This window comes from Podarcis pityusensis, assembly GCF_964106645.2.
Source record: "Podarcis pityusensis genome assembly, chromosome: 2".
NCBI lineage: Eukaryota > Metazoa > Chordata > Lepidosauria > Squamata > Lacertidae > Podarcis > Podarcis pityusensis.
In genome coordinates this window covers 58805420-58935610 of record NC_138029.1, presented here as the reverse complement: position 1 = coordinate 58935610, position 130191 = coordinate 58805420, and the positions used below count along the sequence as shown (strand labels likewise).

At 41.1% G+C, this 130191-nt stretch overlaps 5 protein-coding genes and 1 long non-coding RNA gene across 21 annotated transcripts in view; 3 read left to right on the top strand and 3 right to left on the bottom strand.

Annotated features, from left to right (window-relative positions):
- Window positions 1-9470: 9470 nt before the first annotated feature.
- UBE2B (ubiquitin conjugating enzyme E2 B) lies at window positions 9471-21670 on the bottom strand. Its single transcript, XM_080996368.1, has 6 exons — window positions 21486-21670; window positions 16228-16308; window positions 15484-15509; window positions 11847-11936; window positions 10408-10496; window positions 9471-10037 (listed from the first exon to the last, which is right to left on the bottom strand). Exons 1-6 carry the CDS (start codon window positions 21527-21529, stop codon window positions 9909-9911), a joined length of 459 nt encoding a protein of 152 aa, XP_080852494.1. The 5' UTR covers window positions 21530-21670; the 3' UTR covers window positions 9471-9908.
- Window positions 21671-27713: 6043 nt separating this feature from the next.
- CDKL3 (cyclin dependent kinase like 3) lies at window positions 27714-51070 on the top strand. Of its 3 annotated transcripts, none has more exons than XM_080996219.1 (13): window positions 27714-27867; window positions 29564-29745; window positions 30674-30868; window positions 32091-32269; window positions 33463-33575; window positions 35609-35748; window positions 40744-40832; window positions 43919-44060; window positions 45427-45752; window positions 46010-46103; window positions 48513-48672; window positions 50321-50418; window positions 50875-51070. In XM_080996219.1, exons 1-13 carry the CDS (start codon window positions 27801-27803, stop codon window positions 50911-50913), a joined length of 1824 nt encoding a protein of 607 aa, XP_080852345.1. In that variant the 5' UTR covers window positions 27714-27800; the 3' UTR covers window positions 50914-51070. The 3 variants fall into 3 exon arrangements, with proteins under 3 accessions (XP_080852345.1, XP_080852347.1, XP_080852346.1); XM_080996221.1 differs by having other exon boundaries at window positions 27739-27867; window positions 29573-29745; XM_080996220.1 differs by lacking the exon at window positions 27714-27867 and adding an exon at window positions 27887-27907.
- A 17702-nt stretch (window positions 51071-68772) lies between these two features.
- PPP2CA (protein phosphatase 2 catalytic subunit alpha) lies at window positions 68773-84601 on the top strand. Of its 2 annotated transcripts, XM_080997270.1 has the most exons (8): window positions 69064-69212; window positions 72553-72682; window positions 79747-79956; window positions 80498-80671; window positions 80849-80938; window positions 81554-81715; window positions 82517-82635; window positions 83866-84601. In XM_080997270.1, exons 3-8 carry the CDS (start codon window positions 79840-79842, stop codon window positions 83936-83938), a joined length of 735 nt encoding a protein of 244 aa, XP_080853396.1. In that variant the 5' UTR covers window positions 69064-69212; window positions 72553-72682; window positions 79747-79839; the 3' UTR covers window positions 83939-84601. The 2 variants fall into 2 exon arrangements, with proteins under 2 accessions (XP_080853395.1, XP_080853396.1); XM_080997269.1 differs by lacking the exon at window positions 72553-72682 and having other exon boundaries at window positions 68773-69212.
- A 3437-nt stretch (window positions 84602-88038) lies between these two features.
- Window positions 88039-88782, bottom strand: LOC308472427. The gene is made up of 2 exons (XR_013983504.1): window positions 88284-88782; window positions 88039-88228 (listed from the first exon to the last, which is right to left on the bottom strand). It is a non-coding gene; the product is annotated as an uncharacterized lncRNA (long non-coding RNA).
- A 155-nt stretch (window positions 88783-88937) lies between these two features.
- SKP1 (S-phase kinase associated protein 1) lies at window positions 88938-101779 on the top strand. 2 transcript variants are annotated; one of them, XM_080997304.1, is made up of 6 exons: window positions 88938-89090; window positions 92138-92234; window positions 95739-95812; window positions 97777-97920; window positions 100046-100186; window positions 100648-101779. In XM_080997304.1, exons 2-6 carry the CDS (start codon window positions 92138-92140, stop codon window positions 100681-100683), a joined length of 492 nt encoding a protein of 163 aa, XP_080853430.1. In that variant the 5' UTR covers window positions 88938-89090; the 3' UTR covers window positions 100684-101779. The 2 variants fall into 2 exon arrangements, with proteins under 2 accessions (XP_080853430.1, XP_080853431.1); XM_080997305.1 differs by lacking the exon at window positions 88938-89090 and adding an exon at window positions 89197-89343.
- Window positions 101780-103950: 2171 nt separating this feature from the next.
- The window catches only part of TCF7 (transcription factor 7), a 115357-nt gene continuing 89116 nt past the window's right edge, over window positions 103951-130191 (bottom strand). For 3 of the 12 annotated variants that reach the window (XM_080997209.1, XM_080997205.1, XM_080997215.1), the window contains 5 exons: window positions 128513-128620; window positions 118061-118153; window positions 113678-113726; window positions 111992-112064; window positions 103951-109098 (listed from right to left, as the gene is read on the bottom strand). In XM_080997209.1, the coding sequence (XP_080853335.1) occupies window positions 108780-109098; window positions 111992-112064; window positions 113678-113726; window positions 118061-118153; window positions 128513-128620 (642 nt within the window). In that variant the 3' untranslated portion in view covers window positions 103951-108779. Of the gene's footprint in view, window positions 109122-111991; window positions 112065-113677; window positions 113727-118060; window positions 118154-128512; window positions 128621-130191 lie in introns of all 12 variants that reach the window. The other 9 variants (XM_080997211.1, XM_080997210.1, XM_080997208.1 and 6 more) reach the window with 7 other exon arrangements.

The window sequence follows — 130191 nt, the reverse complement described above, 5'->3', positions numbered from 1 at the left end:
TTACTATCCTCTATGTCTAGGTCTGCTTTTATCTGGTCAATCTGAAGATCTGCTTCCTTTAGATACAGCTCAGGATTGAATTGTTCTTCCTCCAGTTCTTCTTCAAGCAGAGCTATCCAAGCCTTCAGGCACTGCAATCTCATCCCTCTCTTGCTGTGCCTGACATTTAGCATGTTCAACAGCTGCAAGTTCCTCCTTCAAACCGAATAATCTCTGCTCCCATGAAAAGGAGTGTGCCAAATGTCAGACGCAGCAAGAGCGGGATGTCTTCTCGTCCTCAATGGCCTGTGTTAACATTTCATGTAAGTATTATTCATCTGTGCATTTAATCTTTCATTTGGGCCTGCAATTTGCAGTGTTGTTTGATGGCTGCCTCATGATTCTTGCTAGCAAAGTCCCTTTGGGCCTTCAGATCCATTATTACATCTGTTTCCAGCCTCCAGGCAGCTACAGCCATGGAGTGCTGCTCCCTTTCCTCTTCCCACTCCACTTCCATGTCTTGCACCTGTCTCATCAGCTGCTCCAGAGCTCTGTTTGACTTTTCCAACTAATGAACACTCTTGCCAGCATCATTTTTCTCCACTGGCAATGTGCCCTGCTTTACCACATCTTTGGCAGGTAGGCCTGCCATCTTCATCAAGTTTATCCTGTAACCAACAATCCCTTCTGCTGTGTCTTGTATCTGTTCTTCAGCCTTGTAAACGCTGTGCGTCAGACCTGCTTTCAACTTTTGCATCTCCCTCTGTATCTTTTCCAGCATCCTCTTCCTGCTTTCAGTTGCTTCAGCTCCTTCCATCTTGCCTCTTCCTCCTCTCCATCTGTGCACAATCATCATCGCTGGACTTTTGTTGCAATGCACTGATACAGTCAAAAGCCCTGGCAAGATTCTCTACAAAAGCCTTGTTTTGTTTTCTGTAAAGCTGAGAAATCATTCTCCTAAAAATCCCAGAAGGATGTTTCCCCATTTGCCGAAAGAGCCATTTTAGTTTAATAATGCTATGCGGAACACAAACCCCTTCCAGAAATCTCTCGACCATTTGTTGTGCCTTGGGTCCTCACTTGCTTCCAGCTATTGAATTGCTCCTAAAGCCCCCAAAAGCCCTGGGGGGTTCAGTGGAACCCTGAATTGTTAAATAGAACCTTTCAAACACACACACCAGACACTTAAAGATGTGTTCTGCCATCTCCTTTTGATTCGATGGCCAAACTAACACCACCCTTTTTTATACCCTGCTTCAGTTGGCAACTCATGAAACCAAAGCATGCATTGCAGAATAGCTTTAAATTCCCCAGACACTGTCTTGTTCCCTTGCATATTTTACCATTAAAAACCTAGGATAGTCTAAAGAAACAAAGGAAAGTTAATGGAGTTTGTTCCCTGGATCACTGAGCCTATACCCTTTCTGCCTTGTCACCAGTGTTCTCACCAGCAAGGCTCATTATGCCTCTGAGATTATTGTGCTCTTTTTTTTTAGACTCCTCAATTCTGTTGATGACGCCAAATTTAATGCCTTGCATTTCTGTGATCAGGACCAGGCTGCAATCACTCTGAAGTTACAGAACATGCACACATTTCTTTCTCTCAAAATAAAATACTCAACACAGGCAACCTACAATTAACGGGAATTTAAAACACCCCATTGCTCCACTTACTTGATAACAGCAAATTTATTGAATAAATGAATCAATAATGTTAGTTAACTAATGCTATTCAGGTGACAGTTCTTGTCTGTGGTCTTCCAGTTATCAGTTCGCTTTACTTTGAACTCTTTCATCCCTCAACTTCCTTCTTTTTTTCCCTTTTGAGAAAGCTGAAGGTGAAGAAGTTAGTTTTATCATTCTGCACCCCTCCTCAGGTGCCAGCGTAGTGGTTAGTGCTGGACTAGGACCTGGGAAACCTGGGTTCAAATCCTCACTAAGTCATCAAGCTCACTGAGCGACCTTGGGTCACAGTCTCGCAGCCTATCCTTCCTCACAGGGTTGTTGTGAGGATACATTGGGGGGGGAACATTTTTGCCACCTTGAGCTCCTTGGAGAAAGGTGGGATGGAAGTATAAATACAGATGTACAGCTCATGTTCTGAATTCCTTAGGAGCAGGCATAGACATTGTAGCATTAGAGTTAGTATCCTGCCCACCAACCAAGCAGGTCTTCTTCAGGACCAGGAGCAGTTTTCCACACGTATTCAAAGTTGGCACTCTCTTTTGTAGTATTTTGTGAGGAACGTTTGGCTAGTTTTGCATAACAGGAAATGGTCGATCTGAGATGATATGAGGCCAGTGTTGTGTTTTAGGGTCAGATTCTCTCTTGCTAACCCTGTACATAATTCAGAGCTGCACATTTGGCAATCATTTTCCAGGAGCCAAATAAACAGACCATTTCCCACTAATGTTCTATACAAAGTAGTATAAAATATTTACTGAATACTTTTTCACAAAGCTAAGAGATGAAAGAAGAGAAATGCTAGTCAACTTTTTCATTAAAGCATTTTTCATGTCAAAATTTAACTCAAGAAAAAGAGAGAGGAATTTAATACCAGTGTCACGCCATCAGTTTTTAAAGTGTGTATCCAAAAATTTACAAAGCATCCCCATCTGTCTGTAAAAAGTTGTCATACATTTTCTTTACTTGCTTTCATCACTTTTGAGATGGAGACTCTATATTAGAGACGGTGAAGCATAGATCAAAAGAATCACATAAACATCCTAAGAATACACATATTGTAATTGGGAATGGAGCCAGGTTCTTTTTGTAGTTTGTCCTCATGTTACAAAATTCTTTTTGCCAGCTGATCCCCACAAGAATACAGGTTCACAGGCCTTTAAGCTGTTGTGTAAAGTGTTCTTTTTAAAACAAGCTTGTAGAAATATTTTGTGAGCAGCTGTCTCTATACTGAACTGAATTTTGTGTGTGTTTTATAATAAAATTGTAGCATTTTTAACTGTGGTGTTGGCAACTGTGTTTTAATATGATAGCTGTCTTCAAACCTAAAAGGTTTGTTCTTGTGTTGCTGCCCTCCAGACCTTTCATGGAGGGGGCACCCAAAGAAGGACTCAGATGATGATCACAGAGTCTGGGGTGGAGAGGTGGTCCTGAACCATTTAAGGCTTTATAGCGCTTTGAAATGGCCCTGTAAACTACATGGCAGCCAATGCAGTTGAACCAAGATTGGCATTGTATGCTCAAACCATCTTCCCCTGGTCAGCAGCCTGGCTGCTGAATTCTGCACCAGCTGAAGTTTCGGAAACCGTCTTCAGATGCAGCCCCATGTATAACGCATTGTAGTAATCTAACCTAGAGGTTACCAGAGCATAGAGGACAGAAATTAGGCTATCTCTGTCCAGACAGGGATGGAAGGCACTCCTCACCACTGAGGCCACCTGAGCCTCAAGTGACAGTAATGGCCCCAGAAGTACCCTCAAGCTGCGTAGCTGCTTCTTCAGAGGGAGTGTAACCCCATCAAGAGCAGGCAACCTCCGATTCATCTGGTCTAGGGAACAAACCCACTAGCAGTGCCTCAGTCTTATCTGGATTGAGCTTCTGTTTATTGGCTCTTATCCAGTCCATTACCAAGGCAAGACAACAGTCCAATACATACACGGCCACACCTGCAAATGTAGAAGAAAAGTAGAGCTGTGTGTCATTAGCATATTGCTGACAACTTACTCCAAAACTCTGGATGATCCCACTCAGCGGTTTCATGTAGATGTTAAACAGTATGGGGGATAAAATCAAACCCTGAAGAACCCCACATTGAAGGGTCCAGAGCATGGGTAGGCAAACTAAGGCCCAGGGGCCTGATCCGTCCCAATCGCCTTCTAAATCCGGCCTGTGGTCCGGGAATCAGTGTGTTTTTAACATGAGTAGAATGTGTGCTTTTATTTAAAATGCATCTCTGGGTTATTTGTGGGGCACAGGAATTAGTTCATTACCCCCCCCCCCAAATATAGTCCAGCCCCCCACAAGGCCTGAGGGACAGTGGACTGGCCCCCTGCTGAAAAAGTTTGCTGACTCCTGGGCCATACGGCCGAAAAGCACTCCCCAAGTATCACCCTTTGGAAATGACCGTCCAAGTAGGACCAGAACCACCGCAAAGCGGTGCAGCCCACCCCAGCTTGGGTAGCCGCTCCGAAGGATACAATGGTTGATTGTATTGAAACTTGCTGAGAGGTTGAGGAGAATTAACACTTTCCCCATCTCTCTCCTGACAGGGTGACTAAAGCAGTTTCTGTGCCAAAACCAGGCCTAAACCTCGATTGAAATGGATCTAGAAAATCAGTTTCCTCCAAGAGCACCTGGATCTGGATTTAACCATTGTGGCTAATGCCCATTGATAAATCTGTTTTTAATGAATTTGTCTTACAGCTACATCTTGTGGCAGTGAATTCAATGAATTATTTCTACTTTGTGTCACAATGCAAGTTCTGCCCCTGCCCTTTTCTGGCCTATATTAATGGCCAACCCAGATAGTTTTGATCAGACTCCTACCTATAGTAGACCACAAGCTTAACATGAGTCAACAGTGTGGTGCAGCAGCAGAAAAAGCTAATGCTATTCTAGGCTGCATCAACAGAAGTATAGTGTCCAGGTCAAGGAAAGTAATAGTCTTGTTCTATTCTGCCTTGGTCAGACCACACCTGGCATACTGTGGTGTAGAGTTCTGGGGCTGTAATTTAAAAAGGATATTGACAAGTTGGAAAGTGTGCAGAGGAGGGCGACCGAGATGATCAAGAGTCTGGAAACCAAGCCTTATGAGGAACAGTTGAGGGAGTTGGGGATGTTTAGCCTGGAAAAGAGAGTGAGAGGAGATAGGATAGCCATCTTCAAAAATTTAAAGGGCTGTCACATGGAAGATGGAGCCAACTTGTTTTCTCCTGCTCTGGAGCGTAGGGCCCAAACCAATGGCTTCAAGTTACATGAAAGGAAATTTTGCCTAACACTGTGAGAACTTTCTGATGGTAAGAGCTACTTGACCATGGAACGGATGTCCTTGGAAGGTGGTAGACTCCCCTTTGGACATTTTAAAGCTGAGTTTGGATGGCTATCTGTCATGGCTGCTTTAGCTGAAATTTCTACATTGCAGAGGGTTGGACTAGATTCCCCTCAGAGTCTCTTCCAACTCTACAGTTCTATGATTCTATGAAGCTCACTGCATTTTGTAGGAAAGAAAGTGGCAGCACTGGCAGGTCCAGTCAGTCAGCACTTCTATAACTGCTGCTGTTGGGATATTTGTGGCTCACTGCCAGACTGCCTATAAGGAGTATTGAAAGGAGCCCTAGGCCTGCATGGCTAGTCTCTATACATACCACATTGCAGGAAAATAAAAATGTTAGTGCTACTGCCATACCAAAATAAAAAGAAAGGCGGGAGCACAAGGCAGGTTCTGGGTCAGTGACTCACACCTATTTTCCCATGGTAAATGATATGCTAGCAATGAGCCTGCTATCTGGTTCCAGTTCTTAGGGTTCTTCATATATTACATCCCTGTTGTTGTTGTTGTTGGTCATTGGTCAGGCAAATGGTCAGGCAAAAACTGATATTTGTGTGACTTGGTCATTGAGAGGGAAGAGCACACTAATTGGCCACCGACTATTTCTACATATTGGGACTGAGAAAGGAAAACATTTTTTTTATATATAAAGAAGACTGGCTACATAAAAATGCAAAAGCTTAGTTTATATGTTCCACACACACAAACCTCAGCTTGAGATGTGGACATTAACACTTGCACTGTCTGTAACAGTGCCATAACTGTTCTTTCTGTTTGAAGAACTTCCAGGAGGTTGATGATATGTGACAGTCGGGGCAGAGGGAAGGGGGACAGTGAGGGGCGCTTCGCTTTCCTACCTCACCTCACCTTTCTCTGTTCTGAAAGTGCCTTCCATGCAAGTGGCTTTCCCTCACAGCATTCTAAATGAAACCACATGTGATCATTTAGAGTGGATAAACAAAGCAGGGAATGGGTTAAATGCCCTCTGCTCCCAATCACCTCATCTGAAGTGGCTATTCATGTGGGGGAAAGACTGTCAGGTCAGTTTGACATGCTTGCTGGCGAAGTGCTTCCAAATGTACCTATGTCACTACTACCAGAGGCCTGCTGTCATATTAGGCTAGGAGATTCCTTTCCCCTGCTGCTACCAGTAGCACAGCTCCCCTGTGTGGAGTTGTCACATGGAGAGTACACTCTGCCACATTTCAGAACATAGGAAACTGCTACCTGGGTCAGGTGTAAGGAGCCTTTGGCCCTCCTGGTGTTGCTATAACTATAAGGTTTGATCCAGGGTTGGTGGGGGGGAAATATTCTCTACCACCCCCACCTGACTCTGGAAAGATATTCTCACTTTTGTCTGCCCCACTTGCAGTTCATGCTGAGCACAATGCAGCTCCTGTGCATATTCTCTTTGGTTGTACAGTTCTAACCTATCAATAACTTTTATGGGTAAAAGTTATGACAGGAATCTGAACTACGGAAAGAAGCAGCAGAAAATTACTGCCTTATTACTGTGAGTCTCCCTAGAAAGCATATGACCTCTGACGTAGGGACATGGACTGTGGTTGGCAAGGAGAAAATTACTGTGTTTATTTTCTTTAAAAAATGTATTTTAAAAATCCCCAAACCCAAACCCATTCTCACATTTTATCATTTTCTTATCCCAGCAACCATTACTGATAGCCAAAAATACCCACCCTAATACCACTAGTTAATTGTGAAGCCCTTTTTCCTACTGTTGGGTTGTAAACTTCCACTATCTTAATCTGTGTTTACATCTATTATTGTGAGAGAATATTAAAGTCCCTCTTTAATGTAATGCAAGTGATTGTTTGTATTACCACCACATCTTTCCTGGCCTTAAATAAAAAGGTTAGCCCCTGAGAATTTGATAACATTTCCCAATCCTTTTTAGAGTTTCCATTCCTACAATTCACCAAGCAAGAATATTCTTTAGCCAAAGTAGTGTTTATCTTTCATTTAGCAAAGGCAGGACTTAAATGACCTAGTATGCCTGTTAATGAGAAGGTTGTTATAGTAACATGTATTCTGATATCAGTACATGGGTACTATTTATATAGAAGTAACATAATCTTAACCAAAACAAAGATCACACATGCATAGCAGTTAAGGAAAACTGAATTAGATGCTTGTGAAATAGCTGCAATGATAGAGCACAAAAGAGAAGTCTTGTACTTTCTACTTTGGTTATTAAAGAATTGAACTTCCAGCCAGTGATTTTGTACAAATCGTTTTCCACCATGTTCAACAGAGTACACATGAAGGTAAATTCAGAACATTTCCTAGTATTTGCTATTACTATTAATGTTGTGTCTTTCATAAATCTGAGTTTTCAAAGTCATAGTAGGATTGTTTTTTTTAACTTGTTTCAGAATTGTAACTATACAATTGAATTTTGCAACTGAAATGATCTAGGATTGCAGTTCCTTAAACCGTAAAGTACTAGATGCATCTGAACTTTCAGGATTCTTTAGAAGTATTAAATAAATAAAATCATATCATACTTTTCCTTGGTTTTGAATTTCTCACCATGTGACACTGGAAATTTATTTTTATAAAAGTACCTTAACTCAGCAAAATTTTGCTATCACCAGTATTCTGACAGTACCCAAAACTTTTACCTTTTACGTTTAAATCCATGGAAACTGTTCAAGTTCTGAATGAAAGCCTGATTCAGTAACAAGACTTAATGAGGGCAAACTGAAGCTTAAACCACACAGGACAGAATGCTCCTGGCTGATTGTAAGATAGCTGGGTTTTCAATCAGCCTTGGATAGGGCTGCACTCCCTTTGAAGATATAGTTTAGGTGTACCTTTGCATTCAGCAGCGAGCATGGATGGGTTTTGACAGCATCCAGCAGCACTTTTGCACAGCTAAGGTTACTGCAAAAACTGTGCCTGTTCCTTGCAGTATCAGGCCATCGTTAGCACGTAACTTACTTAAATCTCATTTGGACAACTGTGACACTCCACATGAGACGGTCTTTGAAGAGTATTCAGAAGTTCAAGTTGCTGCACCCAGTGAGGGGGGCCAGCTATCAGGGGCATGCAGTTCCCATGCTTTCACAACTTCATAGGCTAGCAAGTCTGTTTCTAGGTAAAATCCAAAGTGTGAGTTGTGTGGCCTGTAAAGTCCTAAATGACTTGGGACCGTGTCATCTGAAAGTCTGCATTTCCCACCATATGAAGCGCATTTGATGGGAACTAAAAAAAAAATAGGACCTTTTCACCTGCTACTTGCAGGCTCTTGAATGCCTTGCCAAGGAAAAGGGGCTAACCAGGCTTGACGACCTACCACCAGCAGGCAAGTACATTTTCATTTATACAGGCCTTAGACTCAACATCTGGCCTTTTAGTTATGTTGATGTTTGTTTTAACTGGTTTTCAAGAGGTTGGAAACTGTTTCTCCTGGCTTGATTTTATTTTGTTGCTGTTCTATTGTACTGCTATTGTTAGGCATCTTAAGACCCAATTACTGGAAAGGTGGGATAATAATGTAATAAGCAAAGGGGAAGCATCTATGAAAAGGATTTCTTGTACTTGCTCATACCCATCATGCAGGAAGAAGTCCCATTGATAAAAAGTGACCTGGTCGTTAGAGTCCTCCATCACCATTTGAAACAGGTTTAGATCTCATTTTGATTCTATGTTAAACTGAAAACATTGCTGTATTGATGTAGTGCCTGCAATAAGGAAGTTAACCAAAGGCTGCATCTCATTGTGTCCCTCTACTCACAGAAGGCAGGAAAGCCATTTTTACTGCTTCTCCTTTCTCTCCCTATCTTCCCCTCCCAAATCTACTATGGAACTGCATGAAAGGTAACCTGGGAAGATTTGGCTTTCCATTCACAGAACTTCCTCTCTCCTCTGACCAAAGAGCTTTCTGTAAGCAGAGAGGTAAAATGAAATACAAGGCAGAATTACTGCCTGCATGTGATTAAAACTCAGTTGTTTGGGCATATACATAGCTATGGCAATGGTCTGCATTAGTGAATGGAAGCACTCTCTGCACCTTGTGTACTGGCTCTGCTGTGAATGGTTTTGACCAGTTAAAAGTCGCTAATGTAATGACTAGTGTTAAGTTTGGATATGGGGCACTTATTTGTGAGTTGCATGTCTGAGTGGCATGCCCATCTTTTTGCCACTTTATCCTATCCTGCATGACTGGCAGAAGGCAGCTTATGTACCAAGCTCCCCAAAGAAAGAGCACCATATAAGAAAATGTAAATAATGTCAAAATCTGTGTTGGGAAAAAATGGAGCTCCAAGTACTTCTCTACCACACCAAAGTGCTGAGAACTGTAAGGTTCTTCCAACACTGGGGGGGGGGGGGGATTACCTAGGCAGAATTTTAGACTGCACACAAGAGGGCATCTTACATCTTAATGTATTTTTGTAGTTAGATCTGCATGCAAGCGATCTGTGAGCCCATGGAAAACTTGAAAGAAGTGACAGAAAAATGTCTTGCACTGAGGTTATGTATTTCAGCTTTACATGAAATATTTTATATATAAAACTCTGTTAAGTGATTTTTGTCCAATTTATAAATCTAAAGAATTCAAAAATAAGGCATTCAATATTTTGAAAAAAGTACAGATTTACAAAATATGTATATTCTGTCATGAAAACTTCACACCAACATTATACACTTTGAAAAAAATACAAACAGGATATATTACAAATTTATGTAGCAATAACTTAGGTCATAACATGCAATAGAAAGTACATTAATCAAGGTACACAAGCTTTTAGAGTTTTGAAACTGAAGGGCTTATTTTTGCAAACACATCTGTATGCAAGTCAAACGTGGCACTTGAGAAGTTCTGATAGCATTTCCTATCGCGAGTTAAATTGTACATGATGATTATGAGGATGTCGGTTAATGAAGTAGTTATTTCTTATGAATCATTCCAACTTTGTTCAACAATAGCCGAAACTCTTTTTTCATATTCACGCTTGTTTTCCTGATAAAGTTGTGCAGCCTGACTGTTGGCAGGACTATTTGGATTGGGTTCGTCAAGCAGCGACTGGAAAGAGAAAAGGAAGCCAAAATTGGGGGTGGAATATAAAGCAGCAGCCATCAAAATGAAGAGATCTAACCAGAGTAGAATGCCATGTTTGAGGGTTACAAGAAGCCCAGGCCCTGTTCTTGCAACATTTACATTTAATATTACATCTAAACTGATACAGTAAAAGAAAAATAACAATCCTTTTGACAAGCACTTTAGACAAAATGACTTACTAAGTAGCCGTACAGTTACTAGAAATAGTTCAAAATATTCACTCTAATAAATTGCTCAAGATAGAAAGGACTCAATCTTCATCAGCAATTTTCCCCATCAGCTTCTCAGATGAGTAGACTACTATGAAGAGCAGTATGTTATTTACTAAGATTACCTGAATTGAGGTTAAAATAGATGAGACATCATACGTAGGACTCCAGCGATTCTGAAGGATATCTAAACATATGCTACCATCTGCATATACTAAAATGAAAAGAAGGTTTTAAAATTATACCACTATTATTTCAAGTTTATGCCAGTTTAATGCTACATGTGAACGGGCAATGCATTTCTCCAAAAGTTCAGCATTTTAATTCATATTGAAATCTTCATAAACATGCATAGATCATGCTGCAGAAAATACATAGGAGAAGAGCATATTGCACACTAACTTTTCACCAATGAGGCAACCTGCAGTTAATCTTGTGTGGGCACAGGTTAGAAGTACTGGTCACTAGGCATTTTGGGAGGTAGTATCCATTTATTTATTGTTCACTTTTGGGCAGGAAGAAAATCAAAGTGAAATTCTCGTTCCCAAGACGGGGTTTTTCTGCAGTTCAATGTGCTGATAGAGACTCATGACTCATAACAATCCCGATGCAAAATCTGAAGATAATTATATGAAAGATGTTCGGTTTCCTTTGATTTGTAGCAATAGAAGAGGAACCCTCTCACTTTATCTCTAACCAATCTTCCTAACAAAGTTAAAATATATGGGTTCCTCTATGCGTATGTTAGTTACACACACTGAGCAGGGACATAAAAGTTCCTCTCCAAAAGGAGGATCAATCCTCCTTCACATTATGGGCTTGTAGGCTCGCTGTCTCTCTTTAAAACAGTGTATATTGTCTAGCTATATTTGACATCTCAGTAAAAACAATCTCTCATTCCTCCTCACTCTTCAGCTGATGAACAGCAAGTTGCTTAGGCTACAGGAAGAATGGGAGGAAAGGTTTCAAAAATATTGTACACAGGGCCTTGATGTCTTGTCAAGTGATTGAATCAGTGCTTGGACAGCATCAATACTGCTCCCTGTTAACTGAGCTCCTTGCCTAAAAGAGAAGCAGCCATATGCTATACACAGAGGATTCAGCAACAAATTTTGAGACAGAAAGCTTCCAAAAAGGAGCACAGATATTAAGGAAGATTACAGCTCCAGCTGCAACATTCATTAAGGCTTTGGATTTTGCAGATGTAGGGGGCTGGATCCAACAGAGGCGGCCACTCATGCAATGGATCTTTCCCCATTCCCCACTGTACCCTCCAAAGCAATTCCCTTAATCAGGAAGTTCTTTACTGGTCTCTAATAGAACAAACTATTTCTAAACTTAATTAGTTTCCATTTATTTTTCTGATTGCCAGTATGACATGGCTGTTCAGTGTTCAGATATTATTTTAATGAAAGTATTGGCTGCAGACTGTGAAGTATTTCTGTGTTAAGTAGTTGTCATGACAATTACCTTCAGCAATTGATATGGATATTAAAACTTTGTTAAAAGTCAGAGGGCACATGCTTGCATCTAAGGTTTTTACATATTCTTTATGAAAACTTACCATTGGGATGAAACATTTTTGATAAAAACCGAACAGTTGGAGGCTTATTTGGATATTCTTCTGAAAATTCTATTACTAGTTTAAAGGTACCTGTAAAAAAAGAGAGAAAGGGACGGAAAGGGGGCAACAAACAAGAACAAATCATGTAGATGAATCTGCTTTTAAAAGCCTAAACATGACATTTTATTTAATACATTTGTATCCCATCTCATAAGGCAGTTTAGAGTTATATAACAAAGCTATTACAAACATCTTAAGATCGCAAATATATAGCAGAAAAACTAATTCCTTTCAAAAGCACTTATGATTAACAAGAGGTCTACTACTCTTGAAATAAAAATAAACACTTAGTCTAACATTATTTTTAGAGTTAATAAAATGCTGCAGTACACAGCTATGAATAGAAATAACATCAGCATCCTAAGAGTATCTTAGCAGCCCACTCAAGAGTAGAATCTAAAACTGTGTAGAAAAATATACAGATGAATCAGGTATATTCCTTTTGAATTTCCACAGGTTGAAAATGTAACATTGGTTTGGTATTAAAAACTAAACACAAATGGAGTTAGATAAATGTCTGGCAAATCTATTCAGCTCAGATATTTATGAGTTACATAACAGGCATTTTAAGCTGGCACTGATTAACTGTTCTAATGAACAGGTCTTCATACATTATACATTTACTACAATGAAAGTATTTCTGTGAAGAAAGCAGCATGAAATCTATGCTCGAGATCATCATGTGATATTTCTCTCTTTCACACACACATACATATATGTGAGATACAGATACATTTCAAGGATCTGAACTCATGCATTTCACACTGTTTCTAAAAATAATAATGTGTTCTATGTGGGGACAGAAGCTGAATGTGTAAATTGGCCTGAAATTATCCAGCAGTCAAACACATCCTTTGAGAAAACGAAAAGCAAAAAAGGTGGGCAGCTGAGGATGAAGCACTATACACAAATGAGGAGTTGCATGCCTATACATCTAAAAATGTCAATGTTTCAAAAGAAAACTTGCTCCCAGGACAGTAAGTACAGGTGTGCTTTTCTTTCTTTTTTTCTGGAGCAACCTGGTGCCCTCCAAACATTTTGGACTACAAAGCCCATTGACCTCAGCCATAATTTTATTTTGAAAGAAGTAACATTCTCTTAGAAATACACAAGGCTTCTAGTACCTACATTTTCAGCAGTAATTTGAAGCATGCCTCTTTTTTGCTGCTTTTGTGTGTTTTTCGTATTGAGAAAGGGACACTTAAAAAAAAAGAGAACTGTCAACATTCAGTTGACAGCCTTGAAGTCTTCACTACATCCAACTGGGTATCAAAAACTAACAGAATCTATGGGCTGGGTCAGAGACAAACAACTTACCATCAAATAGATTATCAGAAACATTTGCCGTCATTTTTGTGATGACAGCCTGCATTTTCCCTGCACTAACAAGTTCCCCTGGGCTATACATGAGAGCCTCAGGTGTCTGGAGCTTGCAAGTAGCCATTTACTTCACTACAGGTTCTAAGCAAAAATTGTCTCAAACCTGGGAAGCTCTACAAAAAACTGCTTTACCCCACCTTTTCAACTACAACTGACGGAATCAAGTTTAAAACACACACACAAAATACAACAAGTTACAAAGTTGAATCTTCCGCTGATTTTTTTTGTAGGACACCCAAGAGTCATCCACTTCACCTTCTAGTGTGAACTAGAATAATCAGTATGAGCACAGAACAGCTCTATGGTCATTAAGACTTACAAGTTTGCAGGAAACACTTATATACTAGTTCTAAATAAGACCAATACAGATCTTAAAAGAAACAAAAGGTGGGGGGAAAACACCCACACAAAATTTTGGAACGTCAACTTTTTAAAAAAACCTGTTCAAGACACAACACTAGAGAGTGATAAACAGGTGGCTTTAAGTCTGCTTCAACCACTGCAAGAACAGCCATATACTTTACTGTGGTTATTTTCACCGAGACAGTTTTATATACAGATCAGTTCAAGGGAACGTGAAGTTGTTTTTATTTTCAGTATCAAAAGAGGAATCAGGATCATGTGCTATGGGCAAAGCCAGGCATTACCAAAAAAGCATGAAAAATGTTGGAATGAACTAATGTGAACTTCCCCCCAAATCTTAGCAGGCTCTACTGAATACAAGCTCAAAATCATACTGAAGGTCTGGTTTTAGGTACCGTCCTTGAGTGGGGCTATTGTGTGTGCGCGTGTGTGCGCACGCTCTCTCTCTCATACACACACACACACACACACTCCCACCACCCCATGGGCCCACTCTTTTCCAGTTGAATATCACATTTGGAAGACACCCAAGCTGTTCATCAACAATTATGTCTGCCTGCTTTATTCTGTGCCTAAGTGCCTTGTTGATGGAAACTGTGGCTAAAAGCCAAATAGCTACTTTAGCGATGCCCAAGGTCTTGGGCATGCTCAGTAATATTTGGGGGGGGGGGAGAGAGGGGGAGGGAACAACAAAATTTCAAAATCTATTTTCCATGTGTCATGGGGGAGTTCTATTCAAGAAACACAAGTCCAAAGTTCAATTGAACAAACAGAATTGGTCTTGGGGTTCTTTGGATCCCTGTCTGTTACATCAGGGTCTCCATTTTGGCAAATATGCAATTGTCACTGGAGATAGGAATTTTGGAGCAGTCAGAGGAAGCTCCAGTAGAACCAGCTGCAAATTCAAGCATTAAAATATTTCCAAATTGTCCGTCATGGTTAATTAAGGATGTGGCAAACTACTTCATGAAACCATCAGACTGATTAGCACTTTGTGTACTCGGGCTGCAAACCTAAATGATAAAAGACCCTTTCAACTAAGTGGATTTTATTTATATTGTACAGTGCAATCCTAAACAGGTCTACTGAAAAGTAAGTTTTGTTGACTTCAATGTGACTTACTCCTAGGTGAGTGGGGTTAGGACTGCAGCCTTAGTATTGTTAGGGGCTTATGGTCAAACAAGTAAATTTACATGATTTAAAGTACTAGGACTTCTTGCTAGTAGGTACTGTAAGAATAATGGGCTTTAAAAACAGGTAGTTGGGTTTTTGTTACCAATGTTTACATGCATTACGGGTAGGGAGCAAGTGGTACTGTGGTCTAAACCACCGGGCCTCTTGGGGTTCCCAACTGGAAGGTCAGCGGTTTGAATATGCATGATGGGGTTAGCTCCCATTGCTCTATCCCAGTTTCTGCCAACTTAGCAATTTGAAAGCATACCAGTGCAAGTAGGTAAAAAGGTACTGCTGCCATGGGAAGGTAAACGGCGTTTCTGTGTGCTCTGGCAATCGTCACTGTGTCCTGTTGTGCCAGATGTGGTTTAGTCATGCTGGCCACATGAGCCGGAAAGCTGTTTGCAGACAAATGCTAGCTCCCTTGGCCTTAAGTTTGATGAGCGCTGCACCCCAAAGTCGTCTTTGACTGGACTTAACCGTCCAGGGCTCCTTTATCTTTGCTTACATGTATTACTACTACAACTGGAATGCTATCCTCAATATAACAATATCAGACAATTATTACAGGTAACATATGGCAACATAATGCAAGATTCCTGTGCTTAGATTCTAAATTTGAGAAAAGCTACCAGAAGCAAAAAATGTTTTAAAAGCTTACCATCTTCAAAGGGAGTACCTTCTGGCCTGGAAAGAGAGATAATACGAATTAATAATTCCTTAACTGTAAACAGAACTCACAAGCTATTTTCTGCCATTTAGGTTCTCATAAAACAGTGGCCAGTAGCTTGGTATATAAATGTGTTACTGAAAATATATTTGATTCCAAAACTCTAGATATTGCAGTGCCTCTGCAAAGAGTCTCACTTGCAAAGCTATAATTTGAGACAATACATTCACTGGAATTTTCAGCCAAAGTGCTCAGCTTGTTCCACTCTCAATTAAAAGTGTCATGCTTGTACAATTACATGCTATATCATAAGAAAGCTTAAAAGAGAATGATTTGAGAGGGATTCAATTTAGTGCTAAACAGATTGCTCCATCAACACAAACATTTCTGCCCCTCCCCCTGCATGTTGTTCAAGGGGTTCTCCTGACCCCACCCCCACTTTGGGCATGTGTGTGTGCAAGGTAGGAGAGGGGGAAGCCCCGCTGAGCTAGCAGAAGTCCTTGCATGGGCTTCCACTGGTGGGGCTTCTTAGTTGAATCTTATCCTTTATGTTCCATGTTGCCCTGTTAAACTGAATACTCTGGAGTGCAAGACTGGGCCCTTAACAATCTGTTTTCAATGATGAGCTCAATTGTTTCAGTCATCATTTAGCATTTGTGAAAGTGACAACTTAGAATAAAATAACTTAGAATATATTCATTCATTTCCTTTATAATGAAGGTAAGGTTCACTTACCCAAAAATAACTGCATTCCATTGCATTATGTTGTTCTCAGATGGTGCACCACTGACCCCCACGGGTGGATCTTCCTGTAATCTTTAAAGAAGAAAGCAGAATGCATGGAGACATTAAAATCCATAGTGTAAACACACTATTCCAGCCAGCCAGCCAGCCAACCAACCAACCAACCAACCAGCCATGCCTTCCTTTATGATATTCCACCCATTCCTCCTCCCATCTGGTTTTCTGTCTCCTCAATGGTCAGCCAGCATTCTGTATAGGTGTCTAGGATGATTATCCTCTTTTCTACAGCTGTAAGAGGAGGAGAGTTGGGGACACTTGCACATCTTTTCTCAGGCATAGCACTTCTGGTGCCTGATGTAAGCAAAGCTTGTCTGCTCACTTATGCCACCACGTAAGTAGTGTTGGTAGTCAACCTGAGATCTCCTTTGTGGTGGCTATTGCTGGGTACTGAGGCAGGGACCATCTGCATCCAAACAGATGCTCTACTAGCAAGCTGAATCCTTCTCATGAGCATTCAGACCATCGCTAGGAGATAACTATACGGAAAATGAACTGTTATTTGTTCACATATTGGCAAGTATCTACTGAAGCCATAAATTATGTCTGCTTGAAACACAGAACATTACTGAAACATCAGGTGAAATCAAGACCCTTGATTCAGCTGGTTTGTCAGCTGTGGGTTAGCTCCACTATGGTGGCTCATGCATTGGTGACCTTTAGGATAGACTAATGTAATGCGCTTTATGTTGGGCTACCCTTAAGGCTGGTATGAAAGCTGCAGCTGGTGCAGAATTCCACAGCCCGGTTGCTATTGGGTGTTGGCTACCAACAAACCAACACCTGTGTTGAGGGAGCTGCACCGGCTATCACATGCTGATTATCTTTCTTCAAGGTCTTACTATAAGTATATGAAGTTCTAAACAACCTAAGGCCAATGTACTTCAAATGCTGCCCTATTCCATAACCACTGCTTGAACTTTGTATCCTGCCACATAAGACTTGTCAAATGGTGCCTGGCTATCCTCAACAAGAAATTGTGAATTTAAAGTGATGGCATGGGATTATGGAACTCTATACCTAATGAAAGCAAGTAGACATCATCTGTAATGAGTCTTAGGTGCCTACTTGTGTTATTATGTCACTATTTCAGGAAGCTTTCCCATGGAAATAATTTATAGTTTTCATAACCTTGTCAGGTGACCCAGACTCTACTTAAGCTTCCTAAATGTATTTTGCTTCAATTTTATTTATGTTGCTCTGGTTTTGAGATTCTGTACACTACAGAAATATATTTTATCTGGGTTTTCAGTAGAGAAATGATGATCATTAATAATATCTGTAGTGAGACAGTGCTGTTCTATTTTGGTTGGTGGAACAATTTGATTTCAGAGTGTGCTGTGCCAGCCCATTTCAACCCACCTCCATATGTTACTCCATTAAAAAAAAAAAGTCCCAACATGGTCAAGATGCATCTTTTTTAAAAGTCACTCAGTTCCTCAAGCTGGATTACATACACGGACATCTCTTAAAGAAAAGCTGAAGAGACAGAGTGAACTCCTTCCATGTGGCAAATATGACCTCCACACGCTTACTTTATGTAACACAAGAGCTTGCCTTGTTATGCCAGTATTGTATACGGACATTTTTACAGCAGAACTACAATATTAGTGATAGTCTGTTAATCATGTTTATTTAAGAGTTTGCAACATTTTGCCGAGGAAAATTAGAGGTTTAAGACACTGAAATAATTCTCTGTCAGTAGCCCTCACATCAAAAAGTACATTTCCATTTACAGTGGTACCTCGGGTTACATACGCTTCAGGTTACAGACTCCACTAACCTAGAAATAGTGCTTCAGCTTAAGAACTTTGCTTCAGGAGGAGTACAGAAATCGTGCTCTGGTGGCGCGGCGGCAGCAGGAGGCCCCATTAGCTAAAGTAGTGCTTCAGGTTAAGAACAGTTTCAGGTTAAGTAAGGACCTCTGGAACGAATTAAGTACTTAACCCAAGGTACCACTGTATTGGGAAGGAAGACTTGCAACAGAGTGGCATTAGGAATAACAGCAAATTAACAGCATGCTGCATTGTCAGTCTACATACAGTTCCTTGCCCTTAAAACTACCCTGCATTTATACAGCTCTCTTCTTGGAGCATGCTCAGTTCAATCAGTTTAATGTCAACAGCACAAGCTACCTAAAACCTTGGCTGGAGAGCAAAGGAACGTGACTTCTTGTTACATGATAGCCAGCTTGCATGCCAGTGTCTCAGCAAAAGCATTAAGCCCCATGTGCTGTTCAGAGATAGCTTTGGTTCTTGAAGCTTCATGAACACCATGCTGTGAAAAGCCTTCAGCTATGAAGATTTTGCAGCCCTGACTGGGATTTCACATGCAAACAGTTAATTGAAGATTAGAGGGAGCAAGGATGCCATTCACTACCAAGTCAGCCTAAATGAAATAAGACTTAAGCAAAATATACCTTCCTTAACTCAGATGGCTTGAGTGCCAAATACTCAACATTTATATAGTAAATTTCAAATGTTCAAAACACTTCACATACGTTATCCAAGAATACTTAGAACAGTTGAGGTGAGCTTTGAACTAAGTGTTTCCTGACATGAATCCCAGTTTCTATGTAAAACCAGCTATCTAGCATGCACTTTGAAACAAACGCATTCCATTTTGAGATTTCTAGTGCCAGATATTTCCCCATTCAGTAGTTAAAATGTCTTCATCAATAGTGTTATGTGGAGTTGTTTAACAAATGTTAGGCTAGGGATCCCTTATAGTTAGTGCATTTTATGTCCTCTTTCAAAAGGACTGTCCTAGCTCAACACTGGGTTTAAAAACAACAACTAGCAAGTTAAGTGCAGTTTAAATTCTAATCATAACCTTTCTAACTTTTGTGTCAGTTTTCAAAACATCGGTGCCTTGGTGAAAATATTGCTTGGTTCTGTGGTCATAATTTTTTTTTCCATGTTGTTCCAGATGCAACATAAGGTGTCTTAGGGCATATTTTTAAATTTAAGTCAGTATAGTGAAACCAGTAAAACAATTATTAAAAGGAACCTGGAAGTATAAAGTTCCCATAGTGAAGCTTAGCTTGACTGAGGAATGTGTAAGTTCAGTTCCTGAAATTAATTCTGACACATTTATTTCAAAGTAAGCCTTGCTGGTTTCAATGGAATGCATTCAAGAAAACTGTTCAGGATCACAGCTTTGTGCAATACTGCATTGTTGGATACGGCCATTGTGTCACAGCACCAACCCATTCTGTGGCATGGCATAACCACATTTGCCATACTGGGGAAATACAACTATCTGCAGTCCTATGGCAATTCAGCAGCAACTGGATCCCATCTTAAAATGTTCACCTGTTCATACAGTTATTTTGTTTCTTTACTCCTCTATTAATTCCAAATTTAAGCAAAGTTGGAGACCATATAGCTGTCTGTACACTTAACAACATCCATGTTGTAATAGTTCCTGTGTAATGTTATCTAAACAATATTTAGGTATACAATGTATATATTGTAATTTTATAGAATATGGACTGTAGAATCCATTTGCAGTGCCAGGAAAAGCATATTTGGATAGGATGTCTTTCTTGGCAACCTGCTTGAGAAAATAAAATGGCCATTATTTTGCCAACTTCAGCATAACCTTCACAGATGCCTCCAGATGTCAGTAAAAGCTAAGAGGCAAAGAGCAATTATAGGAAGCAGCCCTAAACAAACACGGAAACAACACAAGCCTCCATTGTAATAGGCACAAACAACTTCAGTGTGAGAAAGTTAGCATTTTCTATAAGCCATGACTAAAATCATTGCATTCACTTAAGCACAGTCAGCATTCTCCCTGCTTTTGAAAAACACAGCTGGTTATATAGCAAAAATTAAAAAAATCAATGTTTCTCTCCACCATTTCCCCTATCCCCCCACCCAGGAAGCTATCAAATTCACAGGCCAGCCTTTTAAAGAGTTTACATTTCTGAGAGATAATTCATATACCAATTCTCTTTGCATAAGTCCAAGTCATAAGGGAACAGAGTAGAGTGAATACCAAATGCACTGAAACTCTATTCTGGAGCAGATCCTTGGGGATTAAAAGATTCAACATAGCTAAACGAAAGAGGGGGACACTGGACTGGATGGAGTTTTATTTACAGCTCCACTGTTGGCTCACTAGGTAACCTGAGGCTGTGACAATGGCTTCTTTTATTTTTGAAGCATCACATTGGCAAGATGCTTTGGGATCAGTGGATGAAGAGCATAGAAAAACTCTATTAAACGGAAATAACAAAGCTTGCATTTAATACAGCTCTGTGGCCTACCAGTTTCCTTCCTTAAAAAGAAAAGAAAACCAAACCGTTGAAAATCATTTCTTGGGTATACCATTTACTGTGGCTTTTATGTAACAAACCGTTTTCACACTCGGCAAACCCCAAAGGCAGCTTGCATGCTGAGTACTTGGAGGGGTGGGTGCAGGATAGAAAAAAAACAGGTAAGAGGCGACTTCTTAAAACCAGTGACCTAATCACTATTTTGCATAACGTCCCATGCTATAAACAAACTGGCTCCCTAGGTCATTCCCCTGAGTTGGGGGGGGGGCTTCATCTGTACCTGTGACGTGGTCAATCCAGTCTATTTCAATCCAACTCCCTTATATCAACAAGACAAGTATTCTACAAAGGGGCGTCAAAGCCAAAAAAATGGGGAATGGTCTCTCGAATCAGTTTGGCCTCTCTCTTATTTTTTTTTGGGGGGGGGGTTGAAGAGAGAAGAGGGCAAAACCCAGCAAGCTTCTTAAGTCTTTTGTCTAGCACAGCCCTTGTTCTTATAGAAGCACCTTGACTTTCTTCTTTTTAAGAGAGGAGGAAGGGGAAGGAGGAAGGGTGGGGGGCAGTTTGGGTGCGGGGCAAGGGCAGATCTTTTCGAGGGGAGGAAGTGGAAACTCTTGAACTCTTTGTCCTCCCAGCAGGTTTTTTTTGGGGTAGAGACGGACAGGCGAAATCTAGAGTTCTTCTTCCCCTCCGCCCTAAACACAGAAAGCCCCCCCGCAGCTCCTCTGGAAGGGCAAAAGGCAAAGGTGAGCAGCTAGGCTCTCACAAGGGGGTCCCCAAGAGTGAGGGGGGACCCCTTCCTCCTCCTCCTCCTCCTCCTCCAGAGAAGGCGGGAGGGAGGGGGCGCATTCCGGCCCTGGGAAGCAGCCAGAGCTCTCGGGAGGAGGAAGGAAAGGGGAAGAGCGCTTACCTCTTGAAATCTCTCATTAGCCTCCGCCTAGCTGGGGTGGACATGATGCTCCCCGCTCCCCTCGGCTGCCAAAGGAATCCTCGGGCCTCCCCACCTCCAAAAAAAAGGCCTCAGCACCACTGGCAACGCCGACGTCTCCCTCCCCGGCGGCCGCCTGCTCTCGCTCTGCTGCTTCACAAACAACTCCGCAATGGCGTCTCCCTCCGCCGGTGGGGGAGGGAACCAGCCGCCCTTCGCGGCTGTACCACTGCGCCTGCTTGGGGAGGGGACCCAGAACGCCTTAGGGATGTACCACTGCGCCGGCCTGAAGGGGGTGAGGAGGCTTTTCTCTCTCACTCGCTCTCTGAGCGCGTGGGTGTCGCCCTGCGCTGTGATTGGCTCTCCTGTCCTCCAGCAGGGCACGGGTTGCTGCGCGGATATATTTTGCAGATCTCGCCTACAGCAGTCTTCGAAGGCGGAGCAGCGGCTGCCGTGAGTGTGCCTCGGCGCGGGCAGGAGGCGTTGAGTTGTCAGAGAGTGTAGTGACGGTGTTTTTTCGGGAAATCATTGTTCCCTTTATTTCTTAGCTGTCACAATATCGTTGTTTATTACTTAGCTCAGGCTACCGCCCTAGCTCTACTTACCCTTTTGAATTTTCTCCGAAGTAGAAATGGTTTGGGTTGCACTGTTAACCAACTACTGTACATCCTTATATAAAAGTGCAAAGGTAGCCTTGTTTATCTAAAATCCAAAGTTGAGCCAGCCAAAATGTAAAACAAAAATAAACCCATCTTGAGCTTGGTTCTTAAACTGACCGTAGGCTGCAACATTTTAGCCTCCCGTTTGTACGTTTTTCGGTATTTTTATTTTTCGCCTCTCTGTCACAAATCTTACCTTGATGGAGGATTGTGAATAACTCGGAACACCTGCCACAATTTCGTGGGTTTTTGTTTGGTCTGAATACAGACTCATCCAACAAGATTTTTTACATTTCTATAGCTGCCGTATAGCAGAAATTCGCGTTGCAACTCTCAAAGCAAAATACAAAACAACAACATTAAAATACAGTATAGAGCAATAAAAACTACTGCTAGTTTAAAAACAAACATACCCTAAAACATATTCTAAACTCATTTAAAAAGTCAGAGGCCCAGAGTGAGATAACACGTTTAAAAAAACCTGAGTAAATAGTATGGGATAGGTGCTCCTTATTTCAGAAACTATCATATGAGGGTCTAGTTAGTAGTTGTTCCTGATTTCAGACACCATAACTTTACAATATTCTTTATGGGGGAAAGGAATCTCTTCCATTCTTCGTTTAAGAACTTTGAGCTACACATGACCTATAAATGTTTTCTGAATATAAGGTCCACTGAGTTCAGTGGATTGTGTTTCTCCTAAATAATTAGTGCAGATGGTTGTAGATAATAGACTCCAGTCATCAGCACATTTACTTAGAAATGGTCAATCAGTTCAGCAGGATTTACATCCTGATAAGCATTGCAGCCTTAAAACCTTGACTTTATATAAATGGGCTCCTTCAGGATCACAGTCTAAAGATGCAAACCTATGCACATTTGAGAGCAGATGAAGGCTATGATCCCAGCTCCACTTATCTGGAAGTAATGCTGATGGAATTAAATAGGACTTACTTCTTAGTATACATGGTTAAAGGTAAAGGACCCCTGACAGTTAAGTCCAGCAGCAGACTCTGGAGTTGCGGCGCTCATCTCGCTTTACAGGCCGAGGGAGCCGGTGTTTGTCCGCAGACAGTTTTTCCAGGTCATGTGGCCAGCATGACTAAGCTGCTTCTGGCGCAACAGGCTTGTGCAATAGGATTGCAGCCTTAATATGTTATTGCAGTTATTAACCTTTTTCACTTAAGTGAAAAATTTTTCTATTTGTGGCATGATGTAATTCTTTATTCATCAATGTATAGTATGATTCATTTGGTAAGGTTTCAGATTGGATTACTGTATTGTTTTTTTACTGAGAATAATAAGTCAAAACATAATTGACCTTGTTGATTCCAAAAAGCAACAACACCATAATCATACTAATTTAATTTTCTGGTTATGTAGGTTCTTTTACATAGTTGCCACCACATAAACTATTGCTTCCTCACTGAAGAAGTGATAGCATCTGATTTTGGTCCAGATTAATTCCAAAGTGTCAGATGCTGCCCAGTGCTTTTTAAAATAAAAAATCCCATTTGACTGGCTGTTATCTTTTTCTAGTTTGTCCTGTAGCTACAAATCATCTTACATTGGAGTGGGAGAGAAGAAGACTGGATATGGCATTTTAACTGTCCTGATTATTTTGATCCAGTACTTTTTGTGTTTCTAAAGTCCCAGGATTTAATTAAAAATTAACATGTATAGTGCAATGCAATCCTTTGCATGTGTACTCCAGAGTAAATCACATTTGGTATCCAATGCTTTAGACTGCAATCCTGTATCCATTTACATGGGATTAAGCTCCTTTGTACTTAATTAGTCTTACTTCTGAGTAACATTGAGCATAAGATTGCAAGCACTGATTTTCAAGTGAATGATGTGAATGAAACAGGCTGTGAAGATTAGTTTATTTCAATATTGGAATCTGGCATCTCTGTCTAAAGTGCATTATTTGGAAGTAATTCACGTAGGCTATGCTGCAGATCCAGTTAACTCAGGATGGAGCTAACCTGTTGCTAGAAGAAGGCCAAGTGCTTTGTTTAGGAACTCAAAGCAGGTGGGGGAGTGCTGGAAGTGTAGGAGCTAGGTAGATTGTAAGGAAGTGGCGCCATTTAAAATGTAGTTATCACAATGGTGGAAATCAATCCTAAATGCAATTACACCTCCATAAGTGGATTTGGGAGCATACTGTAAAAGGTTTATGATTGTTGTTGTCAGAAGCAATGTCCATGAAATTGTAGATGCAATTCAGGGAGTCGGTATTATAACCTGGCTCTTCCAAAGGCAAGAATAACTGAGTTGTGAAGTCCCAATGGGTATGAAATAAATTGGTATGCAGGAACTGACGGCTAGTGTAGAATAATCTCATACCAAGCCAGAGGGCAGTGCATTGACAAAGTACCACCATGCAAGTCAAAAACTGTTTCCATGTTTTGGAACATTATATAGTATTCACTGGCCCTGTTAAAAATGTTGCATTAAACCATAGTTCAAAATAAACTAAGCAGTGGTAGCTAACGGGGTATCCCCCAGATGTTGGTGGACTACAATTCTCATCGTCACTGACCATTGGCTTTTCTATAATGTAATCACTTTTTGCAATTTTTATGTCTATCTATCTGCATGGTACAGCAACAGGATTCCTGCTGAAGCAGACAGCAAGTATTGCCGCATATTGGAGAAGTGCTGCCATTGAATACCTGTGACAGCAGGCCTCCTCCCAACCCTCATGCCTTAGCTGTGTCCTTTGATGGCAGTGGCAGCAATGTTACAACTTATACAGGATTCTTGTCAGCTGTGAAAATGGCATTGTGTGGTGTGGAAGTGTGGGGGAAGGCATTGAAAAGCTGCCGCCATGAAATGAGGGAGGCATCTGCTTCTGGTGTCACTGGCAGCATCAGGGCCATTGGTGATGGGAACCCTGGGGATGGGTGAAGCAATATAATTATTGGTCCTCAAAGACACGTTTTCCCTACATCTGTTATCATGAGTCACATTGGTCCTTCTGGTTAACACACACCCTCTAGAGAAGATTGGAGTGCACCACAAGTTAGAAATGAAGAGAGACCAGGCAAACAGGCTTTATATACACAACTGGCAAACGGGAGAGGATTTTAAAGAGGGCAATTGTCGCCCAAAATGCAACAAAAGGTATTTCTGAGGACTCAGATTGATCCATGGCTCAGCAATGAAATAAAGTAATATTATAAGAAAAAACTGCTCCTTTTCCCTTATGGGGTATCCAAGAGCCCGTATAGAGTCTTTAAGTGGGTTCCCTATCCATAGGAGAAAATAACATCACAGGAGGCGGTCTATAGCAGAAATCCTGTCAGCCAGGGTACCTGATAATAGTCACTGATTGCATTACCTGGGCAGTCTGGTCATTCTTTTGTGATGGTTAATACTTTGGTTTCTGTATGCAGGTCACAGGCTCACCCTATTCATACACAAATACTGTATGCCCTTAAGACAGGATTTGTAAGCAAAAGACAGTGGGGAGGTTTTCCCATTTTCTTCCTCCTTGCAGAGAAATATTTGAGGACAATTTGGGAGAGTCAAAATGGCTTCAGGATTGCTCTCTTGTACTATTTCAGACATGTGGTTTATATACATATGTATGTGTTTGCCTTGTAAAGTTTTGAACATTTAATTTATATTTGAGACCTTAGAATTCTTATAACAGTAATAACAAGCCGTTTCTAGGCATATGCCATGTTAATATACTACATTGTCACTGAATAAATTACCATCTCACCACCAGACCTGTACATCTGATATTAAGAGGCAGACTTTTCAGGTTATGTAAGACATCCTGGCATGCTTCAGCATCCACATTTCTCTTCGTAGCAATTAGCAACTGCAAAATCCTATCTGGATTTTACTAAATGAGCAGAAATTTGAAAGATTTAACTTTACATTCCAGGAATCATGAAAAGCCTTGAAAACTCAGCAGCTCAAAAAACTAACTGAAAAAGTACTATTTTGGTTTTATAAATTGTGCTGTATGGGTTATGAGTCCCCCCAATCTGTGTATGAAAGGAGCAGTTCTGGACCCTGATAAAAAATTTTGCACAGAGCAACAGTCCTGTAGGGTGTGGGTGGGTGGGTATGTAATGGCACTGACTTTTAGGCAGCCAAGAGAATAGAGCACTTTTTGCCTATGCACTTTCTGAGTTCAGGCTACACAAACCCACAAACCCATACACAAACCCACCACTGATCAGTTATTAAAGGTTTGTCCTAAGGGAATAGCATTTAATTATGAAGTAATAAATAACTCTATACAGTGCTTTTTTCCCTTAAAAATGTTTAGGGGTACTTTCATTTTCCTACTCATATTGAAATACTGCCCCTCAATGAGGCCAAACTTAGATTCATAAAATGTTTAGGGGTATGCATACCCCTGCATCCCCCCCAGAAAAAAGCACTGACTGTATATATGATACAAATTGTTTCATACTTGATGATGATGGATGTCTTAAATAGAAATTAATAAAAAAAACTTCTCGATTCATTGGTGGATAGGTCATAAGACACTTAGCTCATGCGCGTGGTAATTTTGTTCTAGAAGCTTTTTTTGTTCAGCTACTGAAGGGGTGGAAATAAATGGCTAGCTGGATCTAGATAACACTGGTCACCAGTGTCCATTAACTTTGTGTTCTGTTTTGTTTTTATATTTTTATTTTAGAAATTGGCGTGCCTTGAAAGAGTCCCTTGTCAAGAAGAGGTGTAAACCTAACAGCAATATTCCTATGGTTAGACTGGTTGGGTGTGTGTGTGTGTGAACATTTTAGTTCCCACTGTCTTGCCTGGCACACAGGAGGTGGATAGCTGATTTCTATTATATATAACTTTCCATTACTTTTTCAAACAAGTTCACATGCCGTCTGTTATCATTAATGAGGGCACCTATGAAAGTCGGAATGTAAAAATATCCAGCCGTGGGAAATAAAATACTATGACAGGTGCTGTCCAGCTGTTCCTTTGCAAGTGGTATGTTAGATGGAAATATTAGAAAATGGTCTCCTGATAGATGGTTCCTAACTATCAGGCTTGGAGGAGGTGACACCCCCATCATTTGAAGTCAGGCTTGCTTGTGTGGTTGGCAGTTTGGAGGATAACAGCAGGCATCTGAGTTTGTACCTGAAACCTGGGGTACAGGGTGCTTTCTGTGGGATCTGCTCCCTTGCTGGCATACCTGTTTACCTGCATAAAGTGAATTATCAAACAGCACTTCTGAACCCTTCCATCATCGGAAACCAACACAGTGCAATCTTTTCCCATCCTGACTCTGAGAAAAAGGCCCACTACATTCAGTGGTGCTTCCTCTCTAAGTCAGGCATCCATCGGAACGCGTTACAATCTTGGGCAGATGGATTTGGGGCAGTCGACATTTCGTGGTGCTTGCAAGGAAAACCCTAACGGAGGCCCGGCAGCCTTGCGAAACGGTCGTTTTTCAGAAACCCCCGTTAGGTAAGAGGAGCGATTCCGGCCCCATCCGCAGGCATGTTGCGGGACCAGCTGACGTCACCCACCGGCCAAGACTCAGCACTCGCCCCACCTTTCGAACGCGTCGAACGCGATGAGGTCAGAGAGAAGCACCGCCTCTCGCTCCCGGGTGACGTAGGCCGGCCGGCTGTTGATATTGCCGGCTGTTGCTATGGTAACAGGGCCGGTTTGCTTGGCTGGGCCTAGGAGGAGTCAACATGGGGAGCTCCCGAGAGCAGGTCAGAGGCAGGAGCACCTTTAATAGGAGCTCCTCCGTGGGTGGTGCACTGGCGCTTCCCGGAGCCAAGGTGGCCCCGGTAGGGGCCGGGACGCGGGAGAGGCGGGGGAAAGAAGGGAAGCCGCAGGAGGGAGGGAACTGCGGAGCAGCAGAAAAGGCCGAGGGGCCCGTGGGGCGGAGGGAGGTAGTACCGCCAAACAAGGGGAGAAGATGGGCAAGCTTCAGGAAGCTGGGACTCCCCCCCCCCAATCCTGCAAGGACCGACGGAAGTTAAAAAAAAAGCAAAAACAAAAATGTTTTCTTTTTAAAACATCTGTTGTGTTTACTGCTCTTTGGCCAAAAAAGCCTCCCGGGACGTCTTACCTTAAAAGAAAAAGAAAAGAAAAATCGAACGGACTCCTCATCCTTGGAGGTTTTTTAGCAGAGGTTGGAAGGCTATCTGTCATGGATGCTTTAGCTGACATTCCTGCATCGCAGGGGGTTAGACTAGATGACCATCGGGGTCCCTTCCAACTCTTCAGTTCTATGATTCTAACAAATGCATACCAGCCAGTGACTCCAAAGCAAAGATTTAAACGTGAGAGAGCATCCAAACCCACAGAAGGGCTCGTGCGACCTGGCAGGGGTTGAGCCCCAATGGTTCTGCGCCAGTGCCCCAAATGTGGGTTGAGGTGTTTCTTGAGAGGCTGGTGAGGTTTCCTGTCAAACAAGGCAGGGTGATTTTCAAGGGCCGGATCTGTGTAGGGAGGGGTAGGAAAGAGAGGCAGCTGAACTGCCATTAGGCAGTGTGAGGGCAGAACATAAGTGGATAAACCACAGACACAGAGGGTGCAGATGCTGACACCCAAGGTGGGGGTGGGAGAGGTGAGATCATCCCTCCCTCCGCACTTCCAGGCAGCTCTTTTGTGCAACTGCATTTCCCATGTACTTTGCGGTGAAGCTTTTTACAAGTGAATTGTGGCAGCGGGGCTAGTGGGATGTCTCCAATCAATGAATGAAGAGTGATACTCCCTGCCCCCCCCATATGAAAACAGGAACTGTTCCACATTGCCTCTTTAGTTATATTGTACTGCTGTGATCAAAACTGTTTACAAGGTTGTGGAGTGGGAACACCAGCAGTAGCTACAGTGTAAGAAAAGTCTTGGGGATTGATTTGTTTATTTAAGACCATCCATGGCATGACACCTTACAATTAACAGGTGGGGCAGGTCCCTAGCGCAATCTAAAAGAAACAGATGCATGAGTAGGTGGGGAAGAATGTATGATTATTTAAATTATACACACTTTGCCCTAGTGACAATAATCTGGAGATAATTCAAAGTGGGGTGTCAGATGTCCCTTGCACACTCAGGTACAGGCCACTCCTAGTTACCTAACTAGAGGTTTCAGTACACCAAGCCCCAAGTAAAGTACAAGCCCTGTTGAAGGAAAACAGATTTTGCTGCAGCAGTGGTAGATTGCACAAAAAGAAATAACAGCTGGTCTTGATACTTACAGCTCTTCCTTCTTTCAGTGGGGAGAAGTACATGGTATTTTGTGTTACTGTCTTTAACAGCTGCAGCGCTTGTTAGATGTGAAACTGGTTGAAAAAGTTTCTGTGTAGGAATAGCTCCTTTTAAATTTATTTGCGGAATTCATTTAAGAAGCAACAAAAAAGTTTGAGTACTTCAAAATAACATTTTCCCCCTTCCTTGAAGAGATTTCAGACTTGAGTATGGAGATGTATGAGATCCTCGGAAAAGTGGGAGAGGGAAGTTATGGAACGGTAATGAAATGTAAACACAAGGAAACAGGACATATAGTTGCCATTAAGATATTTTATGAGAAGCCTGAAAAGTCCGTCAACAAAATTGCAATGAGAGAGATAAAGTTCCTGAAGGTTTGCTTTTTTTGTTGCCGTTTTGAAAATCAATGCCTTGATATCCCCAGAGATCAAATATGCATACTTGTTACATATATCTTTTAATTATTGCCTACTGAACACATATCAGAAAAAGGGAAGGGATAGTGTTTGTGTCAGATTTATTTTGTTGCTATGCTTTAAAATTAGAACCAGGAAGTCAGTTGATTTCTGAGTACTGTACATAGATATGCTCTAGTCTCCTTCTTTGGAGGTCTTTAAGCAGAGGCTTGACAACCATATGTTAGGAGTGCTCTGATGGTGTTTCCTGCTTGGCAGGGGGTTGGACTTGATGGCCCTTGTGGTCTCTTCCAACTCTATGATTCTATGCTCCGGTGAATTCAGTGGTATTTTAGTGCTAAGTGTTCCAATATGAGTTTCTTCCAAGATTTTCTTCACAACCATGAGGGCTGAAAACTTGCGTTTTCATAAGTGATAACAGATTTTCTGATATTCAGATTAGAAACCTTAGACGTTATGTTAATGTTGAAAATATATAGAGCCTTATGTAGGCAAACATAAGCGCTATTCCTTTTCTTATTGTTAATAGTAAGACACATTGTGAAATTATTTTGTGTTGCTACCAGTTAAAATAATTATGCCTCACGTAAAGGAATAAAAACACAGTGGTAGAATGTTTAATAGACCTTAAATGAAGTAAACTATATGTTAATTATTCATAGAATAATTTTATAGCTATAGTTAAAGTTATTTTTCTTAATCTCTCCATAAATGATAAAACAAAGTTTATAAATACGTATTGTATTTTCCCAATAAAGTACTAGGGATATGTTTGTTAAATCACTTCAAATTGTGTAGGCTCAAATTAATTGCGAGAAAGTAGATGAATTGCAAAACTCTTACAAAGGGAAGAAGAACAGAAGTTTGTTTCCTCTTTTGTCAACAGCAATTTCGTCATGAAAATTTGGTCAATCTGATTGATGTCATTAAACAGAAAAAGAAAATCAACTTAGTCTTTGAATTTATTGACCATACAATTTTAGATGAGCTACAGCATTACTCTCATGGACTGGATAATAGAAGACTTAAAAGGTATCTCTACCAGATTCTTCGAGCAATTGACTATCTTCACAGCAACAATGTAAGTACCCTATAAAAGTCATGGAGAAAAATCAAAGGTTGAAACAGAATAATCTCAATCTGAATAATTTATCACATCTTTTATTGACAGAGGTTTATCTGCCTTTAATAATTTCAGGATATTAAGCTCAACAGATGCTGTTTTCCCTATTACAGAAGTTCAAGAAAAACTATACCTGTTGTGTTTCTGTTAATCACCTGTTTAAAGTGCAGGAGAAAAATATCCTCTTATTTGCCTCATGTATATGGTCATGAATGTAAACACCACATAATATGTTTTGTTTATGGACCAATCTGTTCATATTCTTCTTTCTGCCTTATTCCCATTACGCTCTATAATTTCAACATACTGTAGATACAAGAGATAAAGTTTGATATTCTTCATTACTGAGAATACATGGTGAAACAAGGCTTTTGTAAAAACTATTGCAGTTGTGAAAATACAAAACTATTGTACGGTTTTTAAAGAAGAAATATCATTAAGGTATAGGAGGCTGCAAAATTAGAAATCAATGGACAATGTTCATACTTTGGCAACAGCTGTGGCACTGATTTACAGCATGTGCTGTCACAGGATAGCACACTTATGAGTTCTGTTCATTGCAAATGCTCTTATCCAACTGCATTGCAAGCTTCAGGAACTAACACTGCATCAGAAAAATCCTGTGATAATGGCATAGCACATACCCACCTGATAGAAGTGCTGAGTATAGTTCTATACTTTCCTTTTAAGTAGACCCAGCTTAATTCAATGGGACCTACTTCTGACTACACATGCATAGGCTTGAGCTGTCAAAACAGTTTCATTTTTCTCACCAATCAGTCTTTGGAATTATAGTTTTGTGAGGGAGGCAGGGATTTCTCATAGAGAATTCTCAGTACCCTCACCAAATGTCAGAGGAACATGAAATAAGCTTGATTTTAAATGTAGATATGACCATAGACTTTAGTTTTGTTCCAGGTACACTTTTCCTCAAATCCAGATTTTTTATAACACCAGAATAATTATTTTCTTACTATTCTCTGAGTTCCGTTTCTTCCTATAGCTTCTCTCCATATCTCAATTTAATTGTTTGATGGGCAAAACTTGCCTGTTTATTTCATAACTTTGGGTAATCAATTAATTTTCCTCCTTAAAAATAAACTTCTTTGTTCCTCAGCTGATTCTTAAACTTGTTTTGTTCAACTGATTTTGTTCTTAAGCTTTATTCTTATTTTGCCAGGTCATTCATCGTGATATCAAACCTGAGAATATTTTAGTTTCACAGACTGGAATTACTAAACTTTGTGATTTTGGATTTGCTCGGACCTTAGCAGCCCCTGGTGACATTTATACTGATTATGTGGCCACACGGTGGTACAGAGCTCCAGAGTTGGTATTAAAAGATACTACATATGGGAAGTATGTATTTTTAAAAATCCTGTTAATGAGCCTGCATTGGACAGCACTTTATCTTATATTTAGATATTCAAGAAGGTAACTGTTAAAGGATATTCACATGAAAGCACTGAAAAAACAAATTTATATAAACTTGGATGCTGTGGGGCATAGCAGAGGGACATGAGATGGCGCCCTCACGCACATTTAAACAGCAACTCCTCTTTTGATGAAGGGTGAGATTGATAAAATATCCCATTTTAATAATTCACATAACATTGTTCATAATCCTACACAACTGTACATACAGCATTGGATTCAGGGACATGAAAAAACATTTACCTTTACATAAAATGTGTCTACTAGTGAAGGTTTCTGCTATTTGCTATATTTTGAAATTGAAGTAGTTGTGTTACACTGGGATTACATCCTAGTATTATTTTATGTTTACAAGTCTCATTGATTTCAGTGGAACATAGATGCACATAATAGGCATGATACAATTAGGCTAACAATTTCCCCAGGGCCAACTGCAGTGTCAGTCCCAGATTTTGGAGAGCACAAGGGCAAAATGCCCTGAGTAGGTCTAACTCTTTAGCACTGTCACCACAGACCATTTACTTGCCCCCCCCCCATAGCCAGTCTGTACCACTATCCAGAAGGAGAGAGCAGATTGAATAGAGGCTCCTTCTCCTTCCTCTTGCCACTGCTATTAAGCCTGGAGAAGGCAGGTAGCTGTAGCAGGAAGGAGAATGAGAAGGGGGCTCTGGGTGTCAGCAATAGTCTATTTCTGTGGTGTAGGCATTGGCAGACGTCTTACAATATCACAGCTTGACCAACTGTGAAAGTCCCCTGTGGTGTATAGGTAAATTGAGAGAAGTCTGGAAGAGATTCTGATTCCAGCCTTATATAAAATTTATCCCAAGTTCCATTGAAATCATTGTGATGCATGCCAACACAATGCATTTAGGGCTGGGGTGCTGCCAGGCTGCAGTCCTCAAAGTACTTACTGGAAGTCAGCAGACTTCCGTGGACAATAAAATTTGACCGTTGTGCCCTTGGCTTTCGCTAATTGTCCATGTTTTTAGTTTCATTTTTTTGTACTCTTATAAACGTTTCAATTTTTTCTTTAAATTTCTTATTTAAAAGATTTAGCTGACTTTATTATCGCTCCAGTCTCTGTATTGTTGAGCACTTTGTTCATTTCCTGATCTTAGACCTGTGGACATCTGGGCTTTAGGTTGTATGATCATCGAGATGGCCACTGGCAACCCCTATCTACCCAGCAGCTCTGACCTAGACCTACTTCATAAAATTGTGACCAAAGTAGGTAGGTACTGCTGCAGATGATCTCTGCAGAAATCATTGTAGTAAAATATTGTTCATTGCTACTCTAAGCTCAATAATTAGCCTTTGTACATCTCTACACAAGGTTTGGGCTTTAAATCACCATTTCTTAATTAAGGGAAGTGGAGGAAATATATTATTCACCTAAAAAAAAAAGAAATCATTTGCCATCAAAAGCTACAGACAGAATTCTAGAAGGAATCTGCTCAACATAACCTTCTCTACAGTTCAGTAGTTCTGTCTGTGTTCTCCTTTGATGCAAAGAGCAGCTTTGGGTGAAGGAGGGAGCGTTTGGATCAGGAAACTGGCGTATGAGAAAATGTTAACTTCCCTCTCACTCCCGGTGGTGTAGCAGTGATCCATTTTGCCCCCCTCATCACCAGCCAAATTGCTTTTACATTTAGAGAAAATAAAATAAAAGATCCAGGAGATTTACTGCAGTCTTTTCTAGTTTGGTCCTCCTGAGCAGCTGAGCAGATTGCTCCTCCATTTCTCCATAAGTAAATTTACTTTACTTTACTTTACTTTACTTTACTTTACTTTACTTTACTTTACTAAATGTCTATACCTCCATAATCTAAGGATCACAGGGTAGTTTAGAATATTAAAAACACAAAAATATATAACATAGTAAGAAACAAAAACAATATCCCCACAGTTTTATTAAATTAGAACACTTAGATCATGCACTTTTAAACATGTTTGTCTGAATTACTTATTTCAGTGGATCTTACCTGTACATTGCTTAGAGACCCATGGAGTCAAGTGCTACATACATTACGTCTTAAATAAATGACAATATAGTTTATATACTAGTGTTATGATTAGGTGTTGAGTTATAACATATCCTGAGTTCTCTAGTGGCAGTGTAGGAGGGATGGCCATGGATACGGGGTGGCTTTTAACATATTGACCCCTTTCTATTGGAATCATTTCAAGGGAAATTATTATGCGAGGTCTAGAGGCTGGTGTAAAGTTATACTGTTGACGCAGGAGTCTCCATAGATCAGAGGTATACAATACATTATAAGTGTGGTCCTCCCTCCTGCTGCCTTGTCCTACACATGACTGCACTCCATTTTAGACTCTCCACCAGTTTATTGTTGTGACAGAAAAGCCTTGAGGTGTTCTGTGTTGCTGTGTATCTTGTGTTCCATTGATAGAGCAGAGCCCCTACTAAATCTTATACTCTCAGCTGGCATTACAGCAGTGTGCCCTTAGTATTCCAACTATTTTTCCCCTTTTGGAGCAAATATCTTGTTGTTGAAGTTTGGGAATGAAGAAGGATTGAAGTTTGTACATCGATTTGAGCTAATTCTGCTTTTTCCCGTTGCTTTCCATATTCCTAATAAACGTTAAATAATTTGACGAGATTAGGTCTGCATGCGGAGTTGCTAACCTATTCTGGGTTTGCAGGAACTGGTTGGAGTACAGTGGTACCTTGGGTTACAGACGCTTCAGGTTACAGATTCTGCTAACCCAGAAATAGTACCTCAGGTTAAGAACTTTGCTTCAGGGTGAGAACAGAAATCGCATGGCGGTGGCAGCGGGAGACTCCATTAGCTAAAGTGGTACCTCAGGTTAAGAACAGTTTCAGGTTAAGAACGGACCTCCAGAACGAATTAAGTACTTAACCCGAGGTACCACTGAATGTGCTTGCCTCACTTGAGCAAAGTAGAGGGACAAGAGGGCCGGGCTTTTTTACACAAGTGTTGTGTTGAATGAGTCTTAAGTACAATTACGTTAAGATCCTCACCAATATTATTTTAGGTTACAATCCTATATACATTTACCTTGAAGTAAGTCCTACTGAACTCTGTGGACCTTACTTCTGTATAGGATTGCACTGTTAGCATAATTAAATGTGTGTGAACGTTTTGTCAATTTCAGTCATAAGAAGCATGCTCTGTTTTTCAAAGTGTCAGGAGTGCACCTGAAATTCAATTGATTTTTGTCAACAAAATGTACCTTTTATCTGACACATTAATGCTTATTGGGTTTCTTTCTTTCTTTCAGGTAACTTGACACCTCACCTTCAGAATATTTTTATAAGGAGCCCAGTTTTTTCAGGGATGGTCCTTCCTGAAGTTCAGCACCCTAAAAGTGCAAGGAAAAAGTATCCCAAGCTCAGTGCCCTGGTTGCAGATATGGTTCATGTATGTCAGAAGAGGTCTGAGTATCAAGCTTACTGATGATCATTATTTGTAGCCTGGTATAGTTTGTGTTCTGTAATTGACATATCAGTGTTTCTGTGTATTTAGGATTGACCTACAGACCTGTGGTATCCCGACTCCCCACCCCCACACCCCTGCTTTCTCATTGACTCCCCCACTACAGATGATAAGTAGGCTATGTGGATTACTTGAAATCTCTGTCCAGGCCTCATTAATTATCACTTTTATACATTTCAGAATCTCTTGGTAGGACCATGAGGTTTCATTTTTCTAATTTCTCTCCTGCTGCTGTTAAAGAAAAGTTTATCCTAAAAGCTTAAATGCCAGAAGGTTAAGAAAGCCACACTTATTTACTGTATTTCACAGACAAAAATCTGTTTCATTTTAAACTATTGTTTTACCACACTGAACAACTATTTTGTGCCTTTGAGTTCATTTGGTATGGGCAATGTGTGTGATGCTCTGTTTTTTGATGATTGAACCTACCATTCATTCTCTTATATTAGGAAATACTGTATTTTTCTGTATATAAGACGCCCCCATATATAAGACGCCTCCTATTTTGGGGGACTCAAAATTAAGGAAGCACTACCCATGTTTAAGACGATTTTAAACCTACTTTTTGGGTAAAAAAACCTAGTCTTATACACAGAAAAATACGGTAACTGGTGCGGTTGTTTTTAAAAAACACACACCTTCAAATTTATTTAAATTCTTTGGCAGAAGTTTAAGAGCAAAATTTTAAGGCAACTTTTTGATAAGGTCTTTATCAAAGAGAATGTTAAATTTCCTAAAGTATAAGCTGTTTTTCCTTATGACAACAACTAATTCCATGTTGCATGCTATTCTCTGGGTGTTATCCTAAATACATTATTTTCAAGTAGAATCTGTCCATTAGAATCTAAATTCAGGAAGAAAGAATCTTTATGAGAGTTTTTATGGTTGAAATAAGAGACCTAAGAACTTCATTCAGCAGTTTAATCCTCTGAAGGATTCTGTTGAATTTTAAATGGCTTATTACGTGTATCTACATTGCTAATGTAGGCAACCCTACAATGGAATCAATTGGAGCTATGGGTATGCTTACAAATGTAAGTTCAGTAACTAAGGGCTTGTCCACACTTCTGTTAGTGGCATAATTTCTAGGCACAGTCTGTGATTTTTAGGCATGGGTATGAGAATGGTTCCCCACCACCACCACCACTGTCCCTGGGAAAACCCGCTGTTTATTGCTGAATTGGAACAAACTTCAGTTGGGTTGATACACAACAGTACTGCACTTGATGAGCCTTCTAAACCCCATGGTTGTTTTGTCTGGTAGTGGCTATGAAAGAACTGCCAAGGCCGCTGTGACTGGCCTGCAATGTGGCATCAGTTGTCTTATCCGAGCCTGGTCTTTGTCACTTGAAACATTGCTCAGAGCAATCACAGCAACACTGGCTTTTGTTGCATGGTCACTGGGCCAAACAGTATCCTGGCTCCAAAATAGGGTTTGCAATGGCTCAGCTGTGGTAAATTGTACTGGAAGATCTAGTTGAAATTTTGAAGCATGCTATTATAGTCAAGCCCAATTCAATCAAAATGAGAACAACATCAGTGTAAATAAATCAGTCACCCTGTATTTCCTGGTGTCATCTTGAAAGATGTTCCATTAGGGTTCCTTGTAATATTTTAATTGCAAAATGCATTTTCCTATTCTTTTTCTCTGATGTGTTTCTGCAAACATGCTTCTAGGCAGTGTTTGTTTGTCAGATCTTAGCTTGAAGTCATTTTTTAATAGAGAATTATGTAAATGTTGAAGAAGGTGCCATTACAAATGTAACAAATCATTCATGACAACAGCAATGCCAGGCATGCTTGCAATGATGTGCATTGCACTGCTATTATTCATACATGAACAAAAGTCTAAAGTATTCGATTCACAAACATAACAAGACATGCCATGATAAAGTGTCCTTACCAGCAGTAATTTCTTTAGCAGTGATAGGATTGGTTTTTAGAAAATGAAGGCTCTTATTTATTCTGTGAAAGGTTAATGAAGTCAAGGTTCTGTAAGTCACAGAATGATAGTATTCATGAACCAATAATGGCACTGGCCAAACATGGAGATGCTATGGCATCTTCAGTTTGTTACACAGTTCTGTTCCATATTAAACAATGCTGGCGATACAAGCAAAGTACAGTGGTACCTCGCAAGACGAATGCCTCGCAAGACAAAAAACTCGTTAGATGAAAGGGTTTTTTGTTTTTTGAGCTGCTTCGCAAGACGATTTACCCTATGGGCTTGCTTCGCAAGACGGAAACGTCTTGCAAGTTTGTTTCCTTTTTCTTAACACCGTTAATACAGTTGCGACTTGACTTCGAGGAGCAACTCATAGAACGCGGTGTGGTAGCCTTTTTTGAGGTTTTTAAAGACTTTGGTGATTTTTGAAGCTTTTCCAAAACTTTCCCAACACCGTGCTTTGCAAGACAAAAAAAATCGCAAGACGACAAAACTCGCGGAACGAATTAATTTCGTCTTGCGAGGCACCACTGTATTTTGTGCAAAGAAAGTGACAGCTATGTTGCTCATTGGATGCCTTTGTGTTAAACTTACAAAAGTATTGGACTGAGTCCATTAAGTTATATTTCTGCTCAAAAGCACAATAAAGATTAAGGAATAAAACTTTGATTTGCCATAGCATCATCCCAAAACAGCTACTCCTGCCTGAACAGTGTGCTATGTGGGCCAATTATATAATGTTAGGCAACATTTGCTCCTTGATAAATATGGAGCAGCTGGCTGATGGGCAGCATTGCTCCAGAAAAATAGGCTTGCATGCTCCTCACTTCTTTGAGGAATCAGAAGTTCCAAGGACAGTTTCATTTTCTTTGGAAGAGAGCCCTGGAAACTTACACTGTCCTTGTGATAGCTGTTGTATTTACAAAGGTGCAAGCTGAGCACGTGGAAGAGGTATGTCACTCTCAATGACAGGCAGGAAGCCTGGTGTTCTTGCTTGACATCCCCAAAACAACTTTAGGCAAACTCGCTGTCTCCCAGGCTGCTTCCTTCCAGTCCAGCTAACTACAGAGTGCTCATCCTTCTCCCCCAACTCAAAACTGCAGATCCCTTTCCCGCCAGGCTACCCCCCTGTTGAGCACTGACCATAGACCCCCTTCCTTGCAGGTAAATTGTCCACCGGGAGAGGGAACCCTCCTAATCATTACTTTTCATTGGGGATCTGCCCTCACCACTTGCAAGCAAACAGCTTAACAAAGAATAAATATGAATTAGCAAGGTATAAATATGAATTAGCTGCTCCGTGAGCTGCATACTTTTAGATATTAATTCATTCAGAGCAACACCTTTGTAAACAGAGAGCTGGCACATTTTGTTGTTTTAATTTCCAGGGTCCTGGCAACCAGATCAATTTTCCAATTTCCATTAATTGTATTCACTCTTCTTTTAAAAAGCTCAAAGTAGCTTTTGTGTGCACAAAGTATTTTTCTGTCATGGAAGAAGATGAGAAGCTTCTGCTAGAATTTTTTTTTTTTTTTAAAGCATGAGTCTTACTCAGTTCAAAGCATACCACGATTTCATTTTAATCTTGGTGGTACAGTTTTTCCTGTACAAAGGCAATGGCATGATAGCCACTCCATCCTTCAGTTTTGCTGGTGCTGTGTCACTCCCATCCATCTGACAATCTGGGTGATGTCAGGTGTCCAGTGATTCATATACAGTAGAAGACTCAAGGAAAAGAGGGAGAAGCCTTAAGAGGACTCTCCACACTTTTTCTTGACTTAGAGCCAAATTACATATTATGACAAATAAATCACTAGGGAAGGTTGTCAGGTTTGGGTTTTTTTTAATGGTGTTGGGGATTTTTTCATTGGGACCTCAGCACATGAGGATGGGAGGTTTAATCCTTCCACCCCTAGCTATGATAGTGATAAAAATTAACTGCTCCATACAGCTATTAGTCCTGAAAAAGCTCTAATTGGCACCAATGGGAGCTTCCGCTCCCCTGCACAATAGCACTGTGAGGGGGACGTTTTGGTAGCTCACCTTTCATACGTATGGATACCATAGCATGATACATCATAAAATAAATCACACAACAAATTTATACGCAAAAATAGCACTCAAAATCCCAGTGAAAGTACTATTGCATTTTTCTAGAAAGAACATATTGTGTATTGGGTCCAAAAGAAGTGTCTCCCTTCTGTATGTTCTGCGATCCTGATGAAATCTTCCTGCATTGCATCAACTATTAATTTGATTAAAGGCCAACATGCTTCCTTTTGATGCAGTAATCATAACTACTTCTTTGGCCTTTTGTTTTAACTTTCATGTAAGCTGCATTCTTTACATGGTTGTTATTCTGTTATATTGCTTTCACAGGCACTCTCCAATAAATGCTCACAGCCCTTCCAAATAAAGTTCAGACAGCATTCCAAAACTCAATGGTTCTGCTAGCTGGGGGAAGCATTGCGTTTTTCCAAAAATAACATGCTGTGTTGGGAAAATTCAAGTTATGTTTCCTGTAGGCAGAATGGCTGGATCCCATGTAATACAGTAAATAATCAGTGGTTATATAGTTCTTTTGCTATAAAAGGGGTCTGGGTACCTGAAGTACCACATTATTGGAAGAAGGGAGATTTCAAAGATCAGAAAAAATATATTTATCTTTTATTTTAAGTACTATGAAACAAAATTTCTCAACTGGAATTTCAGCTCTATTTTTACAGTAATCAAGAGAGATTTATTTGCTACAGTAATAAAATGGCAAAATGACTGTGTGTAGAAAATATGCTAATATTCCTTAAAATTGTTAAATAACAATATCAATATGCTTTCCTTTTTTGTTTATTTCACTTATTAATAAATAATAAATGTTATATAGTACACATTTTATTATACACATTTCCCCCCTGGATAATATTATATAAGCTTTTAGAAATGCTGCCTTCTAAAATAATTGTTCCATTATTTTTTAGGCCTGCTTACAAATGGATCCTGCAGATAGGATATCATCTGCTGATTTGTTACAGCATGACTATTTTACCAGAGATGGGTTTGTTGAAAAGTAAGTGACATGACCTCAGGCTTTGGATTTTTCTATGAGAGCCTTTCAAGATGATTGACATTTTTCATGACAAATACATGCAAATAATTTGTTAGGCGTGAGGGAGGAATCAAAACGTCTCCACCTATAGTAATGCTTCTATTGGTGAGATACTGCACATTCCCTATGCTCAAATACTTACTTTTTGGGAAACCGGATTTTCTTACTAGGTTTGAAATGCAAAATACTGCCGTTTCAAATGTAACTACAGTGGTGCCTCGCAAGACGAAATTAATCCGTTCCGCGAGTGTCTTCGTCTAGCAGTTTTTTCGTCTTGCGAAGCAACCCTATTAGTGGCTTAGCGGATTAGCGCTATTAGCGGTTTAGCGGCTATTAAAGGCTTAGCGGCTTAGCTGCTAAAAGGCTATTAGCGGCTTAGCGGCTTAGAAATGGGGGGGGAGCGGAAAAAAATCTCAAGACTCGCAAGACATTTTCGCCTTGCGAAGCAAGCCCATAGGGAAATTCGTCCTGCGAAGCGCATCGAAAAACGGAAAACCCTTTCGTCTAGCGGGTTTTCCGTCTTGCGAGGCATTCGTCTTGCGGGGCACCACTGTACTGTGTGATTGTAACTGTTCAAATGTCTCAACACCATGTTGGCCAGTGCTTGAGATGTGACTGATGGCTCCTGCATTAACCAGGAAGAATTGTGAATACAGCGGTACCTCATGTTACATACCGTTTCCCTTACGAATGCTGCGGGTTACGCGCTCCGCTAACCTGGAAGTAGATGCCCCTTGTTGCAACCTTTGCCCCGGGATGTGAGTGGAAGTCGTGCTCCAGTGGCGTGGCAGCAGCAGGAGGCGCCATTAGAGAAAGCACGCCTCATGTTACAAGCGGTTTCCTGTTATTAATGGACTTCCGGAACGGATTAAGTACATAACACGAGGTACCACTGTATACATTAAAAAGCTCTTAACAACGCTGTGACAATGTTCAGGAGTGCAAATGATTTTGCAAAACATAGGAGCCAATCTGATCCGATCTTCTAGGAGCCAGCTTGGAAGGAAGATGAGATTGATGTGTCAACTCACCATCAAGTAGAAGTCCTGCTCTGGTTTGTCTCCACCATCCTTTTTCCAGGCTATGCTTAACTGAAAGGTATCAGGGCTCAAACTAACCTGAAAATCACAGCCTCAGAATTGGAGTCCCTTCATTCAAACAGTGACTCCTACTTCCATTTAGGAACCACGGCTGCAATCTTAATCCCATTTACCTGGGTGTAAGATCCATTGAATTCATTAGGACTTCTGCCGAGACATGGGTAGGATTGTGGTGTAACACAGTAGGAAGAGAAAGCCAACTCTCATACACATCAGCACACATGGGAGAAACTTGCTACCTAAGCTCTTCAGTCAGCTGGGTGCCAGGAGCAATATTTAGGCACAGGGCAGCTTGGGGGGCCTGTGTTTTTGCACATCGGATGCTGTGTAAATTGAATTTAAGTTTCTGAAAATTAACTACTGCTACAAAAAAAGCCCCCACTATGTACTGCAGCTGTGTCTCTGAATGATCAAAGCTCATTAGAATCTCCATCATTAAAAGATAAATGCTCACAAGTGGGGTAGTGTAAATCACCTTTTGAGAAGGGCAACGGGATGCACAGATTTACTGTCACCTACTTCAGCAAGTGGCTGACACTTTAAAGCCTGACGTGGTCAGAATCTATTCAGAGGTAGGGATGTTGTACAGAACACACACATCCTAAGTGCTTGTATATTCTTGGCTCCAGGTGGCAATTTGTGTGTTTTTTGGGGGGTGGGGGAGAGCCAGAAGGACAATCCATGTGTAGAAGGCTGTTTCCAATTCATACATCTGACTCATGGATTTGGACCTTAAGGTTGCAATTCTAAGGACATGTAGTTTGAAATAAATTCCATTCATATCAATAGGACTTTAGTACATGTATTTTTAGATCATTCTGTGTTATGATTTTCAGCTAAATGGACAATCAGTCACTATGATACTGTTTTTCTTGACTTAATCATCTTGTCAAGCATTAGGCAAAAAAGAACAAATTTGTTGCAAATCTTTCTAGGCATTTGTTCTGTTTTCTCAAACCTCAAAGGGGCTTTGTTAAAGTTCCATGTCAAGAAAGAATGCTTGATCTTTAGAATACAATAAATAGACCGGTGCATAATTTATGAAGGCTGAAATAGAACTTGAAAGTTGGAATATGGTTTGCAATGAGAAATAAACATTTGACATGGAACACAATGCACTTATAAGCAAGTGGTCTTTAAAGTATTTGCCTTTAGGGCCACAGCTAAGATGTAGAACAGATGTGTTGTGGTTGGCATGTTTTCTAGTTCTGCTAAATATATTCCAGAAGGGCAGTTGTGTTAATCCGTTGCAGCAAAAACAACGGAGTCTTGTGGGACCCTAAAGGCTAGCAAATGTATTACAAACCGGCATAAGCTTTTGTGGACCATAGTGAGCATGGTTGGCATTCTGCATAGGATAAACAGGTTGGTGTCTTTGAAAGATAATAAATAGGCAGACCAGATAACTAAAATGGCAATATGGAAAAGCCAGTGGAGGGATATTTCAGACCCAGGCCATTCTGTGATGGTTCTTAAGGTAGTCATCATTGAACAAAGGAACTTCAAAGGAAGACTGCAACATGAAACTGTTGAATCATAATACGTCAGGCAATTCAGTGGTATCAGTTGTGGATTGAATCAGCGTAAAGGATTTTAACACATGTGTTAATTGGCTTCCCAATGCCTGGATTAGCAACTACTTTTTGTGAATGACCACTCATAATATAATTTACCCATAATCTGTACTTTTAAGTATTTCCTTTCCTTTTCACCTGTTTACACTCCCTCCCCATTTGAATCAGACATATACCTGCTACCTGGGATACAACTTCAGGTACCTGATGAAATAGGCTGTAGTCCAAAAAACCTTATGCCATAATAAATGTGTTGTTGTGAAGATGCCGTAAGACTCTTTGTTGCTGTTCTTGCTACAGGAGACTAGCATGACTACTCCTCTAGAATTTGTTTGTATACGCTTGTTGATATAAATGCACTTTCCATTATCAGATTCTTACCAGAATTGAAATCCAAATTACTACAAGAAGCAAAGTTGAATTTTCTTTCAAAATTCAGAGACAATAATAAAGAGATGGATGAAAAAAGAACAGTTCACATTAACGTGTCTCAGAGTGGCCCAGTTATTGTGAAAGTAAGAATGATTACTTTTTTTAGAATGTTTATTATTATTTTACATGTAGCAAAAACTATAGGCTAGCAATATGCCACCCCACACTGAGTAGTTAGGAGAGCTGCCATAGATACCTACAGGTATACAATTATTATTCCCCATTAGTTACTTGCTTATCATTTTGTACATATATTAGATTCCCAGATCCCACTAGTATAAACAGAATAAACTAGTGTAAACAGAATAAACCTGCCTAATGTACACAGGTTGCATAATTTGATTTGACTTGAGAATTTTAGCTTACTCTGGGAATTCAGTCATATTATTAAATGAAAGGTCAATGTGATACTTATTCACAACAGTTTCAGCCCATGCCAGTTGCATTGCAGAGGTGGACTTTGAGCTTCTCAAAGTGGTGCCTGTGCAACACCAACATTTGGCACCCTCATGCCTTCTGTTGTTCATTATTTTTGTGGTGCCCCTTGCAACACCCTCTCAGCTCAGCACCCAGTGTGGGTGAACTGGTCACACTCCCCTGAATCTGCCTCTGTTGCATTGTTTGTCAGCCACACCTGACTTTTAGCAGAGCTGCCATAGGCTGAATGAGTTATATGTTATATAGCCGCCCTGAGCCTGGCCTTGGCTGGGGAGGGCGGGGTATAAATAAAAAAATATGATGATGATGATGATGATGCTGGTCATGTGATTGTTGCCTTCACGATTGAGATATGTTGAATTAAGATAGTTGGTGTCCCAAAGAAGGAAAAAAGAGGACATGAGTCTTGTTATGGTAACAAAGTCTGAGAAGCACTTATTGGTCTGTTTTATAATATTTGTATTTTCAGGGCTATGAACAGTGAGAGAAATTAAGGAATGGTTTGCAATTTTAAGTAGGCCACAGAATTAATGACTGTTCTATTATGTTGAAACTGTGAGAATGGAGAAAATTCCACAACAGTGCAGCATTACTTTGAATACTAATTACTAATAAGCAAATTCAAGATCATTTTTAGATTGTGTTCTAGTATTTCATAAACATTTTACTATTGGCTCACTCAGGATTTTTCTCTGTCTCCATTATCCACATGTCACTTCCAGGATTTGACCCAGAAAGTGAAACTGTTGTTCACTTTTGATTGCCTGACCATTTGCCTACCAAAGCTACTAATCTATAGTTGGTGGATTGGGGAATTATGTAGGGATTATACATCTTTTCCTGTTGAATGTATCAAAGAAGAAATTCAAAGTGATTCACATTCTGAAATGAATTGGACACTACTGTTTTTCTTTCAACTCCATGGATCTCAACTCCCAAATTTTTCTATAGGATCAGAATGTAGGTTAATAGAAGAAATTGCTTAATAGTTGTGTGTATTACCTGTTCTAGGAAATTGAAAAGGACAAAAAACCAAAGGAGATGAAGGTCAAAGGGATCAAAATGAAAGGGGTGAAATCTGAAATCTCAGAGCTGAAAAGGAATGAACAAGAAGATGCCGTTTCGCAGTGGGCTGCTCTGTCTCAGAATGCTCTAAACCTTCCTCATGAAAACAAACTGACAGGCAATGATGGCACTGGTCTGGCAGCCGGCACTGACGCTGGTGGGACAAAGGAGGATTCTCCACAGACACCCACTATGACAATGCCACGCATCAAACCAAACTGCGGAAATCTTACTGCAAATTTCAACTCACACTTCCTGTGCCCTAATTCAAGGTATGTAATGCAAAAGTGAATGCAGGTGGGGAATTGGAATGCTTGGCAAAGGTCAATTTTTGCTCAAAGTTTTAAAAAGAAACAGTTTAACTGCTGAATTTAGATAAGCTATGTGTGATTTCTTATCGAGGAGCTATCCCTGCCACAGCGTATGGGGTGGGTGGGGAGATATTAAATATGGAACATGCTTAATAAAAAATAAAAATCTAATTACATGAGTTCTTAGTTGAGAATCAATTTATCTGCTTGTTTATTAGATTACCTGAAAAAGCAAAGAAAAGACGAAGTCCTTGGCCACAAGTGTCACAAATAGGCCCAAATAACCGTCAAGAAGAAGGGACTATATCTCAAGTAAGTGTACAGTTTTCAAGATCAATTTGGTTCATCTGGTTATGTCTTTGAAGTATATTTTTAAGCCAATGGTTGCAATTCAGAGAATGATTGACATGCCTAAGGGCCAAATTTGATGCAAAAACAGCAGGCTCTTTCTTTAAACCCACTCGAGCCTGCCAGGTTGTATATAAAGCAGGGAGTTTTACTTTTTTATCAGCAAGGGTTCAGACATAGAGTTGCTAAACGGTCCCCCTGCATTAACACTTACCTCTCTGAAGTCCCTACCTATATGCTTTTCTACTTAGCCCAGCTTTGCTATGAGAAATGAGCTTCCGTTTCACCCATGGGCCCCTTTTGCACTCAGAATCAGCCTTCCACCTCTGCACACTTGCTGGTATTACTAGAAAAGCATTGAGCACTTGTTGAAAAAATAGCACTATATGTGCAGGCTGACATTCATACCTTCCTAGCTTCTGGACCACAGCTGTTAAGCTTCAAGTGACTAGACTTACTCCCCCCCAAGAGCTATGCATAGGTTTTCCCTTTGTTGGCGCTTACACCCAGGGAAAAGTGAAGGAAGAAGGAAGCTTTAGGCTGAGGACACGGGTGGCGCTGTGGGTTATACCACAGAGCTTAGGACTTGCCAATCAGAAGGTCGGCGGTTCAAATCTCCGCGACGGGGTGAGCTCCCGTTGCTCAGTTCTTGCTTCTGCCAACCTAGCAGTTTGAAAGCACGTCAAAATGCAAGTAGATAAATAGGTACCGCTCCAGCGGGAAGGTAAACGGCGTTTCCATGCGCTGCTCTGGTTCGCCAGAAGTGGCTTAGTCATGCTGATCACATGACCCGGAAGCTGTACGCCGGCTCCCTCGGCCAATAAAGCGAGATGAGCGCCGCAACCCCAGAGTCGGACACGACTGGACCTAATGGTCAGGGGTCCCTTTACCTTTACCTTTATGCAAGTAGCAAGATTTTCTGTGAAGGCTGGCTGTATCTTGACCAAAGATCACCCTCAGGGCAAAGGATCTCCTTGTCAAGTTAAAACAACTGACTCACGTATTTTGGAACCTTCTTCTAAGCACTACCTTTGCACAACTGTTCCTTCACTCTCCTTTTGTTTTGCTTTTTTTAGTGCTGCTTTTCTCCTCTGCTTTTGCTGTATTATTATTTTATTTATATGGCTACTTACCCCTGAAGGTCTCAAGGTGACTTACATAGCAAAAAATACACCTTAAAAAACAAACAACGCTAATAGTGCTCACGCTAAACATCTCCTACCCCACAAGTTCATATCTCCCACCATAAAATTCTCACAAGTGATCACTGTAAAACAGAAAGCAATGAAAAACCATCTATTGAGGAAGCAGAAGACAAATATCAACATTCAAACGCTTGAGTGTACAAAAAAAGTCTTAACCTGGCACTGAAAATTTGCTAGACCTCCCTGTAGAAAAAGTGTTTTCTCATGTAAGCCTTAGAAGGAATACTTGGAGGAGGATCTCCAAGGACAACCTGAGACTTGATGCAGATTTGAAAAGAAAAAGGTGCTCTATAATGCAGTCTGGTCCTGGGCTGTATAAAGCTTTACAGGCTAAAATGAGCACTTTGAATTGGGCCTGTAAAGCAACCTAGAAGTCAGTGCAGACAGACAAGCATGGGTGTTATATACTTGAACCTCCTGGTCCCAATTGTAAGTCTGGCCACTGAATTCTACATCAGCTGAAATTTCCAAGTTCTCAAAGGCAGATGTCAGCTCCTGATCGTAAGCAGCTATGGCACTAATTGGACAGGGAGCAAAAAGATGCTCAGCTCCTAGTACATTACAGCATCAATCGGTAAGCTGGCTTGCAAGTGTACACAAGGATGAGGCTAGTGACTACAGTCACCGAACTGCCTGTTTGCAAGTGGCAATGGATGCTGGAGGGGTGGGGCATGCAAGTCATTAGCCCCAGAGATCTCTGCTGGACTTCATGGGCCATAGCAAATGTCCCAGTATTCTGGGTACTGGGTCTGTTGTATAATGTATAATGTTCACAAGGTGGTGTGGAATTCAGTCCAGATACCTCTACTACTGTTGCTCAAGGGAGTCTTCAGCAGATAAGAGAGCTGTCATGCCTCCTTGGTAGATGTTGTAAACCGAACAGGTGATTTAACTGTCCATGGAAATAAACAAATATGTTTGTTGCTGGATGCTGCCAGCTACTAAGGAAAAAGACCTGTTGATTTTGTCTGAAAGATGCAATTTCTAATAGTTCTTCTAGCCCATAATAGTGATTTATTCCTGCCTGGTGATATAAGCTTCCTCAAATGAGAGACTTTAAAGATTATTAGTACTTTGTGTCAAGGTCAGAATTAACTACATAAAGGCATAGATAAGTTGAAAGTGTAGCACAGATGTTATCTTGGATACATACTGATTCCATTTTTAGAACCAAATAGAGAAGGTCTCTCTGTATGAAAGAGCTGCTCAGATTGATCAAATGGTCACAATAAACAGAAAGAAACGCAATATTTCAAGATGTGAGAAGAAGGACATTCACTTCCCAGAGCTAACCACGGGGCAACAGAAAGAACTGAAAGGAATGGAAAGTATGCTTGCTATCTTCTATAGATTTTTTTTCAGATAAATTGTAAGGCTCAGATGAGTTAATCTGAAATGAAACTTAAATATCTATATATAAGATTTGTGGAACATGCTGCAGAATTGTGCAGGTTTTTTTAAGACTTTCTTTTGATGAGTCAGTTGGAGCAGATTCCTTCCTTTTCAAATCAAAAGCTGCATGCAAATAGAACTAAAAACAGAAATCAGCTCAGGGCTGGAATGTATGTAAATGCTGATTTTTTTTTATTTATTGGTATTAGAAAGGGCAGTGAATTAAAACATCCCCTTCCCAGTACTGCTGCTTCATAAAAAGAGACCCTTACTTGGAGCTGCTTTTAAGTAAATATTTTAAAAGTTGAAAAATACTGTCATGGATCTTCTGTATAGATTTTTCTTTGAATAACAGAACCCCCACCCCACATATCGCAAACTGCTTTTGAACACAACACACACAAAATTTCAAAATTTTGCCATATAGCTTGAGGTGAGAGGGGAAATGACTTCCATTTCATAAAACTAAGGCTAAGGTTCCTTGGGCCGACAGAACTAATTTCAGAGTTCCTTGAATTATGGCTGCTGTATTATGGTTCTGTATTTGAAGTGATTAAAAAGGTTGAGTAGTGGTGGCAAGTGCGCAGTTGAAGTGGTGGGTGGGCATAGCTGAATCTGGCCTCTGAGAATTGTGCTCGCAGCTGCAGAAATTTATAAAAATGAAGCAAAAGGAACCTCTTCCCAACACCACTTGTTAAACTGAGGGGTGGGTACTCCATTGCCCCACAAACTTACCAGTTGTCACCATTAAGAGGTTTTTTTTCTTTTTTAAAAAAATGTGGAACCCAGAGAAAGGCTGGGAAAATGAAGTTGATGGTATGCATGACCGCAGCCGGTTCAGCATATTACTGAACATTATTATTATTATTATTATTATTATTTATTATACCCTGCCTTTTCCCACTTTTCGGGACTCAAAACATACAATCAAAACAAAAACTTTCATCTATATAAATAAAATCTCAGAATAGAACAGCAGGACCCCCCTCATTAAAAGCAATCAGTTCCCCAAAGCATGTTGGAACAAGAAGGTCTTACCTGCTAGCAGAAGGACAAGGAGGGAGCCCGTTTAACTTCTCTAGGGAAGGAGTTCTAGAGTCTGGGAGCAGCATGAGTGCCTGCCTGCCTGCCTGCCTGCCTGCCACTGTGAATCTGTGTTTTTGTAAAAAGCCGGGGTCTGATGCCCGTCTCTGGTGGTCATTTGTGGGGTTTGTGGACTACAGGGCCCCAGAGGGTGTCCCAAAGTCAAGAACTAAAAGCACCACTGAATGAAGTGGTGGGGGGATTAGTGCTCAAATATTTTCCTATTACCCCATGTTCAGCAGAAAAATGCCCCCTTCAGTTGGTTTTTCCCATGTGGGAGGTCACAGAATTGTGTTCACAAGAATCTGAATTTAAAAATGAAAGCTTCCATGATATAATAAGCTCTAAAGCCAAAAATAACTAGTTATCTTTCATTTAAAAAAATAAATCAATTAAATCATGGTTTTCTTTGTTTCCTTATCTAGTGGATTGTACATTTTTGATAATTCAAACTAGAAAAGTATACAAATCTAGAAATAATTAGGTATTTGTTTGTAAAAGTTAAACAGGTAAGAGTGCTGAAGAGGGAGTCAAAGAAATCTGAAGTATCTAAAATACCATCTTTACTAAATGTGGATCAGAATCGTGAAAAACTTGAGGTAAATTCAAATTTCTTAGCCAGCATAAAAACATGGATTCTGTAACTGAACAGTGAGTTAAGTGTGCCTATGCCAGTTTAAAATAATGGAATTAAAGATCGCTAACTCTCTGTTGAATTGTAGTAAAAGAGTTTGTCAATATTTGGACAAGGTACAAATATTCTTGGACTTAGCTAAAATATATACTTACTGAGTTGTTGAAAATTAGAGAATACATGTAATATTTGCATTCTTTTGTCAGTCATTTACAAGTAAATATAATGCATAATTGCATTCAATAGGAACATTTCCTAGACATCTGCTAAAAAGCTGCTGAACTCTTTTTGAAATATTGATTGTATGTTTAAAAATGCTTAGCTTTTTTATTTGGAGGGAGATAATTTTAATTTGATGAAAAAGTGAGTTTTCACTAATTGGCTTCTGTCAACTAACCTTATTTTTTAATTTAATATTTAGAACACAGGAAATGCAGGAAATACACCAAATGAAAACTAGCCAAGTTTGCCCGTGAAACAGCATGCGTCTTGGGAAGATGTACAATGTCTGGAGGAGTAAGACACTTGCTTTTCAAAAAAACTTTTCATTAAAAAAGTTTCATGAATAACTCTGCATACCATGTGTAGATCCTCTAATAAAGTATTTTGAAATGTGATGGTCACAAAAACATTCATTTTTACAATATACTGTATAGTGTTTTTAAGGCAGGGGGGGGTCACCAGTGTGGTGCCTATAGATACAATGGGACCTTTGAGGTCTTCCGCTGCTGCCCATGAAGCTTCTGCCCCTTGGTCATGAGACAATTGGGTGGTTACCTTTTTATCCCTTGTAAAGCATATAGAACTGAAGGAGGAAGTTGGAAGAGTGACACTCTTTCCCATTTCCTCTTTCTGCTCTATGTGCTTTTGAAGGATCAGAATAAATATACTGAATTGGACTTTTACCCAGTTCCCTTGGAAAAAATGTGTGTGCACTTTCTCTCTCTTTTGTGAGTGGTGGGCAGAGGCAGATTTAGGATAGTGTGAATGGGCTCAGTGCCCAGTGTGGGGAAACAAGGGGGACGACGCAGCTATGACATAGTATACATGCAGAATGGAAGGTCAGAGGTGGGGGTGTTGAATTTTGGCCTTGCAGAGGGCGCTGCTGGAATTTGAAAGACCAAAGTCCACCCCTGTCCTCCCACTGTTGAGGGAGAAGAACTATTGTTCCACTTGCACAAAGCTAACCTTGCTATTGTATTGGGATAAGGATATTGTTAGATCTGGCAAGCACTACTAAGGCCCAAAGAAAACTAAGAACAAGAATTTGGCTTGTGGAACAGCTCTAGCTAGCTTTTGAGTCTACCTGGTTTGCTTTGAGTCCACCTGCTGGAAAAAAGCAGGATATCATCTTTTATAAAATTAAATATTACCGTAGCTGCTTCTAGCAGCAAGAGATGACTGTCTCAGGGAAAAAACAAGTGGATAATTTCCTCAAACAGTTGCTTACTAATTTTTTGAGATAAATCATTGGGTGCTGGAGAAAGACAGCTTTCATCATAGGCTCCAAATTCTAGCTGGGCTCTTTCTAGTCCCTGATTGTTCACTAGGTGCAGAACTGAAGCAGAGCTCGCTTATTTGCTTGTAGCTTTCTGAAGTCTGGTTTGGCTGGTATCACACAGGTACTACCTATTTCTCTGCCAAAATACTGATGCTTGTGCCCCTTTTGAGAAGTGCTACTCAGAGAACTTCCTGCTTTCCAGAAACAACTTCTGGCCCTTGCTAACTTGTGTGAGTGTGGGTGTGTGCTGGTGGTGGGGTAAGGAACTTAATACAAGTATTGTGTTTTACAACTCATCTAGGAGCCCAAATTTACTGGGGGTCTCAGCGAAGCACTTAATAAGCTTTCCCCAGCAGATCAATGCACATACAAAACTTAGATTTTAATAACAATTTCCCCTTCAGCACTGGCCCCATAGCCAAAACTCATACTATATTATGAGAATCACAAGCCTTGGGCCAAGGCCTTGATGATCTGTTAACCTGCCATAGTCGAAACAGTCGCAATTAAAATAAACAGTGCAGGGCCAAGTATAGTTAATGTTGACCATTTTGGTGGACCACCTGAATGGAGCTTGTGAATCACTAGTGGTCCACAAGTCACAATTTGTGAAGGCTCTGATCTATGAGGACAGACGCTATCTTGTCCTTTGCCTGGAGTGGCAAAGTGTTGGGATGGCTCTGGTCTTTTTTATATTGAGGGGGCAGGTGATATTCAGAAATTCCATCCTCTTCTGGCAAACTGAAATGGTATAGTAGTACACTATGTCACTTCAGGATTCTACATGGGTAGATCAGGCTTAACTGGGTGTTGAAAAGTGGAAAAGGTAGCCTAGTTGGAACCAATTCTGCCAGAAAAGGGTAGCTGAAAGCAAATTGCAAAATGTGTTACCCATGTGGAAGGAAGCTGGAACAGGAGAAGGGACCAGCAGAAGACTGGGAAGCTGCCTGCCTGTCCCCATATTCTTTAATGGAAGTCTGGCAGTTTTACCTCCCCCTAGATGACATCATCAGGACCACTTTGGAACTCTATTCAGTACAGTGTCAGTGGGATTTCAATGGATTTGAACTACCCTGTTATTTTGAAAGGACGCACTTGCTATATTGCTAGATGTCTGGAAGCCATTGTGCCAAAGCAAGTGGGAGGAATAGTGTGAGCTGGAATTGTTTTTTTGAACAGCATGGTTATTAAAGACCAGCTGGCACACCAGGAATTATGAGGCACATTCGAAAAGCCCTAGTTTATTTTTCTCATATCAGTTAGTACTTACTCTGCTAAACTGCTTGTATTTTCCAGGTCAGAGAAGCTTTCGGAAACATGTTAATCCAACAAATAGTGAATTAATGCAGCCCCCCCCCCCACTTTATGGTTTCTCACTGCTTATGTTTTTTCATTCCCTCCCTCCTCAAAGTGTTGATAGAGAACAGTAAACATGAGGCAGTGAATTGTTCTATCTTTATATGTTGCAGTCTTTTAAAAGTCTGAGTGTATAAAGTAATTTTAGCTTAGCTCATTAGATGTTTCAGAGCCTATCTTGACTGCACATATCATAGACATTAAACTGAATTTCTCTGGGTGTTCAATTGGGAACCTTTTTATAGGAGTAGGAGAGTATAGTCCCATTGTTGCTGTTCGTAATGCATGGTGGATTAGCAACATAAAATCTAAAAAAGAACACCCAAACCACACCACACTAATTATAGAAAGGCCATAAGCAGAGCATGAATGTAGCAGCCCTCTCCGTCTTGTGCTCCTCAGCAACTGGTATTCAGAGGTATATTTTACACAAGTGATCTCCATTCCCTTGGTTTTACAATACTGTACTGCCTTACTGGTTACGTAGGGATAATTCTTTTTTTTAAGAAAGCAGACACTGAAGTCTTACGAAATCTCCTGCAAGTGAAGCACACAGGAGTGGAAGAGCTTCAAAATTATGAAAAAGAAAGGGCTGCAAAGTGGAACGGGCTCAATAATTCACGCAAAATTAACAAAGCAAGATGACACTTTGAATTACATTCCACAGGAAGCCCAGAGCAACATCTTCCAGTAGTGAGGAAGTCTTGAGGCCAAAGTCAAGTACTCTTTGAATGTAGTAAATTCAGAAAAGTGGTATACAGTTGCTGGAGCTATCTACTGCAGCCAATCAAACACAATGACAATATGCATGGTAGAGTTATCATTTGTAATATTTTTATTGAATCTGGATGATAAGAAATGACACAGAAAGATAGCTACAGCAAAGCCCATTCATTTTTATGGTCTTGTCCTATGCTTTTCTGGCATGCAAGCTTTTCTACAAGAAGCAAGACTTTCTAAACTCTACATGTGAAAATAATGAATATACACTATGTATAAAACATACAACTTATATCTAGCAAGTACATTTCTATTGTAGGTAACAATTGCTGAAGGCAAACCATCATGTAATGAGTCACTCATATGCAACGGAATGCAGGGATAGGGACATTCTCTCTTCACAAATATGAACCAGCCCTCTGATTACAGGTAGGGATGCATGGTTTACCACATTTCTGCAGCACTTTGTTAATTTTGTTTTTTAAAATCCTCATTAAAATTATTCAGCATTTTAGTATGACTTTCTCCCAATAAACACCTTTTTTGCAGTTTTGACTAATGTACACACTTTTGCAAGCAATTTCTCCTAATATAATGCATGCCTGTATATTATTTTTCACTGTCTTCTGTTTTACGCACATTTTCCCCCAATGCACACATTTTTGAAAACATTCTTCGGTTGGAGAACTGCACAGCAAATTTCAAAGGGTGGCTGGGTTTCAGTTCCCAGGTTGTTTCGGAAAGTCCAAATTCGATAAATTCAGCCTCTTTAAACGCAAACTGATTCCAATCCCCAATCTCTAATTGAGGGAGAGTGAATTTGCTGTGGCCTGCAGAAACAAATGGTCACCTCTTCCTTTCTCATTGATGACACAGATGTTTAACCCTAGCCAGCTATGTGGCAGCAGTGATGGAGGGGGCAGTGAGTCACTGAAAATAGTCAGTTGTTGATCAGCTTCTCAGAAGCAATCCAGATTCTGGCCATGAGACTACAATTGCAAGTCTTGTTCTGCTAGCAAGTCTTGTTTTTCAGACCTGAAATAGGAAATTAGGAGTAACGAGGAAAAAACCTAAGTCTTTGTTTCCTATGCATGGAAACTATACAAACTTGTATAAGGCAAAATTACATCAGACAAACAACTATCCAGTTATAATTAACAGAATGTGGGGGACTCTTGAGTCACCAGTGTCCACCTGCTAATTAACACTGAAAACTCCTTGTTGCAGTTTTAAAAGCTTTTGGGGGTCACATGAGAAACTCCAGTTCAGAACAATGTGACCATTCTTTATATGAATTCCTATGGGAATTTATCTGAAAACTATAGCAGATGAATCCTTCTGCCCCAGTAGTTAAATCATAGTATTTGGAGCCTGGCAGACTGATAAATCATACAAGCAGTAATTCAATTTGAAGCAACTTTTAGCATTTCTTAACCTTTCTGACTTGGCTGAAAATAATGATAATAATAATAATAATAATAATAATAATAATAATAATGGTAATACATATTTTATTATTTATACCCCACCCATCTGACTCAATTGTCCCAGCCATTCTGAGCAGCTTCCCACACAAAAAAGAAACACAACTATATGTCAAGCATTAAAAACTTGACAGGGCTGCCTTCAGATGTCTTCGGAAAGACTTACAGTATAACTTCCCTTGCAATCCAATGGATAATAAGCATGAATTACTTTAGCATGTTCTTTTGTGTTCCCCACATGAAGTCACAGGACAGAATCTGACATGAATGATTTAAAGCCTTTTTGTGAAGTCACAAGAACTGCACCCATTTCTGCCCAAGGCCAGGCTGACTCATGAGAGTCTGTTGCCACATCTCTTGTTTCTATAGTAATAATTGCATCGACTAAATAAAAGCAAAATGCAGTTGCTTATTAACATCGAATTTATGACTCCCTAAATGTGCAGGACTCTGGCATATCTCTGTTGCTTCCCACGATGGGAGCGTTTTAAAAGCTCCACACAGCTGGGAATGTGGCTCATTGTGCTCTCTGAAGTAACAACAACCATTATGATTTGACTTAGAGGGAATTTTAAAAGAACCCAATGCACAGAGGTACCATGAGGCTCTCAAATAATATCATGGCAGAAGCTCCTTTGGGCTCCTGGACTGCACTGTATTTAATTCAGTTATAAATCCCAACCTCTCCATTCCCTATATTAAAACCTCAGTTGATCTGGCTGGGAGCAGATTTCACATCAATAGACTAGCTTTCCCCCAGTCACAAACTCTGTCTTTCAAAGTCAAGGTGTATTTCTTCCAGGCACAAGTTCTGCTATTGTAACAAACAAACTACTGAGATAAGCTAATAAGTAACTGAATGTGGCTTCCCTGTCTTCTAAACCTATTGCATTCTGATGCATTCTTTCCCCATCTTGTTTTACCTGGTTGCAAGGGGTGTATAGATCGGAATTTGAGTGACGCTGAGAATGGCATGGGCACACACGTGAAATATGAATAGCACAGGGAAACACCCTAATTTTTTCTCCTCTGAAGTACGTCATATGATTGGAATTTGGCTGTGCTTCAAAGCATGATGTAGTGAAATGCAACAGGGTTTAACAGCAGTTTCCCTGTAGTAAATTATTTCCCAATGTCTATATTCCTTTTAGCTGCACTTCAGTGGAGTTAAAGATCTGCCAGAGTAAAGAAATATAGATGTGGTTTTTGAGGAAGCCTTCACCATATATTCCAGCTTTTAATGACTTATTATTATTATTATTATTATTATTATTATTTTGCAATTGCATCATAAAATATAAATTAGAGAGCAATCTAGATGCACATGTACATATTCCAGCCCTATCAAGTATTTTACTCTACCAAAGTCCCTTTTTCAATGCTATCAACCCCACTTTTCTTCGGTTGGTTAAAATTTCACTGTTGAATGTTCAGCCAGTCATAACGTTAGTCCTTGCATTGTGCATCTGGGATGGGCTACACTACGTGTTCTCATCACTGTGACACTGCACAAAGCAGGAGTTGGACACGAAAGAGACGCTTTATCTCGGATAGCAGAAACGAGCATGGCATGGGAGGATCCTGCTGCCCATCATGCTTTTCGCTTTGTTGATATTGCTGATGACAGGCGCTCTGAGTCTTACACATCTGCATGATGACAAAGCAAACATTCCACAGGTGCAGCTTTTGGTGAGAAAAGTGCTGCCTGTTGAATTTCTGCAGCTCATAAGAATCCAAATAAGGATATGAAACCTCTCTCTGGTGAAGAGGTGGCAGTCATACTTTGAGCACACCAGCCCCATGCCTCCACCCTCACCCCAGAACACACCTGGCCCTAATCTTAGCTCTCATGAGCCCTGCATGCTCACATTAATGGTGACGTGACACCAATAAATTTGATGTGTCATTTTCTTTTATCTCGTTATTGTTTTGAATGAATATACAGTACTGTGATAGCAGTGGTGGAATTGTGGGTGAGGGATAGGCATCAATGGCAGCTTTCCACCTGTTGTCAACAGCTGGCTGGGGCACTGGTTTGGATCAGGACCGTGGCAGGAACAAGGCGTTAAAGCCCTCCTCCCCCAGGCTGTGGTGCTGATCTGCAACACGGCTTCCTGCTCAATATTGGCTATTTGTTTAATTAAAAACAAAATTATACAAGGAGAAGTGAAATATACTCAGAGTCCTGTAGTGATTTCATGCTCTTTATTGCAGCTTGTAAAATAGTGATTGAATTGCCCCCCAAACCTCAGGCTTTTATATACATTATTTACACAATGAGTCCCGCCTGATTGGCTGATTCTGCTTCCCTCCTGGAGCCTGATTGGTCTTTTCCTGCAAGCCAATCAGTTGTTGCATTCTACGATCCTACTTGCCTATTGCTCTAGGATCCAAGCTTGGTACATAACAGGAAGCTTGCTCTCACCTACTTGTTCTTGTTGCCCAAACTTCTCCTTTTTTCCTAGTTACTTCCACATATGGAACTGAGCACAGTGCATAGCTGTACTTCCCTAAGAGTCAAGCCTTAAGCACAGTTTTCTCTTTCTTCAGGATCCGAGTGGGTTTGAAGGTAACACCACAAATGGCTTTGTTTTTAAGACCTCCGGGTATAGGGTGGTATATAAATTCAATAAATATTTAAATAAAATAAAGTTTGTGTTTTCTCATTTTTATCTTGTTGAGGGCTTTGATGGCCTCAGGCTCTGAAGTGGTTTATACATTTATAAAATAAATTAAACTGGTTTAAATTGTAGTCCAACAGCAATGTATGAAGGGCTACAGGTTCCCCACCCCTGAAATACAACATTCCAAAGAACGTCAAGTCCTTGAGTGAACTGTCAAGTTAACACAAACGAAGCACTTGATAGCCAACAAAACCTGTTTCGGGGTAAGTCATTCCGGCCTCTGGGTTACAGAAACTTACACGCCTTTTCTTTTGAAACAGTTGCACATTTCCCTTTGCTCAATGCCACTTCTGTGTATTTAACCTTCCCTAATTTCATCTCCTTGTTCCTTATTTTGTTTTACAGTAGCTGTCATTCTTCAGCGTCCCAGGCCATTTGAAATCCCTGCCTCAAGCAGAGCATTTGCTTTTCTCTTCTCCCTGCCTGATCTGGCTGTCAATTTCTCATGCCACACTTCATAAAATTTGTCCTACAAGGGGTTGCTGTCTGTGAGGGCGGGGGGTGGACAGACGACGACGGACATTCTTCAACTCTTAGAATTATCCAGAGACAGACGACATATGAGAATTCTGTGTTTTGCTTTATTCTTGAGGACCTTGAGAATGTCTCTGGGAGGCCGCACATTGGTTTGGGGCAGCAGTGCCAAAGGGAAGGTTGCTTAACCCTTTATCTCATGTCATTTTTAATACTGAAATTGACCCCTGCTGCTAGCCTGAATAAGAGTGTGCATGTGGTGGCTGGGGGGGCGGGGGGGGAGATAAGTGTATACGTATTGTCTCCCCACCCAAAAAGCAATATCAGGGGAGTGATTTCCATCTGAGATATGTGGGTAGAAAGAGTTAAATACCCCTCTCTTAAGGCTACTATCCTGATCTAATTTAGGAGTTCACATGCCTGCTTCTAAAACACACACACACACACACACACACACACACACACACTATTAATCATTGTGATGATGATGATGTCAGGAGTGCAATACTGTATATTTTGTGGGCAGACCTAAAAAAATTGAATGTAATCACTGCTGAATTGAATGATACCGTGTAAATCAGGAATAGGCAAACTCGGCCCTCCAGATATTTTGGAACTACAACTCCCATAATCCCTGACCACTGTACTCTTAGCTAGGGATGATGGGAGTTGTAGTCCCAAAACAGCTGGCAGGCTGAGTTTGCCTATGCCTGGTGTAAACAATGGATCCAGTTTGCTTTCTCCTTTGCTAGCTCTGCCATTTCTCGGGTTCAATAAAATATATATGACTCTCATCAACTGGGATTAAGGCAGATCAGCACAACCTGTGATCTGTCAAGCCATAAGCAGCCTCCGTGTGATACACTGTTGCTTACTCAGCAAACCACCTATTTTTGCAACCTGCCTGGGGCAAAGGGCTGTCAAGCAAATGCCAGATCACAAATGCCAGCTTGGTGTAGTGGCTAAGAATGGTGGACTTGTAATCTGGCGATTTGTAATCGGACTTGTAATCGGGTTCGCTTCCCCACTCCTCCGCATGCTGGGTGATCTTGGGCTAGTCACACTTCTCTGAAGTCTCTCAGCGTCATTCACCTCACAGAGTATTTGTTATGGGGGAGGAAGGGAAAGGAGGTTGTTAGCCGCTTTGAGACTCCTTAAGGGGAGTGAAAGGCGGGATATCAAGTCCAAACTCCTCCTCCTCCTCCTCTTCCTCCTCCTCCTCCTCCTGTACTGGGCATTTGGTTTGGAAAATCATGTAGTGCACATCTGGCAAAAGACAAGTTTCAGTTATTCCCACTTTTTTTGGTCGAATGATGTCCAATAGTAGCAGGTATAACTATCAACCAAGTAAGCAATTGCTCTTTAGGCTTCTCCTGAATTTCCTTCTTCATATTGGCTCCACTCTCAGAGGTAACTGATGTAGAACTTGATTGATTTTGCTCTGAGAGCTGACAGAATGTCTTTGGCTGCTAAATCTTGGTTCTTGCTTTCCTGGATCTCTTTAGGTCTTATGCGGAATCCCTCACCACTAGAACATGCTCAGTCATAACTGAACACGTGACAAAAACTCCAGGACTGTACAACATCCAGAGATCTGCACACACATGTATTCCAGTGCAGTAGGCACAACTCCCTATGTACAGCCTACAGCAGGAAAGACCTGTTGCTGCTTTTTGATACAATCTAGTGGAGTGCAGCCTGTATTCTCAATACTGCCTTGCTCAGTTTGCAACTGAGATACAATTTGCAACTGTATACAAGATTGCAATAATTGAACAAGATAGAAAAACAGGTCCAGAAATATGTGCCATTGTGGTGCAAGATTCTAACAACCAACCAAGTTTAGCTGAAATCTGTCATGTTTCTGGGCCTGCAGTTATTTGTTATTTAACTTGTTTCACATTTGAATGAATAAGTTCCTGGTTCACAGCTTGTTCTGTTAGCCGCTACATTTCACTGTAGTGGCTGAGAGTCCTCAGTAAGCTGCAGTCTCTTAGAAGCAACCCCCATCCTGCAATAGGGGAGTAATAATACTGACCTACCTTGCAATATTACCTTGTAATATTTCCTCAGCACCTTGAACACTTAAAAGCTGTAAATACTAAATATTATCATTCAGGAATACTGAGATGTCTTTTAAGTGGACAGACATGACTGCTTTTATTTGATTGCATAAGTACACACAATATGCCCCAGGTCTAGGGACCTGGACCTGTTCAGCTTTGGACTCCAGGACCAAGTTTCATGAAACTTGCCTGCAAATTGCTCCTACTAAACAGAGAAGGTAGATTCATGATCTAATCTATGGTAACCAAACAGTGATACATAAATAATTTCAGGTTGCCACACCATTCTATTCCTCCCTCTTAATAGAGGCTCTGAGTTAGAACATTTTATGTAAGGATGCAAACTATTTTCAGTACCACAATAATTATCCTAATTGCATCACCACCTATTTATAACACACCAAAGGCACCAGGCAATGAGGTTTGGCATCACTTGTCCAAAGGACAAAGAGGGAAAATGTTTATCCAAATTGAAATATGATTCAACAATGGTTTTGAAAAGTGTGTCTTCATTATAATTATGCAGATAAAGAATGTGGTGTTACTTTACTGTATAAGCACACAGACTTAAAACAGTGTTACATTTATTAAAATCCCGCAAGGTCAGAAGCACACACAGATTCCTTAGTGTGGATCTCAGTGTCAATGGGACAGCTTTCTGTCCCAAAGAGCCCTAACCTAAGACTTCACATGGAGTACTCTGTGGGATAACCAATTTGCTTAAGTCTAATTAATGCAAGAAGGGGTTAAGACCATCGAGTAAGCTGTCCTGTTAGGTTTAGCTCACCTTGGGTGGGACTGCATAATCAATCCTTTGTTCCTCTCAATATCCCCTTCCCCACCAGAGAAGCTCAACACGAGAAGAGGTTTTGACCACATGGATCTTACAAGCCATTCTTGTGTTTATATACCAATAATTTAGGAACTTTCACCACTGTAACCAAGTCAACTTTTACTGCCAGTGCAACTTTTTCTGAATGCTGTATGACAAAGCACATGAACTTGACCTTGGTTTTTTTTTTCTATCCTGGGAGGAGGGAAACTTTGGAAGGAAGCTAGAAGAGCAAATTATAAAACTCTAACGGCCTATATTTCCACACTTTACTTGGCTGCATTTTTTAACGTTTTAAGTCTCTGTTGAGGTTCTCTCCACAAGGAGTACTTGCCCCAAACCTGAATCTTGGCATCCAGGAATTCCATAAAGCAGTGTGCTCAGCATAAAAGCCTGGTAGACCTTCATCTTGGTATTAGCTGTTAGCATCACATTCTCCCATACCCTTTGCCTTTGGGAGAGGTGAGGCATTGCTGTGGCTGCCTTGCCAATATCCTTGTCCCAGCTCAGTATTGCCATTGGTCAGGGATGATGGCAGCTGTAGTCCAACAACATCTAGAGATCACTATGTTGGCTGCCTCTGTATTAGTCTATCACTTACTGTGGCCCAAGTCACTTAGGTTCCATTTTGAACCTCATAATCAAGCTCAGGAAAAAAAATCTGTCTATAAAAGGTACAAGAAAGGGATAGAAAGGACTGACAAAACCCGGGACCAGGAGGAAGAGACGCTGGATGAAGATTGGAAGAAAGTTTTTTTAAAAAAAATTATTAGGATTGTTTTATAAAATTGATGAATGTTAGAAAAATGTTGGAACGAAATTATTTGGCTTTAGCAAAAATGTTAAAAGAATTATGTAAGAATATGTTATGGTTATGAGAAATTGGTATAAATAAGATCTAAGTTTTAAGTTTTAGGGTCTTTTATAGTAAGATAAGGTTAAAATAGATTAAGGTAATTTAATGACAGAATACTATGAAAAATGGAAAGGATTTGCTGTGATAATTAACAACTAGGATACAAAAAAGGGAGGAGTGAGGAGGTCGATGAAATAAGGCAATGACAGTTAAGGATTTGGGAATATTGGATTTGTTTTTAAATTTTTGTGGCTTATTTTTGCTTTTTGATTGTGTTGTGTAACGTGTTTTGTTGTTACTTATTGATTTTGATTTTTATTAATTTGTATTGTTTGATTGTGGGTTTTTTTTTCTCTTTCTTTTTCTTTTTGTTTTTCCTGTAATTTTAAAATTCTTAATAAATATCATTTTAAAATAAATAAAAAAAAGAAAGTTTATCTCACTCTATCAGATGGGTTTATCTTATGGCCTTAGGTTCATGATAAGAACCCATGAGAGTTGTTTTTCCTGGGGTTTCAGTTTCCTTCCCAGGTACTCATATCTCTCAAAGCCAGAATGTGCCAATCCCTTCTGCATGGGCATAAAGAGAAGAGACAGATTTCCTGAAGATTTTTTGTTTTTGTTTTAAGGGGATGGATTTTACATCTCTTCAAGCCAATTGCCAAATGCATGCAATTGTAATGCAAAGCTGTAGCATCATATTATCTCCACGGCAACCGCCTCTTTATCCCTATGATCTATGCCATATTTACAGAGCTTCTGTAAATGAGCAGGGAATAAGAAAATATTAATTGGGTTATGTGGCATATCACTCTCGGAATGGTTGGAGCCAAGAGACCTTTGATACAGATTATCAGTACTTTCTAGCATATTAATTTAAACACTGCAAGCTTTTGTTTTACCAAGGCTCACCACCCTGGCATCTCTTCACAATAGCAGCAATTAACGTGGGAATGTATGTATATATTTAAAAACATGTTTATATTTACCTTCATCCTTTTTTGCATTTCAGGGCAGCATAAAACCAATAAACAGAAGAACAATACAATAACAGATCAATAAATATAATCTGTAAAATTAATTTCCAACTGGCTCAAATACTTGAGTAAACAAAAATACTTTTGCCTGGAACCGAAAATATTGCAATGTTGGCATTAGGTGAGCCTCTGCTGAAAACGTCCTCTCTTGGAATACCATACCTCTGAAGATATGAATTAAGAAAGGTTTTTAAATAAAAAAATAAAAGAAAAAAACCACTCCACCGCAAGTTTGCAATGCATTTTCTTCACACTACTCATCAGGGATGAAAGGAAGGGCTTCTAAATCAGGTAGTGTCATTTTCCAGACTTGACTTGTTTCCCCACTCCCCTGGAAATTAAGCACTGGTGCAAGCACATACCGTAACACTTGATGTACCGATACTTATATCTTAGAAGTCCAAGGACACACAGTCAGACAACCAATTTCTGAGAGTGGAAGTATAATCAGGGTCTGAATAGCAGTGTAAGTTTAGTGGGAGTCCACCCACCCCACCCCATTAAGCTACAAATGCTGATGGTTATTTGTTAGGGGGTTATTGGCCCTATACATTTTGATCTGGATCACCTCCAGACTAACCATATTTTGCAGGAGAGATTCAACTACAGAATGTAAATTTAAGCTTGCACAATCACAGTGGATTAAAATATTCCATCTCCCTAGCTTAACAAATCATTTCTTAATAACAAATTCAGACTTTTTCCAGTTTAAAACGACAGTAAAATGCACCAAAAGGTGTGGGATAAACAAATTATTAATGAGAAGGTTTATAAACACTGCACAAGGAAATTTGGATGAATGATTACTGCCATGTCAATCTAATGTTGCATGCCACCCCAATCTGTGAGTGGTGCAAGATTGCAGGGGTTCCAGGCTCGATTTTCATGGTTTGGTTTCCTAGGAATGAGGGACAGTGAATACTGCAGTGCCTTTATGATATATGGTTTATTTACACATACGGTATATACAACCTGAACTTACAATGGAGACATTCCCAGTATTACACTCCAAGAGGGTCCCTTGCGTCTCCCACAGCCACAGCTTTAGATCCCAGCGGAAATCAAGCATGGCTCTAGCTCTCAGCCACCCAGCCTTCAGCCTGCATCCAGCTTCTACCTCACACAACTCACCCTTGGCTTTTTTCTTTCTAACTAACTGACAGTTGAGAGAGGAGGCCCCCACCCATTGATTGTCTGGCATAGAGCTAATTCCTTGGTTACCTTAATGACCCATACTTAGGGGCCATTACCAAGAAACATGTCTGGCTACTCCAGCAATTGGATCCTTGTTGCATCTAGGAATTAGGAGGGACTCAGGCATATAGCCTGCCCTTGCATCTGATGATGATGATGATGATAATAATGATAATGATAATAATATACAACCTGCCTGTGTACAAATCAGAATAAATGCTCAATAAAGACTGACCATGTAAGCTTTCTGCAAGAAAATCAGGACAAATGCTAGTAAACAGGCTAGCTGGAGGAGACCCTGGTGCTCAGAGGCAGAATAAAAATTGGAAAAAGCTTTGATAGCCAATCTGGATGCTCTTGCCCAACCAACAGAGGCCCTCCTACAATGAAGTGACGTAGGGCAGTTTCACAATAATTGGTTCTATTTTTGAAGTTTTCTTGCTAATGTTTCGTTCGTGTTCTCAGAACATTGTTGAGGTGGCGGCAGTGCTTCCTTTTACAAGAGAGAGGTGCCAGGAGGACTCAGGCCTGCGTGGGAGCTTTGCCATCTGCCCTGGAAGGAAGCCATATGCTTCTTAGCTCTAAAGCAAAGATCACACATGCATTTTCAAGCGCTTTTGGAATTACTTGGGAATCTTCTCCAACTACAGTCAATGAGCATCTCCACCATTCACAGGTTATGCTTTCCCCACTTTCAATGTTACCCTGCCACACCATCCACTTTCCTAACCTGGAGGCTGCCCCCAAATGTGAACAGCTCTGTGCAACAATGGTTAATTCAGGATGTAAATATGTGCTTTAGAGGCGAAACTCCTTTTCACATATGACAGAGGGATACAGGGACAGTATAGCCTGGCCTAAAAAAATTGGGGAAGTGAAAACCAAGGAACTTAAAAGCACTTCTGCCCATAAAAGAGTAAGCCCCATAGAGTTTGACAGACCTTAATCCCAGGAATGTATGCACAGTGTGCAGAAGGGAACCCTTTTTCAGCTCAAGGCATTATTTTGCCTTTGGTGGTGGATCAAAAGTAAAAGTGGGCAGGGCAACACACATATGACTCTGACCTTTTTACCGTTGTTTACATTCCAACCAGGCAAAAACCAGATGTTTCTACACCTCCAACCAAGCAAGCAAGAGACATTATCACAGTTCAAGGGCACATTCAAACTAGCAAAAGCACTTGAGGAGGACCTGGAAAAGGGCTAGTTAAGAGAGGCTTGAGGAGAGGGGCATGGTCTGTGTAGAACCATCTCAAGGGCTGTATTTGGCCTCTGGTCCCCTCACGCTGGGCGTTTAAGATCAGCGCCTGAAATTCCTGGATATAAGGATCCAAAAGGGCAAGTTAATTGCATGTCTTTGCCACACAGATTTAATTATATTGATTTGGAAAGGGTGTGGTGCAGAGTTTAACAGGTCAGTAAATCCTGAATTACAGTATATCTGTATTGGCAAGTATATACACCCACTTGCTCACCTATGTCCCATTTAAAGCATACTTGAAGGCATACCAAGGGGTTGGTGAAATCAGCCCCTACCAGGGGCGCAGTCCATGGGGGTGGGCAGTCATAAAAAGCACCTATCAGATTATGGAGTGTATGACATATATGTGTGTGGCAACACACCATCACTGTCACAGCAAGATCAAACACAGGAAAATCTTCCGAACCTTCTTGCACTGTGGTAAAGTGACTTTTTCAGTTGGGGGGCACCAATATAGCTCCTTGCCAAGGGTCCTGAGCTACGCTGCTCTGAACATGCTGTAACTCATGACAGAATCTGTTTGTTCATGGCTTTCGTTTGCCAGATTAGCCTCACAAATAATGGATTCTGAACATTTCATTGTTTTAAATTGTTGCTTTGGCAATCTTGTGCCATTTCACAGCTATCTATCATTTCTGATTAGTATAAAGAGAGAGAAAATAACTTCCACAGCTAAACTATCACATCAAACAAGACTTTCTCCTACAGAAGAATCTGTTCGAGAATTTACTAGACTCTGTGTCAATAGCTCATCCATTCTGCTTTGATCCTCCTCTTCAGCAGTGATTCATGTTGTGTAAGTTCATTCTTCACTGTATGAATCTGAATTAATTTGAATTAACTGTAATTAAATTTACTACCACCTGCCACTTGTAAGATAAAGATGTGGAAAAAGACTGATCAATTGAAGTCAATGGCAAGCATCCACCGGCTTCCATAAAGGCAAGATTTTACCAGATTGCTTCATAAAGAAGGATTCCATTAGATGCTCTATTGGCACAACAAATCATACGTTATTATTTACAGAGAATTCCTGCATTGCAGGGGGTTGGACTAGCTGACCCTCTAGGTCCCTCCCAACACTAAAATTCTATCACAACTGGAATTTTGGGTTTGAGTGTGAGCTGCACAAAGCTGTGCACAAGAATTTTCTAAACACTTCACCTACATGTTAAAAAGATTATGGGGGAGAATATATCAGAATCCCATTAGTTTAGGAGTAATATAGGCATTTTAATTGTCTAGAGACTTTTCACGGTAACAATTTTAGCACTTGCAGTTATCATGGGAAGGTGCTATTCACATACAGTACAAGAGCATTTTGGTTTAATTTCCTTTTGTCTTTAACACCCTGAATCCAAGGGTCTTGCCTAATAACATAAGCCAAGGATTCTAGGGTGAAAATTTAAATAAATAGAGAGGCAAAAGTCAATCATAGGGCTGTTCACGTTATACTGAACACTGGTACAAACTGTCTCTATACACGTACAAGTGTTTGCGTGACAGAGTATACTGGATCATTTGTACTGCTCAGCCATTGCATTCGAAGGTGGATAAACTTATAGTTATCAAACATTACACATAATGTACTACTTTTTATGTACACAGGTGCATGGATTGTACACTTGTTGAATGTAACATGCGAACACCCCTCAAATATTGTGCCATAAAGTAAAACCAATGGTGTGGTGAGCAATAGCCATTGGTGATTATGCAACAAGTTGGATTCCTGTAGAAAGCATTTTTGCTATAGCATATTCTGCAAGAATGTACAGCAGGTAAAACAGGTCTTTCAAGAATCTGGGAAGGGACTAGTATTGATAGGAAATAATGCTTCTCAACAACTGCAATTATATCAAGAAAAGTTCTCTTTTGGCCTGATCAGTACATATATATTTTACAAACACCACCTGATATTCATAGAGCAGCCAGTACTTGTGCGGAGTCTCATATCTAGGGCCTTAGATACATGATTTACACCAACAGATTTTACAGTCTGATGTTTCCAGTGGAATCTTGCTTGACTTTTGAAGAACGAAAACTGCTGTGTTAAAAGAGCTGGAAAACCAACAGGATCCGAGTTGTCTTTTACCCAAGAACTTTCCAAAAGTAAGAGCTGTTTGACAGTGCAACAGACTCCCTCGGATGGTGGTGGACTCTCCTTTGTCGGAGGTTTGTAAGCAGAGCTTGGATGGCCATCTGTCATGGATGCTTCAGTTGAGATGCCTGCATTGCAGGGGGTTGGACCAGACGACCCTCAGAGTCTCTTTCAACTCTGCAATTCTATGAATGCAAGGAACAGAACGGAGTCCCTGACTGCCCTTCGTGAGGGCGGTGCGTGTCTGCTCCTAGACACCACCACCAATCCCTGGCCGCCCTGCCCACAATATGAGAAGAGGAAGTCACTAGGCAGGAGCAGTAAACAGGGGGTGAGCCAAACTTGCTAAGAAGTTGTCTTCTTAGCAACCCCCCACGGAGCCAGCGCTCAGCAAAAATAAAAAAACAAACCCTGCGTTTCTATGGTGACCCTATGGATTTAAATTTTTAGCTATCTCTCCTCTCCTCCCCAAATCACCCTTCTTGTCAAATAAACTCCGCCCGCCCGCCCCAGAATCCCACGATGCCCCCGCCCCGAGGAACGTGCAATAGGCGACTGTAAGCACCGACGCCTGGCGCTTCTGCGCCTGCTCCCAACGGCGCGCGCAGGTTCCTTAAGGCGGCCCCACCCTCCCTCGCTATTATAACCACCCGTAGAAAGGCCCCCTGACGCATGCGCAACTCCTCTTCTCGAGCAGGCGCGAGGCTCTTCCCTTTTGCCTATTCCGAGGAGGAGGAGGAGGAGGGTGGGAACCGGGTGACGTCAAGGCGCGGCAGCCATTACACGGAGGGGAGAGAGCCAGCGAGCTTCCGAGTAGTCTCCGCCGCCTCCGCCACATTGCTGCCGCTCCTCTCGCCGCCTCTGAGGGACGGATCCGGCCCTTCCTGCCTCTCTCTCTCCTTCCCTGCCCCTCCGCTCGTCGTCTCTTTCCCAGCGAGAGGCAGTGCAGTCTCTGTGCGGAGGGGGAGGAGGAGGAGGACGGCGGCGGGGGCTGGGCTGGGGCGGCGGGTGCCGGCGAGAGGCAGAAGAAGGGAGGAAGGGAGGAGGAAGCAGGGGAAAGAGCGGCGGCGGCGGCGGCTGGGCGAGCAGCGAGGATGGAGGAGAAGGTCTTCACCAAGGAGCTCGACCAGTGGGTGGAGCAGCTGAACGAGTGCAAGCAGCTCTCCGAGGGCCAGGTGAAGAGCCTCTGCGAGAAGGTGGGTAGCCAGCGGCGCCTCCGAGGGGGACGGGGGGAGGGGACCCTGCCGGGGGCGGCGGCAGAAGGGACGAGCGGAGGCGGGAAACCAAGGCCGCTGCTTGGAAAGGGAGGGAGGCCCTTGGGGTGCCGGGGGACGTTAACCCGGGAAGGGTGCTCGGGTGGAGGGAGGGAGCGAGGAGAGCGGGGGTGGGGGTCCTTCCTCGGAGGGAGAGAGGAGAGGCGAGGGAGGAAGGTCTGCTTAGGCAGCCTTTGGGGTGAGGAGCGAGATGGGGGGCAGGAGAAGCCCCCCAATCCCAGCGCAGGGTTTCCGCAATTGGCGCAAGAGGCACCGTCGCGGTGGAAGGGCCGGAAAGGCCGAAGACGGATGAGGATGGGGATCGTGAGGAGGGGGGAGTCCCACGGTGGATGAATAGCGGCTTCTGCCTTGAGCTGCTGCTAGTCGTGGGGACTCCGCTGAAGGGGGCAGGAAGGGCGGGTAGCGAGCGGGGTGTGTCCCTCGGGCAGGTGCAGTCTTTGGAGGGGAAAGGCCGCCGCCAGCGCTGCCTCCCCTCTCCAGCCTCCCACCCCTCTCCCGATCTGGAAGGGGGTATTTTGCCCCATGACCGGCCGAGAGGATCGGTCCCCCCCCCCCGGCAGCCCTGCGCCCCCTGTCGCATCGACCGCTTCTCTATCTAGTTCCTCCGCTCCTCCTTTTTTCCGCTGACTCTTAAAATGGCGCCTTTCGCTGAAAATACACAGTGCATTACTGTGCTGATAGAAACCCCCTTGTGCTTCTTAGCGGGCAAAGCTTTCTCTTTCTATGGGGGGCGGCAGCAAGATCCTGGCGAAAAGAAAATCTTGACGTCAATGTACTTTGCACAGGCACACTTTTTTGTTTGGGTCTCTCTTACCACCAAGCCTTGTTCTGTTGCTTTGCGTTAGGGAAGGGGAGATCTGGTCACTTGAACACTATCTGGGTGGTTAAGCATGAATGGGTAGCAGTTGGGAATAGTTAATAAGGAGAGAGGGGGAGAATAAGGGGGATAAAAGTGGCAAAGTATCCGATCTTTGTGTAGGGTAGCTTTGTATTGTTGCATGCAGTAATTGAATAATTATTGTCAGATTATTTCACCTTGGTACTTAAAAAAATTCAATGCTATATTTATCTTAATTCCATGGACATAATGAATTTTTTTATGGGGAAGGGATTGACAAACTTGCCTCAATGCAAGTATGTCAAATACTAAATGACATCCCATTAACCTGGCATGTTAAGATATGAAGGTTTGAATTTCCTAATATATTTCAGGTAAATTTTATTATTGGAAGTTTACATAATCAGGGTAGTTACTAGTACATTGGACTGACAAGCTTTCGTTAGAATTCTTAGAATTTATTTCTGCTTACTGTATTTTCTTGTGTGGCAGTTATGGCAGCCTGAGCACACTTAGTTGCAGGTTTCATTGGCATCTGTGTAAGGCACTTTTAAATGCCTCCGCTTGGGGTTGAGGTGTAAAACTGCTTGTAAAAGTATTGCTAATTAGCAACATGTTGAGCATGTGCCGTGTTGGCCAAGTTAACTATTGGGGTTCTTGTTTCTGAACAACTTAGCTGCTGTGGTAGCATATTGTGGCAATTCACTGCTGTTCAGACTGTAATGATTTGGGAAGCAGAATATATCATACAGTATGGCCTCATGTTGTTGTTGTTTAGTCGTTTAGTCGTGTCCGACTCTTCGTGACCCCATGGACCAGAGCACGCCAGGCACTTCTGTCTTCCGCTGCCTCCCGCAGTTTGGTCAAACTCATGCTGGTAGCTTCGAGAACACTAGCCAACAATCTCGTCCTCTGTCGTCCCCTTCTCCTTGTGCCCTCCATCTTTCCCAACATCAGGGTCTTTTCCAAGGAGTCTTCTCTTCTCATGAGGTGGCCAAAGTATTGGAGCCTCAGCTTGGCTTCATACTAATGTACAAAGACAAAAGTCCTGTGCTACTCTTCCTCTCCCCAGCTTCTGCCTGTTGAATTCAACCTTGTGCTGTCAGTTGCTGTTTACAGTGTGTGTCCATTTGTCCTGTGCAAAGTACCCAGAAGAATCATATGCCCATAGCTTCTGGTGTGTGTATTGTGAAATGCTAGTTTGTGGAGTCACTTATTTCTTCAGTCTGGGAAAATTGGATTTTTTTGTGGTCTTAACTGGTTTTGTTTCTAAAATGGCAAGCAAACTCTTCCTCTACATTCCAGGAGCTACCCAGTTTCCTACTGTATGTATATAACCTGGGGCAGTCTGAGGAGAGCAAGCAGTGACACAGAGCTGTACTAGACGTGGTAACTTGTGGGCGCAACATGCATTTAATTTGTAGATTGTAAATCCCTTCACTTTTTGTAGCATTTTCTGTTGCTGAGGTGGATGTGACTAGGGTGTGAGACAAAGAAGTTCTTGCAACTATACAGTAGTGTATAAACATGTCTTTACTGTGCTGAAATACAAGAAAATTGAAATGCATGGAAGTCTCATAGATGTTCTTCCTTCAAATGACTGGTGCCAATGTGAAAACATAAGTAATGGTTGAAAGAGTTGTCTTGGCATTTTTAGCTTTTCTTTTTATTACCCCTTGTTATCTGGAGTGCTTCTTAAAGTTAGTATCAAGGGAAGTTTGTTAACTGTGGCACTAGAAATATATTTCATGGTTGACAAGGCTTCTGGGGCAAAACTAGCTGTCAGCTTGTGAAAAGTACAGAAATAAAATCTTTTCCCTCTGGTTTACCCTAGCCCCCCCCATAAATAAGCCACTTTAATTTCTCCCAAACAAATAAGGAATATTCATTGGTGAACCCAAGTGAGAGCACTAATAAAATTTGTGTGTGTCCTCCAGCCACCAATTTCCTCCCTCCAAGCAGAGCATTGCATTCTGTCTTCCGCATCTTTTCCTTTTCCAATTAGCATTTAATATTATGTGATGGCAGGGAGAGCATGCCCAGTGCTCATGGGGCTATTTTTTTAGGTTGTCCCCTTAATTTTGGGGGCTATTTCTGAAAACCTCTGTGCCTGACTTTTTTCATACCTTCCTTTTGTGGTCCCATTTCTGTTATCCTGTTTGTGTAAGCCACCTGAGTTTGTTATTAGTGGGGAATGATTTCTCTGTTTAAGTGAAATGTGTATGGCCACACAGCTTCTAAGGAACATAGTTTGGCACCTATCAATTGTCGAAAATTCAGTTGGTCTGGAAGGTAGGCTTCTCAATAAACAGGTTTGTTTGGTGGAAAGCAAACATTTAGGGAGAAGTGCTTTATTATGATCATTTAGAAATACATTTCTTATTGTTAGGTAAGAGTGTGCTTGAAACATTTTTTATTCTGCAGAGAGAAGAAAAGATCACTTTCAGTATAATCAGCATATATTGCAGTCAAGGCAAAGAATAACAGATGGGTGTAGGAGGAATCACCTTTAGTGTAAAGAACAGTCAGAAATCTAAGGCAAAGTCCTTAAGAGGTGAGTCTAGATAAGTAACTGGGGTGTTTTGAGGTAATGAGATTAAATTTGCCCTGTTATCTGGTTTTGCCTGTTGGACTCTTAAAGAAATGACAGCAGGAAATATCACCCACTGACACAGATATCGGAAATATACAAAAATACTTCTTCTACATGCTGCTCCTTCCTATTTGATAGGTTGATAGCAAGAGAAACCAACCCGCCTTCCCCAAGCTTCTTGCTTTTCACCTATCTCCAAAGCTGTAGCTGGTCCTAATTGCCTTTTTAGTTCAAGTACTTCAGTAATAGAAAAGCAATCAAGAACTGGACCTAAAACTCAGAACTAATTTGAATGCTAATAGGAACCTGCTGGAAAGGAGTTTATAATACAGTATCCTCATAAGAATTAATGAAGCTTTTTGACCATTGTTTTAAGCTAGCAAGTTCCACTTCATTTGGTCTGCAGACTATAAACATAAAATACAGCATAGGGTTATCAATGCAACAGTAGCAGAACAGCAGCATACATGCACACAAACTATATCTTTTAAGAGAATATAACAAAATTAACAATCAGAAATAGTTAAAAATGCAGACATTTTGAATGCCTCTAATAATTTTGGGCTGGTTTTGATGGCTACAGCAGAGAACCTGGCTCTGTTTTCTGTGATGTTGGGTTGGAGGCTGGCATTAAAGTTGAAAGATTGACTTTATCTGAAAGAGAAAGTATTGGGGAGGTAAATTTGGATCTTGTTATCCTGCATAATTTTTTAGGAACACAATTCAACTGATTTACTTTTGCAGGCGCAAGCTCTCATCCAGCCTGGCAGAAGATAGGGTAATGAATAGCCAGTGGTAAAAACTTTGTTATTTAACCAGTTTTAGCAACAATCAAAACCTTTTCCTTGTGACCTCGTTGTGAGAAGTGCAATAGGCTGCATCCTAAGAACTGTATCCATGTTGACTCATGTTATATTACCCCAAGGTCCTATCCTAGTTAACAATCTAGTGGCTAAACTATAGCTTCTGGTCAGTGTTCAGAGGTAGCTCCATGCATAGCACTTTAACAATCTGAGCCCCTCCCCCCAAGCATGGATAACTGTCTAGGGGAGTGGTTTTCAACCAGTGTGCTGTGGCATCCTGGGGTGCCTTGAATGATGGTCAGGGGTGCCGTGGGCAACACAGGCCTCTGTCCCTCTTTCCTCCCTCCCTCCTTCTCTGATGCCCTCTTGCATGTTTGCTTCTCAAAGGCTTGTGACGGCTATTTGTTGCAGCAGCCCTGGCTACAAGCTCCCTAGGTGAATGGTGCCACTGGGGCTGGACAGAAGGTGCTTCCCAGGCCCCTGTGGGGCATTGTGAGGAGGCACGTCTCTTTGGGGCAGGGTGGGCAGTACACAAGACCAGGAGCGGCAGCAGCGGCTGCCCGGAGGACTCCCAAGAAGAGGGGAGAGGAGAGGAGGCTGAGAGAACACTCTACAAGGGAGGGTGTTTGGAAAGGGGTAAGGGGCTGCCGGTTCTGGGCTGCTGAGGCTACTGAGCTCCTCAGGGGTGCGAGGAAAGAATGTAGTTGGCCAAGGGAGCTGTGGACCCAAAAAGGTTGAAAACCTCTGGTCAAGGCCAATCTAGGATTGGCCACAGCAGGTGTATCAGCCTTGGCTTGATAAAAAATGCTGTGTGTCACAAAAGCTACTTGGGCCTCCAATGACAAAGCTGGATCTAGGAGCACTCCAGACAGCAAGCCTGATCCATAATGGGCGTGTAATGATGTCTAGAACTGATTAGACTCTCCTGAGCAGAGAAGCTATGTACCCACAGCACCTCTATTTTGTTAGGATCAAGTTTCTATTTATGTGCACTCATCTAGCTATCACCATCTTACTGGTTCAACATTTCAGTGCCTCACCTAACAATGATAAAAATGAGAAGTAGAGTTGGATGTCATTGACATACTGGTGAACCCTTGGATGACTTCTTTCAGCATTTCATGTAAATGTTGAAAAGCATTGGAGATGTGATGGAATCTTGTATAAATTATATGATGGTAAGCAGTTGTTGTCAAAGAGTAGATCAATTACAGCTGTAGAAAAACCATCAAAGATAAAGACAGCTGCCTTGAGGGATATGGTACCGAATGCGGTTCAAGAAAATTCTTAAAAGAGAAATAATTTGCTTTTTGTTTTAAAAAATATGGTCTGAAGATGCATGAGGCTACCAGCTTGCTGAAGCTAAGCAGGCCTAAGTCTTCTAGGGTGTACCCAGTGCTAGAAACTGAGATATGAAAGCTAGGAGCTAAATGGCACCTTAAACCTAGGTTATGGACGCAACAACAGAATGTCTAGGCGTGCTTTTTTATAACAAGAATACAAAGTTGATAGATGTGGTTTAGAAAATATATGTAGGGCCTCTCTTCTCTCTTCCCTCTCCTTTAGTTTTTAGAGAAGTTAACATTAGAGATGAGACTACTGGAAGTGGCAGAAACAACATTTCTGATCTGATCGTGGAGCTCCCAGGCTTTTAACAAACGTTACAAAAGGATAATTCATCAATCTTGAGAGTTCCATAGTTGGTATGATAGCATAGAGATAACTTTTGCTTGGTAACCAGTGTGAAATACTGATTTCTATACTCAACCAGGACAGGTCCCCAAGTAATGTTTGATGTTGGGAAACACTAAAATGCAAGCTAAAGTTCCTAAAAATACTCTGAATTATCCTCATCCCTCTGAGAATAAATATGCTAAACTTCTGTTTAGCAGGAAAGGTATGTTTGACTTTGAAGGAGTGCCTGCCTTCAAGAAGATAAGTTCTTTTTCACTCTTCTTTTCAATATTGGTGACCAATATTAATATTTCCACTAATGCTAAAAGACACACACACTTGGTAGGAGATATGATTGGAGAACAGGGCCATTCCTGCAGATTGTTGTTCAACCCCCAGTATGATCTCAGGAAAATATTAAATGTATTGACAGGGTTTTCCTCATTGTTCACCTTTCTTGAACCCATATAAATGGTTCATGGGAGGTGTGTATGAGAAAATAGACAACAGGGTGTAAGTGAAGTGTCCCCAGGGAGTAGAGAGACAGATTTGGTGGCTGCAGGACTTGTTTGCATCACAGGTGCTGTATTTAATTCAGTGAATTCAGTATTTAATTCAGAGATCCTGACCAACAAGCACTTCAGAATATCCACCCAAGTTAAGGTCATGCAGGAGTCCACAGTTGAGTCACTAAGTGAATTGGCTCAAGGCCGTTGGACTGTAGGAAGGCTTTTCTTTAAAATGGAAGAAAATTATTCATGATTCAGATCTTGTTATGGACGTGGCAGCTTTGGAAAACAGTATGTCCTGGGCTATTGCATGTAAAAGATTATTTAGAAATAGATTGATGCAGGTGGCTCAGTACCATATCCTCTGGGTCATTCCATATCAAGTGATCCAACTTTTTTTTAACCTCATGTCATCCAATTTTCTTAATATTTTGTACACTTATTGAATGATCAAAACTAAGTTTAAATCTAAAATTTTCATTATTTATCTCATCCTGTTTGTGAGTTATAAGGGTTTGAAATTTCCAAAATGACAATTTTGGCCTTGCCAGACTACACATAAACCTTAAAAGCTCAGTCCAGAATTGAGATACATCAAAACCAAAAACATCAATCTTTTCAGAACTTCATGGGCTTTAATACAATATATCACATGATGGACTTACTTTAAAATTTCAATTACAAAATTGAAAATTTTAAAAAGTGAATAAAAAATGATTTAAAATTTCCAAAAATTTGTATTGGCTATTTAATATTTCTAAGAGCTACCTGCAAAATTTCATCTTGGGATCTCAGTGGGATCACATAAAACAATATTGTACATTCACCTCTGCCTCTCTTAGCTGTTGGAAAAGATTTGAGACCTTCATGCAGCATTTAAAATTAATTATCGTATATTAAATGTAAATACCCTTTTAGCATGTTAAATTGGATCTCAGTTGATTTAGGCCACAACAAGATTTTCTGGAAAAAATTCAATTCAGAATATTCTAGGAAACTCATCACTGAGTGGATTTGTCTAATGAGGTAGAGACATTGTTACTGCATGAAGCCTGGAATTTGAATAGTCAGGACTGGAGGAATCCCAGTCCATTATGGCAAGTGAATATCTGCTGCTTGAACACTTCTTTCTTTGTCCCAACATTGTTCTTTTGGCCCAGGTCTAACAGGAGGTTATAAAAATTATTGCGGTTTCAACCTTTTGTGACACTGTCACCAGCAGTGGCACAGAAGTTGTAGGCTATTCCCTTCAAAAAAATTGAGCCTGATATGTGCCATGATGGTTAGGGTGGTACAGGGAGGTTTGGTGGTGGCACTTGTACAACTGGGAGAAAATAAATAGTAGTGATTCTCTGGTTGATGAGCCTGAGTGTGCTTTGGAGCTTAGTGTGTCATCTAGTACCTTTGAGTACTACCACTCATTCTGCCTTTTGACCCAAAGCAATACAATGTTTAGAGAGAGAAGCCAAGTAAAACTTGAGCTCTGGATGTGTATTTCATTGATGGAGTTTCTTTTAACAAGGTGCTGGAAAGCATGTCAGCCTGAACAACTCTTACATTACAATTTTCTGGATAGCTTCTGGGCAGATAAATCATTTATGATATTTACTGCATACCCATTTTCACATGGTAAAAATGCTACAAGAAGGCAATACTTTCAGTGCCACTTCCCCCCCCCCCCGAAGTGGGAATATAGCACTAGGAACATAGGGAGCTTCCTTTTATACTGAATCAGACTGTTGGTCCATGTAGTGCAGCATTAAAGGTAAAGGGACCCCTGACTGTTAGGTCCAGTCGCAGACGACTCTGGGGTTGCGGTGCTCATCTTGCTTTACTGGCCGAGGGAGCCGGCGTACAGCTTCCGGGTCATGTGGCCAGCATGACTAAGCCGTTTCTGGCTAACCAGAGTAGCGAACCAGAGGTAGCGCACGGAAACGCCGTTTACCTCCCACCTATTTATCTACTTGCACTATGATGTGCTAGGTTGGCAGGAGCTGGGACCAAGCAACAGGAGCTCACCCCATTGCGGGGATTTGAACCGACAACCTTCTGATCGGCAAGCCCTAGGCTGTGTGGTTTAACCCACAAAACTAGGTAATATGAATTAAGTAATTAGATAGAACAGTAATGTTTATCTGCTGATGTATAAAAGAACAAGTACCAAAGATCATTAGTTTGTCAACAAGTATTTTCAGTACAGTACAGTGGTACCTCGGGTTACATACGCTTCAGGTTACAGACGCTTCAGGTTACAGATTCCACTAACCCAGAAATAGTACCTCGGGTTAAGAACTTGGCTTCAGGATGTGAACAGAAATCGTGCAGTGGCTGCAGCGGGAGACCTCATTATAGCTAAAGTGGTGCTTTAGGTTTCAAACAGTTTCAGGTTAAGAACAGACCTCCAGAACCTAACCCGAGGTTCCACTGTATAGGATTGTGGTAAGGTGTTTAATCATATTATACTATTGGGTAGTCTGTTAGGGGCCTGGCTTCTATCAAAATATGACTAATTAGGATCATTGAGGATGTTGTAACCTTTTGTGGTCAAATTAAGGCTTTTCTGCAACTTGAGGCCCAGAAAGTTAGGGTTCCCAGAAGATTGCTGCTTCGCCTTAACCCAGCAATTTATTCTGGGTAAAGTGCATGCTTGGAGCTCCCCCATCTGGAATTGTTTCCTCATTTATTTCACTGGAGATTGCTGTCCTAAAAATAATTCCCTTATACAGTACATGGAACATAAGATCTGGTTGCAAGTTTATTCCTAGGTACACTGGCTGCATTGGTTTTTTAAAGAATTGGATGAACCATTGTTAATGGAGTTCCCTTCATGAAATCCTGTATCTTCTTAAAAGAAAAAAATCTATGTCAGCTATGATTTCATGATTTTAAAGTACGGTGGTACCTTGGGTTACAAACACTTTGGGTTACAAACTCTGCTAACCCGGAAGTAGTACCTCGCGTTGAGAACTTTGCGCCAGGATGAGAACGCAAATCGCGCGCTGGCAGTGGGAGGCGTTCTAGTTAAGAACGGTTTCGGGTTAAGATTGGACCTCTGGAACAAATTAGGTTCGTAACCCGAGGTACCACTGTATTGCTTATATTAATTGTGCTGCAGTAGTATGGTTGACCAGGGTTTCTATTGTGGTGATCTAAGCACAAGATAGAAACAACCATACAAATGAGCCAGCTGCAAGTGGAACTCTTCTTTGCATGCAGAGGAGTTTTCTTTGTCGATTTGGTTAAGAGAAACGTATTGCATTGCATTTTAGCACACTGATAAATATCTAAGACGGGGACCACCACCCATAAAATTAACACTTACTGTTTTAGACTATGCATCAAAAATCACTGATCTGGTGCTTGCCAACACCACCCACATACACACCACACCCACATATCCTAGACATGGATCCTTGTGGAACCATCTTTGATATGTACGTAGTATGACAGCAAAACCACTTACAAATCATATAATACTTCACTGTACACAGAGGCGTTGTAGTTTTGAGGGGGTCCTTTAAAATTAAGAATTCACAAGGGTCTGTATTGTGCCATGGAAGGTCTGGAAAGCACCAGCTCCATTAAAAAAATGGTTTAGCCAATGGAAACAGGATCTATGATTTGGTGGTGAACATTAAAAAAAAAGGCAATTTCAAGAGGATCTGTTGCTAGATCCAACCTGTCTGTGTATTCTGTCCGGTACTCATTTTCTCTTTTATGTGACCCCCTGACTGCTCCATTTTCTCCTCTCTTGCAATCTCTGTTATGTCCCCTTCTTCTGCTCTACTGCTCCACTTTCTATTAAACTGCCTGTCTGAGCCATGTGTTCCTGACACCTGGGGACCCAGATCTAAGAATTTCATTCCTGAAGTTGGGTCACTTAATTCAGGAGAACTTGCTTCCAGGAATGTGTGTCTCAAATGTATTACCTGGCACTTATATTTGTAACTAAAGAAAGGTGAGCAGGTGGAATGATTTAAAATAAATGAACAAGTATTATTTCTGCAAATTCATGTAAAGCTGTTTTTTTCTGCTGCAGGCTAAAGAAATCTTGACAAAAGAATCAAACGTGCAAGAAGTACGGTGTCCAGTCACAGTTTGTGGAGATGTCCATGGACAATTTCATGATCTCATGGAACTTTTCAGAATTGGAGGAAAATCACCAGACACAAATTACTTATTTATGGGGGATTATGTTGACAGGGGATATTACTCTGTTGAAACCGTAACACTTCTGGTAGCTCTCAAGGTAATATTTTAAAATGAATGTTGCTATTGAAATATACAATGCCTGTATAGTCTGAATTGCTGTAAGACTTACAGTACTAATGAACATTATAATGACTGAGTCATTGGGGTTGGAGGTTCTACACTAATGAAAAAATGATGTTGGAGGCAACACAATTGTATTGCCCAATGGGTTGCTTTAGAGATCTGTTCAAACTTCCAGTGTTTTGGGGTCTGTATCTCCATCAGAAATGGATAGAGAAGTTCATTCCAGACCTGAAAAAGAATCTATCTCCAAGTTTAACTTTGGGATTTATCCTGCAAAAATATACTATACCACAGAAAATATACCACAAAATTAAATATGTTTTATTAAAATATGATGTCTGTATTAAGATGTTTTTGAGTGGCTGGGGCAACCTATTTGGATGGGCAGGGTACAAATATGATGATGATGATGATGATGATGATAATATTTCCATAAGTTAAGGCTTACTTCTGCCCATAGAAATGCTGGAGAAGTACATACTTGGTTTAGTCACAGTAGCTGTCTTGTTTTATAGGTCCGTTATCGTGAACGCATCACTATTCTTCGAGGGAACCATGAAAGCAGACAGATCACACAAGTATATGGCTTCTATGATGAATGTTTAAGGAAATATGGAAATGCAAATGTCTGGAAATACTTCACAGACCTTTTTGACTATCTTCCTCTAACTGCCTTGGTGGACGGACAGGTATGTTGAAAATACTGATGTGTTCCTAATATTAATAGAGAAGGAAGGCGGAGTAGAAGATCTGTTACCTTTTTATCAGATTTTCTTCCTAGAGAAACTATCTGTAACTTTGAAAAACACTTGTAGCTATAGTATTTGGATCTAATTCATGTCCCAACAAATGAATTTATTTTTCAGATTTTCTGTCTACATGGAGGTCTTTCCCCATCTATAGATACACTGGATCACATCAGAGCACTTGATCGTCTGCAAGAAGTTCCACATGAGGTAACTATAATTTGTGTTACAATTTCTGTGCTGTGTTAGTGTGTGAAATCATACTAATGCCCAATTCCTCTTCTGCATTATAAGGGAGTCTGTTGTTAAAGTAAACCTTATTTTTCCACATGACCTCTAACTCCAAAAAGGTTTGCACTGCTTGTCCTGTTCCCTTATCCAAACAATAAAACTACAAACAGCACTTAAATGTTAGTTAAAAGGTGGAAATTTGTTTGCTAATTACAAATGACACCTCTCCAAGTAGCTTGTTCTTCAACTTAAGAGAAGGCAAACTAGGGGTCCACATAACTTTTAAAAGCTGGGTGGACCATCTTTTGCACCGAATAATATCTGCACCACCAATTCTGTGTTCAGATGCTGCAGAGTATAATCTTGTTTTTGCCTAGCACTGATGTCAGTTTGGGAACATAGTGTTGAGCATGCTTCTTTCCCCCACAGAGCTTAGTGCTGGTGGTTTGGGGAACAAATAAATTGGTTCAAAGTACCATGTTAATGTAGTCATTCAGCTACTGTTCAAACATTTTTTCTTAAAAATTTGGTACTGTATTAGCCCTCTCCAGGTTTTTTTTTGGGGCTATGTAATGATGCTGAGATGTTTCCTAGGGTCCAATGTGTGATTTGCTGTGGTCAGACCCAGATGATCGTGGCGGTTGGGGCATTTCTCCTCGAGGTGCTGGTTATACTTTTGGACAAGATATTTCAGAAACCTTCAACCATGCTAATGGCCTTACACTGGTCTCAAGAGCTCATCAGTTGGTAATGGAGGTAAGCCCCAGACTTTTTATGTTGTTTCCTTTCTTGAGGTGAAAATCTCCCTGCATAACCAGATAGCTTTGACATACAAATAAAGGCATGTTAAGCCTGTGGTGGCAAAGTAACTTGTATATCTCATCCTTTTGTTAAAAAATGAGCTTGCGGGATAGACTTGAAGGCATAATTATTGCCATGAAAATGGCTTGTGATTCTGTTATTCCACTGTAAGTGACTCCTGTCACCTAGACCTGTATTTTACTGTGTCATTCCATGACAAATTACTGTAGTACAAATATTTAAACTCTGACACTAGGATTTTATATACTAAATATTTTTCAGGAGGCGGTGTGGGGTAAGAAGTTATGCCATCTACTGACTGACCTCTTTTATTTCTTCATATTCAACCCTAAGGGCTTTCTATCTCTACAGATGGACAGCTAAGGCTGACATTGATCAATTTCATTAGGAAGAAGCCGTTGTTGATTGGTATTGCTGCTTTATTATATGTAGAAGCTTCCAGTTTTAATTCCTGTTAACTCTAGTTAAAAAGGTATTTGATAGAATGATTGGGAAGGCCTGAGATCCTGGAGAGCAGCTTCTTTAAAGCAGATAACAATGGGTTAGATCAGTTTATATGATTTATATAGGAAGTTCCTATGTTGTCAGTTCTTACATGAATGGCTAAAAGTGGTAATTTAGAGTAATAAATTGTTTATCTTACTCTGATGCTCTGTCCACTATAGGTTACTACCCTCCCCGTAGAGAGGCATGTTACAATTATGTGCATCTGTGTGCTTTTTCCCCCCTCCTCAGGGTTACAATTGGTGTCACGATCGGAATGTAGTAACCATTTTCAGTGCTCCAAATTATTGCTACCGGTGTGGTAACCAAGCTGCAATCATGGAACTTGATGATACTCTAAAATATTCATTGTAAGTCCTTAAAGATTTTCCTATGAGAACTAACAAAACATGTCATTTATAATTCTAGTTAGAATGCTGTTCATAAATTGCCTTATCTGGCTGTTTGAAGATGAGTAAAGTTGACAAATCTTACCTGATTGTATACTTGGAAAAATGTGGATGGTTGTGGAATACTGGAATACTGTTAGTGGACTTAGAATTTGCTTTACTATATAACTGTAACTGCTAATTTGTAGTAATAATTTATAATAATAATAATAATACAACATTATTTATACCCCACCCATCTGGCTGGGTTTCCCCAGCCACTCTGGGTGACTCCTAGCAGATTAAAAACAGAATAAAACATCAGATATTAAAAACTTCCCTAAACAGGCTTCTGATAGAGTATAAAACTAACCTTATGGGTAACAAATTGTAATACTGGGCACCTGATGCTGCTGCTGCTTCTTATATTTTTTATTATTATTAAATTATTACTACTTGCTCTTCACCCTAAAGTCCCAATGATTCAGGAAGTTGCTTTGGGAGTTTAGTAATAGCCTCGCTTGGTTTCAGTTTTGGGGGAAGTAAAGCTGAATTCCTCTATTTAAAATGGTATTTGAAGAGATGTTTGCTTTTGTTCTTTGCAACAGTATGCATTCTCTAATTTATCCTTAAGATGCAGCAAGACTTTCTTTTGAGCAAAGGATCTATATGCTTATCACTGTCACCTTCCTTAGCCCATAAGACAGTAGGGTGGGCTGCATACATTTCTAATTGAACTCCTAGATGAATGGCAGGCTCTTCCTCTATAATTTCATCTTTCTGCAGTCTATATCAAGGTTTAGCTCTGGAAATTGCAATGCTTCTGAAGTTTGTCTATTAAATTTATATCTTGCTGTTCCTCCCAAAGGAGCACAGTTAAATATTCAAGTGCTATGTCAGTTTTACACAGATCCTCCATTTGGAGGAAGAGCTTGGTAGAATATAACTACAAGTTAATACTGACGGATATTACATGCATTCTAGAGATGGCTGATGTCTTCTACATCTAGAAGTGTAAAGAAAAAACAGCCACAATCTTGATTGCAGAATGAATTGGAATAATGTAGAGAATTTAAAAGCTATGGCTGATATCTAATGTTATCCCTGAGTAGTCAAACAGAATTCTGTGGATGATTTCAGTGGGTCTGCTGTGTTTTAGCTGGATATCACAAACCACATAAATACTGATTAAAAGTATTGGGTTTTTTTCAGTTTGCAGTTTGATCCAGCACCACGCAGAGGTGAACCACATGTTACTCGTCGCACCCCAGACTACTTCCTGTAACGAGATTTTACACTTGTACAGTATTGCCATGAACCATGTGTTGACCTAAAGGATATGGGAAGAGCAACAGTAACTCCAAAATGTCAGAAAACATTTAACATTGAAACCTGTTTTCACATGGACCAAAAGATGTGCCATATTGAAATACAAAGCCTCTTGTCTGTCAGCGACTGTGACCACTTTAGAATGAACCAGTTCATTGCATGCTGAAGCAACACTGTTGGTCAAGAAACCAGTTTCTGGCATAGCTCTACTTGTAGTTACTTTTGCTTTCTCTGGGAGACTGCAAATATTAAGATGTAGACATTTAACACCTTGTGAAAACAATTAACTTTCCATTTAGCTATAGCTTTCCAGCATGACTGTAGATAAGGATAGCAAACTATCATTGAAGCTTAATGAACATTTTAAATAAGTACCAAGACCGATTTTCTTATTTGTGTTCTGATTTTTTTTCCAGGGAAAACTGTTTAATTTAATTGTATGGTTGTTTTGTCTGCACTTGGTTCCCCCACATTCTTCCCTCACACTTCCCTCTATATAATGTCCCATGTACTTGTCCATCATAGTGAGTTATTTTGAACAGAACAGGTTTTTTTCTGTAAGATGTTGCTGCAGAAGAGTGTTGCAGCATTTTTTCATAATAAACTTGTGAACTAATAATGGAAGATAGTTGACTTTTAAATATATTGCAGGTTCATACCATGTTGTGTTTAATAAAAAGTAGCTTTTATGTCTCTTTGAACCTATGCAGAATCCAGATTATGCTGAATGAAGTCAGGAGCAATGTACTGGGAGTCGATGTTCAGATCATAAATTCACTTAAATTTTCTCAGAGAGCAAGTGCATGTTAAAAGAGGTCCTACATTTTGATAGCAATATGGCTTTGAGTTGTTATTCACCTATTAGCATTTTTTCACTTTATTTATTAAATAACGTTTATAAAATTGTCATTTTAACAGAAAGACTGTCTAATATTTCATTCTAGCCCTTTCAGTTGAAAGAAACTTCTAGGATTACTAACTTGCATTTAAGCCTTGTTTTGAACAGGCTGTAGATGATGTCCAACGAAGTCATATTTGGAGTATAACCATTGAAATAAGTAGACTTAAATTCATTGATTTCAATGAGTCTGCTCTATGACTAGCATTGGATATCACACTACAGTCTTAAATGACCATAATATATTCTCAGTACTGATCTTGTTGAAATCTACTTTGTAAGCAAAAGAATAGCAGTAGCCTTGACTATGCCTACTGTTATGCAGTCAGTAAGAGGAAAGAGAGAAATTGAAACTTGTAAAATGAAGGCCAGGGTGTCATTCAGTATAGCCCTCAGTCACTTTTGTCTCTATGTAGCTGCACTTCATGCACTGTAGTAATTCTCATTTCTTTGAGGTTGGAGGTGAGGAACAAGTTCATAATATTAAGGACTGAATACTGCATTATGTCAGTGGATTAAATTTATTTCCTGATCTTACCATAGTCCAAGCACTTGAGCAATTTGGGTTCCATACAGCACATGGGTTTCAAAGGGGAAAATGTTTCCATTCTTTACTAAGATGGAAGTTTAATTCTTGCTAAAACATTAGTATTGCACATTAGTTGTGAGTAACGGTGAAACTTCCTGAGACTATCCTAGTATAACATGGGGAGAGCAGCAACTCCAGTACAGTGGTACCTTGCTTCTTGAATTGCTTGGCTCCCAAACAAATTGGAACCTGAATGCCGCAAACCCGGAAGTAAGCGTTCCGGTTTTTTGGAACCCAAACATCCAGTGTGGTTTCTGCTTGACTGCAGGAAGCTCCTGCAGCCAATCAGAAGCCGGGCCTTGATTTTCTGACGGTTTCGGGAGTCAAACGGACTCCCGGAACGGATTAAGTTTGAGAACCAATGTACCAATGTATTCCATTTGAAGCACATCTAACTGGCTTCTCCCACTGAAATTGCCCACAGTGATTTTGCAGTCCTGTGTTCTGAACAAAATGGTTGGGCAAGCTGTCAGCTGAAGGTCCTGTGTGTGGCGATTATGGGGTCAGGGCCTCATGTGAATCACACAAACAAGAGTCTGTTTGTTACTTTGTTCCTATGCTGTATTTATCATGTCTTGAGTTTCCAGGTGGTGGTGGTTGTTGTAATTAAGTTTTTATACCTTATTCTGAGGATCGCAGTGCATTTACAATATAAAAACACAGGTTTTTTTAAAATCACAAAAATAAATAATATACTAACAAAAACAATACCCCCACAGTATTATTAGAAATGCAGCTCAGATTCTCACGATTATATCAAGCAACAGCTGCATTGCTGCTCCCCCCTCTTTTTTTTGGTGCAGATGGGAAGGAGGCTATTTGTAAAAAAAACAAAACTACTGTAATTGCATGGTTAAGGAACAGAAGTCCACAAAACAGCTGCAAAATATCAGTCCTGCAGGCTTATTATAAAAACTTTTGGCTTGGTATTTAATAGCAACATACTTGGTTTATAATAATAAATCTCAGCATACTTGGATTGCTATAGAAGAGTATGAATTGTGGCTTCAGTACACAAGAAAATATCTTGTATATATTAAAAGGTAACCAATTTGATGTTAATTTTGCTGTAAAGTACTGAGCTGAGTTATCCAAAAGCAGCTCTTCATTTTCTTAATTCCAAGGAGTGGGATTTCCTTGGAAAAACAGCCCTTACTATTGTTAATTGCTTGCTTCAGCTAAAGCTGCTATAAGGTTTGAACACAAAGGGGACTCAACAAGTTTTCAGGTGTATTTTTATTACAGTCATCTTTTTGTGTGTGTACATACAATAGACAGGAGGACTGTGTGTATGGAATGTACTGCTGATCACAAAGACAGAAGAAAGTTAGAAACAAGCAAAAATGTCTATATGATAATCAGTTATGTGTGTATAAACTCAATGAATATCTTGTCTATGAACAGCAAATTCATTCTCTTGTGGATCCTTATATAGACAAAATGATACCATGCAAGAGAGGAATTGGCAGCCTTGAGGGAACACCAAGGTTTCAGAAGTGCAACCTCCCCCCCCCCCCAAAAAAACACACACACACACCTGAAACAGCACACTGAAGACCGTTTTCCCTGTGGCCATGGAATGCTGACTGATGGTAGTGGGGAATAGAATGGAATCTCTTGGAAGAGGCCATAGCTGGCTAGCTAGAAGCCTGAACAGGAGCATACCACATTGAAGTGTTTTGTTGCATTTTCCCCTTGTATGCCTTGAAAATGAGACTTGGGGTAAGGTTGAGGCTTGCCAAGGTAGTAGACATGTATACTACTACTACTAGGAATAATAATTTTTTATTTATTCCCTGCCCAGTGTGCTGTTAAAAGTAACTATCAAGAATTAAATCCAATCCCCAGTGGTCAGTTTGCCCACTACTGTACTTTCATTTTGGACTAACAATTTACATAATTTTGAGAACAGCAGAGGCTTATTAATTTTAAATGTCCATACATGGATCTGTGTTTTTAATTCACCCTTAGCAGAGTTAAAATGTCGTTGTAGAAATCCCCATTTTAAAATACTCAGAAGAGAAGCTTCAGGAGGCAATACTGCTTGTTCAGGACGTAATATTTACAGATGGGAGTGGCATGTGGAAATATTTTTTTCCTGGAAGTCCTCAAATTAATAGAGCTTGTTCTCTGTTATGTGATTTTACTTTGGATTGCACAGCTGAATGTTTCATGCTGGAAACTGGCCCTTCCCTGGCAACTCCATAGATGCTCTACTATATTGTAAACAGCATCCTGCCTGCACAGTGGTGGAGATACCTATAGGATGCCAGGAAACGGGACCTGAACAAGGAAGTGCTCTCCCTTGCAGTCGTTTCCAGCAGCTGGTATTCAGAAGCATGCAGGCTTTAACTGGAGGCAGAACATAGCCTGATCCAGAACATAATGACAAGCCATGATAGCTGTTATGAAGGCTTTCTCTTTCAAATAAAAGTGAGCAGTCAACCATACTTTGTAGGTTGGCCCAAAAGGAAATGGGATCACTCTTACGCACAAATATGCCTTCGTCGTATACTATGCAACTAAATTTAGGGCGACTTGGCTTTTAAGTAAAACACAGCGCTGCGAGTCGGATAATAGACTTCTTTACTTAGAAGCCCTGTTGAGTTTATTGGGATTGCAGATTTTCAGTATAACCCTGTTTACTCAGAAGTATATCTTTCGGAGACATTGTTGCCGGGTTCAAACTCCCCATCAACCCGACCCTAACCATTGGCCATGCCGGCTGGGACTGACGAGAGTTTGAGTTCAAAAGACAGCTGGCGGGTCGCAGGTTCGACTCCTCATATTCAAGGTTTGTCGCCTTACTTGCACTTTGTGTGCTCGAGGCGTTGTTATACTTCTTTCTCACGCGTTCTCGGGACAACGTACGCGAGCGTGTGGCTCCGGCATAGCGTCTGAACTTAAAAACACCCAAGGTTGGGTCGGTGAATTTGCTGCCGGAGCATCCAGGGCAAGACGTCCGACGGATCGGAGAACGCAATGCAGGGGAATAAGAATGATGAAGTCGAAAACGCTCGAGTAAGGGAGCTGGCGGAGCTCATTCACCTCAGAACACACCAGCCGGCGGGCAAGTAGCAAGCGCGCGCAAGACGCAGTAATGTGCGCCCTAGACGTCCTTCCGCTGACTACGCGCGCCGCCGCCGCCATTGTGAGGCGGCCGTTGCCATGAGATTGTTCCCGACGAAGGCAGCTTCAGCTTTTGCCTGAAGGACCCCCAGAGGCAGTAAACGACGTGTAGGTTAACCATCTCCTCCCCCTCTTACATAGGAGTGGTAGTTTGTGCTCTGCTCTCTCTGCCTCTCTCGCTCTCCCAGTTGGAAGAGGAGACAGGCAGGCCTTGAGGGGGAAGAGCGACATAATATATATAGAGAGAAAGAGCGCTCCCTTTGTCTTGGCCGGTCTGCTTTAGTTCAGGCGCTGCAGTAGACAGCCCCGTGCTCTGCGAGGGTGGGGGGCGGGCGGAGGCAGCTCCGAGGGGCCCTCGCTTCAATTCGGCCCCGCCCCGCCTTATCCTTATAAGACGCGACGGCCGCGAGCCGCCTTTAGTAGTCTCGCTGGTTTCAGTCGGGTGGCGTCGCAGAGGGAGGGGCCGAGAGCCGCTGCTGTTGCTGCCTCACGGTGAGTAAGGGCTAGGCCTGGCCTGCGTCTAGGCCTCGCTCCTTAGTTTGGGGGCGCTGGGGAGTTGAGGCAGGAAGCCGCGGAAGGGAAAAAAGGGAGAGAAGTTAGCAGGCGGGATTGGAAGGCCGCAGCGGAGGGAAGGTGGTTGCTAAGGGAGCGGTCTCTTCCTCCTCCTCCTCCTCCTTGCTAAGGGGTGTCTCCGCCACCTGCTCCTCCAGCAGCGGGATTGGAAAGTGCTGTGGAAGAAGAGAAGGTAACTCGTAAATTGCCTGGAGACAAGCACCCCCCCCCCGACACTTGTTTATGCGTCCCACATCTCTGAAGCCAATAAAACAGGCTCTTTTTATCTCTCTTTTTCGCCTCTTCTCTCTCTCCCCCCCCATTTTTAATGTTCGTGCACAATAAAGCATTAACAAAATAAGGCGGTTTCGTGTGTTGTATTTCCGGAATAGTTCGTGTTGGGGCATGAACTATTCCCCCCACCCCATGTAGACTTGTATCCCCTCCGCTGTATGCGAGTACTCGAGAGAAGGGTGGAAATGGGATTTTTTTTTTTAAATTGTGCCTGTTGTGTATGTAGAACTCGCTCCACCGTTTTGCTTGGTTACCCTACCAACAGAAAACGGCGTTAAAAGCAATATTCTCTCTTACTCCTTTTTTAAATAAAAAGCCTTGAGATTGGGAGTTTAAAAATGATCAGTAACATAAATTGTGTTTCGGTAGACTGATCCGCTAGCTAGGATTAATCACTGTTTACAACCGTTTAGGTATAAAGCCCCCCCCCCCCCCCCAAATTGAATCTTCTGTTAAATGCAGGGTCAGACTGCTAGTCTGTAAAGAGAAGCTTGTAGAATTTTTGTTTGACAAAGTTATCCTGTGGAAAAGGCCAGGGGGAGCACTTAGTGTGATAGTCTGAGCTCTGAGGCATTGCTCTCCGCTACTTCTGACTGCGTACTTTGTAGCAGACGCATACTAAAATATCAGTATAAATTAGTTGTTTTCCAACCCATTGTACACAAAGCCACAAAAATCAGTTTTTGCATAGTATCTCTATTGTAACTAAAATTATAGTTAAATAGCTGAAATGGAGAACTGGGAAGAATAACAAAGTTGAGAGAATAATATGCAGTGTCTTTGGTAACCTTGCATTTTGGTAGAAATCAAGGAAAACAACTATTCAAAAATAGTGTAATTATATATCATGTCTTCTGGCATAAAACCAAACACTTAATGACAAAATGCTTGTTTGCCCCAACAATTCTCCGCTACTCTGTATATTTTTTTTTATTGTGCAGTGTACAGTAGTCAGTTGCTAGTCAAGAGCCATACAAAATACTGTCATTCTTTAAAAAAATGTTTCTAGTAAACTAGAGCAGCTAAAAGGGCGCATTAGAAAATAGACTTGGTAGTAGTAGTCAAACCAAATTGATGATGCAGCTTCCTGTAACATGATTCACTGTGTATATATGCATACATTGATCTTGAAATTAAAACTTAGCTTGGCCTAGCCTAAAAAGTTTTTTGAAGGGTTATCTTTTAAATATATATTTTCTTCAGGCATACGTAGTGTTGCAAAAGTGTATATACTCTTGTTTTGCTGTCATTAAATTGCTTAGTATGTTTGTATGTGACACATTTACTTTTAAAAGAAGCACAAGACCCTAATGTTCGTATTTTGGAACTCAAAATCTGATGAAGGTATCTTAATATTCTGGTAATAAACTATGGAAGATAAGCAGCTGGAAAAGATTGTGTGCCATTTAATTTCAGTTTGTGATGCACTTGGCATGTACTCAAAGTTATGCAGTGGCTAAGTTGATTGCTGCCAAGATCAGCAGTACTGAGAAGGTACAGTAAACCTATAGAATGGGAGGTTAATGCTGCATGGAGCAGATTTTGGATCTGTGGACTATTAGCCTCCCTCAAGGAAAAAACGCATTGTGCACCAATGCAATTGTATGAGATGAAGGAAATCTTGTCTGCAGTTCTTTCCCCAGAGTCCAATTCTAAAACTGGATTTGCTTGCTATATCAATATCTATGAGTCAGCTTTCTGTGAGAGATTTTACAAGAAGTGGCTACTAAAGGGTGGTGAGGGTCTTTAAAAATGTGCTTACCTAGCTGGTAAACGCACAACTTACTGTACTTTGGGGATAGAGTTTATTTCCAGTAATTTGTCAACAAAATTCTGTTAATGATATTTCTGATGTTACATAGTAAAAATAATAGCCTGTGATTCTTGCAACTGGGTTTTTCCAGAAGTCAATTCGAAAGTCAGAAAGGTTAAAACATGGTGAATTTTTTTGAACGGGGTTACTTGGTATCTAGCAACTTTGCAGTTTTCACTTTGTTATAAAAATGAAAGCTTTCTCTTTCCACTGGGTGCTAAAAGCAAAAATGCTTTAAGGAGTTGTTTGAAAGTGCAGCATCATATGTTGGAAACTTGCCTAGAACATAGTCTAGAGATAACAGAAGTCAGGACACTGGCTGAGATTCAAGTTTTGGTGAGGTACGCAAGCAGTTCTCCAAATTTGTGACTGAACATGTATTTTAAAAAATAAAAGTGGTGCACAAACAGGTCAGGTTCAATGAAAGCAATTTCATACTGTACTTTCTATCCAAATGTAACTTGAGATCCCAATTAAACGATACTTTCAATACTTGATTAAATCACCTACTTAGTATTGCATATTCTGGCAACTGAGAAGACATTTTTTAAAAACCAAATGTTGAGCTACTGCAAGGGCAAAAGGTGAGCTGCAACCAGTTCAAATTTCTTTATAGCCGTTAATGTGTGTGGTGATCTTAGCAATCCATTACTTCTGGTCAGCTCCCATACAGAGACAAAATTTATTTCCCTTTCCATGTAATCTTATTTTTCAGTAGAAGATGCACTGTGTAACAAAACTGTCCTATAAACAAATTATTTTATTATTAAATTTGTATACCACCTCATTCAAAGATCTGCCCTTTGCAGCATAAAAATAATTTTGTAGCTTTTTTATTATTTAAAATGTAGCTAACATTAACTATATTTTCCCACCATAGATGCCTTCAATTAAACTGCAGAGTTCTGATGGAGAAATATTTGAGGTTGACGTTGAAATTGCAAAGCAGTCTGTAACCATCAAGACAATGTTGGAAGGTAAGGGAAGTATGAAGATATGTAACTTGGAATAGTGGTCTGAAGATGGTTGCTGCATACCAGGAATAGATTAATTCTTAGCTTAACATGAAGTAACTATGGGAATCATACCTGGAAATCTTGAGATACATAAAGGTAAATCTATTTAGGCCATACAATATTTCAGCCACTGTGCATCGTGCACATGAGTGCAACTAACACTTAGTGCTACATAGAAAGTCCCTCGGGGGTTTCATGCTGGAGGTGGGTGTGACCAATATGAATTCATACCAGCACCTCCCTATGCACACAGACTTTCACTGCATATAACGGCCCCCACACAGAGCACATTCACTTACCACACATGCAGGTGCACAGCTCCCTTCTCTCTCACACTCTTCACTCACTCCTTTTGTCTTCCTGAAGATAATAGACAGTTTCCTCATTTCCTTGCTATTATACAGATGATAGGAAATTCCGTCTCTTGATTTCTGTGGTGGGTCACTGAAGAGTAAAAGTGTAATGGCTTTAAAGTCTGAGCAGTTTCTTGTACGTTTTTGAAGTAAAACAGCTGTTCGCAGGCACTACCACATTAGTCATGGCTACCATGGCATGGCAGTCACTTGCCTTCCACCTTCAGGGCACTCGAAGCAAATGTGGCCATTTGGTTGTATTCTTCAACTTCTAAACAGAGCTTTTGAATGCAGACTTCTGTTTATGCATTGGTTCAAAAGCTGTTATGAAGATGGGTGACGTATGTTTCAGCTAAATTCTTAAAGGGATTCCCACATGCAGTAAAATATGAAATTAAACCTTACTAATCGTTCAGAGGCAATCTTCTATGTCAAATTAGATTGATTGAACTAGGGAGCAGATCTTCAAAGGAATGGAAAAACAGTCATAGGAATATGAGACATTAAAACTGGATGCCACGTATCTGATAGAGCTTGAGGAGGATCATGTTTTTATCCAGGACTGGAACGGTATATGTACTCAGGAGTGTATCATGGAGGTATTTCAAAGCTCAGCATGGCAGATTTTTCAACACTTAATAACAAAGCTTTTGTTTAGGACGTAGTGGATGTTCACTGTGTCTGTTCCTGTTATGGCTGAGCCTTTGTAAAGTGATAGTATATATTTGAGTGGGTAGCTGGAATTGTGAGCTGGAAGCAATTAAATTTTGCAGGATGAAAGCTTAATTCTGACTGCCAGCAAATTAAAAGGGAGCCATGGAACTTAACCATATGGCCTTTATGTAAAGTGAATGTTTATAATCCTTAGAAACAGGGATCCAACAGTCTTATGGACTGTTTCCCAATATTTTCTTGTAGCTCTGTTTCTATTTCTGAGTTTTTGGTATTTTTCATATAGAATTTGTATTTTTATATTTCCCCATTACTGCTAGGTATGTTAGCCCATACAAAGGTACACATCAGAATATGCTAGTAAGACCTTATGAGCGTCTTGCTATTTCAACATAGTTTTCAAGAGATGCATTCTACTTATCTGGTGTTTTTTTTTTTTGTGACTCATAAGGGGGAAAGAGCTGGTGTTGCCCAGATAATCTTGGTAATAGGGTAACTAAAAAACATAGGAAATGTGTTAAAAAATTTCTAAAGTATTCTTGAAAGCCCCTGAGCCCCTGAGTTGGCACTGCTGTACCAACATTAATGCCTTGTTATTTTTGCTGCTATTTTAGGGCAGTACACAGTTGCTGTAAAACAGATAAATCCATCAAGTAATGGCGCAGCTTAACGTCTGTCTTTTAATAATCAGTGGTTCACATTGATCTATTACTTCTTAAGCTCTTAATCTAACCAAATGCTTATGACCTGCTATCTGAAGTTACCACAAAATTGAACATGTGGGCTCCCCCACCCCTAAGATCATGCTCATGTGATTATCTTCTAGATTTTAGATTGCATTAATCATGATTGGGACATTGTGTCAGCCATTGCTCCATATGCTTAAAAATGTTTGGTTTGACTCAATAGAGCATAAAGTTGCTGCATGTGTATCCATGTTGATGTGAGTTTTGAGATGTGTTTAGCTAATTACAAGCATCTTGGCAAACTTTTAAAAATGATTTTATTTACTTCATAGCAGTCAGTTCTCTGTTAAGTTCTAATATGGCAATTATGCATTGATAAAAGTACTTCACAAGCTAAACAGCAGCTCTGATTTTACCAAAGGGCATGCCATATTTCCTGAAGTTGAAACTGTTAATGGGGGAGGGGGGAGGTGCCATACTCTGAATGAAGTACAGTATTGGGTTCATTGGTGTAGATAAGCGCTTTAAGAGGTACTTCTCTATTGGCTACTATGCACAAATGGAAAGAGCAACAGAAGGCTGAGGTTCTTCTTTTGTGCCCAGCTCATTTTATGCTATGAAAGGGGAGTGAACATTGAGGAAGCGCTTAAAGGGCTATTTGTACGTGTGCTGATTTGCCTGGGGAAAATCAATCTGTTTTTGTGGTTGGAGTGCTTTAGGTTCAGGGACTTAGGTTGTGAATCAGAAACTAGACCAAATGGAATCCTTGGGGCTCCTTAGTTTATGCAGTATGTTATCCTTGTGGTGGTGAATCTTCACACAGTCCATGTGTGCTAGTAGCTGGGGAAGGAAAGGCAGATCAGGACAGAGGAACATACTTTTTTTTACAGTCTGATGATATACATTCTTGTAAGTAAGTTCCATGGAGTCCTTCCATGTGGATTTACTTCTGTGTGGTGGGTACAGGTTGATGCATTTATTGGTATTATACACACACATTGACTCTTTCTGCTTGGGAGTCGAAGAAGCAGAAGTTCATGTTCACCAGTTGGTCTGTTAGCGTCAACTGCTAAGGACCTTCGCAAAGACACTGTTACTTGCTAAGGTAGCAGCGTCTGTCAACATGGCTGCTGCAGCAGCAATAGACAAAATGGCTTATTGGCTGAGGACTGTGAATTCCATGAGTGAGGAAGTAGAGTAGAAGACAAGGTTCTTCCTTTCCCTACCAGACAAAACACAAGATAGTGGCAAAGGCAAACAACTTAAGACTGCAGTTCTGTGCACATTGAACTAGAATGCTTGTTTCATATATGCATATGATCAGACTATGGGGAATTTACCAGCCAAAATATCGGCTGCAGGCCTTTCAAATTACTAGTCAAGTAAGTCAGCACTTCCATCAGTTGCCTAGAGAGAGTGTGAATATTAATTTCTTGGAAATCTTCAGGAAAAGATTAGATGGCCTGACCATCTGTTTTAATACTTCAGCTAGGAATATGTCCTCCCTTGAGCAGGAGTTAGGCAATATGGCTAGCATTACTTCTAACAAAATCAGTCTTGAATACAAATAGAATCAATTTATTAATAATTTGCATTGTGTAGCCTGTGCATTTTGCATAAGCTACATGTTGGAAAAGAGTATATTTTAGTAAAGAACAGGATCTGAATGTACCTATATTGCAGTAGAAGGTGCCTTTTAAGAAATGTAGGGGTTCTGGCTATGTAAATTACTTGGTTTTTTTTCCTATTCTCAGATTTGGGAATGGATGATGAAGGGGATGATGATCCTGTCCCTCTTCCAAACGTTAATGCAGCTATATTAAAAAAGGTAATGTTGAACATGATTTTTGTTTTGGTAACATGAGCTTTCAGACTCAACCTTGTTGTATGCAGTATAGCCATCTTTTCTGAAAATGGTTCTTCTATTCTGAGAAGTATATCCAGTGCTGGGAAAATTAAGTTATATTTTTATTTGGGATAATATAATACTACATTCAGATAGTGCATCCATTTTTATTGCAGTAGTTTTATGGAGCATACACACAACCTTTTGGTTGCTATATGTGACTTAACTGTTCATCTTACATTTCTGTGTCATTCTAAGCAGCCTTACTTGTTGCCATCTTCCCTATACATGATAGAGTCTGTATTTGCATTATTTATAAGTTCTGTGTGAGCAACCTCATATAGTTCCAGTTGCATGGAGGGAGGAAGAAGGGCCATTCTTGCTGATCCCACCCCCTCTGTTACTTGTCTTTTACTCAGTTCTACCACATACCACATTTTGGAGGGCAAAGCCTGAAGCAGGAAGGCTCTGTTTCTGCTGGGTAGAGTTTCCTGTGCAGTTTTGAATATTAGAGCTCTGCTGGATCAGGCCAGTGGCCTGCATAGTTCAACATCTGGTTCTCAACAGTAGCCAGCCAGATGCCCATGGGAGGTCTACAGACAGGACCCAAGTACAACAGTGCTCCTTTGTGATTCCATGCAAATTTTATTCAGAGGCATACTATCTCTGACAGTAGAGGTAGAAAATAGCCATTGTGGCCTTATCATACATTTAAATTGTCAAATCCTGTTTTAAAAGCCTTTTAAATTGCTAGCTATCACTTCATCTTGTGAAGGTGAATTGTGTAGCTTAACTGTGTGCTGTGTAAAGAAATATAGTGGTACCTTGGTTTTCGAACTTAATCCTTTCCGGATGTCCGTTCTTAAACCAAAGCGTTCTTAAACCAAGGTGTGCTTTCCCATAGCAGTGGGGGGACTCAATTTACAAATGGAACACACTCAACAGAAAGCGAAACATGTTCTGCTTCCAAGGCAAATTTCACAAACCAAAACACCTACTTCTGGATTTGCAGCGTTCTTAATCCAAGTTGTTCATAAACTAAGCTGTTCTTAAACCAAGGTACCACTGTACTTTATTTTGTCTGGTCCGGATCTTCAAGCATACAGCTTCACTGAATCGCCCCTATTACTAGTAATATGAGAGAGAAAAGCTTCTCCCTGCCCACTTTCTCCATACCATGTCTGTCATGTCTCCCCTCCCTTTACCTAACCTTTTCTCTAAACTAAAAAGCCGCACAAGTTCCAACCTTTCCTCATAGGTGAGTTAATTCAGCCCCTTGATAATTTTGTTTGCCTTTTTTTGAACCATTTCCAGCTCAAGAGTACCTTTTTTTTGAGGTGAGGTGACTAGAACTGTACACAATGTTCCAAATGAGGTTGCATCATAGATTTGTATAACAGCATTATGATATTGACTCTTTAAGCATGTATAAATGTTTTAGGATTTAACTGGTTTCAGATAAGGCAGCATTTGTGAGCAAGTCTTTTCAAATTTTCATTCTGTTTGACTTATTTGTTGCGTCTTCCCACTTAATCTTTACAGTAGTTCTGTCAGTTTGAAAGTACTTAATTGGCATCACAAGATTGAAATGTGAGAAAGCAGTTCAGTATTAAGTGTGTGAAATCTTGTTTACAGCATTTGCAGACTGTGTTTTGAGATTATGCTACTGTCAGTTCTTCCCCCCGAAAGGTTTGCATTGAGATAATTATGAGCAGCTGGTGGTATGCTTAAAAATGTCAGGATGTTTAGTTTAAATTAGTAAAACTTCCAGAAAAGATGAATGTTTTAACAGTTCTGTGTTCTTGTATTAAGTAGTGGCTGTGCAAAAAGATTTCTGAACACTGATAAAACTAATTTGCTTGAAGTTTTAAGAACAAATGTTTATTTTAGACTAAATAAACAAATATGAAGATCTTTCATAAGCTACTTTACTCTAATTCCTTAAGGTAATCCAGTGGTGCACCCACCATAAAGATGACCCACCTCCCCCTGAGGATGATGAAAACAAAGAGAAACGAACAGATGACATCCCTGTGTGGGACCAAGAATTTCTTAAAGTAGACCAAGGAACTCTCTTTGAACTTATCCTGGTAGGTTGGTTTTGTATATTCAGGTGGTGCCAGGTGTTGTTGTAATGAACTTTGTAGATCAATGGAATATTACAAGGTATTATAGAAATTTCTAATACATTTTGTTTTGGAGAAGTGAGAGCCACCACGTGTTTGCTGGGTCCTTGGGACCTGGTCCTTCCTGGCTTATAAGAGTAGCCAGGTGGGAGGAATTGCTTAGTGGGTAAGGGAAAGGTGAACAACTCTTCAGCAAGATGAGGTTTCAACCTGCCTAAGTGGTAAGACCTTTGCTGAAAAAGCCCTCCCGGAGTCCTACTATTCTGGATAATTATTAGCCGGTCTCCAATATTCCATTCTTGGACAAGGTGCTGAAGCATCTGGTGACTTCTCAGCCTCATGAGTTCTTGGATGAGATGGATTGTCTAGATCCATTTCAGTCTGGATTCAGGCCTGGTTATGGGAAAGAAATGGCTTTGGGTCCCTTGGTGGATGACCTATGCTGGAAGCTGGACAGGGAGAGTGTGCTGGACCTCTCAGTGGCTTTTGATACCATTGACCATGGTATCCTACTATTATGAGACTTGGAGGAACTGTTTTAGGGTAGCTGTGGTCTATCTTGGAGGCCAAGCCCAGATGGTGGTGCTGGGTAACTCCTGTCCAATATTTTGATTGATGGCTTGTTGCTTCCATTCTGGAAATGTCTGATCTGGCCACTGTGATCCATAGCTTAGTTACATCCCATTTATATCAAGCTTTCTGTGGGTGTGCCGTTGCATAGTTTTTGGAAACTTCTGCAGTTCAGAATGCTGACCAGAGCTGGTTACAGGAGGAACAGAAATTCCTTATGTCAACAGCTCCACTGACTACTGGTTTGTTTCTGGGCACATTTCAAAGTGCTCATTATGACCTATAAAGCCCAATAAAGCTTGTGTCCAGGCTATCTGAAGGACCGTCTCCCTCTATTAGCCTGCCTGGGTTTGATCTTCAGGGGGAACCTTTATTTGGATCCTGCATGCATAATAAAGACGCGTTTCAGCAAGTGAACATTACTTCAAGCATACATGTAAACTAGAAGCCTGCAACTAAAGGACACTGCCAAATGTTTGCTGCTGAATCCGTAAATGAAATGAAGTGGCATCTGTGACAATACTTGTATGAGTAGGACTCTTTGTTTTCTTGCTCCTAGGGCCTTTCAAAGCAAACTAGCTGACTGCTACGGCATAAACATTTAGATTTGGTGTATTATAGATGCATGCCCCATAACTGACTGACCATGTGTTCTGAAAATGCTTAATTCAGAGGCGGGGAACTTGAGACCCTTCAGATGATGTTGGACTATGCCTCCCACATTTCCAGGCCAATGTGGTCAGTAGTCTAGTGTGACTGAAGTTATGAATGGGACATCCTGATGGGATGGTGTGTCTCTGGTCTAGAAAACGATGCACTGACTGCCAGTGAGCTACCAAGCCCAATTCAAGGTGACAGGCTGGTTTAGAAGGTCCTAATCTGATTGGGACTCAAGTACCTAAAAATGCATCTCCCCAGATGTTTATCTTGAACCTTATGATTGACATGTTGATGCTGCTAGATGAGCACTGACCTGGGGCGGCCTTCTTGGTAACTTCTCCGATGCCCTCCTTGGCGAATTGTTTCTTCCTCATTATTAATATTCAAGAGGAATTTAAAAACATCTACGCTCACCTGGGCATTTGATAGCTGAAAGACAATTTGCGGCAACCTTGAAATTAATAGCTGTGATATGTGACTGTTCTTAAGATGTTTGATATATTTTTCATTTCTTAAAATTGTATCATTTTGCTGTTTTATTATTTGCCACCCTAGGCTCCTTGAGTGGAAGGGCAAGATAGAGATTTAAATGATAACAGTTCAGCACCTGGGGTCCCCTGCCTGGCTTAATTGATGGTCCTTGTAAATGCTAAACAAAAAAGTATCAATAAAGTTATCTCGATTAAACAAAAAACCAGACATCTTACTATAAAATCATGCAGATAAGTAAATTACAATGAAATAGGAAATGTCTTTGTTATTGGCTGTTGCTTTATATAAATAAAAACTTGACAGTATAGTATATTTTGGTGGTATTGCATTGAGCACAAGACATTAAATTGGTCTTTTTTCCCTAAAGGCTGCAAACTACTTAGACATCAAAGGCTTACTTGATGTGACATGCAAGACAGTTGCAAATATGATTAAGGGAAAAACACCAGAAGAAATCCGCAAGACCTTCAATATCAAGAATGACTTCACTGAAGAAGAAGAAGCCCAGGTATGCCTTAGTTTCTACCTTGGATTGAGTTGCTCTGCATAAAACAGGATCTGTACTACTCATTTTTTCTTAGACCTTTGAAGATACATGATCTCATCGGTTGAGCAACAAATCACTGGTGCTGGTCTCTGTGTGACATTCTATCCCAATTATTGTAGTCTCACTTAGGATTCTGGGTCTTTGTCATAATGACCCTCACAAAGATAAAGTACTTGCTCAAAGCTTGTTATGTGAAGCTAAGATGTGCCATATGAGAGACATGCCATGCATGTAAGTTTTCCTTCACACTTTTGTATGGTGCTCCTCCTGCCCACATGCCTGATAAGCCTGTATGGAAATAGCCTCAATAGAAAATACATACCATTCCCTTGGTTTCAGGCATGAGTACCATTTCCTTTGCTTTGCACACTTTCAGAAACCTTAAGTACTATGAATGTAATAAAGGCTGTCTTGATTTTTAGGTACGCAAAGAAAACCAGTGGTGTGAAGAAAAGTGAAGTCTTGTGCCTGACAACTGACACTGTAAGGATCGTTCCAAATACCAGTTGCACTGCTCTGTTTATAACTGTTAATATTAGACAAATGCAGCAGCAAATGAAGTTGTTCTTGTAGGGTGGTGTTCTCTTTGCATGTGTAATATTTGAATATAGATTTAAATCCTTTTGGCTGAGTTTCTACCAGTGTAATCCAATGTCCCCATACTTTTCCTCTGATACCAATAAAACTAAACTAAGTGTGGACTCCGTATGGCAATTCGCACCGCAAGCTAGCCTTTCCATGCTTTTAAATGTGTCACTGTATCATTTAAAATATATAGGATGTCAGAAATTCAGCAACCTCTGGCACTGTAAATAAAATCAATTGCAAAAGTTTTCTGAAACAGAATTAATGAAGCCTGTTTTCATTCACATCCTAATGGCTTCTTAGAACAATGGGAAGTCTTGAAAAACCAGTTGCAGTAATTGTTTCTTCAATTCTCCACCTTTATTTGTTGGGGACAAGTGACAACTGCCACAAACCATGTTGGTTTTGTTAGCTAAGGGTCAGTGCTAGAGGTGTGATGTAGAATTGATTCAGGCAGTTAGAGGTAGACAGTTAAACCCATTTTTGGCCAGATAACAAAGATCATGCTTCTTTCTGGAAATCACAGTTTAGTTGCCTAGTCCCCCGAACCAGCAGATTAAATCCCACTGTGTGATCAAAAGAGATTACCAAAGCTAAAATTCCATGGATAGTACATGTTGGTGCTTGCTATGTTAGGCAAGCTGCAGTATTTTCCTGTAGGTTTTTAAAAAATCTTATTGTTCTGTGAAAGTCTTAGTCTGCAGTGTTGTACATGAAGTCAGATTGCAGTGACTTGTCACTGTGCATACGCAGTATGATACTGCTGATGTGCCATTTGATGGTTGTTTAGGAAAAAACCACTTGCAAGTAAGACTGTTTCTTTTTTTCCAGTTCCTACAGTTCCCCTGTAGGAATTAGGATGTTCGTATGTACTAAGCATTGAGGCATCCCCTTGGCTTGTATTGCATTCCATTTTCTGTATACACACTAGAATAGAACAAAACCCTAATAAATATACTTCACGTCAAAGATCAGTGGTGACCTTTGAATGTTCTATACAGAATAAGATACCTGGAGTTAAATGAGGCAGTTAAAATTGAAACATGCATAGCAACCAATGTGCATATTGCTCCACAACTTCACAAGCTGTTAACATGAAATGATTGTATACTTGATAGTGCCAGCTGCCATCTTCAGAAGAAACAGTCGGAGGGGATGGGCGGAAGGGAAGGGGGCTGCAAAAGATGGGCTTCAGTTACCAGTACATGAGTGCTGAAATATTCAAGTAGTCGTCTTCTTAAACCCAACCCCAGTGGTTTATCAAAACATCTCCATTTCTAGTCCTCTGTGCCTATAACCCTGTGTCTTTTAAAGTAATCAAACTGCATATGCTTACTTTTCATTTTCCAGGATCAAGTCTCCAATTCCACTTGTTCAACCAATGAGTCCAGCACTGGATTGCATGAAAAAGTCCAATATTCTAACAGTTCTAATTACTGGGATCTACCTCAGGGTGGGGATGGTTGTCTTTTGTGGAAGTCTATGGGAAGGAAGGAACTCAGATGTTCCCATGACTCATGATGATGTTGCTCAACATGCATGGGTTTTGGAAAGAATCAGCAGTTCCAGGTTAAGGTTAACCCTGGGTCTTGTGAGCATGGCAAGGGGAAAACATTGTCAGACAGGGACTGGTGAAAGGGAAATACTTGACACTTCTCATTCTCCTAGACTTTCTGGCAAGGTCACTGCTCTTGTCGTCCAGATAGTTTTGGTGGAAGGGAGATCTTGAACCCAGAAGCACAGGAATTGGGCAGTTATCATCAGAATTCCCAGTGAGGGTTTCAAACACACTTGTTGTCTTCTAGCAGGGGATATTGTCGAAAGTTCCAGCGCTTATACTCTCCCTTCAGAATTTGAGAGCAGAGGCCACAACTAATCCCCTATCCAGGTTGTGTCTCTTTGAAATTATCCTATAATACGCAATGCAGTGAGTACCTTCTATCCCTTCCCTGTTGTCTCATTAAAGAAGTGAGCCACTTCTCTGCATTGTTATTGGTAAACATTGGCAGGGAGGGGTAAAGAATTGACTAACCAGAGAGTCAAGAAGGTAAGATGATAGAAAACCTGCCTTTGACATGTTGGCAGCATCTCCCTTTAACCTCTAAAGGACTCTGTTGTGCAGAGAGTGGGATTAAGCCAGACATTTTCAGTGTTTCTAGTTCCAGTTAGTGTTGCCGCCTTCTCCTTGGTTGTGAAGAAATTTGATGCCAGTGTGGGTTAGAGAGCATCTAAAAGCCTGGCCATGCGAAGTACTTTCGGATGGTTATGGAGCAAACAATAAATTTGCTCCAGCAGGCTAAAGAATACCCTTTGTACTCTTGTGATATTTCAAGTAGAAAAATGTCTACTTGCTGTTGAATGAAGATGATCTATTTGGTATACTGCCTGCTGAAAACATTCTGCAAGGCTAGAAGGGCACAGTTCTGAATATGCCGGGTAGCCTGCATTTTGAGAAAGAGAAGTGTGAGGTGTTTATTTTCTAGCTTAACCTGAGAAGGTGAGTACTGTGAAATAGTCACATTAAAATAGTTGCAACTTTGGTCATAAGAGGTGTGCTTAACATTATTATTTTGTGGACTTTGGATTGTGGCTGTTAACACATATTGCTCTTAAAGATCATGCCTTAGCATGTTGTTGTTGTTGTTTAGTCGTGTCTGACTCTTCGTGACCCCATGGACCAGAGCACGCCAGGCACTCCTGTCTTCCACTGCCTCCCGCAGTTTGGTTAGACTCATGCTGGTAGCTTCGAGAACACTGTCCAACCATCTCGTCTTGGCATACTGTGTTTTAAATTAAGTTCCAGGAGTTTAATTCAGCTAACTCATTGCATGGGTAGAACAATTTCCACTTGTGCAAAAGAACGTCTCTGTGCTCCCCCAGAGACAGTTTGAAGGGCATGTGTGGCGGCAGGGAGGAGAGGTTCCACTCATGCAATGACTTAGTTGGATGTAATTCTTAACTACTATTGCTGAAAAAGGTCAACATCACCATTGCTAAGCAATTGTGTGTTTGCCCCCTTAACGAGACCCTGCATCGTTGTAGACTGACTTTCTTTACTCAGTCTGCATCCCATATTTAGAGAGCAGTGATACATCTGGGCAAGATAGAGAAGGTATACCAGGCAAGGAAGCACATAACAGTCCTTTTTGTAGAATTATAGTCTCCAGTTGCCTGTTTTTGAATGGGCAATCTGGTAGATTACTTTATTTATAAAGCCATAAACAAATCTTGAACATAAGCCAAAAAATACAAGCTCAAAGTAAAAAAAAAAAAAAATTACAACAGATGATAGCTGAGAGAGCTGCTGCAGAATTTTTTTCCTGCTACATACATACAGTGGTTTTAAATGATTTGTTGAAGTGGTCTTTCCATGACTTGTACATTCAAACAGGCTTCAGGAAATCAAATATGTGATTAAAGAACTGAAATTGTCATATATGAATTATAGACTCAAGAGTAAAACATGAAGGGTAAAGCTTTCATTAAAAAAACATATAAATTGTATTGACACACAAGACTTCATATAGCATTTCTAGAGATCTACTTTTTGGCATTTAAGTGACTTTTTTGGGAATCTGTTACTTGCTGTATGGGATATAGTTTGTGCCTTTTGGTAATCCATCATTGTAAACAGTTGCTAAAAACAATGCAGTTGTTCCTAGTTTCATAAATGTTAATCTGCATGCTTATCAACACATTCAGCTCCATTTTTATTTAAGTAGCTATGTACACCTAATGGCCCTGAATCTGTACGTATACTGAGATGCAAATCTGCTTGGGCTGTTGTTGCATAGGCAAGGGGACTACACAGAATTTCAGAGTAGATGAGACAGATTTTTTTCTGGAAGGAGAGAGAAATGGGGCACTAGTTCTTTTGCACAGTCCTTAAATTGACTTGTGAGATAGGACTATCTTCCCTACTGCTATCTTTCGTTCAGTTCTCAGGTTGCATGAATGAAAGCAATGTAAGAAATATGAAATCCAATCTACCCTTCCTCCTTCTGATATATTTCTTTATAGACCTTTTCCCGACAGGGCTCAAGGCAGCTTACATATAAAAATGAGAACCGTTAAAAACATAGAAAATGCCATTGTTGAACCACTCCCAAAACTGGGACACAATAACTTACATTAAATGTATTTATTTGTATTTGTTTTATGAAAAAAAGAAAAGGGCTAGCATATGATGAAGGCTTGAAATATGTATGCTGTTTGCAGCTGAATGAAAAATGGAATTGTCAATGTGTTTCAGCAGGGGTGCACTCCTTAATCCACACCAAATTTAAGTCTAAATCTGAGGTATGTATTGTTGAATATATTTCTAATATCAAATTGCTAGCTGGCCTTTCACATATATCTTCTCTACCACTTCCCTGCCATGTTGTGGGGAAAATTCAGGACAAGTGTAGAGTATTTATTACGTGTACAAAAGAAAGTTTCTTACAAGAAAATTGCACTGACTGCAGTTGCAAACTGGTAAATCCTTTTTGCATTGGTAGAATATTGCCTATCTTAAATTTGTTTCCAAGGCAAAATTTTGGATATGTTTTCCCCAAAGTTGGAGAAGCAAACACTGCTTTGAATTGGAGGGACCATTGAAAATAATCCCAACGTGGTCATCTGCTGCAGCCACTGTCTTAATAAAATATATTTAAATTTTCTGATACATTTTCTTAGAGATATTGGAGGAAAAGCCTGTCCAGCTCTTTCACTGATTAAAAAGCTCACGATAACAGATGCCTCATGAGGTTCACAGATCTTTTTACTAGATAAGGATGACACACTTTTTCTCAGGAATAAGAGGACTCCCCCAAATATGACTCCCCCATATTGCAAACCGTTTGAGATTTTGTGCCTTTGCTGCAAAATCATATTTTCAAGTAACTTTTTTTCTTCAAGTAATACAACTGAGTGTAATGCAGCTGCTACCTAGATTTGGGCCTTAGATTTCACAGTTTCTCCTTTAGTAGTTGGGTAGGAGCATACCAGCTTTTAACTAATGATGATTTTAGCCTATGTTGTATGTGTATTCGCATGCATGTATGTACAAGAGGAAAGGCTTTGCCAGTACAGTAAGGGCAGTGGTGTGCGCATATTTTGTATATAACAGGAAAAATAACAGGAAAAAACTTGACATTTTAAAAAAATAAGAAATCATGATTGTGTGTGGTATATAAATATTTAACCAGAAAATTTACTCTCATATACATACTATATTGATCTCAGAAAAATTGAGAGTGAAATTAATTCAGGGTGCAGAGATGGGAGGAAATCAAGAATATTTCAGTGATATAAATGGAACATGTCCAGATTACCACATAACACACAAGGGCTTTTTAGATGTGTGCCTCTTTGTGCCAGTGTACTTGTGCTTGCAAAGTTCCACTGCAATTAAGCAACATTTTTAAAGATTGTCTAGGAATAGGTTTTGGAATACTGCAAAAAAAATACTGTTAAAAAGGGAGTGGGGATACTAGTGCAAACAAGCTTTATATACTGTAGAGCTTATTCCAATATGTAGGAAAATAGTTTAGGCCTTTACGTATTTGCTTTAAATACAAAAATAGATTGGATATTAAAACGTTGCATTCTGATTATACCGCTGCAATAATTGCAATACTGTGCTTTGTGTTCAAAATGATGCAGGTGAAAAGAAGAGACTTCCTGGTTGTGTTAGTGCGCACTTTTTTCAAACAGGAAAGACAGGCTTGCTAAAAAAAAAAAGGGGAACAACAGTATTTTAGTGAGGTTAATGTGAATATGACTCATGTGACCTAGGTTTTTAAGGCTGTAATCCTAGCACTACTCCCATATGTCACCATTACGCTAGTTGAATTCTCAGTGTAGACTTCCGCTAGTGGGACTAGTTAGTTGAATCTGGCCCATATGTTCAGTATCTGGAAGTCGTTTATTTTGGCAAGAAATCTTTTATGTTTGGATTCAGTTTTACCAAATGGTTAAATTGTTTTGGCAACTTTCTGCCCATGATTTCAGTAATTGTGCCAGTTTGGTCAGGCTAGAGAAGTGGTGTTACAGGAGGAAAAGTGAACATGAGTTTAAGGTTTGCTTGCCTTATATTTGTCACTCCTGCCTGAGGCTACATACCTTTTCAGCTTCATTTGATGCTTTTGAGTTGAATGGAGCATCTCTTGTGTGGTTCAACTTTGTGTCCACACACTGGAGTAGGTGCTTATGCCCCTTGTATACAAGTGGGTTTATATTAAAACTTGCTGAAGTATAACTGTGAAGGACATAGGACTCATTGCACAGTGAGAGAATAACACCACCTGCAAATTTTAGCTATTCCATAATATGCATTTTCCTATCCTTTCTCCAAGAGGCCACTGTTCCTTTCTGCAGTATTTTAATACACATGGCATTCTGTGTGTGTTTGGGTCCTCCAAGAAAAATAACACACAGGTTGTTGCTTGACTTTAGGGCTAATAAGCAGCCATCTTTGCCTTAGCACTGGGAATGCAATGTGGGCAGGGAGCACATAGCCCCCAAATATCATTTTTTAAAATAAAGATTGCACAATAGGCTGAGGTGTTTGAGCAACTAATGGAATGGGACTAGGTTTAGGTTTTACAGCTCTCTGACAGAAATTGTATGGCATACTATTTCTAACAAGCAGGGCTTACATCGCTAAATTTGTAATATATTCCATGATCTGTGTAACAGTGTTTAGTACAGAGTGAGAAAATTCAGCCACATCAGGATCCCTGCATACTTTTCTAGCCCTTAATGGCTGTCAGCAAAAGCTTAACAATGTGTGGTGGCTTAGTCTGGGTAAGCTTTTGGAAAACCAAAAATGTGCTTAGTAAAATTTATAGTGATGCTGTATGTGTCTAGCTTTTCAGTGCCTTTTATCACTCCTTGGCCTGTCCCAATGACTAGCAGATGCAGAATAAATCATGCAAAATAAGCATTTATGAATTTTACGTAATTAATGCACATTGCAGAGCTCAGTGTCATAGCAGAAAATATTTTTGTTTTTTGTTTGGAATGCAGTAGAATGCCTTTTTTTTTTTGCGGCTGCAATCCATCGCTGTAATTTACAAAAGCTACAATATGCCGTTAGGGAGATGTTCAAAAATACAACATTATTGTTTAGAAAGTGAAAGATGCCTGTGATAAAAGCAAAGCATGGCCATAATAAATGCACACTAAGTTTGTACAGAAACAAAACTAAAAACCCTGCAGAAAGATCCCTGTTTTCCAGAGTGTGTATTTAGTGAATGGAAATGGGGTAATGAATGAATTGTAACTTATTGTTTAAAGGTAGTGACAAGAAAATACTTGACAGTTAAAACTTTAAAGGAGCCAGTGCATGCTTCCTTTATCATTTGATAAGTATTCATTTTCAAGCAGTGGGTATCTCCTCCAAAATGTATTAAGAATACTTTCACCTGGAATCAACATTTCCCCTCACAAGATGAGGCATCATAATTTATTCCATATATTCTCATGCCAGACAGGTCAGCTACTTTACATTGCCCCTATCAAGCAACTAGGCTTGTGTAAAACAAAACCATACTGCTCTTTCAGCCGCTTTGGCATACCTGTGTCATATCTACAAGAGGACTATGATTGAAATGCAAATCTTTGAACGGTAAGAAAGAAAAGAATGCCTAACATTTAGCACCTCTTAGCTACTTTTAAAAATGTGGGTGTCCTATTTCAGTTTTAGCTGGTTTGGTAGACAAAGAAATTCTCAAGTTACTGACCAGAACGGAGTTTTATGTCCTTGTTCCTACTTCTGAAGAGAGACACTGTGTGTCTTACTTACATTATAAAAAGCACTTTCAGTGCTCCGATGTTTTCCAATTATTGACAGCTTTCTCCTGACTTTGAGGCTGCCATTTGATGGCATGGTAGGCTTGTCTCTGGCAGCTTCCACAGGTAGTGAAACCACTCATCAAAGTGCCTGATGAATTTGCCGGCCTTGCTGGTCACTGCTGCATGAGTACTACGTTCCTATTGATAGGACACTGTACCCTGAGGCTTCGCTGGGTGCTACAGATGTGTGAGACACTGCTGAGCATTTAGAAGTGAGTCCTGATGTGCTTGTAGCAGTTTTGATATACGTAGATGCAGGGAAAGGACTGGCTTGGTTTTGGTGTGTGAAATCGGCAGGGGCAGCAAGCTTGTCTGAAGTAAAAGCAGTGGATATGCACTGCAGCACATCCAAGGGGGAGGGAGGGGAACCTATAGCACTTCCATTGGAAGAAACTGGGCTGGCACAGCGTCCTTCTCCTTGTAGGTACCGAATGCACTTCTTTTTCCTCCTAAGAACAGTGAAGAGAGTTATCTGTAAATAAAGGGTGAATTTACAGGGTCATATTCTTAAAATGATAGACTGACAGCAGTCATTACAATCATTTCTCTGCAGCACACAGCAAAGGCTGGATGAGTGGTGGGAAATACCGTATTTTTCGCACCATAGGGCGCACTGGACCATAGGGCGCACCCAGTTTTTAGGGGGGGAAATCAAGAAAAAAAATATTTCCCCCCCCCCAGCCCCAAAGAGCAGCATACAGGCTGCACACAACCTCTCCCTGCCAGAGGGGTTGCGCGCAGCTATGGAACAAGCCAAGGCAGTGAGCGCGATCCATCTCACTCGCTGTTTTGGCTTCCCCTTTAGCCCCGTGCAGCCTCTCCTTGCGGAGGGGTTGCGCGCAGCTATGGAAGAAGGCAAGGCAGCAAGCGGGATGGATCCCGCTCGCTGTTTTGGCTTCCCCTTTAGCCCTGTGCAGCCTCTCCTTGCCGGGAGACGCTGCGCAGGGCTAAAGAAGCCATAGCCCCGTGCAGCCTCTCCCTGCCGGAGGGGTTGCACGCGGCTATGGCACAAGCCTGCATTCGCTCCATAGGACGCACACACATTTCCCCTCAATTTTTGGAGGGGAAAAACTGCGTCCAATAGAGCGAAAAATACGGTAAATGTTTATTCTCGTCAGCTCTCTGAGGCACACTCTTGCCTCAGAAGCATTTTTCTAAAATACACTGACAATTTGCAGTGTTTACCACTGGGTGGCAGTGTAACTATGGTGCTGCAGCCTGTTTCAGAGTGGACAAAAGTGGAAGCAGATTAGCCTTCTGTGGCATCAGCATACTTGTAAAGGGAGATCAGCAGGTTCTAAGGGTTCTGCTTACGAGCAGCAGGAAAGAAATGGAAAAATTGCAGATGTGAAAAGTTTGGTGTGATCAACTGTATATGCCATCACTTGCAGAAATGCCATGTGAATGCAGCCTGAGTATTTTCCATGACTGAAGTTGGAAAGCCATTGTGCACATCAGCTTCTTAGCTTGTTTGCACGAAATATTGTGCTGCATTGTTAGAAAGATGGGTCAAATAGTCATTCCAGTATGACCTTCCCAAAGGGATGTGGCCCTCAAAGACAATGACAGAACTGGGGAGAGGGGAAATTAAGTAAAATGTATGGGGGTCAAGGAAATCTAAATGGGAAGGAATAAATGCTATTGATTATTTTTGTCTACATGCAAATATTCTGTCAAGAGATGGAGTGGGGTAAACAAACATGCCCCACTTGAATTGCATAGATGATGAAGTCACAAATCACTCTTGCCAATTGTTGCAGTTCTGCATATCTCTAGGGTGGAGCACCAGTGTGATAGTGTGAAAAAACGTCTCTCTCTCTGTGCATGTGTATGTACACACCACAGATCAGTTAGGTACTAAAACCAGCAACCAAATATTATGAGGCCAGCCAACAGCAGGTGTCATACGTCTGCAGAGAGCCCTGCTTTCTGCTCCCTGTTGCATAGAAGCCCTCAAACTAGGCCTATTGGTGCAAATGAGGGTGCAGGTATATCCCATACTCCAAACCTGTCTTCCCTATCACCAGCTACCCTGTGGTCTGTTATATGAATAAAATATACTTGCACAGAGGTGGCCATGGCCTGCAAATAATAATAATAATATTATTATTATTATTATTAATTTTATTATTTATACCCCGCCCATCTGGCTAGGTTTCCCTAGCCACTCTGTGCGGCTTACAGCATATATAAGGAATATGTCCCCTTGACCCTAATACTCTGCTGGTGGTGTAAGGAAGGCCCCAGCTCATTTGCTTCTGGACTAATCAGTGTTGCACAAAAGCAAAGGGAGTGTTCATTAATTAATGCAAATCATTTTCTTGCATTTTGAAAGGAAAGCTATTAAGACTGGCATTAGTTATGCTGCTGGGTGGGAATCAGCAGTCTAGTCTTGTGAGTTGACCTTTTAAATTGCTTTGCATAATTTTAGGCTATTCAATACAGAGCCTGTTAGTAAAAGATGACAAGCCACTTAATGGCTAATGAGAATAACTGGCTCACCAACTTTTATCAGACAGTGGCTGGAGACTACCAGTTTTTCCTGTAACAAATGCTGTGTTCTGTGGGGAGGTGTGAACAGCATTGAACTAGGCAGTCTTAAAGAACTGGTTACACAGTGGCTGCAATGCCCCTTCTATACTGGCCCTCTTCAGACAACCAATTTTCTCTTCACTGAAGTCTCCTGATAAAAGAACAGGACTCCACCCTTTAATGAGAGAAAATGGATGATGGTGATGGCACAAAGGCACATGGGAAGGTTGTTGAGAGCAGGTTTTTGGACCTTGTGATTCATAAATCTAGAAAAACTTATTTTGAAGGGCTGAAAACCACAACAGTGGAAAGCCTCTCAACAGGTTTAAACCTCCATCAGTGCAGGAAATTCCCAACTCCAGATTCCTGGCTATGTGGTCATCCAGACCTTGCCAGTGTGATACCCCATAAAGGAAGATCTTGCAAGTGTGAAGGTAGGTGGAGTCCATGCTACAAGGGAGAAATGAATGCTAACTTTCACCCTTCCTGTTATGTAACAAAAACCTGAGACATCTGTCTGCACTGGAAGAAACTTGCTTCTGAGTAGACATACATAGGATTGCATGGTTAAGATTCCCCCCCCCCCCCGTCATTGTACTTTCCCATCTCAGAAGTAGAAAGCTTTTGGAAGCAGCACTCATAAACAGTTGAAATCCATGGAAAACCTAGGCAGGCCATAAGGAGCGCCATTAGTAGTGTTAGGGGCAAGGGCAGCTGCAGAAAAGGGGCATGAAAAATAAAAATTGCACAGCAAAGAACAACCTGCATGGTAAGCAACAAGCTTAGAAAGCAAAGATGTCCAATACACACCTGCACGGTCCACACCAGTCCATTTGTTGGTTGAGACCAAAGCGAGCTCTGCATTTCTTAGGAGAAGCAGGATCTGAGGAAGGAGCATGCGTGGTGGAGAATGGGCAAGGCAGAGGCACAAACAGCAGCAAGAGCAGGAGGAAGAGGAAGAAGAAAAGATGCAGCATCAATTTAGCAGCTGGAGACAAAACTAAACAGGCCACATCAACCCAGTTTCTGCTGGAAGCAGCATCTCTTTGGGAAACAAAGCATGTTTAGGCAAATACCAAAACTAACCTCACACGGGAGGGCCAAGAATGCAGTGACTGGGAGAACAGTGGCATTAGCTACCCCTCCCAGTTTGGTGTCATTTGCAAATTTGACGAGCATCCCCTCTATTCCTTCATCCAAGTCATTTATAAAGATGTTGAATATCAACAAGCCTAGGACAGAAGTGCAGCACCCCACTTGTCATCTTTTCCCAGAATGATGCGGAACCATGAGTGAGAACTCTTTGGGTTCGGTCAGTCAACCAGCTACAAATCCACCTAACAGCTACCTCACCCAACCCACATCTTACCGGCTTCCCCGCAAGAATATCATGGGGGACTTAGTCAAAAGCCTTGCTGAAATCAAGATACGCTGTGTCCACAGCATTCCCCTTATCCACCAAGCTTGTAACTCCATAAAAAAAAAAGTTTAGTATTGCATGACTTGCTTTTGATAAATCCGTGCTGGGTCTTAGTAATCCCTGCATCCTTTTCTAAGTGCTCACAGACTGACTGTTAAATTATTTGTTCTAGGACATTCCTGGTAGTGTCAAGTTGACTGGTTAGTAGTTACCTGGGCCTTCTTTTTCCCACTTTTTGAAGATGGCCCCCCCCCAACATTTGCCCACCTCTAGTCCACAGGGACCTCACCTGTTCTGTCTGTAGCTAGCTGTTCCCTTACCATCTCTCCTCCTATCCAAAGCACTGTTTGTGCAGTTGGTCTTTCTCCCACTCTGTGTGCCCCCTAACTTTGTTCTAGGAGTTCCCCTCAATCCTATGGAGCAGATTTGGGGAGAGTGTGCATGGGGGTGGGGGCTTGTATTTCACAAGTGGAAATGCTTGTGCTGATGAGATGTTTTAGCCTGATACCACCCAAAGATACAGTTCAGATGTATAAGACTCTGTGGGTTAGGATTCTGCCTGCCCTAGAAATCTAGTTTATGGTTATCTTGGATAACAGGTTAAGAATTTGCTACTGTACTGCATTTTAAAGACCTTTTGCTTTCTTCATCGTTGCAGGGAACTAGGTGATTGGGAAACTACAATGATAACAACCACAAAAGTTAAAGGCAAGAGGAAGGGGCTAAATTTGATGTGTCAAAATGCAACTAGGAATGAGCTGAATAGTATTCCTTTTCTCTGATGCTAATGTCAGAGGAGAGCAGACAGGAGAGAATTGCAGATAGCGGCAAAGCTAGAAGAAATAGCGGTTAGGTCTCATATGAAAATGAAACACAGATTAAAGTTTATAAGCACAGATAGCAACCCAGTCTACAGATGAAATGGAGGTAGTATTAGCATAGATATGGATTACCCCAGTCACATTAAGACACAGATGCAAATCCAAAGGAAGATTATAGCTATTGTTCAGCTGACTCAACTAATCCCCTACCAATATAAACAAAGCGTTGGTTACCAGATAATGTACTGGATTTACCTGAGTTGGAGTCTTGCTGTTTTTCTCTTGTTCGTCTTTTCTTTTTCCCCTAGAATCAAAGAGAGAGAGAGAGAGAGAAAAGGGAGGGAGGGAGAAAACAAAACATAAGTGAACAAATACAGGCATATCTTTCCAGATGGAGTAAAGGGGTTGTGGCCAAGGCTCCTACTTTCATCCCTTGCAAACTGCCTGCTTCATTTCTGATCACAATGGATTCTTGCTAATCTAGACCCCTTGTATGGTGTGCAATTGGCAATTGCAGGTAGCACCCTCCCCCTAGTGGTCAAAACGTCCTCTACAGGCAGTCAGGGACATGTTTAAAAGGTACATCATTTTTACACAAATGCTTCTTCACACTGAAAGAAAACCACAAATGAGATGGATCCACCTATTGCTTTAAACTCTTAATTCAGAAGTAACCCCTCATTAACTCATACTGCAGCATTCTGCCCAGCCGGCTGAGAGTGGCACCAGCTTGGTAGAGCTATTGACAGTCTGCCATTTCCAGACCTACATCTTGCAAGCAACAGTTTAGCTGATTTGGGAGAGGAGCCCCTGGGACCTATAGATGTAAAAGAAGGAAAAGCTATGATTACAGTTAAAAGCAAGAAACCTCTCTGTGTGTGTACACCCTTCCCAACATCAGTTAGTATTGGATGTTACTTGGGAACTCTTCCCCCCCTCCCAGAAACTGGTTAGCTATTTATTATGACTACTTTTTACATCAACAATTCATGTGCTTTATGCTGTGGCTGAAATCAACATATGCTAAATACATTGCAAATATAAAAAGAGGTCAAAATAGAGAGCATGGGGAGGCCAGGGACCCTCCCCATAAATGGCACTGCCCTACCATACTGGTAGTTTATTCATTAAATTTTTATGCCATCCTTTAGTACACAAAAACAAAAAATGCCAAACTGCACTCTTGCTCATTGTCTCTGATAAAATACTTCTCTCAGGTATTATGGTCCCTGACCATAGCTGGAACAAATTGGTATGAATCCAGCCCCCTTTTCATGCCTACCTGCACATAGATTGTCTCTGGCTTACGTTTTGAAATACCGGAAAGGACTGCCACTCTTCCCCACTGCTAAGATATATTGAGCTCATAGATGAGGATTGTGATACAGTCTTTCCTGTGTCCCAAACCGTCAGAAAAAAGGTGTGCTGCCACCACGGTGCAATGACCTGGGTTAAGGAGCGAACCTAACTTACTTTATGCACACACACCAGCCATATGAACAAAGACCAGCTGCATTCTGAAGGAATGTATTTCCAGCAAAAGGTTGCTGTGCATGGGTGGAATAAAGTGGACAGTGGTCTCATTTTCAGCAGGCTTGCAGCCTGCACACAGTTACTTTCTCGATGAAAAAGGTCTCTTTTTAAAATGTCTTTTAAGCTGGGGGAGGAATTGAACCGTATTTCAGGAACAGCACATGGAACATCATAGTTAAAAATGAGCTTTGGTCACCAAAGCAACTTTCCTTGAATGAAGAACAATGTCAAAGTAACTATTACAAATAAAAGTGAGATAAACCCAAGGTCTGTTTTTCGTTATTCACATCTTTCTTGCACCAGCATTTGTGATGTCTTCATGCTAGCCTCAGATTTTTCGCGGGTACAGAAACTGCACTCACTAGCAGCTTGAAAAGTGCATAGTATTTGCTAGCTTGGGCAGCCCAGTCCCGGTCTTATTTCACTCAGATGGAAGTCCCTCAAGAGGACACTCGCTGTTGTAAACATGTTGAGGACTGCAGCTTTTTTGTTTTCACTTCCAGAGACGAGATTGCAAACATGGAGCACAACAAAGCCTTTTCCATTTTAAGTTCAAACAGTGTTTAAACATGTTTGTCATTAGCGAGGCACAAAAACCGCTTCGCTGATGAAAGCAGGCAAAATCAAACCAGATTGTCTTTCCTTACACTCCTCTCCACATAGTATTGATTTTGCTTGCATTGGGAGGCCTACATTATTATGCAGCTGCCCAACACTACAATTAAAACATAATGCTGGTGGCAGTTACTGTCTTACAAGCTCTGTGCCAGCATCGGCTGTAAGATGGAAACATGTTTTAAATCCATGTGTATGGTTTTGAGAAACTGTCTTGAGTTGCCACATACAGTTTTTGGACTGCCTCTCCAATGCTGAAAAATCAATTCCAACATTCTAAGACAGCTAGTGGTGGTATCCTTATGGACATTTCCCATTGGAATGGCCGTGGGGTTTTGCATATCTGAATGCTTCCCTACATCAAATGTTGTGGCACATGGAAAGCTAGCATGGCAAGGAATAAGGTTCTAGCCAAGTGTTCTCCCTGATGTATGAGCTTTCTTACTTGCATTTGATTTTTGATGTGCTCCTCTACTGGCCTCAAGTTCTAAAGACAGCACGGCACATTATGCTCTAACCTGAAAGCCCAACTGCTGCTTCTGTGCAAACTGGGCTAGAGGGCACCATTTGCAACAGAGGAGCTTAGGGCAGGAGAAGAGCACTTCCCCCTTCCCTTCCTTGCCAGCTATCTTCTTCAGCTGCCCCTTAGCTGCTGCTGCTTTCTCCCATTTCCAGGCTCAGGACACACGTTTGCAGCAGTAACACTGGACATGGTAAAAGCAGCTTGCTGAGTTGCAGAGGAAAACAGACTAGTGGAAAGTTAAACACCTTCCTCCTTCCAGAGCTTCTCTGTTGCAAATTGCGCCCCTCATTCTTTGCACAGGAGAAGCGGAAGATAAAAAGCCAAGTCAGAGTTTGATGTCCTGCACCAAATAACAGGCTTAAGGAGGCCTTGGCTGTTGGCTGCAGTCAAGGAAGACGGCGCATCGAGCTGTTTCTCCTGTGGAAACATAGGAAGCTGCCTTATACAGTACTGAGTCAGACTGTCTGCACTGACTCAGCAGCTTTGCAGGATTTGAGACAGGTGGTCTCTCCCAGCCCCACCTAGAGTCGCCGGGGATTGAATCTGGGACCGCCTGCATTCAAAGAAGGTGCTCTGCCACTGAGCCACGACCCTTCCCCTAAGAAAAGCTCAGGTCCTCCTGCCACCAGTCACCAAGAAGAGCCAAAAGCCAGATTTCTAGCTGCTTTACCAACTGCTTCCACCAGAAAGCATCAACTACCAGTAGGCGAGAGGGAAACCAGTACCAGCCTCTCCCATTAGCCTTTTGGATTAACACAACAATTGCTCTGTTTACTATTGCTCTCCCTGGGGATAGGGGGGGCTACAAAACATGCATGACTGTGACAGCCTGAATAAGTTACTAGGATGGGGGAAGGCAGAAGACCTATGGATAGATTTCTGGAGAGCCCCTTAAGGCTTCCTCCCTTTCAGTTTGGCTGAGGCAAAAAGCCAAGGTGGCTTATACATCATGTACACCCCGCGTGGGAATGGAATTCAGTTAAGGAATGGGGTTAGAATGCATGGGCTGCCACCTTAGCGCACAAGCTGACTAGCAAAAGCCACAGGTAAGACAAAATCCTGGCATGGACAGCAGTAGCCATCTTAAAAGAGGCAATATGTATTTGCAAGACACACAAACCTTCGCAACCCATGATCATTACCAGATGCTGGGGACAAACAAGGTTATGGGCACTACCTTCATGCCTTGCTTGTGGGTTTCCTGGAAGGCTCTGCCTGGTCACTGCTGGAAACTTAAGATGCTGGACCAGATGGACCTTTGTTGGTTGGATCCAGAAAGAGCAACCCCATTGTTATTAAAAAATAGATTCATGCAATGACACCTCAAATCAGTAGAGTCTGCATTATTTCCTTGTGGGATGCAAACAATCCATCCTTTGTCTACTTTGCTGCATCCGATTCAAATTTAAATAAAATAATGTCCGCAGCATTTGCAGCTCAGAAGGCTGATTGTGTTCAAAATGAAATTGCCACTCCAAAAAAATGTATTTCTTGGTGGTCACCTTTGATCATGTGCAAGGCCAATAAGTTCCAGGTCATGGATGCATCGTTTTTACTGCTTTTAAAGGAAAGCCACACTGTCCAACCTGCAAACCCTCAATTTATTTCTTCTGTTCTGTGCAAGTGTTTTCCCGAAACCATGCTCCCAGGGGCAATGGTTTTGTTTTTGAAGCTGATCAGACATTAACAACCTATTTGCCTAAAAAAAGGAAAGTGCTGTCATGAAGCGTCCACTCGCTTCACTGATGCTCGCTTCACAAGCTCGCCACAAGCACACATAGCCCACTGATTGTTCCCCTTCAACTCAACAAATTCCACAGCCAATGAGCAATTCTATGGCCATGGAAAAGCTCAGGGCTCCTGGAATTCTGCAGCCAACGCTGGGTTAGGTGGATGCATGAGTGGCAGATGGTTACAGACTCTCACTGCCGTAATGCAGAAGGACATTCGCTGCAGAATTCGCTTACCCTTGCCGCAGAAACCGGCCCTGAGGTGCTGCTGAATTCCAGGGGCCCTGAGTTAAACTTTGTGTGATCACGGGACGAAGAGCCTGAAGAAGACTGAAGAGCAAGGGGGAAAGCGTTAAAAGAGCAGCTGCGGGGAGCACTGAAACAATGCACCAAATACGTACACAAAGCACATCAGGAAGCAGATAGAAAAACAACCTAGCAGAGAGCCTATACAGAGAACAGCACCCCAACCCGGCTAATTAAAACAAGCCATTTGTGCAGCTGAAAAGGAACCTGGGAAACTATAAGCGCCTCGAGTCACAAAATGGCAGATGAATTTTGAAGGCCTTGGAGGGAGGAAGCAGACATACATTTATTTTCTTTTTTTTAACCATTGGGTATTTACTATTTTGGGTCACATCTGTTGTAAAAAATAGTAACAGTACTGTGGGTTTACAGACAGAATAGTTGTAGCCAGCTAGCAGGTCATCCCTGCTTAGTCTTCACACACCATGAAGCCTCTTGAAAATCCTGCAGATACTTAGGAGGGGCCAAAACACACACCAAACCTCAAGTGGGCCACATCCAGCGGTGAACTTCTGGAAAGGGCTTTTGATCCAGCAGAAGCTTTTGCTAATGGAAAAGTAGAATTTTTGCTGATTTCCCCTGCAGCCTCCTCAATGTCGCTCCCTGCCCCCATTCTAGAAGGAGGTGGAGGCGGCATCAACACACTAAGGGCTCATCCACACTTCCACTTGTCCCATGCCCAGAAAGTCCAGGTTAGAGCAGTTTTCCCCTTGCCCCGCTCCTTTCCTAGGGGAAACCTGCTCTTTATATTTAAATTGGATCGAGTGTGGCCATGCACAGCTGCAGTTCATGTGCAGGATTTCCCTGTGGACTGTGAATCCATGTTGATTTCCCCACCCTCTGCTGTGCTTGGCACATTTTCCATCAGGTTGTTTTATCTCCAGAAGACTTCGAAAGTCTTCTGCTGACCAACCCTTTTAGTGAACATCACTTTTTAATAACATATAGAAAGAGTACTGGGAAATGATGCCCTTATATTTGTTCTTAATAAAACTCAACATTTTGGGACTTTAATATTTCTTTACTTAAAAACAAAAAAACAAACAAAACAAAACACAAAGCAGCAGCCTTACAGAAATGTCTTCAAATAAGAGAGCTATTAGGAAAGGGTATTAGAAAAGTAGCCATAGCAACACAAGAGCAAGAGACCACGCATTAATTAAGGAAGACTTTTTGCAAAAGACTTAAGACATCCACGCTGGCGTTTTCAGTGAGCGGAATCCAACGTCGGATGAACAGATGTCTGCTAATGCCGCTGAACTTTGTCTCCCTCTCTTCCCCCCTGCAGCCCCCTATGAACCCTCAAAATCTGGCTGGAACATCCCCATGGGTTACAGAACCAATTTGAGGGTGTGTAGAGGGCTGCAGGGGGAAGGAAATGAAGGTGAAATTTTGTCACACATGCAGAAGTCTGTTCAATTTGCACATGGACAGAGTTAGATGCAACCCCGTTATTTCACCCTTATGTCCAGGGGTGCCAACTTGAATAAAATACATGGGAAGAACAGGTAAGTATTTGCCGTTGACCGATTAATATTCTACAACCTTTAAAATGTGCCTGTGGGAAGTGGGGGTTAATATTTTGCTGTTTTGTTTTACTTATTTACTTGCTTTTTATCCTGTATTTTATTCTGTGAACTGCCCTGAGATCTTATGATGAAAGGCAGTATATAAATCAAATCAAATCAAATCAAATCAAATCAAATCAAATCAAATCAAATCAAATCAAATCAATCACATGATGCAGTGCACGCACACTACTTGAATGGCAATGTCCATCAACTTTGGGGCAAATAGTTGGCTCCTTTGCACGTATCTGTTGTTTTCCTCAGCAATTATTAAAGAAACACCACTCAGTCCTTTCATTGGTTCAGTCACTGAATATGTGTCATCCTTTGCTTTCTCATGAGTTGCCATCACAAGCTTCATGAACAAAGCTGGCTTGGGAGTCATAGCTGCTGGTGGGGTTGCTGTTTTAGACCTGCAAACGTTTAAATGCAACTCCTTGTACTTTGCGTAAAGGTAGAAAAGCTCCTAAGTGTGGGAGTGAATTCATTTCCTGTCTGACAAGTCATATGACGGCAAGCTGACCTAAATTCTTCTTTCTCCTCCTCCTCCCTTCAGGGATAGAGCTTAACAGTCAGTGTGGGCAGGGTGGCAGAGAGATTCCCAAAGCAGCTGCTTCCTGGCTTCCAGCATATCACAATAAGCACATTTGGGCCTGGGCCTAGTCTACTCCTAAGCCTTCCCATGGACTGTTCATTTAACAGGGGAGGGAAACATGCAGTGCCCAGAAGTCAGGCAGTCACTTTCACGAACTGACTTCCTTATATTCAGGCAGCCCACATCACTGGTCTTATTGCTCCGAGGCAGAACACTCAGTCCTTCCAGGTTAAATACTTTAACTCAGGGTCCCCCAACCTTGTTATGGCTGTGGATTCTCCAATATATGTTTGAGAAATTGCCATGGGTGCCATTGCAAAACAGGCATTCACTGATGTTTTGCCGCTGCAACAAAGCAACTTGCTCAAGAAACCTGAGTACAGGGTGGCAATCCTATGCATGCATACAGGGGAGTAAATGCCATTGAATTTTGTCCCCTTTGTCCCACATTTCACTCTGTAGTCTTTCCCAACTCTGCTAGCTGAGAAGCTTCAACTGAACATATGTAGAGTTGGACCTGAAAGTTCTCCCATGCAAAACTTCTTGCATGTGGCCACTTGACCTATGGGCCCCACCAGATATCTTTTTAATTGCACATTCATGTTGGGATGGCCACACGCAAACGTCTGCAAAAGTTCTGGGGGAGTAATATTATGTGGGAAGCCACACAGAGTAGCTCGGGCAACCCAGTCAGATGGATGGGGTATAAAAAATTAACAACAACAACGATGATGATGATGATGCTTCATTTTCAATCAGTGCACATTCTGTAACTTCCTGCTGAAATCAAATAACTTTCCATAGCATGAATATTCTAGGTTTCTTTTTCTTATCCCACTTTTGCTGCACTGTATACGGTCCCTTCCAGACAGCAATAATGGGATGGAATTGCAGAACAAGGAAAGCATAATAAATCTACTGTAATCAACACATAGAATAATATACCCGAAATATAACACCAGTCTAGAGGATCTCTTTGATCACCTCTCCTCTTATCCCTGGGATGAGGATTTGGGATCCCAAGCAATACACCACTACTTCACGGGCATTTTAAGGGGAACACTTAAAGGGTAATATGTTGGCAAAACTAGATGATACAAGGTAGATGTGTAAACAGTCTCTCAAAAATGAAAAGCAAACAGGTGAAGCTGAGCAGAGGGCCATCTATTACCTGCAAACAGGCTCCCTCCAGTGGCAAAAAATTTAAAACAACAGAGAATGGGGCCAGGTTGTTGCCCAACGCTTACTCTCTGCCAGTTCCCAGAGCAGGCTATTTATAAATGAGTCTAAATAGGGAACGGTGAAAAAGTTGAAAGGAAACATCCTAGAAGAAAACCATCTGGCTAAAACACTTGAGGAAACAATATGCAAAATCCTCATTTTACATTTAGCTGGATGATTCCAGGCTAAGCTAGTTGCATATCTGCATGGAGGAAAAGATTCGAGTTCAGAAATTCTGGGGGACCCTGAGCAGATCTCTGGATGATTTGCAATCGCTGGAGCAAGGATTTCTGACTCTCAATTATTTAACAGCAACCTGACTTTTGCCACCTAAATCCGGCTGCAGAAGTAAAGGAAGCTAACCGTGTGGGTGGACTTCTGCGCAAAAGGGAATGTGAACCTGGTTCAGTTCTGGCACTGAAAACAAATTCCTAGGGTCAGAAAGTGCTCAGAAGTACCCTGTTCTTTAAGGCTAACTGTATGTTTCTTGCACAGTAGCCTCCAAGCACCAGAGATCTTCCCAATCTTGCTCTAGGCTCACATGCTGTGAAACTACCACCCATGTTGGCATGCACCTGATAGGAAGAGAATGATGCACAGGAGCCAAAGGGCCATAGCTCCGTGGTAGAGCATCTGCTTGCATGCAGGTCTCTGGTTTGGTTCCCAGCACCTCCAGGTAGACCTTGGAGAGACCCCTCCTCGCCTGTTGGTGTAGGCAATACTGAGCAAGATGGAGCAGTGGTCTGACTTGGAATAAGACAGCCGCCTATGTAAATTTGGTGACATGCTGCGCTTGTGCAGGAAGTTGGGATGTAGAGCTACCTGACACAATGGAGCACAAATGGCATTTGCGGGGTGCTGATTCTACAGGGAAGATGCATGCAGACAGCCCTGCCCAGCCAACTACAGGCTTTTAAACACTGCAGCTGCACTCTGGGGTGGAAAAGCAGCTCACAAAGTTGGCACATAGTAATAATAATAATAATAATAATAATAATAATAATAATATGATTTATTTATACCCTGTCCATCTGGCTAGGCCTCTCCAGCCACTCTGGGCAGCTCCCAACAGAATATTATTATTAGTATTAATAAAAAGTGGTAAAACATCAAACATTAAAAACTTCCCTAAATGTATACAGGGCTCATTGATGGGCACATGCCCCATAATTGCATGTTCATGTGCATTAACAAGTCACGAGGAGGGTGTGGGAAGCCCTCTCTTAAAAAAATTAAAATTTCAATGCTGCCAACCAGGCATGCTTCAATGAAAACAATTTGGATGAACCTCTTTTAATGAGATATAAGCTCTCACATATGGTTTTTTTTGGGGGGGGGCAGACAAGAAGTACAGTTGCAAACTGCAACTTCCTTTCCCAATCGTCTCTCAAATTTAAAGCAAAGAAGTGTTGGCCTGGCAGGACCATTAGAAACAGGTACAGGCAGAGTGGTGTAGTGGTTAGAGTGCTGTGTCCATGACCCAAGAGACCAGGGTTCAAATCTCCATCTTCTGCCACTAAACTCATTGGGTGTGAAGTTGGGCCAGTCGCCAACTCCCAGCCCAAACTACTTCAAAGGGTTGTTGTGAGGGTAATAATGGAAACGGAGAGCCACGTATGACTTCCTTGGAGGAGAGGTGGGATACAAATTTGATAAATGTATGATAGAATGGAGGCAAATCAATGAACTGTAGAGTTCAAAGAAGCTTGGATGATGCTGGGTTCACTCAGACAGCCTCCTAAACCCTCAATATCTTTGGCACACGTTTCAGAAAGGGAAAGGAACTATCAAATTTGAAGTATTTGCTTCAGTTCAGCTATCAGCTGACATTTGGGCAGTATTTGCCTTCTTTAAATCCTGGGCTTTTGTCACCTTCCATAGATGAGATCAGAAGAGGCAATGGAAGCAAACAGGACCTAGCAATGTGAACCTGGCAAATGCAAAATGCAGACTTCTGGGTTGGCGCCTCCAGGCAATGTCGGAGTTCCTCCGATCGGGAGAAATTTGCTCCGCGGAAATTAGGGTCTGACCGCCACGGCGAAGGCGGAGACCCACTGAAATCACAGGCGGGAGAAGCCTGTGAACTTGGGATTCGGCTGGCACCCTTTGCGCCTCCCCTACTCGCGGGGAAACCCTGATTTGGGGATCCGGAGCGAAGTGGGGTGAGTGGCGCGGTGCTTCGAATTGACTGCTTCTTTCACGGAGTGAAGCCGCATCGCTGTTGCCGGAGAGCACTGACTTTTTCCTGTGGACAATTGGATTTTAAACAACTACCCGTGAGTAGAACGGAAAATTAGATCCTTAAATTCATTAATTTGGCATCAAAACGGGAAGGTTCTAAACAGGAAGTCCGCCTTCCTTTTTTGTAAACAGATTGAAGCAAAGAAGTTGCAAGTTAAAGCCTTGGAAAGTTTATTTTTGTAAAGGATTAAATCTCCATCGGTTAAAACTATTAAACCCCCCTTTGAAGCAGGAGAAGAGGGGGGAAATTTTGGACCTAGTGAGCCTGCAGGAGAGAGTGAAAAACCAAATTACCACTGCTCTGAACCTGGAAACGGGCTGCCAGAAAGAGTGACGTTTTTTGACAGCTAGCAATAAGAGAAATATATTGTTTCCATTGTACCCATCTGCGTTTAAAAAGTAGGAAAAGAAACTATCTTTATAGTTTAAACTGTGTTTGAAAGGATTGATACAAGTGGAGACTGTGTCCCTCTAGAGGGAGCTTTTGAAACTGTTACGAAAGTGGAGCTGGGGTTTTTCCAGTTGCAAGATAAGAACTGTGTGAAATAGAGATCGACCTTGGACTTTAAGAATGTTGACAGAAGGAGCCTTAGTGACTGTATTATGTAAGATAAGCTATTCGTTGGAACAGCTCCACAAGAAGACGGATGCTATGAATACCAAACTTGAGAACTTGGGACAAAAAGTGACTAATTTGGAACAAAAAGTGACCATTAATACAGAAATTGTTCAGGATTTGACACAGGAACCTGCTTTGACAGGACAAACTGGGGAGAAGACGAAGGAGAATGTTGGTGTTGTTAAACCTAAAATAATACAAGTGGAAGCCCCAGTTTTACAGAGGCAAACTGAGGACTATAAGTGGAGGCCTTTTATGAATGAATATAGAAAAAGTCAGAATTTGAAGATTGGAGCCCTGTTTGGATTGAAGAAGGAAGGTTGGATAGACTCTTTCATGCAGAGATTTACTGACCTTTGGGTTTTGAATCTGGGTCAGGAGGTGATTGGAGTTGTGGGGGCTTTGGGATCTGGAGGAACCTTGAAACATGATTTGAGATATTGTATGGACACTGGTTTTAGCTGTGGAGAGTTGGTTGGTCTGTTGAGAGGGAATGGGGGTATAGTTGGGTCGGGGCCCCCTCAAGACCTGCGCTTCAGCACCCACAGCATCAAAGAGTATGAAGAAAAACTGCAGAAGGGACTTGGAAAAGATTTAAGAGCCTCGGACAGAAGATCTCCAGGTTGATGAACTATATGGAATGGACGGAAATGACTGGCAGAATCCGAGACCAGGGAGAAGAGATGGTGGTAGAAGATTGGGAAAGTTTAAAGTTTATATATAGAAACATTGTAAATTTAATGAGTGTTAGAAAATTGTTGGAATGAAATTTTATGGCTTTAGCAGAAATGTTATAAGGAGTTAGGTATAAATAAGTATTTCAGTATTAATGGAAAATAAGGTACAAAATATGTTAAGATATTCATAATGATAAAAATAGAGAAAGATGGAAAGGAATTGCTGAAACAAGTAATAGAAGTGGAATATAAAAAGGGAGGTGAGAGGAGGTCGATGAAATAAGGGAATGAAAGATAGAGTAATGAAATGGTATGATATATGTTTTTAAATGGTTGTTCTTTTGCTTTGTTTAGTTTAGTGTGTTAAGGTTGTGTTTTGTATTGTTTATTGTATTGTATTGTTTTTTCTTTTCTTTCTCTTTTTTTCTTCTCTGCTCTATTTTGTCTTTTTCTTTTGCCTATTTTCTTCTTTTTTCTTTTCTTGTAAGTTTTAAAAGCAATAAACATTAAAAAAAAAATAAGCAAATGCAAAATGCAGAGTCAGCAGGAGCCAAAAGCAAACGCGGCACATGATGTTGGGGCAAGCCATGATCAAGATGGATCAAGCAATATTAATCTCTCGCCAGGTAAGTGTATGATCATGTCAAACAAAAGTTAAGTATGACATATCACCCAAGAGAGAATACGTGTTTATTTGCATTGATATAATTAAGAGCTCTAAGACAAATATGGGTGTGGTTGTTATTATTATTAGCTGCGAGTCTCTTCTCTCTGTGCATTTTAATTTCTCTTGAGGGCCTTTTTTCTGATGACCATAAATCTAGTGCAAGCTCATATAAATTAAAAAGAAACCACTGCTTATTACCTCACAGCTTTCCTGCCTATTTCACACTGCGAGCACCTGGAGACAGACGATAGGAAAGTGGGTATTACCATGAACTTCTAAACAGGGAGTGCAAACCCTCAAACTAAAGAGTCTCCACAGTGTAAACAGATAAATTACTAGTTATGAAACAGACCCTTAATATGCTAAGTTTCAATCAAACAAGAAACTGAATATATTGGAGTCGTACCTCATTAGCAGTTGTTGCATTTTGATTCCTTCGGCCAGCTCCAGGTGTTGGACATTTGCCAGGGGCTCAAGCCCAACGTGGAGGAGACCACTGCCCAGACAGTACTACCTTTCCCACTTTGCAAAGAGCATCCAAAAAGATCCGATGCAGCATTAAGATAATTCTCAGTTTTTATGTGCTGCCTCTTCAGGGTTTAGGCAGCTTACTGATGGCTGCATGGCTCAGGGCCCCCATATCCTGAAACCAACACTATTTAATATGATGATAATAATATAAACCATATTTTTCCACTACTATCTTGCCTACTACAATTTAAAGAAGGGCAAAAAGTGGAGGGGGAGAAAGAGATCAGAGGTTAATAGTTTAGGAGAAACACGTTTTTGGATGTTGTGTTTAGCTAGCAAGGAGGGACGCATACAGAGCACAAGGGCCTCTGAGATCCATAGAAAGAGGGGAAGCAAAGAAGAAGAAGAGAAGAGTTTGGACTTGATATCCCGCTTTATCACTCCCCTAAGGAGTCTCAAAGCGGCTAACAATCTCCTTTCCCGTCCTCCCCCACAACAAACACCCTGTGAGGTGAGTGAGGCTGAGAGACTTCAGAGAAGTGTGACTAGCCCAAGGTGACTCAGCAGCTGCATGTGGAGGAGCGGGGAAGCAAACCCGGTTCACCAGATTACGAGTCCACCGCTCTTAACCACTACACCACACTGGCACAGGAAAGACGGAGGCAGAAGCACTAACGCAGGGTTGGGGAAGCTGAGGCCCTCTGGATATGGTTGGACTCCCTGTTATGTACCCCAACTCCCATCTGCCACCAGGCATTCTTATTTCTCCGCTTCCAATATATATATTTATTTTGTTTTATTTATTAAATTTATCTACTGCCCTTCATCCAAACATCACAGGGCAGTTTACATATATAATCACTTTAGCCACCCAAACTAACAGTGAGCAAACACAGATACCCACAGCCACTCTCTATGTAGATATTTATATCAGGTATACATAACTTTATCTGGATTGCACTCTGCTACATCTGGGCTAAAAAAAACTGTTGAATAACAGCTACAGCATGGCAATGTTCAATCTGCTGGAAATATTGTGATGTATTATAGTTTATTAAACTAACCCCCTAAACCCAGTAGTTTCAGAAGAGTTTACTGCAGGGACCCTCCAGCAGTGACAGAACTACATTTCAGGGGCCCTGAACCTTGAACTGTCACGGGGCCCCCTTTGCCACCAGCAACAATGCCTGAGTAAGTCCTGTTATCGTTTTCAATGGGGTTGTTCCGTGACAGATCACCACACCTTTATAACACCTGTGCTACCAACTCTCAAACTTTGGGATTGTTGAAATACAGACAATAAAATAACAATTTGAGTCACGCCACTCAAATTGGGTCTACTAGACCCAAAGATCAATGTGGACTCAAGTTGCTTCTGGGGCCCCTCCAGGATTAGGGCCCTGGAGCCTAAGCTTCATTAGTTTCATAGTAGATCCACTCCTGCCCTCCAGTTAAATTTGTATCTCTGTTGGTTCCTTTGAACACCTGGGTGCTAGTCTGGGAAATAGTGTGGTAACCTCCTTGAGATCGGTAGGGGTTTTCCCAACTCTTTTTTTTTCTAACTGAAGTGCCTAGATCTTGGTGTCTGTGTACATCAAAAGCAGTTTGCCACAGTGTGTGGGAAGCTGATGTTAAGGTAGGGGAGAAAAGCCAGCAGCCCCACCAAACATCCAGAAGCCTAAAAGTGACAACCTCTCAGCATCGTTGGCTGCCTTGCGTCTAATGTCAACCTGACCATCTATCTATATATATATGTCCCTGTGATCTAACCCTCTGGGAACTGCTTCTCTGAATTTGTGTCATCTGCACACTATCTGTGAGAAAAATTGCTGTAAACCATTATCTGCAAAATAAGTCCTCTTCAGGGATTTGACCTGGACCCCTGTGGGCTAAAATGGGTATGGTGGGAGTGGCACATGGCTTCTCCCCCCCCCTTCCAAATCTGACTTTCACTTGCATACTGCGAAAGTCTGAAGGTTTTTTTTTCTTTTTTTAAAAAAACCATCAACAACACACGAGTGCATTGGGGTGCATAAGCTTACAAGCTTCTCTGATACTGGAAATCCTGATAAGGCATTTGCCCAAGCACACTTGCAAAGCTCCTTTCAGACCTCCATCCCAAACAAGTGAAGGTCAGGCATGGAGCGGCCGTGCCCATGCTCCCAGTTCCCCATCCCACATTTACGATGCTCGTGCCCCCTTCCCGCTTCAGCCCCTCCCATGCCCAGGCTGAATGTCTGGAAAGGGACACAGTTTGAAAGGCAACATCAAAACTTCATGGACATATGATTCTCATGAGGCCACCGGAGACCCAGAGTACTCACGTAGTTATCTCTTGCAGACCAGCCGGGGTAGAGCTGCATGTGGAGCTGCCTTTCCTTGCGGGCCAGTTCATAGTACTTGGCTTGTTCCTCCCGTGACAGCGCGTGCCACTGAAACAGAAACCACAGAAAGCCGTGAGACGCCAAGAGACACCATCCCTCTGATCAGAAAAGAGCAAATGCTAAGTGTGGATACCAGACATCAGGCCCAGGGAACCTTTGCCCCTGCAGATGTTGCTGAACTGCACCTCCCACCAGCTCCAATGGCTAGGGATGATGGGAGGTGTGGCTAGCAGCACCTGGAGGGGCAAATGCTCCCCAGGCCTGCCACATATGGAAACAGTGCTGAGGCAGCTCACAACCACTTCTGAGAGGACCAGCAAAACCACCCTGAATCGGAAAACAAAGTTTCTGGAATTTTGGAAGGCAAGAGAATAATTTAATGAAGTTTCCATTGGTATCAATGGGAAATCTTTAATGTTTGTAGCCATACCAAGTGGTGGTGGTGATGGTAGTGGAGATTTTCAGGTGGGTTGCAGCTGGGGAGAGTAGATAAAGCTCCCCTCCCTATGCACTGTAGACAATTACCTGCCCCACCCCCAGAACCTGTAATCAACTAAAGAAATGCTAGATGCTGAGCTGCCTGCTACATATTAAGCAAACTTAGTTTGGTCCTAATACATCATTACTCTAGTCACTGTAATGTAGTTGCACACAGCTCTCTGTTTTTATTCAAATAGACCGCTGTGTGCAGGGAGCAGGAAGCCTTTGCCATATAACCAGAAAGCAACAGTCTCTTATTTCTAGACAAGAATGGTGAAGCATTTTGACTGCTCAAGTAAGACAAACTTACTGTTTTGGGAAAATGGAGAAGCCCACATTGGACTAAACAACCATTTATTTTTGTGGGTTTTCTCCTCCTTTAGCTTCTACAGAACAAACAAAAGTACAGGAAAAACCAGGTCTTTACTGTCAAAATTTAAAATCAGATTATAATGTAGAGTTCTTGGGATTAAATTTAAAGTTGTGTGGCTCAGTGGTTTGGGCTCACAGAAACAAGGGAAAGATGTATGCCAAGGTTAAGGGAGGAGTCCAGTAAATCCACTGATCATGAACTTGGGGAACCCAGAGTCAAATCCTTGCTCAACCATAGACTCACTGAGTGGTCACTGGTAGATCCCAAGGCTTCACTCAAAGGTTCCCCACTTTCACAGTGAAAATAACTGGGACTCGTCTCACATGGTTTTGCAGACGTGTGCTTTGTGAAGTGAAAAGTACTTTACATGTTAGAAGTCATCCAGAAACGATTTCGGAGTCTTAGCTGAAAACATATTGCTGCAACTTAAAATTTCCTGACAACATAGCAGCCTTGGAAAACCCCAATAATAAAATGAATTATGCTCAGTGATGTGAGGAGTGGCATACAGTCTGACACAGGTGGCAGTGGTACGGCAAAAGACAATAAAACACAAAGCAAGGTGTTGAAGGCTTTCCTTGGCAGTTCCTACAGCAACGTAAGGTTCCTTAAGACAACCTATGAAATTCATTATAGTGGATCTCAAAGCCCACATAAATGCACTCAGTGGAGGACATTTAGGCTATACAGGGAGAAGGTATAGTAAAAGAATGGAGGCTTTGGCTCCCTAAGTTTCTGATGACCCTTTCAGATTCTGCTGCAAGTC

What these genes read in the sequence shown, in the direction of transcription:
- UBE2B (XM_080996368.1), bottom strand. Translation starts at nt 21,529, where the DNA reads ATGTCCACCCCAGCTAGGCGGAGGCTAATGAGAGATTTCAAGAG. An exon ending in AGGTACTCCCTTTGAAGATG is followed by an intron (nt 11,937 to 15,483) that starts GTAAGCTTTTAA and finishes CTTTTTTTACAG; the next exon opens with GTACCTTTAAACTAGTAATA. An exon ending in CTATTTTAACCTCAATTCAG is followed by an intron (nt 10,038 to 10,407) that starts GTAATCTTAGTA and finishes TTCTCTTTCCAG; the next exon opens with TCGCTGCTTGACGAACCCAA.
- SKP1 (XM_080997304.1), top strand. Translation starts at nt 92,138, where the DNA reads ATGCCTTCAATTAAACTGCAGAGTTCTGATGGAGAAATATTTGAGGTT. An exon ending in ATGCAGCTATATTAAAAAAG is followed by an intron (nt 95,813 to 97,776) that starts GTAATGTTGAAC and finishes TAATTCCTTAAG; the next exon opens with GTAATCCAGTGGTGCACCCA. An exon ending in CTGAAGAAGAAGAAGCCCAG is followed by an intron (nt 100,187 to 100,647) that starts GTATGCCTTAGT and finishes CTTGATTTTTAG; the next exon opens with GTACGCAAAGAAAACCAGTG.
- CDKL3 (XM_080996219.1), top strand. Translation starts at nt 27,801, where the DNA reads ATGGTAACAGGGCCGGTTTGCTTGGCTGGGCCTAGGAGGAGTCAACAT. An exon ending in AGAGATGGGTTTGTTGAAAA is followed by an intron (nt 40,833 to 43,918) that starts GTAAGTGACATG and finishes TTCCATTATCAG; the next exon opens with ATTCTTACCAGAATTGAAAT. An exon ending in AGAATCGTGAAAAACTTGAG is followed by an intron (nt 50,419 to 50,874) that starts GTAAATTCAAAT and finishes TTTAATATTTAG; the next exon opens with AACACAGGAAATGCAGGAAA.
- PPP2CA (XM_080997269.1), top strand. Translation starts at nt 69,111, where the DNA reads ATGGAGGAGAAGGTCTTCACCAAGGAGCTCGACCAGTGGGTGGAGCAG. An exon ending in TGAAGAGCCTCTGCGAGAAG is followed by an intron (nt 69,213 to 79,746) that starts GTGGGTAGCCAG and finishes TTTCTGCTGCAG; the next exon opens with GCTAAAGAAATCTTGACAAA. An exon ending in CTGCCTTGGTGGACGGACAG is followed by an intron (nt 80,672 to 80,848) that starts GTATGTTGAAAA and finishes TTTATTTTTCAG; the next exon opens with ATTTTCTGTCTACATGGAGG.